The following is a 131,188-nucleotide window of genomic DNA, read 5'->3' on the forward strand; positions in this document are numbered from 1 at the left end:
TGTGATCTGGTTCCTACAAACTGTCAGGCTGGTGGCTGGATACAGGATGTCATTCTCTATTTCGTGTGTGATTCATTTAGAGCATGAGAAAATAAAAGCCAAATGTAGAGTATCTTCAAGTAAGTTTGTTTTTACTTCCTTTCTCTAAGAATCGCTCATTATTTCTCCAAATGCCATCAATTTTATGCAAGTGAAAACCCAGTTTTAGTTTCATAACACCATGGATATAAGAATAAGAGCAAAAGTTCTATACTAAAATTCTTAAACATCAATACCAAGAGTTTTGGGTTTGCAAAGAGTTTAGATAATACTCAGAAAGATCTCTTCTTCCTGATTAGCTCCCATTCTCACCTTGGCCTGTTATGTCCGTTGGTATGTGATTCAGTTAGTCAGGAAAGTGATGTCCCACACATGCCCTGAGTACAATCATAGGCATTTTCAAACAGGGGTTGTTACTCATGAGAGAGCTTCTTTATTTTTTTCTCCTACCTTTTAATAATCTTTTATTTATTATTATTATTTTATTGAGGTATAGTACAATATTATATAAGTTTCAGGTGTACATCACGATTTTTTTTTTTTTTTAATTTATTTATTCATTTATTTATTTTTGGCTGTGTTGGGTCTTCATTTCTGTGCGAGGGCTTTCTCTAGTTGTGGCAAGCGGGGGCCACTCTTCATCGCGGTGCGCGGGCCTCTCACTGTCGTGGCCTCTCTTGCTGTGGAGCACAGGCTCCAGACGCGCAGAGCTCAGTACTTGTGGCTCATGGGCCCAGCCGCTCCGTGACACGTGGGATCCTCCCAGACCAGGGCCCGAACCCGTGTCCCCTGCATTGGCAGGCAGACTCTCAACCACTGCACCACCAGGGAAGCCCTACATCATGATTTTTAAAGGTTATATTTCATATCTAGTTATTATAAGATATTGGCTATATTTCCTGTGTTGTACAATATATCCTTGTAGCTTTTTTTTTTAAAACTTTTTGTTTTTTATTGGAGTATAGTTGATTAACAATGTTGTGTTAGTTTCAGGTGTGCAGCAGAGTGATTCAGTTATACATATACATGTAGCTGTTCTTTTTCAAATTCTTTTCCCATTTAGGTTGTTACATAATATTGAGCAGAGTTCCCTGTGTTATACAGTAGGTCCTTGTTGGTTATCCATTTTAAATAGAGCAGTGTGTACGTGTCAATCCCAAACTCCCTAACTATCCCTTTCCCTCTTCCCTTCCCCCTGGTAACCATAAGTCCGTTCATGAGAGAGCTCCTTTAAACTGCCATGGACCACACAGAGGGGGCATCCAGCACATTGGCAGTGACCGTAACTTTACTGTGAGCCTATCTCTCACTATGTTTCTTGCTTGCAATAGTGTAGGATCCAAACCTTAGGATTTGCTGTCTTCTTTTCAGCCTTAGCTCACCCTTCACTTGATGTTCATTCAGTAGCAATACCCTGGCTTCCACTGGGAACACTATCTTCTGCCACTTTGGGCAAATGTGCTCCTTCCTCTCAGCCCTGGATCCTCTACCCAGGCTTGGGACTTTGCGAGTGCTCTGCCTATCGGGCTATCGTGGACCCTACAGCCATGACCTAGATCCCTGTGTATGCTACACCTCTTTTCAGGGAGCTAGGTCAAGGACATCATGAATCTCATCTGAGTGCTAGATTGAAGATTTACACCCAGGTGAATATTTGGTTCTGGGCAGCCTGAGACTCTGAGACTCCAGGATTGTAAGGATGGTATTGAGCTTTCAGAATTTTTATCATATGATTTCAGCGTTGGGATCCTTTGGTACATGCAAATCTCTACACAAGAGGAAGTTATCTGCATAGAAACATGAGCACGCTTGAGTTGGGTCATTCTTTTACTAAACGTGTTTAAATGTACATTCTAACCAAAATTTTAGAAGCAATGGCACTCCAGGACTGTAACATTGGGATTTGGGACCATGACAAGCCATTGGAAGAGATATTCTTGAGATGATGCAGCTCTGAGGTGTTACTCAGAGACATTAATTTCTTACAGGGCACTGTGAGGAACAGGACAGAGTCCATGCCCTCAAATTGCTTATAGCTACTGTGTAGAGACAGAAAAGGAAACTATACTCTGTGTAATTAAACCAGTATTTACCTTCCCATATTCTGTCTTCTACATATGTTGTGGTGAAATGAAATAAGAGAAACAGCAGTGTTGGCTTATATTTCAATGGTATTCAAGACCCTGATAAATAATTCAGGATTTAGGGGGATCAGGACATGAGAGGGGGAACTCAAAAACAAAGATAATTTACCCATGTATACTTACAAATTAAAACACTTGAATAACTAGGATTTTATGACTGACTACAGTAAATCGAATTATTCTTTACAACTATTAAGTGGCATGAAATAGGTTGACCATATTTTCTTGGAAGAGTGATCAGTTTTACCCTCCAGATCCACTTCTGACTGAAGCTCAAAGTTGCTGTAAACAATTTGGCTGTAGTAGAGAGTAGTCTTGTTACGCCACTAAAGTCTTGTTATGCCACTTTTGCCACAGAGTCTGGACCAGATGGTATATGCATAACAAGAAAAGTAACAATGACCAGCTCTGATGTGTGCATGTGTATGTGGTGTGAGCATGTGAGAGACTCCATATGTCCACAGGCCATGTGACTCTTGGGCCGGAAGTTATCATTATGTGAGACTTCCAATCTGTATCAGCATAAATAAGTTGTTCTTTCAACGCCTGGGTACCTCGCAGAAACAGTCTATATCTGGAAGGGAGGGATTCCCTGGTGGCACAGTGGTTAAGAATCTGCCTGCCAATTCAGGGGACATTGGTTCGAGCCCTGGTCTGGGAAGATCCCACATGCCGTGGAGCAACTAAGCCCGTGCACCACAACTACTGAGTCTGCGCTCTAGAGCCCACGTGCCACAACTCCTGAAGCCCGCACGCACCTAGAGCCCGTGCTCTGCAACAATAGAAGCCACCACAACGAGAAGCCCGTGCACCACAATGAAGACTAGCCCCCGCTCGCCTCAACTAGAGAAAGCCCGCACACAGCAACAAAGACCCAATGCAGCCAAAAGTAAATAAATTTATAAAAAATAAATTGGAAGGGCTTTTCGAAGCTAGCTAGCACAATCGCCTGCACAGAGAAGGACTCTTTCCTACAGTCTCCTAAATAAGATGATTATTCAGCCTTCACTTGAATGAACACTTCCAATAATGAGGAGCTCATATCCTCACAAAGAAATACACCCCAATTTCGGATGATTCTAATTTTTAGGATGTTCCCCTTTAGTTTTGGTCAAAGTCTTCCTCTCTGAAACTTCCTTAGTTATGATTTTGAATGTCTGTTGTATAGCCTGGATCCTTCTACTTCAGGACAGTGTATCATGTATATGAAGACCATTAACTCCCAATGGAGTCTTCTTCTTTTTCCAGTTGGAACATTCCAAAGTCTCCTTCAGTGAATCCTTTTGTTTGCTTTGTAGAGAAATAACCTCTCCCCTCTTCCCACTCATTGTGTATTAAACTCCTTGAACCCGTGGATCCTGGAAGTTCTGCTTCCTTGGACTTCCACAAAGTCTAATACACCCTGTCTGAGGAAAGTCTCATTCTTCTTATTAGTTCCAGTTGTACAATTTTGAGTTCTTCTCTTGATCCTCTTTGTCTTATTTTTCTTCTCAGCATTCTTATCACACAGGCATTTTTGTGCATCGAGTACTGAATCATTTTTCTTATCTTTGCTCCTTTGCAGTTATTGTCACTCTGCCTTCCTTCTTGGATTATTTCCTCCATTGTCCTTTGAAAATTTTTAACTTCTTCATAATCTGCAGAAAAAAGAGATATCTTGGGCTTCCCTGGTGGCGCAGTGGTTGAGAGTCTGCCTGCCGATGCAGGGGACACTGGTTCATGCCCCGGTCTGGGAAGATCCCACATGCCGCGGAGCGGCAGGGCCCGTGAGCCGTGGCCGCTGAGCCTGTGCGTTTGGAGCCTGTGCTCTGCAGCGGGAGAGGCCACAACCGTAAGAGGCCCGCGTACCGCAAAAAAAAAAAAAAAAAAAAAAAAAAAAAAAAAGAGATATCTTTAGTGTCTTTTCTTTCTCTTCCAGCTGTAAAACCGGATTATATTTACAGCTCATGAGTTCAGAAAGACCAAGAACAATGTAAAGTCTTATATTCACTCTCATTTTGCTTGGATGTTGTCTACCCAACTAGACTCTTATGTGTGACTCAGTATAGATGATTTGTTGAGTGTCTATCACTACTAAAGTCTCTGGGTATGCAGTTTGTTGATATGGGCTTAACAGTAGTTGCTTCTATGGGTAGTTTAAATTTTACCTCCAAACTATTTCAACCTCATGGCTCTCATTTTCCTCTCAATAGCTGTAGCATTTTTACTTTCTACCACAGAATGTAATCACGTAAACTTTGGTACTGCTCATTGTGAAGAAGGAACAGAATATGAGAGAGGGCATGTCCTTGGCAGTCCTTCCCTTTGTTTTGCAAATTAAGAGACAGAATCTCAGGGAGAATATTTGGTTCATCCAAGGTTACATCATTAGTTGAGCAACTGGTCAGATACTGTTTCTGCTAGACCACTTAGCTAGCTAACTCTTTTGACTTTAGTAGAGAAGGAGGCTTAAACTGTGATATTTCTGACCTCTATTGTGTGCATGTGTATGTGTGTGTGTGTTCATCTTTTCCCTTTTGCCACCTAGCACATTGCCTGATATACGGTAAGTTCTCAATAAAAGCTGGTTAACAAATGGTTAAAGTCTTTTTTTTCTCCTTTTGAAAGTTGGGAAGATGTTTAAGGGGGAATAGACCATATTGAATAATGAGGAATTAAGTATAACTAGGGAAGTTGTATCTTGGGAGAGAGAGACTGTGAGTTTGTTCAGAGATAGATAAAGCATAATGCTGGGTGCCATGGTGCCTATAAATCATGTGTAACTCAGTCCCTGATCTCAGTGAGTTTATGAGAGGAATATAGTTGGCACTATACAAATGGGATAAAAATAGAGACAAGACTGCATCGTATGAAAAAAAAATTAACTTCCAGTCCAAGAGAGAATATATCAAGATCAATGAGGAGCTCAGAGAAGGGAAGGTAATAGAGGGCTTACTAGTATGTTATTCTTGTTGGAAGGGTGGTGAGTATGAGGAAGGAAGGGAGGCCAGATGGAAAGCGAGAAACAGGTGTGCCCCAGAACAGTGTTATCTATTTAGTTCCAGCCACGAGTGGCAAACAGACCACAAACCCACAGTCAGCTTAAGTTCCTGAGCCGGAAGAGATTAAGAATGTACAAAAGGGAAAAAGAGTTTATTGGGCACCTACTATACATTAATTCCTGAGCACCTGCTCCATGGCAGGCAGTGTGTTAGGTGTTGGGGAGTCAGCAATGATCAAGGGAGATGCTCTCTCTGCTTTTGTGGAACATAAATTCAAGTGCCGGTTAGGCCGTGTGCTAGGAACCGTCTATTCCAGGTTCTGGTTTTCCTGTTTAATGGATTTTGCAGTAGCTTCTTTCCCTCCACCCAGCACCGGCCTTCTGCCGAGTCTCTGTCTTTCCCAGGCCTAGTTCTATCCTCTGTGAGCATGCTGGGATCCCCACGGATTGGTGACACCACCCGCCATTGGATGCGTTGCTCCATGCACATTCCTGTAGTTACTGCTGAGTGAGGTCCTGGCAAAAGGAGCTCAATCCTTCATTTAACTTCAGACCTTCCGCTTCCCTTTGAAAATGTCTGACTGACATAGTTATTGAGAAACCTCAGCCTGAAAAGATCCTAAAGCTTAGAAAAGAGGTGCCCACGTGTGTTTGCTGTCAAACACAAATCACTGGCAACTCTCCTCTTCACTTCCTTTTCTGGTGGAGGCACCACGTATTAGAGGGTTCAGGGCATGGGTTTGGTGTGGTGTAGAAAGGGCACCTCTCTGGCCCTAAGCCCCATCTGTCCTAAGTGCCATGTTCCCTAACCACCAGGGACAGCCTTGGAGCAGTGGAGTCACACAGCCTGAGAGCTGTAAGCGGCCGGGGAGCCAGGTTTGCAGAGTATGTGCGTGAGCCTTTTTTCCTGTCTCTGTGGAGGATTGCTTGTGTGCGTGTCCTTCACCATAATTTGACACATGCCAACATCAAACAACTATCTGATGGGGCCTCTGATCGGTCACGGACCATTTTATAGAACGTGGGTTGACTAGGGACTCTTTATGGTGAGGTGAACAGCTTAGTTCTTGCTTCAAGGAGTGGGCCTTGTAGGGTCTGCCAGCTTCCCCTGAGTATTTGCCCTTTGGCTTTGGGGAAGGCCCAAGGGAGAAAGTCCTTTCCATGTCGCCACAGCTCCTTCCCTTCTGACGAATGCTTGCTGTTCTGCTCAGCGGGTGCCTCCCAGGGCCCTGTGGGGGAGACCAGCCTCCTTTCTGTGGAGACCTTTGGCTGGACTCCTCTGGCTCTCCTAGAGGTGAGAGACCGCGGTTCCTGCAGCCTCAGGCCTGGCACCAGCTCATCTCTGGTGGATCCAGAACCCTGATCTCCACCCTCACTCCAGCCAGGGCCTCTGTGTCCCAGAGTGACCTTGCGGGCTCTCCCTCCCACTGGCTCTTCACAGCCCCTGCCGTCGTTGGTGATTTTCGTTCTAGACATGAGCCAATGGATTCCTGAAAGGGGTGTGTGGGCTCCCCTCACCATCTCTGCTCTGGCCTCGGTCTGGCGGCACTGTCCTCTGTGGTCTGGGCAGGGAATGATGATGAACCCGGGCTGCCCGTTGTTTTTGTTTTGTGATATTTAAAGCAACCCAAGCTCTCATTACTGTAATACAGTATGTGCCTGGGCTGGAGGGAGAAGCAGCATCCCGCCTGGACCAGGGGCGGTTCTGCGATGTTGCGGTGAAGAGCCTGGGAAAGTGCTTGGAGCCATGGCTGCTAGAGTTCAAGCACCAGGGCTGAGAGGGGCCGCAGAGCTCCCCCATTCTCACTCATCCCAGCCCCCTCATTTGAACCAGGAGGGAGCTGAGCCCGTTCGGGGAGAGAGATTGCTCAGGCAGTAGCGTGATTAGTGGCAGAGCTGGGACTAGAACTCGGGCCCTGAGGTGGGTTTGCTGAGAGTGGGTGCAGCTTCTGCTTCTGCCCTCCTCATTAGTTCAAGATCCGTTTGAGGCCCTGAACTTAATTTTGTATTTGTAATTTTATATTATATTTCTTAATAAAATGGACCCTTCCAATGGCCTAAGCTTCAAGAGCCACAGAAGCATCTGCCCCTGCCCAGACCTTTCTACTACACTGAACTGCCTGTGTGTGTGAGTGGAAGGGGCAGGTGTGAACACTGAGCTGTCCCAGTGCTATGACGCCAAACGCAGCTCTGAGGTCAGGTACCTGAGAGGCTCCAGGTCAGCCAATGAGAAACAAGGAGCACAAGTTGGAGGCAGGTGCATCGGATCCTGCAATCCCACTCCTGGGCATATATCTGGAGAAAATTCTACTTAGAAGAGATGCATGCACCCCAGTGTTCATAGCAACACTGTTTACAATATCCAAGACATGGAAGCAACCTAAATATTCATCTACAGATGCGTGGGTAACGAAGATGTGGTACATGTATACAACGGACTATTACTCAGCCATGAAAAGGAATGAAATAATGCCATTTGCAGCTACATGGATGGACCTAGAGGTTATCATCCTAAGTGAAGTCCGTCAGAGAAAGATGAATATCATATGATATCACTTATATGTGGAATCTGAACTATGATACAAATGAACTTATTTACAAAACAGAAACAGACTCACAGACATAGAAAACGAACTTACGGTTACCAAAGGGGAAAGGAGATGGGAGGGATAAATTAGGAGTATAGGATTAGCAGATATACACTACTGTATATAAAATAGATAACCAGCAAGGTCCTACTGTATAGCACAGGGAACTATATTTAATATCCTGTAATAAACCATAATGGAAAGGAATATGAAAAAGAATATATACATATATGTGTGTGTGTGTGTGTGTGTGTGTATGTGTGTGTGTGTATCTTAACCACTTTGCTGTACACCAGAAACTAACACAAATTGTAAATCAACTCTACTTTAATTTAAAAAACAGGTGGAGGCAGGTAGGGACTGCCTCCTGAAGACAGACTCACTTGCTGGCAATGTGACGGAAGTCTCGCAAGTAGAGGAGAGCTGAGCATACCTTTGTGCCCGAAGAGAATGTCCAATTAAACGGGGCTGGGTGGGGAGAACGTGGCAGCACCCAGCCCCTAAACCTCATCAACCACCCATAGGTAACCACATATTGAAAGCTATTGCATTTGCTACTCGTGTGATCTTGGGCAAATTATCAACACTCTGTGTCTCCATCTTCTCATCTGCAAAATGAGGATAATAATAATAAAATCCTCAGAGAGTTGATATGAGGGCCAAATGAGAAAATTCATACTGCCTGGTATATAATACGTGCTCCAGAAATATTTATTATTACTCTCAAAAGCACCGAATGATGAGAAATATTCTTGCCCATCAGGAGCTCACAGTTTTACTGTGGAGACAAGATTTTCACAGACATATACAAGCACAACTAGGAAGCAATGTAAGTCACTGTATGGTGTCTGCTAAGTTACAGAGTATAGATGTGATGGAGTCGAGAGAGGAGACTCCGTTATGACCTGGAAGAAGTGCCAGAGAGGAGGTAAGAGACTAGTTGAAAAAGCCGGCACACGCCATATCTCAGCTGTTAGCAGTGAGATGGATGGGCAACTGCCACTCCTGGATTCTAAGGACCCCTCTGGTCATCCATTCATCTGCCCAACGCATTCACTGATTATCTCTAGACTCTGCACTGGGAATCCAAAGAAGGCATGAAAAGGTCCCTCCCTGCAGGAGCTTACACAGTCTAGCTAGGGAGGGAGCATGCAGAGAAATATTGCAACTAACAAATGTTACATTCATATCTATTTATACCTCCAAGCCAATCATCTGAGCCCAAAGGCGGGATGGGGCAAGTCAGACAGGTGTTCAGAACAAGAGTTTGAAGGAAAGCATGGATCTACTTGGTGGAAAGGGGCAACTCAAAAGCCATGAGGTCTTATTCAAAGAGCTGGTAGGTGTGAGTCTTTCTTCAGGAGAGGTGGAGTTGACTAGAACATTCTGAGACCGAGACTGGGGAAGCTTTGAGGCCAGGATCGGGCAGGCTTTTGGTCTCCCACTTGGCCCTGGCAATGTAGGGTCTTTGAGCCGGGCTACGAATTGGAGAGGGTTAGGCCTGGCAGGTTGGAGAAAGGAGGCTCTTTACACATCAAGAGTAAGTACCAGGCACTGGTGATGCAAGGGGAAACTTCCTGAAGTCAGATGAAGTCTGCAGATGTTTCATAGCCTTAAATAAACTTATATTTTCCGCACCTCTTGGTTCAGAGGCTGCCAGTGAAAGTAACACAGAAGGGAATGTCCAGCTAGCAACGTGAAGGAAGCATGAAATAGAAATGGCTGGAGGCTGAACTTCTCTTCATCAGTGACATTATTATTTGGGCAAGGATTGCAGGAGCTGCAGGTGGGGAGTGACTTGCTTGAAGAAAAGGGTAGCATCCAGGAAAGGAATCCCAGACACTTGGTCCTAACCCAACTGCTGAATGAAGTTTTCAGGCTCTGGGATTTGGGCAGGAGCTCCTGAACTGTACTTGTCCAAGGTCTTGGGGCCCACGAGCCTTCACTCTTAGTGTCTATATGTCCCCATGCCAATAGTTGCATAATAACCCGTCTTCCACTTTGCTCTGCTACTCCTAAACTCAGAGCAAAATGAGAAGATTAAATTTATCACTACTGCTCCATGTCCTTGCCCTGCTTGTTTTTCCTAAGACTTTTGAGTCTAAAAAGACCTTCCAAGTCCCCGAGAGGGTCTACAAGGTGTCAGAGCCTGGTAGTGATGGCAAATAAGCTGGTCAGCTCTGAATTCCTCTTTCTCCTTTTCTCTCTCGTCCTTGAAGGTCTTCGTGAACCTTTGCCTCTTTCATTGGCCAGACCATTCAAACGTTGGCAATTTTTCATGATTCCTTATTTTGTATTTTTCCTTCTTGGTCTTTCCTAAAGTCTATTTGTCCAGGTCCACTTGTACATCTCCTCCTCTGTCACACCATCCCTGCAGCCATGGCCTGCCATGAACTTGCGTGCCTGCTATCTTTGTTTTTCCAAATGTTCACGTGTGCCAGCCATGTAAATCTCCTGATGCTTTTTTGTTGTATCACCTCCAGGTGACCCAACCTATCCTGGGCTCACAATAGATGCCCAATATATACATGTCACCTTGACTACTGATTGTTTTTTCTTCCTGTACACCATTCTATTCATAAAACCACTACTAATGGCTAAATCTTTCTTTTTTAACATCTTTGTTGGAGTATAATTGCTTTACAATGGTGTGTTAGTTTCTGCTTTATAACAGAGTGAATCAGCTATACATATACGTATATCCCCATATCTCTTCCCTCTTGCGTCTCCCTCCCACCCTCCTTAGCCCCCCCCTCTAGGTGGTCACAAAGCACCGAGCTGATCTCCCTGTACTATGCAGCTGCTTCCCACTAGCTATCTATTTTACATTTGCTAGTATATATAAGTCCATGCCACTCTCTCACTTCGTCCCAGCTTACCCTTCCCCCTGCCCATGTCCTCAAGTCCATTCTCTATGTCTGTCTGCATCTTTATTCCTATCCTGCCCCTAGGTTATTCATAACCATTTTTTTTTAGATCCCATATATATATGTGTTAGCATACTAAATCTTAATAAGTACTTACTATCTCCCAGGCACCAGTGCTTTAAGTCCTTTATATACATCATCTCATTTAATTTTAATTGTGACACCATTTTCTACTTTTACCCTTATTTCATACTTTCCAGATCTATAGAAAAGTGTCCTTTTTTTTTTTAAGATTCCACATATAAGCATTATCATACATATTTCTCTGTCTCTGTCTGACTTACTTAACTCGGTATGACAATCTCTAGGTCCATCCACGTTGCTGCGAACGTATGGTTACTGGCGGTGGGGGAAGGTGTGGGGAGGGATGGTTAGGGGGTTTGGGATTGACATATATACACTGCTATATTTAAAATGGACAACCAACAAGGACCTACTGTATAGCACAGGGAACTCTGCTCAATATTCCATAACAACCTAATTGGGTAAAGAATTTGAAAAAGAATAGATACATGTATTACTGAATCACTTTGTCATACACCTGAAACTAACGCAACATTGTTAATCAACTATAGTCCAATAAAAATAAAAAGTCCTAAAAGGTGAAATCCTTGTTTCCTCGTTCAGCTGATGGTTTCAGAGAAGGTGAGGGGTCTCCCTTCTCTTCGTGGTGAGAGCACTGGTGTTAACCCTCATATACAGGAGTCTCTGAATATGTTAAGGGAAAGACACCTAGCTTTCTTTGCTGAAAGGGTAGATGCTGACTGGTGTCTGGGAATGTGGATCCAAGTGTCTCCCTGGAGTTCCTCCTGCAGGGAACTGGAAGCAGTGTTCATTGGCATCACACCAGATCTCTTCTGAGGTTCAGGAGGGTTTCCTATGGCTGGATGAGATGGAATTTATTCCTTGAAGCCAGAGGTGCTTCAAGCCCATGTTGATTGGGCCTGTGCAAATTAGTAAGAAGCCTGATAGAGTCAAGTGTTCTTAAGAGGCCAGCACGGCCACGGAGCACAAGAATAGGGCAGGCCTGGTGGAAACGGCATGACTGGAACAAGTTCTTGGCCCTCACGGCTTTGGGCGGCTGGATTGGAAGGTCTTGGGGGCGTGTGTGCTTTCTCACGCGGGAACAGAACAGCACTCGATCTAGCAGTGTGATCACATCACTGTCCCCCAAGACGTGGCCACCGCCCTTCTCTCCTCAGCCCCAGGCTGGTTTCTGCTGTGCTGGCTCATAGTTAAGTGCATGAGTCTTTCGTGACCTCTGAATGACTGTCCATATAGGGTCAAGTCACTTTCTCCAGAGGCAGCATCACTCAGGATGTACCCAGCAAGGTTTAGTGCGCTTGTCAGAGGCAAGGAGTTTGTACTGTTGTTCTTGCCTGTTTTATTACCATAGAAATGACCTGCCAATCAACTGGCACCCACTGTGTAGGTGTCAGCTGATACAGATATAAGGAGACGGATGGGGGAGGCATGCTTTTTGCCCCTAACTTGCAAATTTATTGAGGAGACAAGACCTAGGCACAGTAAAAATAAAATAGAAATACAAATATACGTGAACATTTGTGAGCCGGGCATTGTTCTAAGTACTTCCTGTGTAATAACTCATTCCATCCTCACGACATTCTACAGGAGCAGGTGCCATTATTGCTCTCATTTTACAGGTGAGGAAACAGAAAAACCAAGGTTCAGGGGTGTGTGTGGCCAGGTCTACATACCTGGTGCAGGAGGAGACAGGATTCAAACCCAGCAAGTCTGGCTTTGGCCATGGTGGCTGAGAAGGGCTAGCGGAAGTGTTAGTCCTACCTCTGGGGTAGGGGCCCAGGTGCAATAGGAAGGGGGGATCCAGTGAGTAAGATGCTGCTTCGGGATTCACTGCCAAGCCCTCAAGGGAAAGGCATCTCGTACGTGTAGACAGTTAGTCTTTCAACTCACTTCTGGGTTTAAAGAGAGAGCTGTGTCTCTTGCTTACCGTTGTTTCCATCTGACCCCTTTACTGTGTGGCCTAAATTTTCATTCTAGGCTTTGAGACAATGGACAGATTGGTGATAAGTAAAAACTTGGCAGTGTTCAAAACCCAACACTTACATTTGCAAGGAGGCTGTGCCTTACTTACCCAAGGAGGTGAGTGTCAGAGAATTTGTGGACAAATTTGAAAACCATCACAGAGATTTTCCAAATAACTTCACTCTGGTTTAAAGAAATCAGTTACTGAGATAGACAGGGCCTAAAGAAGGTGTGTGAGCTCAGAGTTTAAGGAAAGAAAAACAGGAGGTTGGGCCAGGGAGAGGCGGTGGCACCAGAGAACCAGTGCTAACCTGGGTGACCAGAGGCCTGGCCCTGCCTCTCACCAGCTGTTGACCATGTGGAGGCCTGTCTGCTTTGGGGGCTGCCCTACCTTCCTCACCTTTAACCACGGAGGGCTGAGAAAGATGGGCACTCAGATACCTTCAAGCTTTCGTGGCGGTGGGCCTATACTTTTGAGGACTAACGTCTTCATTTCATAACCTCCAAAACCCTCCAACCGTAGGCCCTCCTGCTGACGTCCGTGTGCTCAGTAGTGGTGCAGGCGGCCCTCTGATCACCAGCACATGCATCAGGGCTCCTGAGGAGCCTGGGGTAGAGGGTGGGATGCAGAAAGAAAATGAGAGGGGCTGGGTGGGACAGGTGCCCAAGTGCGGGATAGTGGAAGTCAGGGGTGGGAGTGAAATATCCCCATGAAGAGCCCGGGGCTGCTAGAGCTCGGTGAGGTTAAATGAGCTGCCCGAGGTCTTAGCAGGCCCAGGGATACTGAGCTTCTAACGGGCCCTTTTGTGTTTGGAAAATGCCCTGCCTTCACTTTGTATTTACTCTCCTTCCTCCTCCCGCTAATCTCATGACGGCATTAGATTTGACATCCCTAGTGCTTATACTATAGAAAGGATAACAGGCAAATGATGCAACACCGTGGATGTTTTGTGGTCCATCCTGCCCCCGGCAGGGGGAGTGTCTTCTGTGACGGTGATTTCGGTGATTTCGTTCAGCGTCCTCTGCTCTTTCTGGATGGCGAGTGAGAGGATGAGATAGCTGTCTGGCTCTTCCCCCACCCCCAACCCTCGACTGCTTTGGCAAACTCTAGTTGCCTCCAAAGAAGGTGAAAAGAGTGAGGCAAGCAAAGTGCTCTTCTAACAAAGGCAGGAGCAGAGCTTTCTGTTGCATCCTCCTCTGAGCAGTGAAGGTCACCTTGGGTCATCCTTTGTGCTTAAACACTTACAGATTGGGCCAGTCTGGGCCTTTGGCTCAGCACTGAGCAGCTACATTTTGAGAAGCAAGAGATTGGGACTCCCAGAGGAAAGCTGGGAATGAGAAAGACATCAACAAATCCTTGGGAATCAAGATAAAACATGAGGGTGTTTGGTACAGCGATGGTGTGTGTGTGTGTGTGTGTGTGTGTGTGTGTGGCTCATCTTCTGCCAAAACCAAGCTCATTTCTGCATATTTGTTTGCTGAGTATTAAATACTCCAAAGATTGCTCTTTCGATTTGTTGAATCTGAAATGAAAAATGACTCAGCAGAGAGGAAAACAAGGCTTGAATGCCCTGAACGGCCTCTGAATGAAAATCTACGGCTGTAAATCATGTGGCTTTTCTTCTCCCCACCAGGTCCTTCAACACACACACAAGCACGAGTACCACACACAGTTGTGCACACACTGCATCTTGAATCGGCTCCAGTTTGACCCAAGTCCCCTTTATCTCATTTCCCTTCCCACTCCGGCCTTTCCAGGGCCCTACCCCTTCCTGTAGGAAGATCTGTCCGAGTTTAGGTGGAGGCACCCTGGCTGCAGGCCACGGCTGATTTTCCAGAAGGGCAGGCACTTCCTATTTGGCCCCTTTCACGGGCTCAGTGTGAAGATCCCTCAGGAAAATCGGAGACTTTTTATTCTTCGACAAAGGGGTGGGCACCTCAGATTGTCTCTAGCTTTTGGACCTGGAAAGATGGATTGTCTGGGGAAAATGACCATCTGCCAAATCAGATGTGCCCTGCTTTGTATAGAAACTGTATTCCTGAAAAGTTGAGTACAAACTGGATTTAGGTATACTGAATCATATTCTGAATTACTGGAAGGATTTGCTGTCAAAGGAACCCAGTCGTGGATCCCTTTGTGAAGTGAAGAATTATTTTGTAATGTGGAGTCTCCCTCAGTGATTTATGAGTTTGGTGAGTAGATGGAACATTATACCGAATGTTATTTTAAACGTATTGTGTGGAAACTTGTTATTCAAAGGTACCCAGCACTGAAGGCTTGTTCAAAGAATTATTCTGTAATGTGGATAAACATTTCATGATTTATGAGCTTGGCAAGTTCAGACATTTCTTAAAGTGGGATATACCTCTAGCACTGCTTCAGAGAAAGAGGTGGTTTTTACTAATAATCAGACCTGGGGGAAAAATGAGAGCTCTACTCTCTGTAAGTTACAGTCACTTCAAAGGGGCTTGGGAGAAACAAAGAACTCAAACTTTCCGTTTTGTTAAGGCAAGAAATCCGAAGGGTTTCCTGCTTTGCTTACTTTCCTTATCACCGAGGGGGAATGATGGGGCTGTTTTTCCAAATAAATGCAGTTAACTATTATAGCAACACTTATAAAAGTGTTTCTTTTTATATTTAAGTCTATATCATCTATCTACCTCTCTATCTATCACGTGTCTATTATCTCTGTCTCTGTCTCTCTCTCTGTCTCTCCCTCTCTCTCTCTCTCTATTTATCTATCTACCATCTATCAGTCCTATAGTAAAAAACAGACACTGTAGTAGGACGTGTGCTTTGGAGCACAGAAAGCTGTTTCTCCACTAGTACAGAGAGCCTCATACCCTGGGATGTCTGCGTGTCTGAGTTAGGTGAGAGACCTTAGCTTCCTGCTCACCCTTTCTCACTCAGCGGTTCAAAAGTCATTTCAGCACTCATCTCCCAGGGTTCGCAGCTCTATCCTCACTCACTCTCCTATTTGGGCACTAGAGTAGAGCTTATTACTAGGGATGTGGTCTGACTTCCCCCCCCCGCCAGCTTTATTGAGATATAATTGACATATAACGTTGTGTAAGTTTAAGGTGTACAGCGTGTTGATTTGATACACTTATTTATTGCAAAATGATGATCACCATAGCATTAACTAACACTTTCATCCTGTCCCATGATTACCATTTCCTTTCTGTAGTAAGAACATTTAAGATCTACGCTTTGGTACAAAATATAATATTATTAGCCATAATCACTATGCTGTGCATTAGATCCCCAGAACTTACTCATCTTATAACTGGAAGTTTGTACCCTTTGATCAATACCTCTCCATTCCACCCCACACCCAGCCCCTGGCAACCACCACTCTACTTTCTGATTCTCTGAGTTGGGCTTTTTTAGATTCCACATGTAAGTGATAGCATAAAGTAGGAAATGGTTTGACTTTTTAAGGCAGTTGGAAAAGAGGAGTTTGTTACTGCCTCAGCTGTGTATAACCTGGAGCTGCAGGAGACACAGGACTGACCAGGAGCGAGCCCTACCTGTGTGAACTCTTCACAGAATGGGATGGTATCAGGCAGGATGTGCTGATGACTTGCTCTTAAACCATGATGTGGCCCTGACTGTGTTTCAGAAAGAGGCCTTTGAAGCTCACCCAAGTACAGAAATAACTTGTAAGAAATTTGATTCTAGGTTCTTTTAAAAAAATTCCTGATAATTCCTGGCTGTGGCTGTCACACTCCCATCTGCCTAACCTTCCATTTACTTCCTGGTTTTTCCGATGGCTTTGACCCATAGCCTGTCTAGATCCTGGTGTGGGCAGTCCTGAGGTGGCGAGTCAACCATCTCCCATCGGATCTGGGAGGTCCTGAGTCGTGGCTCCTTTGGAATCAGTGTGGAGTGTTCATCCAGCTTGGCTAGGGCAGGGGATTTTGACTGTGAAGCGGAAGTGGGGTTTTCATTACATAGGACATATACTCTCTGAGCTACATAGTCATTGACATTCCTTGGAAACTTTTGGGCTGTGGGTGAAGTAACACTGGCCGTGGAGTCAGAGGAAACTGGAAGGGTTTTAACTCTGTCTCTAGTTTTGTGACCCAGGCAAGTTAGAATTAAACTGATTTTGATGTAGAGAGAAGCAAGACCCCTAACCTTAAATGACTCACAGTCTGGCTTGAAAGACAGACAGAACTGTAATTCAGTGTGATGAGTGGGAACCAGCAGCCAGACCAGGTAAGTCTGCCTAGGCTGTGGGTGAAGTGACTTAGGGACTCACTTTCCTGCTTTGTAAAGGCAGGTGGTAATCTCTCCTTTCAGGCTTATTGTAAGGCTTGATGATTATGCATTTGTAGGTATGTACTAAGGGGTAGGTGTTCTAAAAAATGAAAGGTATAAGTAGCAACTCTCAAACATCTTTTCTTTTGCTTCTCTATTTATCTGCAAGATATACTAATCAATAATATCTCTCAATATTGCAAGTGATTCTCAAAATATAAGACAGGTTCACCCAATACCTTGAACCTGTGGGATATGCATGGTTGGTTGGAAAGCACCCTCGAGATTCTGATAGACTGCCCCCAGGAATTTTTTTTTTGTCAGAGAAACCAATGTGAATGACATTAACAGGGAACATATTTTCTTTGTTAAAATCAAAACATCGCAAATAAGGCTAGAGTTTCCCTTTGATCACCATTTCCAATCTCCCCTGCCAAACACTATGATCTCTGAGGGAACTACTATTATCAGCATTTGCCTTCTAAGGTTCCTTGCTCTATCCTCACATACCACCCTATCCGAGCACTATAGTATGCACTAGATTAAAGCTTGTTATCAGCATGGTGTTTAACTTTCTAGATCTTTTATGTACATATAAATGTATGTGAATGTGTGTGTATATATCCATAAAAGTATATAGTGTGCTTCATATAAATCTTGAAAGCTGCTTGTTCACCTAAAAACCATGTCATGGACACCTAACCATGCAATTACATGTGGCTCTAACTCATACTTTTAAGCTATTGCATAGTATTTCATAGCAGGAATATGCCACAGTTTATAGTACTCCCTTATTGATAGAAATTTTTCCAAGTTTTGTTATTTAAAAAAAATATTGTACCCACAGTGTTCAAGAGTTCCAATTTCTCCACACTCTTGTCTACACTTATTGTCCTTCATTTTTTTTTCTTTTTTGATAATAGCCATCATGACAGATGTGAGGTGATATCTCATTGTGGTTTTGATTTGTATCTCCTGATGATTAGCAGTGTTGAGCATTTTTTCATATATCTGTTGGCCATTTGTATGTCTTCTTTGGAGAAATGTCCATTCAAGTCCTTAGCCCATTTTAAGGAATTTTATTAGGTTTTTTGTTTTTGTTTTTTTGTTTGTGTGGGTGTTTCTTTTTTGCTGTTGAGTTATATGAGTTCCTTATATATTTTGGGTATTAATCACTTATTATATTGTTTGCAAACATTTTCTCCTTTTCTGTATGTTGCCTTTTCATGCTGTTGATTGTTTGCTCTACAAAAGCTTTTTGGTTTGAGGTAGTTTCACTTGTTTATTTTTGTTTGTGCTGCCAGAACTTTTGGAGTCATATCAATGTAGTCATTTCCAAGGCCACCGTTGTGAAGCTTTTCCTCTGTGTTTTCTTCTAGAAGTTTAACGTTTCAGGTCTTACATTTAAGTCTTTAATTCACTTTGAGTTGATTTTTGTGTATGGTGTAAGATAAGGGTTCAATTTCATTCTTTTGCATGTGGGTACCTAGTTTTCTTAATACAATTTATTTAAGAGTCTCATTTTTCCCCATTATATATTTTTGACATCCTTCTTGAAGATGAGTTGGCCACAACCTCTATGGAAAACAGTATGGAGATTCCTCAAAAATTAAATATAGTACTACCACATGACCCAGCAATCCCACTTCTGGGTATTTATCCAAGATAGTTAAAATCAGGATCTTGAAGAAATATTAGCACTCCCATGTTCATCGTAGCGTTATTCACAACAGTCAATATGTGGAAATAAACTAAATGTTGACAAATGAATGGATAAAGAAAATGTGGCCTCTACATACAATGGAATATTATTTAGCCTTAAAAAAGTATACTTTGCAATATGCAACAACATGGATGAAACTTGAGGACATTATGTTAAGGGAAATAAGTCAGTCACAGAAAGACAAATAGTACATGATACCAATTATGTCAAATTCATAGAATTAAGGAGGGAAACAGTGGTTGCCAAGGGCTAAGGGGAGGAGGAAATGGAGAGTTAATCAACAGGCATAAAATTTCAGTTAAGCAAGTTGAGTAGGTTCCGGAGATCTGATCTACAACATTATACCTATAGTCAACAATAATGTGTTGCACACTTAAAAATTTGTTGAGGCATGAATGGATTAAATGCTCCAACCAAAAGACACAGGGTTGCTGAATGGATACGAAAACAGGACCCATATATATGCTGTCTACAAGAGACCCACTTCAGACCTCGGGACACATACAGACTGAAAGCGAGGGGATGGAAAAAGATATTCCATGCAAATGGAAATCAAAAAAAGCTGGAGTAGCAATACTCATATCAGATAAAATAGACTTTAAAATAAAGAATGTTACAAGAGACAAGGAAGGACACTACATAATGATCAAGGGATCGATCCAAGAAGAAGATACAACAATTATAAATATATATGCACCCAACATAGGAGCACCTCAATACATAAGGCAACTGCTAACAGCTTTAAAAGAGGAAATTGACAGTAACACAATAATAGTGTGGGACTTTAACACATCACTTACACCAAATGACAGATCATCCAGACAGAAAATTAAAACGGATACACAAGCTTTAAATGACACAATAGAGCAGACAGATTTAACTGTTATTTATAGGACATTCCACCCAAAAGTGGCAGAATATACTTTCTCCTCAAGTGCACATGGAACATTCTCCAGGATAGATCACATCTTGGGTCACAAATCAAGACTCAGTAAATTTAAGAAAATTGAAATCATATCAAGCATCTTTTCTGACCACAATGCTATGAGATTAGAAATGAATTACAGACACCAATGCAACAAAAAGAAAAAAGTACCTGGGAATAAACCTACCTATGGAAACAAAAGACCTGTATGCAGAAAACTATAAGACACTGATGAAAGAAATTAAAGATGATACAAATAGATGGAGATATATACCATGTTATTGGATTGGAAGAGTCAACATTTTGAAAATGACTATACTACCCAATGCAATCTACGGATTCAATGCATTCCCTATCAAATTACAATGGCATTTTTTACAGAACTAGAACAAAAATCTTAAAATTTGTATGGAGACACAAAAGACCCCAAATAGCCAAAGCAGTCTTGAGGGAATAAAACGGAGCTGGAGGAATCAGACTCCCTGACTTCAGACTGTACTACAAAGCTACAGTAATGACAATATGGTACTGGAATAAAAACAGAAACATAGATCAATTGAACAGGATAGAAAGCCCAGAGGTAAACCCACACACCTATGGCCACCTAATCTATGACAAAGGAGGCAAGGATATACAATGGAGAAAAGACAGTCTCTTCAGTAAGTGGTGCTGGGAAAACTGGACAGCTACATGTAAAAGAATGAAATTAGAACACTCTGTAACACCATACACAAAAATAAACTCAGAATGGATTAGAGACCTAAATGTAAGACTGGACACTATAAAACTCTTAGAGGAAACATAGGAAGAACACTCTTTGACATAAATCACAGCAAGATCTTTTTTTGATCTACCTCCTAGAGTAATGGAAATAAAAACATAAATAAACAAATGGGACCTAATGAAACTTAAAAGCTTTCGCACAGCAAAGGCAACCATAAACAAGACGAAAAGACAGCCCTCAGAATGCGAGAAAATATTTGCAAATGAATCAAAGGACAAAGGATTAATCTCCAAAATATACACACAGTTCATGCAGCTTAATATTAAAAAAACAAACAACCCAATCCAAAAATGGGCAGAAGACCTAAATAAACTTTTCTCTACAGATAGCCAAGAAGCACACGAAAAGCTGCTCAATGTCACTAATTATTAGAGAAATGCAAATCAATACTAAAATTAGGTATCACCTCATACCAGTCAGAATGGGCATCATCAGAAAACCTACAAACAATAAATGCTGGAGAGGGTGTGGAGAAAAGGGAACCCTCTTGCACTGTTGGTGGGAATGTAAATTGATACAGACACTATGGAGAACAGTATGGAGGTTCCTTAAAAGACTAAAAATAGAATTACCATATGACCCAGCAATCCCACTACTGGGCATATACCCAGAGAAAATCATAATTCAAAAAGACACATACACCCCAATATTCATTGCAACACTATTTACGATAGCCAGGTCATGGAAGCATCCTAAATGTCCATCGACAGATGAATGGATAAAGAAAATTTGGTACATATATACAATGGCATATTACTCAGCCATAAAAAGGAATGAAATTGGGTGATTTGTTGAGATGTGGATGGATCTAGAGACTGTCATACAGAGTGAAGTAAGTCAGAAAAAGAAAAACAAATATCATATATTAACGCATATCTGTGGAACCTAGAAAAATGGTACAGATGAACCAGTCTGCAGGGCAGAAATTGATACACAGATGTAGAGAACAAACATAAGGACACTAAAGGGGGAAAGTGGTGGAGGGGTGAGGGGAGTGGTGTGATGAATTGTGTGATTGGGATTGACATGTATACACTATGTGTATAAAATTGATGACTAATAAGAACCTGCTGTATAAAAAAATTAATAAAATTCAATTAAAAGAATAAAAAATTTGTTGAGGGAAGGTCATATTAATTGTTATTACCGTAATAAAATAAAATTTTTAAAAATATTGCAAAGTACTTCTTTGTGCCTACCTCATTGTGCACATATGTAAGTATTTCCCTATGGTAAATAATAAGTGGAATGTATGGATCAGAGTCTATATATATGTTTTAATTTAAATTATCTTTTAATTTGTATACCCAGTGGCAGAGTATGAGAGTATCTATTTCTCCACACTACTGCCAAATTTCATAGTTTCACACAAAATTTTTGCCAATCTGATGGATAAAATTGGTATTCAACTACTGCTTTAATGTTTGTCTTTCTGATTCTAGTGAGGTTGAGTGCTTTTAGATTTTTACCGACATTATATATTTTCCTCTGTTAAATGCTTTTAATTGACTTGGCCCATTTTTCTAGTGTTTTTTTAAAAAATGATTTATAGAGGTTATTTATTTATACCAGAGAAATACATACACATTGTTTTGTTCTAAAATTTCAAATATTTATCTTAGCCTGTTGCTTCTCTATTAAGTTTATGATGTCATTTACTTCAAAGATGTTTTGAATTTTGATGAAAATATTTATCATTCTTTTCATTTGTGGATTTTGCTTTCTATGTCTCATTTATGCAGGTTTTCCTTTAGCTCACAGCAGATTCTCAAGATTTTCCAGAAATAATTTTATAGTTCTATTTTTACATTTCAGGCTCTTTATTTTTGTGTCAGATACCTTTATTTGTTTTTGAAAATGCTATTGAATCATCTGAAACTTTTCACTGATTCTAAATGCCCCTTTTCTCATATAGAAAGTTCCCACTTATATATGAGTCTTTTCTTGTGTATATGAGTATTGTCTATTCTCTTCATTGTTCTATTTATCTATTTCTTTGTCAATCCTGTATTTAGAGAGGCCTTTCCTGACCACCTTACCTGAAATAGCCCTCATCCATTCTCCATCACATTACAGCATTTTATTGTCTTCATGGCAGGTATATCTCTTTAGGTTTCTTATTTATTTACTTGTTTGCTTGTGTATTATAAGCTCCATGATGACAGGGGTCTTCTCTGCCTTTTTTAGCACCTAGAACAGTATCTAATAGGCTTTCAGAAAATAGTTGCTGAATGAATGAATGAAGGCCAATGACTTTTTATTTTTAAGGTTTGAATAAATTTTTTGTCAAAGGAATTTGCACTGTTAACCAAAGAAGTGGGTAGAGAAGGACCTTTTATCTTCTTGAAATTCTTCCATGTATGTTTATGGATTCTATTCACATGTCACATTGCTTAAATATTGAACCTTTGGAAAAATTCATTCAAAGAGGCAGAAAAGGGTGATGTCTGTTTATTACAAGCTTTGGGGATACTTCCTTTTAGGGTATGGAATTTGGAATAGCCAGATAGAATCACTGAATATGTGGCTCAAGACAATAAGTAATTCATTCTGCAACTATTTATCCAGCACTCTGGTAAGTGCTGGGAATGCAATGGTGAGTAAAATAAACATGGAGCTTATGGGGGTGCAGACACTAATAAGACAACCACAACAATGGATATACAATTATAAACTATGATCATTTCTATGTAGAAGAATTATAAGATTCTTTCAGTGCCTGTACAATCAAGGGGGTAAGGGAACATTTCACGGAGGAAGTAACCATTGAATGGAGATTTGAACCAGATGAAGAGAGGAATGAAACTTTTTAACAAAGGCCCTAAGGTGGTAGGAAATGAAAGAAAAAAATGTAAGAAGTCTGAAAGTAGCTAAATAGAAAGGTTGAGCAGGAGTGTAGCTCTGGTGACGTAGCAGAGGCCAGATCAAAGGAGAGTGTAGTTTTTTAAGGAACCTCCATACTGTTCTCCATAGTGGCTGTACCATATGACCCAGCAATCCCACTACTGGGCATATACCCTGAGAAAACCATAATTCAAAAAGACACATGCACCCCAATGTTCATTGCAGCACTATTTACAATAGCCAGGACATGGAAGCAACCTAAGTGTCCATCAACAGATGAGTGGATAAAGAAGATGTGGCACATATACACAATGGAATATTACTCAGCCATAAAAAGAAACGAAATTGAGTTATTTGTAGTGAGGTGGATGGACCTAAAGTCTGTCATACAGAGTGAAGTAAGTCAGAAAGAGAAAAACAAATACCGTATGCTAACACATATATATGGAATCTAAGAAAAAAAAAAAGGTTCTGATGGACCTAGGGGCAGGATGGGAATAAAGACACAGACCTACTAGAGAATGGTCTTGAGGATATGGGGAGGGGGAAGGGTAAACTGGGACGAAGTGAGAGAGTGGCATGGACATATATACACTACCAAACGTAAAATAGATAGCTAGTGGGAAGCAGCCGCATAGCACAGGGAGATCAGCTCAGTGCTTTGTGACCACCTAGAGGGGTGGGATAAGGAGGGTGGGAGGGAGACGCAAGAGGGAAGAGATATGGGGATATACGTATATGTATAGCTGATTCACTTTGTTATAAAGCAGAAACTAACACACCATTGTAAAGCAATTATACTCCAATAAAGATGTTAAAAAAATAAAAGGAGAGTGTAGTATAATGACAAACAAAGACAAAAACAAAATAAACAACAACAAAAGGACCTAAGTGGATTTTAGAGTAATACAAACCCTGGGTTCATGTATGAGTTTTTGTGCCTATCAGCTGTGTAACCAGATCAGTTTTAACCTCTTCCTCCTCAATTACCTTACTGATGAAAACAAACCTCATTGGGTTACTGTGAATATTACATGAGATAGCCCTTGGCACGTGTTAGATATCCATGGTACAGTTATAGTACTCCTAGGTTTGTTAATGGTTCTTTTGTGTTTGTTAGCTGCTGGACACCCTAATTTTAAAAAAACAAACAGAAATAATCACTGGTATTGGAGATTCACAGCCTGCAACCAAGTAAGAGTTTCCAAAAGGAAATTCAGTCAACACTTTTTGAGCAACTTGTGAATCCTTAGTTCAGTTAAAAACTGTTTTTGAGCACCTCCTTTGTACGAGATATAATGTATTCTTTTGGAGATACAAGAATGAGTCATTTTGAAGCTAATGATTAAATGGGTAATTTTATAACAATGTTATGGAGGATCTAATAGAAGCAAATTCAGTGTGTGAAGGGAATGAGGTGTAGGAGACAGTTCTTAAAGAAGGAACCACTGGGGAAGGTCATGGAGGGGAGAAAGTAATGGCCAAGAACCCACAAAGAAGGTGTCATGAAAGAGAATTGTAGCACTCTTCTTCAAAAGGCTGCTAAGAGAGGGTGGTTACCCAAGGCAGGGCTCGCAAGGCTGAATGGCTGCTCACAAGGAGCTCAGATCTTTGTAGAAGGACATCCTGGATCATGGTCACGGGTTAGTGCTAGACTACAGCCAAGATCAATGTCTCCAAGGTCTGCCTGTGTGTTTCTTTTCTGGGCATGTTTGTTTGTGGCCTTATTTATAGAAACGCAGTGTTCCTGCTGCTGGCAGTGTGTAGGCACTGAGACATATTTTATCTCTCCAAATCAATGCCATGAAACTATGGTCATCACCCTTTTGTGGTCTGTGGATCACTTGCCCCTGCCCCCTACCGTGATGCCACTTTAGTCTTTTTGTATTTGATTAGTTTCTGGCTCTATCCTCTTCAGGCAGAACTATCTGAATACCTATTTTTTTTTCTTACCATTTTGGGTGGGTCAGAGTTCTACTACCTAGAAAACATCATAGAAAGCTCCTGTTTCCTCAAAAAAGTGTCTTAGCTATGTCATCCTATTATTTACTCTATTCCCATTATTGCCCATTAAAATCTTATTCATCCTTCAAGAATCTGATCAGATGCTGATTTCATCATGAAACCTTCTCTGATCACTCAAGCTTAAAGGGATTTTGTCTCCCTTTATAATTTTGTTTTACATATTTTTCCTAACAGTGGATCCAGTGTTTGTTGACTATTAGTGTTACCTGGAAGAGAGTTTCTTTTTTAAATAAACTTTATTCTTGAACAGTTTTATATTTACAGAATCATTGCAAAGATGGTACATAGATTTCCTATTTACCCACTACCCAAGTTCCCCTATTATTAACATCTTACATTAGTGTAGTACATATGTCATAGTTAGTGAACCAATACTGATACATCATTATTAACTAAAGTCTCTACTTTATTCAGATTTCCTCAGTTTTCCCCAAATGTCCTTTTTCTGTTCCAGGATTCCATCCAGGATGTCACATTACCTTTAGTCGTCCTGTCTTCTTTGGCTCCCTTAGCTGTGTCGGTTTCCCAGACTTTCTAGTCTTGGGTGACCATGGCAGTTTTGAGGATTATGTGTCAGGAATTTTGTAGAATTTCCCTCAATTGGGATTTGTCTGATGTGTTTCTCATGATTAGGCTGGAGTAATGGGGTTTTGGGGAAAAGACCACAGAGGCTAAGTGCCATTCACATCACATCATATCAAGGATACATACTATCAGCGTGACTTAACAAAGTTGATGCTAACCTTGATCACCTGGCTTGAGATGGTGTTTGTCATGTTTCTCTACTGAAAAATTACCTTCTCCATTTCCATACTGTGCTCTGAAGAAAGCCACTGTGTGCAGCTCACACTTAAGGAGTCGGGGGTGGGGAAGTGAGAGGGGTGGTTACTCTCTACTTTAAGAGTAGAGAGTATCTATATAATTATTTAGAATTTTTTTGCATGAGAAATTTGTCTATTCTCCTCCATTTGTTTATTCAATCATTTATTTATATCAACATGGACTTGTAAATATTTATTTTATATCTTGAGTTATAATCCAATACTACTTGACTCATTTTGTTGCTTAAGTTGTTCCAGCTTTGGCCACTGGGAACTCCTTCTGTTGGCTCCGTGTTCCTTTGCCATATCCCCATTATTATTATTATTTTTTTTTTCTCGCGGTACGCGGGCCTCTCACTGTTGTGGCTTCTCCGGTTGCGGAGCACAGGCTCCGGACGCGCAGGCCCAGCGGCCATGGCTCACGGGCCCAGCCGCTCCACGGCTTGTGGGATCTTCCCGGACCGGGGCACGAACCCGTGTCCCCTGCATCGGCAGGCGGACTCTCAACCACTGCGCCACCAGGGAAGCCCTCCCCATCATTTTTGTGTATGTTTTCTCAATTTGGGGCACTAAAAGATTCTCCAGGCTCATCTGGCACTAAAATATTCTCCAAGATCATCATATTTCCTGCCCCATTCCTGGAATTAGCAGTTTCTCCAAGGAACCCTGGTTCCTTTTATTGGAGAATGGTATTAGAAGTCAAGATCTGGGTACTAGGTTTGCTCGTTGCTATTGGGGTGTCATTGTTTCTAGACCCTCTTAGCTTATATAGCGAGGAGATAGATATATGTGTGTGTGTACTAACCTGTGTGTACACATATCTATAAATATTTCCATATGTGACCATCTATATCTCTATTAAGCTAAATGTGAATTCATGCTGATGTCTCAACTCTAATCCACTAATAACATGGATTATTCTCGGGGAGCTTAAAAATATAGAATTTCAGGTACCATTCTAGAGCTAATAAATTAGGATAAATATTGACCTTACGTCTTTTGAAAGGCAAACACATTAACGTCATTGAATGTTTTTTTTGATTTAATACTGGAATCAATATTAAAATTATGAAAAAACATTGTAAATGTAAGTTTTACTTTATCACCATTCACAATTTGGGTAAGTATTTATCTTACTAAAACGTTGTTACCCACCTATAGTTTGGCTAATTTTAATTCCATGAGTATATGATCTAATAGAGTTTGAAAATTCTTATATTACATAACTATTGAATGTCCCAGAGTTTGAAAATTCTTACGGTATATGACTATTGAATGTCCCATTCAAGTATTAAAATCCATGATTTAAAGTTCTGAATATAGAAATAAACACTGTAAGAACACAAAGATGCAAGTTGTGTTCATTCATGTTGAAAGTATCTGCCTCACTCATTTCCTCTCCTTCTCTTTCTTGTTTTCTTGCATTTTTGGTGGGCTGCAGGCTCCAGTTCCAACACCATCTTCTGAGATGATCCTGATTCCCAGAATGCCCTCGGTGCTGCTCCTGTTGCTGCCTATCTTGAGTTCTGCAAAAGCTCAGGTTAACCCAGGTAACACAGCCATTGCTCAGCCCCACGCTGGAAGACAGCTGAACACGCAAGCCCATCAATGTTCATCTTGGGAAAGGCACTGCTAAGGGGCCCAAAAGGTCATTCTTCCCTCCCTGTTTTTCCCTCCATGGTGAAACCTGGCCATAGCAGGAACAGAAATTACTATACTCTCTCTATGACATATTGTGAAAGGGCTTCTTATATGGAGTAGGGTAGAATAAAAGGAAAATTTTTAAAAATGGGAGGTGGAAGAAACAGACATTTGCTTCTGCATCTTCTGGGACACCGAAGGAGAGAATTTTTAGATGCCTTGGAGAAATTCTGCAGGTTGGTTTTCTAGTTATGTTTGGCTGTCCAAGGCCTGTATTTTACTTGGATGTCATGTTATGTTTTGGGGACCCTGGTCTTGTAGGATCTCAGGCAGTTTCTCGTTCCTACAGGGTGTGGCCATGCTCAAAAATAGGTATGTTAGTCCCCTTCCCCCAATTTTTTAAATTACATGTATATTTTAACTTTAAATTGAAGTATACAGTTGTATCACTTGTCTATTACCATCGTAATGCCACTTAACAACTTATGCAAAACTGGTGATTTAGTCTGGTCTTTGTTGGACTATTCTTCTGGTCTCTTTTGGATTCATGCACATATCTGGGAGTAAGCTGGTTATTGGCTCATTGAGGATGGCCTTGGCTCTGACAACTGGGGCAACTTTGCTGTGCTCTCTTCCAGCAGATTAGTATAGATATGTTTTAATAGAAATTGCACAGCAGTGAGAGCAGAAAGGGAAACATGCAGCATGTTACAAGCCAGTGCTTGAGTCATGTTCTCTGAGATATCATTGTCCAAAGTAAGTCACGTGGCCAAGCCCAGAGTCAGAGTGGGAGAGCACAAAAAATTACACAGGGAAGGTCTGAATACCTTCAGGGAAGGGAGGGGTGAAGGGTTGAGGTCATTTTTTTCATCTTGCCACAAATATAAATATAGGAAAGTAGATATAGCATAAGTGCTCCATTTGATGAATTTTACAAACTGAGCACATCGATCTAAGCGGTATCCAGCTTAAGAAGCAGAGCTGTACCAGCACTTCAGAAGCTCTCCTCACACTCTCTTTCAGTCACTTTTCCCCACCCTCACCCCAAAGGTAGTCATCATTTTGTTTTCTAACAACATAAATTCATTCTTCCTGGTTTTGTACTTTGTTTAAGTGGAGTCATCTTTTGTGTCTGGCTTCTTTCATTCAATATTTTGTTCATGACATTCATCCATATCACTGCATGCAGTTGGTGACTGTCTCCATTGTTGTATATTATTATTTTATTTGAATATTTTATTTATTCAGTCTACTGTGGATGGGAATTTGGATCATTTCCAGTTTGAGCTCATTATGAATAAAGCTTCTGTAACCCTTCTTGTAAAGGTCTTTTGATAGAGGTATATAGTCAAGTCAAAAGACTTGAGTATATACCTAGAAGTGGCTTATATGTTTCATATAATCTGTTTTTCTATGTGTGGCCAAAGAGTTTTCCAAAGTGATTTTACCAATATACCACCCCATGGCAGTGTATGAGCGATCCAGTGGCTTCATTCTATATTTGGATTCCTGAGGGCATTTTCATTTCCTCTTCTTCATATAGCATGAGTGTACATTTGTGAAATGCTCACCTTATTACTTTCTTTTAATAAGCTTAGCTGGTGTATCCCAGATCTGAACTTTGACACCATTCTTTCATTTTTCTGCTTTGTATTCCTCTCACCTAGTTGAAGTCTGGTTGCCTCCTACTACATTTACCAAGCCCAGTGTCATTCTCCCTGCTTTGGTCTCCAAGGAAGAGTTGCTGTGAATGCACAGGATGGTAGGATGTTTTGGTGCTTGGCACGCTCATAGAGACTGGTATGACATGAGGCTATTTAAATGACTAAACCAAAAGAGCTAGCCATCTGTGTTTGACAACATCGCTGTAGCCCTGGAACAGAAAACAGGCTGTTTGAAGACAGCAAGCAGTTATCTTTAAAACGTTTTCCCCCATTCCTGGCATCAACTATTTCTGCTGGCTCTCTCTGCCAAGGAAAAAGAAATAAAGGTCTTGACTTGCAAAGATCTTTACAGGAACATGGAATATTTGAGGTATGCTGAGGGGATAATACTTCCCTCTACCACTTCTTGTATTTTACCAAGTTAAGCGGGAGACAAGCAGTGGGAAGCAGTGAGTCTAGTCACAAAGCTTTGGGCTCATGGAGGCTTAGGGCTCGCACACACTGATGAACTCAGAGTAGGTACATAATAAATGCATGTTGATTTAAGGATGACTTTTCAGAAGTCCTTATTGGTGTCACCGAAGGACTGAAAGTAATAGAGTAAATTATTGGCCAGTTAAATTTTCCCCACAGGCTGGCCATTTGGTATAAATAGATGAAATGTTGGAGTTAAGTCAGGAGAACTGGGTAGTAAACAAATCTTATATACAATCTATTGTTAAATATTGAAATATGTTTTAATGGATTATTAAGTATAAATATTGTTTGGCAAATAGTAACTGAGCTAAGCATTAAATTCAATTAATATATAAAGTCTAAAACAAACACTGATTTAAGCTCATTTTGAAGATTTCACCATGGCCATTGGTCAGTGAGCCTTCTGTCTTAGTATGACTTATTCATAATAAGGATATTGAATATTTAAAAGTATCAATCTAGACAAAGAAGCAGAAGCCAACAGAGGGTGAATAATGTTGCTATTTAGAGAAATTCTCTACAATTGAGATCACAAGTGTCCTACAGTTGCCACCTCCATGGAGGCTGCCGAGTAGTGCTAGCGTGATACAGGTCAAGGCATGAGGGCAGTTGGGCTGGTGGCTCACTGCTCTGAAGCACTGGAGTTTTGACAGTGGCAGCAAAGCAGGTAGTGGGTCAGGTGATGTCAGTAGCATTTCCACACAGTATATCCTTGTAGCTTGTTTTACACCTAATAGTTTGCACCTTTTGATCCCCTACTCTCCCCTCTGGTATTGCCCCTCCCCCCTTCTCTCTCCCCTCTGGTAACCACTAGTTTGTTCTCTATATCTGTGAGTCTGCTTCTTTCTTGTTATATTCACTAGTTTGTTGTATTTTTTAGATTCCACATATAAATGATATCATACAGTATTTGTCTTTGTCTGACTTATTTCGCTTAGCATAATGCCCTCCAGTTCCATTCATGTTGATGAAATGGCAAATTTTCATTATTATTTATGGTTGAGTAGTATTCCATTGTATATATACACCACATCTTCTTGATCCGTTCATTTATTGCCTCCCTTGGCTTGGTCTTAAATTATTTGCATAACACTGCTAAGTCATTATATTTTTCTTTGTACTTTCGTAATCCTTTCACCAGTAGTAAAATGAAGTTGGATTAGATAATGTATGAGATCCTTTGTCACAAACCTACTATGATTTAGTGGTATGGGAACTTTACTGCCCATATTGGAAGATATTGCTAGGCTTTGGGCTTGGAAACAGGGTCCCTGAACTTGCATGGCTATTCTTTGTAAGAAAGACCATTTGTCCCCAGCTCCCTGCCACTTCCCAGGCTCAAGGATCTAAAGTATGCACTTCAGAAGAATCTTGCCTTTAAGGCTAAGCACATAAGAGATAGCTGATGAATATTTTTACAATTTAAATCCTAAAATGCTCCCTAGTGAGAGGTTGAGTCCAGAAACCTCGCCCCAGCCTAGCCTGCAGGAGCTTCATAGTGCTACTAGAAGCCACCTTCTCTAGGGCATCTTTTTCTCTACAGGTGGGTCCAAGAGGAAGCCTTTTAGACAGAAGAAATAGCACAAGCAATGGCTGGGAGAGAGAGAGAGTACACATGCAGGGTGATGAGCAAAGGACCCAATAGAGCAGTTTTCCATCCTCCGGAAGGGTCCGTGGGTCAAGAACCCTCTTTCTTAACTTGGGCTGGGGCTACTGGACTTAATAGGAGAGCCAAGGCTACCTCCATGGGAAATGGACACCTCTAGACTCCACAATGAAGGACAAGAATACTCCTGGCTATTGAAGTTGTTTGATCAGTCACCAGGGTCAGGCTCCTTCAGAATGTATAAAACCGGTGTTTCAGTGGACATTAAGGGTCCAGAACCTTGTGGAGTTCCAGGTAGGAGGAAGTAATAGAAGTAACCTTGTTATTCTGAAAACCTAGTCCTGAAAACCTGAAGTCCTGAGGACTCACTCAGCCAACTAGATCACTGCTGTATGTGAAGAGCACAGGGGCAATTGTCCCCACTCTCCTGACTTGGCTTGTGACAACTACTTGTGGTTGGAAAAGGGAGAAACACCTCTTCTCCCCAACAGGCAACCCAGGCATTTAGGATCCATGGTACAGAGCCAGGGCAGGGCAGTGCTGGGACTTCCCACTTCCATCCTGGATTTTCCCCTCATAGGAAGCAGGCAACTTGCTAGCAGTTCAGAGCTCTGAGGTGGGGCAGTCCTCCTTTGGTATCTAGAATATTCCCACTTTGAAAGGAGGAACAAAGACATTAAGGGTTTGAGATTCAGAGAGGAGTTCTCCTCCTGGCTCCAAATTGGTTTTTGGTTCATCCCTGTGGTTTTATTCTTTCCAGCATCAGTCCTGCATTCAGTGAGTTCTTAGGGTCTAGGGACCTAGAATCCTAGGCTATTTATGCTACAATGAACCTTAGAGATATTTAAGTCCTTCCTTCTCATTTTACAGATAAAGGAACTGGGTGTCAAAGGGGGTGAGTGATTTGTCCATGACTGCACACACAGCTAATGGCAAAGCAGGGACCCCCAGCTCCTGTCTCCCAGCCCCAGGTTTCTTCCACCAGACTACCCACTCCTCTGGGAGCCATTTGAGGAAATGATCTTTCTCTAATAATCACGTATAACTGGGCAGCCTTATGGTTTCCTTTCTGTGACTTCTGATGTACATTTATGGGGGTGAGAGGTAATTTGGGTTTGAGGGACAGCCTGAAGCCAAGGAATAGGGTAAGACAACAGGATCCTATAGAGGTCACACTTGGAAACTCGCTCTTGTTAGCACACTCAGCAAGCGAGGCTAGAGCTAGCAGCCCTTCAGGACCAACTCACCCTTGCAAAGAAACCAAAGTACTGGAGATGCTATGGTGCTTTCTGCACAGAGTTGTCCCCTTCTCCCCACTCCCTCGTCTCCCACCAAGGCTGATACCTGCTACATTACCAACACACGTTTCCATACTGAAAAATCATTTCTGTTTCCCAGGGTCCTCATTATTCATTTTCTCCAGAGATGTGCTGAGAGGGTTTATGGGGCCTCAACTGTTAATCAGAATGTGGTGCTAGTTCCAGGTTTCTGAAACCAGGCCTGAGGTGCTAAGGCTGTGTGTTTGTACGTATGTGTACATGTGTACTTCATATGGCTTGAGCAGGGCCCTGGGAAGGCACCTCCTGGGTTGAATTTCTCGTAAGTGAGCAATGCTAGCTGCTGCCCAGATTGGCTCTTTCTTGCTTGTATGTTTGTTTGTCGAGTCTAGCCTCAGGGTGGCCTTTGGTATCCTTCCTGCCAGTAAAAGGATCTCTCTCTGGGGATAACAGGAACTCATTTGCCTCTTAAGCACTCTTAGTTGTGCCAAATGGGGGAAAAGAGAATGCAAATTTTGAAGAATACCAACTAATATTTAATGAGCACTTAATATATTCCTGGTACCATTCTAAGTGGTGTCAACAAATATAATCTTCACAGTCATCTTATGAAGTAGGTGGTATTGTTATTCCAGTTTCCCTGAGGGGAAATTGAGGCCCAGGAACATTAGGTAACTCAAGATTATAGACCTAGCCAAGTGGCAGAGCTGGGATGTGATCCTCCTCCGGGGAGCACATTCTTGACCTCTGTGCTCTACTGCCTCCTGGAGTGTTAGACTCATTTTATGTTTGTGCTACCCAATCACATCAAGTCTCCAATGTCAGGCTGGCTGAGATGGTGAAGGTACGAGAGTGACCCAGAGATAAAGGAATTTGCCAGTCTCAGTGAAAAAAGGAAGGGAGAGCACTGAGCTCAAGTAGCAAAAACAAGAGGGTGGAGGTGGTTGTCACCGAGGGGTCATAGGGCAAAGATGAGGTCAAGGTGTTGCCAAAAACAGGAACCACGTGATTTTGGGATCCTCGGTATGTGACAAGTGCTTTCTGATCAAAGGCTTTGCCTTCACCCAGTGATAACAAAATGCTGTGCCAATGTCTTCCCTCCCAGGATGCACGTTCCTTTTGCTGTAAAATTTCAACAAATCTGGGATCGGGACATTCTAAAATCTAAAGAAGCAATAAGCTTCTCTGGGCCCTCTTTCTAGATTGTCCCCTGAATTGGTGTTTCTTCTTGACCCTGAGGTCGTATTACAGACAGCGTGGAGAGTATGTGCTGACAGCAGAGCGTGATGACGACAAAGACGGTGAAGAGACCACGGCAACTGAGGGGTCTAGATTCTAGTTCCAGCTCTGTCACTATCTAGCTTAGTGACTTTAGCTAACTCTCTGCACCTCACTTTGCTCCCTTATAAAATGGGAAGAATAAACTCTGCTTTCTGCCCTTCACAGGGTTACTATAGGGAGACCAAATGAGATAATGAAGTCAATGGGCTTTGGAAAGTTATATGCAAATATCAAGGGTTGTGATTTGTTACTTTTGGAAGAGAAGGAAATTAAAATAACCCAAACACTATAAAACAATAGTTTCTATCAAGCAGATGATGGAGGAGGAAAGAGAAAAAGCGTTCATTAGTGACTATTATCGTCTCTTGTGGTCTCCAAGAGAGACTCAAGTTACCTTTGGAGAATAGGGGTTTCTAACAACCCTGAACTCCGGCCATCCTAATTCCAAGGGATTCAGGGCCATGTGCCCAGGCTGAGCATATCCATGACGGTGTATTTTTTCTGGGGAGAATAGTGTGATTGTTGACTTAGCTCTTGGTCTTAGCCAACAGGACTCTGAAGAGCATGGATGTGGTAAGATAGCCCTCCCAGAATTTTTCAGTGGTTTGGACACATACACAGTAAAGTAAAGCAAAAGTTAAGACATTCAAAACAATGAGGGTTTTGGAGTGGGGGGGTGGTGCTTAAGTGGGAGGTGATGAGTTGTTAAAAAGTATGCAACTTCTTTTTTTCCTGCTTCACAGATGTTTATGACTTTGGCTATTGTCTTATTTGGTGTGGTCGATCTCTTGTGTCCTCATGACAGACACCTATCACAGTGCTTGGCCTATAGAGGCAATCAATAAATATTTGAGGAATAAAAAGAAGGCAGGAAAGAAGGGAAGTTAAGAAGCTCCCAGGCTTCTCTGTTTTTTTCTACAAAAATGGATCTAAATTATGCCATGTGAGACTTGATCTCACAAAGATGTTCAGAAGCTGAGAAGAGGCCATACGAGATCATCCCTTTAAGTGACGGGAGCGCAAAGTAGAAGGATGATAGACTGAAGTTCCCTGAGCTGCAGCTACTAATGGGCGGTAAAGAGGTCCAGCCTCTGATGTCCGAGGGCTGAGAGCCCTTCCCCTTGCAGAGGTAGAATGCAGCCTCTGCTTCTTCCTAAAAGCTTAAGGTCTCCCTCCTTTGGCCCGTGGGCAGAGCATTTTAGTGGATATAAATAAAGAAAAATGTGCTTAAGTTTACCCAAATATGTGTAAAGCTTTTACTCTTGACTTTTCAAGGGAGGGATTCAGATTTAATCTTTTGGGTGCTGTAAGCCAATATACAAGGTCTAACAATGAAGAGTATCTTCTATGTATAAGCATTGCTAACTTAAGAAATGGTTCATCCTGGCATAAGAGGAGCCCTGCCTATGGAGACAGGCTAAAACCACCTTGAAAAAGCTATAATATTAGTTTGTTTGTTTTCAGTAGGTTAGACCAATACTTAGGACTTTGTCATAGCTTTTCTTATTGAGGAACTTGCTCAATAGTGATGGATGGCTATCCTACTAGTACTACTACTATAGTACTAGTACTGCTACGACTACGAATTATAACAGCAACGACGACATGGCATATCTATGGCTACTGGTTGTGTTTCTTGATTAAGTAAAATTAATCCTTAATTTCTTTTATGAGGATGAATCTAAATTCCTCTCTTGAAGTGCCAAGAGTAAGAAATTCACAAATACTGGGGTAAATTCAAACATATTTTTCTTTCTTTATAACCACTAAGATGTCCTGAAATTGACTTGGCCCACTTCTCTGTGAGGCTGGGGTGGTCTTCTCTTTAGAAACGTGTTTGGATCTTTGATTTTCTTAAGAAGAGGTGAACCCAAAGTCCAGATTGGCCAACAGTGAAAGCAGTTGGATCTACCTTTACTTGGTGGGGTAGAATTTCTTCACTCTGGGCAATTGGTAAGGGTATAAGCTTGGATTCTTGGTTATTCAGTGCTTTTTAAAAACCCCTGTGTTTTCTCTGTGGCCTCTCTTCCTGGTGGGTCCTGAACTCTAATCTTCGTTTTGTCAGGCTCAAAAACTCAGTTCAGCCTTTCAGAGGGTTTCTCCTTAGGTTTCTCCACTGCGTCTCTACACAGCCCCATCATTTGGCAAATGTGCTGAGCAAGAAAAAAGCCGCCTGCTGGGAGGATCCCAGGTCTACTTCAAAAGCTCTTAGGTTTTATCCTCTAGTGACCCTCTGACCAGTGCAAAGCCCAGAGTCAGCCTCTTGCCCTTGCCTCCAGTTGACAAAGGGCTACACATGACTACAGAAGTTATGTCACCTGTCCGATTCTCCCTTCTCTGAAGCTTCAGTTTCTCTGTTCTCACTACCTCAGCATCAATCAGATGCCTTCAAGTAGATGATTTGTGAATTTTATTCAGTTCTTCCAGTTATCCTCAGGTGGAGGGTTACTGTAAGCTACTCCATGCCACCTGGAAACAAATAAAAAGTTAACTTTTATCTCGTTGCCATTGTGATTCATATTAACTGATTATGCTTTGCTTTTCGAATTGGCTAGTAGGAAGCTTAGAGACAAATTTGAGGCCCATCACTGGCAAAAGGTATAGAACCAAATGTAATATTTTGGATATAAACCTTAGCTCCATCTTATCTTGTTGTCCCTGTTCTCTTTCCCCTTACCCACATTTCTCCACTTATTTCTCTGTTTATTTATTTACTTAGTATCTTATACAGCTTTGGAAGCCAATTCCACTCTTTTTTTTGAATGAATCAGAGTAAAAATAGTTAAGAAAATAACACCTAACCTTTATTAAATGTTACTGTTCTAAGCATTACTCTGCTCTAAACATTACTATCTAAGTACTTGACATATATAACTCATATTTCCTTACAACATTCTTATGAACAAGTACTATTATTACTGTTAAACTGAGAGGCTTAAAGCTTAATTAATCTTCCTAAGGCCACAAAACCTTTGAATTGCTTAAGAAAACGTGAATATAATATCCCCTCTCCTTCTCCTATATCATTTACTGAGCCCTATTGTCTTCCAGGAAGTGTGCTAAGTTCTTTGCATACATTATATTAAATCTCCACAACAACCCCGCTTGGCAGGATTATTAAGAGACTAGGAAGTTGAGGTTCAGAGAGGCTTAGTAACTTGTCTTGGGGGTCCCACAATTTGGAAATGGCAGAGTCAAGTTTTAAGCATAGACCTATTTTGATTCCAAACTATGCCGCGGGTTTCTTCTCAACTCCTGACTCATGGCTACCCAGCTGTGTCTTCAGCCTACCTCCCTGTTGAGGGAATGAACACACTATTTTACTACGAGTCTTTCCCCGACTTTGTTAACCAGGAAGAAGAACATATCTTGTCTGGCCCTCATCTCAGTACCCAGAAATCCAGTATAGCTTGGGGACCCCTCTTCTGGAGCTTTGCAATAACTGTTTCTGGAAAATATTTTGGGCTTTTAGGAGAACTGCAATTCTAAAGAACTGTTCCTAAGGGGAATTTAGACTTGGGCAAGAGAGGTCTTGGCAAAATAGCTTCATTGTACCTAGAGGAACCCAAATAATTTTCCTTGGCACCTAGCAAGATCCCTTTATGTAGATATTTACCTGCACAGCGAACCAGTCTGAAGTAGCCTGCTAGGTAGAGCTTATGGAGAGAAAGGGCCCAAATAACAGCTTCTTTAACTAGACCACCTTGTCCTCTCTGGAGCTAAAAAAACTAGGTCATGGTAGCCTGAGCTTGAAGAAAGAGGAACCAGGGATCAGGGGATCTGAATTTCAGTCCTGATTACCCTAGTCAGCTGTGCATCCTTGAGTAACTCAATTCACCTTTCTGGGCCTCAGAGATTCTGATATTTAACATGGAGACGTTAAAGGGATTGGTTTCCTAAAGTCCTGGCTCTAAAGTTTTATGATTGCAAATGTTCCTTTAGGCCAGAGACTGTCTTGGGTCCCCTGGTTGACCCTAGTAACTGCACCCCGTCCCCGTCAGTCTTACCTTGCCTGTGCCCAGAGAGGCCCAGCTGTCAGCTCTTCGTGCCTCAGGCCTTCTGTGTGTCGTGTGTGTGTTTTCTTGGAAGCTGCATATAGGACACTCATTGATGGGGGCCTGTGGTCTGGAGCTAACAGTGAGATGGTAAACATCATGGAACAAGCAGCCCTTTCAGGCTCTCAACTTTGGTAGCACAGTGTGAAAATAGTTCTTGGAAGCTGGGGCCTGGTGGCCGCTGCTTCTCCTCAGCCTGCCTGCCAGGTTCTACCAGAGCTCAGGATGGACCGAGCTCCCGCCTGGGCATGTAGCAGCCAGTACTGGTAGTTTTCCACTCTGAGAAACTGGAAAAGTGAGTTGGCTTCTCTGTCCAGGAGACTGGTGGATAGTGGAAGCGTCAGGAAACCACCAAGACAGCTCAGCAGGCAAAATCAGGTGATACTTCTTTGCTGCAGGGTCTCTTGCTTCCCTTGCTATTTTCTGCCTTTTCCTGCTGCTTTACATTTCATAATGTGGAGCTCAGAGGCAGATGGATGGGCTCTGATAAACGATGAGGTAGGCTTGGGGGAAAGTAAGGGGACCTGACAATTAGGACTTGGCAATTCTGAGTCTTTGCTATTGGCTGGGATCCCTTCCACAGAAGGAGTTTACCAAAAATAGGCATATTCAATAGGAAAACCACACTGGTACTGCTAAGAAGTGCCACGTTGGTTGCCCTGGGCCAAGGTTCATCCTGGTTCCAAAGACCCACTAGGATGAGAAAGGCCATCCAAGATCATCTTGTCTATTTTCCTGTGTCCTTTCTCGTAGGCCCCTGGCAAGACTGATTCATCAAGACACTTTGCCTAATGGCTGCTTTGCTGGCTCTTGTCTCTGAATTCCCTTTCCTCGTCCTTATATTCCTTGGTCTCAACTTCTAGACCTCCAGCCCCACTCCATTGTCTGAAGAGGGTTTGTAACACTTGTGGCCCAGAGCCTTATTCTAGCTTGAGCTGGGGATCCTCCACTGACTAATATTCAGGTCAGAACTTCTCTTCCTTTCATGCAGGTGCCCACAAAGCCCTTGAAAGAGCATCCCTGCCGCTCTCTGTCCTCTGGAGATGGTTGTGAGCTGGGAACAAGATGGCGCTCACTCTGACAAACCTTGACCCTTTTTGGGGAAATGCAACTGAGCAGGGTATTTTTTCAGCAAACGTGGGCTGAGTATCTTTTGTGGCCAGGCACTTTGGGAGGTTCTGGGGCAGAGAAATGAATCAGTTGCAGCACTTGCTCTGAAGAATTCAACTTGTGGTTAAGTTCACAGTCTCCATTCATCCATCCTTGCATTCATCCTTCTGTCCCATCTCTCTACTTCTTTGTCTACTTATTTACTTGTCAAGTGTGTGTTGAGCATCTAATGGTGCTCTGTGTTGGCAGATGGTGAGGGGGAAAAGAAAGAATCTGATGTGATTACTATTCTCCAAATTGCTTACGGTTTCAATAAGCAGGTAAACAAGCACAAGTAAAACGGGAACTCTCTGGTGAAGGTTGTTACCTAAAAGAACCCCCCATTTTCCCCACCATCACTTTTATCCTCATACCATGTTTTAGTGTTTTCCATAGTTTTGTCACACTACCTGAAATAGTAATAGCTAATAAGAGCTATAGTCAAATAGACAATTTGATTGCCTATTTTTTTAAAAAGTTATTTATTTAATTAATTTATTTTTGGCTGTATTGGGTCTCCGTTGCTGCGCACGGGCTTTCTCTAGTTGCGGCGAGCGGGAGCTACCCTTCCTTGCAGTGTGCGGGCTTCTCATTGCCGTGGCTTCTTTTGTTGTGGACACGGGCTCTAGGCGTGTGGGCTTCAGTAGTTGTGGCATGCAGGCTCAGTAGTTGTGGCACACGAGCTCAGTAGTTGTGGCTCTCGGGCACTAGAGCACAGGCTCAGTAGTTGTGGCACACAAGCTTAAAGGTGCTCCGTGGCATGTGGGATCTTCCCTGAACAGAGCTCGAACCCGTGTCCCCTGCATTGGCAGGCAGATTCTTAACGACTGTTCCACCAGGGAAGCCCTGATGGCCTATTTGATTGTTGAAAATCTATTGCCTTTTGTCTGTCTCCCCTACCAGAAAGTAAGGTCCATGAGATAAATCATTTTCTCTACCTTGTTCACTACTGTACCTTCAGAATAGTACCTTACACATAGCAGAACCTTATTGATTAAATAAATACACAAATAGTCATTAAATAAATATACTTGTTAAATAAATCCATGAACAAATCCATTAATAAATCCATGATAGGTTGCAATAAAATATGTAATGGCCCAGGCTTACAAGGAATTCTCAGATGTCTGCTGCCTGGTTAAATGTCATTAGTAGGGGCAATCCTTCTCTAACTTCCCAGGCCTTTGTTTTTAAGTTCTGTAATAATAAACAACATAAAACTCTTCTTTTACCACTTTTTCAACAGATATTTATTGAGGACTCAGTTAACGCCAGACACCCTACTAGAAACTAGAGAGACAACAGAGAGAAAGATAGACAGGATCCTGCCCTCAAAACATGTACTGTTTGGTGGGGAGACTGAAATTAAACAATTATTTGTTCTACACATGTGAAAGGTGCTATGAAGGAAAAGCAGTGTGTTATAAGCATTTAACAGAGATTTCTAATTTAGCTGGGAGCTCAGAGGAATTCCCTAAGGGAGGCGTGGTCTGAGAGCTGGAGGATAGCAGGAGTTAGTAGGTAAAGGAGGGGAAAGGAAGAACATTTCAGGCAAAGGGTACATCATGTTTAGAGAGACCTTGAGGCTGGAAGGTACTTTGTGTCGTTGTGAAGTTGAAATAAGACCAGTGTGCTGGGATATAGAGAGCAAAGATCTGGGATGTCCCGAGATGAGGCCACATTATCCTGAGAAGAATGAGAAGCTGTTAGAAGGTTTATGCTGGGATAAGGCTTTAGGAAGCTCACCTGTGCTACTCTATGGAGAAGGGACAAGAGGGGAACCAGGAAGAAGAGCTAGAAGGCATTATAGTTGTCCACAAGTGAGATGGTGAAGGTTGGGCCCTGCATAGGAGGTGTGGGGAAGGAGAGAAATAGCTGGACTTAAGAAATTTGCAGGTGATACATTTGTGGGTTTTACTGATGGGCCCGGTGATTCTCAGAGGCCAAGTTTACATCTCACCCCTTGATTGCCTCTTAGCAGAGGTAACGTGTCATCTATCATCCCGAATTCCTCCTCTCCAATAACTCTATATCCATCTCCAGGCAGAGGTTCAGAGACCCTGCTGTTGACTCAGGGAGAGCCCTTCTAGTTTTCATCAATGTTGTTGCCACTCTGCTGTCTACACACAATGGGCTTAAACCCTTCTGTGTGATGCTTCGGTGTGATGGAAGGGCTGGAGGGGATGAGGACGAGGGGAGCTCTGACACATTTGCATTTTTTTATGTGGAGAGCCGAACCCTCATCTTCTCCCCCAGTTCCTCTAATTATCAAACTTGATCGTGCATCAGTCACCTGGAGGGCTGGCGACACCATACTTTCCTGGGCCCCATCCCCAGAGTGTCTGATCCAGTAGGACTGGGATGGGGACTGAGAATTTGCATTTCTGCCAAGTTCCTGGGTGATGGTGATGCTGCTGGTCCTGGGAGCATACTTTGAGGACCATGGCTCTAACACAACGACAGATAAGGAGAACAGAGCCTTCGGGAGGGAGTTGATACTCCTTTACACCCAGGAGAGTATCCTATGTGGGATCTCGGTCTCTCTCTCTCCCTCTTTCTCTGTTAAATAGGGTAAGTTCTTGTAAGACTTTAGTTAGAACACAAAATAGAAAGGATCCCTGAGCCAGGGAAATATAATGGAACTGAAATGTTCCATGAAGCAGCTATAGCAGCAGCATCTCTGTTGAAACTTCTTAGTTGCTGTTCCCAGGATAAGCAGCGCCTTGGTGGGGAAGTTCTTTGCAACAATGTCATGATTCACCCCATGCGACCCTCCTTCCCCATTTCTAGTTTACTTTAGATGTTCCAGGAAGCAGTTCTCATTACATTCATGGCTCAGTGACTAGAGATACATGATAGCCAGGAATGAAAGCCCAGTGGGACTGTGAATGAGGATTTCTCTGGTTGTCTGGCAGAGTCCCAGAGGATCATCCTGGGTCCAGGCTGGGAGGGATCTGGGAGCAGTGTGGCTGCACAGCAGAATCACCCGGGAGACTTTAGAAATATGTAGGTTCCTGGGCTCAGCTTCAGATATGCCAAAAACAAATCTCTAAGAGGAGGCTCATAAATCTGTATTCTAGAACCTTCCCAAGAGATCCTAAAGTAATTGGTACATGGACTGGCTTTTGAGAACCACTGCCTTAGAGAACGTCTACTCTGACTCCCTTGTTCTCCTCAGGAAGAAACTGAGATCTAAAGAGGGTGTGTGGAGTTTGCTCAGATCCCGCATGGTTTAAATCAGGGGTCCCCAACCCCCAGGCCTCGGACCGGCACCGGTCCGTGGCCTGTTAGGAACCGGGCCGCACAGCAGGGGGTGAGCAGTGGGTGAGCAAAACTTCATCTGCCGCTCCCCATCTCTCCCCATTGCTAGCATTACTGCCCGAACCATTGGTCGCATTACCGCCTGAACCATTCCCCCATCCCCCCCACGCCCCACCCCCTCCCTGCCCCCCATCCATGGAAAAATTGTCTTCCATCAAACCGGTCCCTGGTGCCAAAAATGTTGGGGACTGCTGGTTTAAGTGGTAGAGCCAGGAATGAATTTGAAATCACTTGATTTTCAGAGGTTGTATAGTTTAGTGAGGTCACAGCCTCTAGAGTTAGATTCTAATCTGAGTTAGTAAGGTCTTGGGCAGTTATTTAAACTCTTACCAGTAAAATGGGTAATAAGTGGGAAACTTGAAATAATGAGTGACAAAATGCTTATCTCGTTGCCTGTACTTGATAAATGCTTCTAAATGGATGCTATTCTTACCATATTTCATCGAATTTGAGAAACTTCTGACTCTAAGATGTATCATTACTTTCTGTGCCTCTAAGGAAAAAAACAAAACAAAACAAAAGTATCTATGACTCACTATTTGCTTGCAAGATGCACTCAGATTTGTAGAGATGTTAACATGTGGGGAAAAAAAAGGGAAATGTGGTATTCCAATTCTTTCCTCCACCCTACGAAGGTTATTATGTTATTAAATTAAATACTTCAACAATAAACGCAGATTTCTGAAGAAGAAGCACACAGTGTGCTAGAAGAACAGCAAAGAGGCCAGCATGGCTGACGGGAAGGGTAGGGTGGAAATGAGGTCCAGGACACTCAGGGCACAGATGATGTTTGAATTTTATTATGAGTGAGATGGGAAGTTAATGGAGTGCTTTGAGCAGAAGAGTTACATGATCTGATTTACATTTTAGTAAATACATGGGACAAAAGCAGGCCGGTAGGAGGTTCTTGTTCTCTTCTTGGTGATAGGGGACAGTGAATTGGCCTAGATTGGTAGCACAATATTTGTAAAAGGTAGGTGGGATACAGGAATATTTTTAGAGTAGCTAATGGGATTTACTATTACCTGATGGACTGGATATGAAGTATGAAAGGAGTCAAGGATGGGCCTCAAGATCTTTGGCTCAAGTCATTGGAAGAATGGAGTTGGCTGAAATGGAAAAAGCTAGGGAATGAGTTTTGTAGGGAGACTATATTTTACTCAACTTTCTTCTTACTCCTGATCTATATCTATCTCAAAGGTTTACCTTCTGTTTTTGATAATTTTTTTTCTTTTCCGGTACGCGGGCCTCTCACTGTCGTGGCCTCTCCTGTTGCGGAGCACAGGCTCCAGACGCACAGCCTCAGCGGCCATGGCTCACGGGCCCAGCCGCTCCGTGGCATGTGGGATCCTCCCGGACTGGGGCACGAACCCGCGTCCCCTGCATCGGCAGGCCGACTCTTAACCAGTGCGCCACCAGGGAAGCCCTCGATAAATGTTTTTTAAGCACCTATTCTCTCCCCTGATGTGCAATGAGAAATAAAAGAAATACAAACAAACAAGATACAGTCCTTTTATTTTTCCCTCCAAAAGTTTGGCATCTGTAGGGGAGATAGGACTCACAGAAATAATTATATTACATAGCAGTCTGTACCTACTGCTATAACAGAGATGTTGAAAATGTCAGAAATCAGAGGAAGGAGAAATTTATTGGAGGTGTTACTATCCTCCCTCAGAAATGCTTGCTTTAGTTGAGTATGAGTTCATTAGCCTGCAAAGGGAGGGTGCTAGATAATAACTTAGGTTAGTCTTTCCACTGCAGGTGCACTGACCTTGCTGTACCTCCAGCAGCCAAGACGCTCTTTCCTTGCGTTTCCTGTGCCCTTTACATGAAGCATGTTCCCCTCTGGAGTCACCTGGCTTGCTGTCTTCCTTCACTGAGCTCTCTGCTCAGTCAGCTTATCTCAGAGGTCTTCCTGATCTCTTTAGTTAAAAGAGAACCTATTCCCTTTCTATACTTTATTTTCTTCACAGCATTTACCATCTCCTCCCCTACTAAATTTTTATTTGCCTTTTGTCTTCTCTCCCACCCTAGAATGTAAACTCTGTGACGAAAGGCACTTTGCTTTGTTTGCTGTTGTAACCCCATAAAGATCCCCCCCCCAATCATTGGGTGAATGAATTAATAACAATAGGATATTTTAAAAACAATGGATTTAGTAAGCAACAAGCAAACAAGTAGATTATCATGCTGTGGGTGATGTTGAGATTGGACTGGATTCGGGAACGACCTTTGGTTTCGGAAGGGACGGAGGGTGCCAGAGAGCAGCTCGCTTACTGATCAGCTGAGCTGCCATCAGCATCCTGTCATCTTGGGAGAGACAGCTTTCCTCAGGTCATTCTTTTGGCTAAACCAGAGCGGGGCAGTCTGGTGCACTGGGACAAACTTTGTGTTAGGACTCAGAGATGTGATCTAAGTCAAACCCCTATCGTTTAATAGCCATGGGACTTCAGCTGGTTTCCTCATATACAATTTGAAAATAATAATACATGCCCTCCCTACCACATCGGGTTACTGGGTGGGTAGAAAACAGGTAGGCGGGCTTCCCTGATGGAGCAGTGGTTAGGAATCCGCCTGCAATGCAGGGGACACGGGTTCGAGCCCTGGTCCGGGAAGATCCCACATGCCGCAGAGCAGCTAAGCCCTCGTGCCACGACTACTGCAGCCCGCGCACCTAGAGCCCGTGCTCTGCAACAAGAGAAGCCTCCGCAACAAGAAAAGCCACCACAACAAGAAGCCCGCGCACCGCAATGCAGAGTAGCCCCTGCTCACCGCAACTAGAGAAAGCTCGCGCATAGCAACGAAGACCCAATGCAGCCAAAAATAAATATATTTTTTAAAAAGTCATTATAAATATTGGCTATATTCCCTGTGCTGTAAAATTTAGAAAAAGAGGTAGGCAGTTGGACAGCACTTTTCAAATTGTGCAGAATTGTATTTTAGGGGTGAAGATGGCAATTGGGGGCACTATGACATGGCTGATAGCCAAAAGAGCCAGGAATGTCTGCCGTGGTGAGCCAGGCCCCCTCCCCAGGACGTCCCTGAGGGAAATATACACACAGGGGACAGTGGGAAAGGGAAAGCAAAGTTCTACTTTATTAGTAGCTGGGCTTGTGTCCTAAATGCCAATGCAGGTGCTCTGGTAAACTGGACTGGGGCATGTAGCATGTGGGTTAAAGGCCTCCAGAAGCCTCTCCTTGCCCATTAAGTCACTGATGCTAATGACTAAAACACTTAGCACATGCAACAACATGTAGGAAAAACTTTGAGGAGGGGACCAGAGCAGACCTTTAGTCAGGGCGTGGCCTTTGCTGCCTGATGGGATGAAGCAGAAGAGAGGACAGTGCCCTGTGTGTGACTTTGAAACGTACATTGACCTCACTCGTTGGTAATTTTGGCCTCATTGGGATCCTGTATTAGTATTTCCTCATCCTTACTCCTCCCTTCAATTTCATGTTCCAGAGTCTTCAGATTTTGAGAATCTGATGCTTCATTCCGGAACCTCCCAGATTAAAGCATAATGATTATCTGCAGAACCAATCACCTCTGATGGAGAAATTATACATTTGGCAAGAATAGGCAAAATGATACTTTCAAATCTGACTTGGAAAATGCAGTGGACAGTAACATAGAAGAGTTTCAGTTGGGTATATGGCCATGTTTCTTGTCAAAGATGCCTGTATATGGTTTTTTTTTGCGCTACGTGGGCCTCTCACTGCTGTGGCCTCTCCTGTTGCAGAGCACAGGCTCCAGACGTGCAGGCTCAGCGGCCATGGCTCACGGGCCCAGCCGCTCCGCGGCATGTGGGATCTTCCCGGACCGGGGCACGAACCCATGTCCCCTGCATCGGCAGGCGGACTCTCAACCACCGCGCCACCAGGGAAGCCCCCTGTATGTGGTTTTGCTTAATCATACTGTTTCTTGAAGTGTCAGCTGGCCCTTGACTCAAAGTCATCCTTCCCTTTCCTAGGGTTGGACAAGAATCCAGGAACTTTTCTGGGTGTGATATGGACAGAAGGGCTTCTTGCCTTCAGCTTGTCATGATTATAGTGGATATCCTTATTCTCCAAGCCCTCCATGTTCTTCAGGGACAGCAGTTTGGCTGTTTCTGTGCCAAGCTTGGGCACGATGCTCACATGAAACCATTTTCCCTTTGATGTTTTGCTACCTCTCCAGGGAACTTCTAGGAAAGGAGCTTGGTTCCTGTTAGCCCTGTAAGTTGCCTACCTGTCTCCTTCTAGCCTAGGGAAACCTCACCCATCTTCCTGCCACCTCTACTTCATCCTACGGTCGCTTAATGAGGGCAGGCTTTCCAGGAAGCCATTAGTCTTCAAGCAGTTTCTTATTTCTGCCCAGTAAACATAAATCTCCCATGGGGCAAAGGAACAGGAAGTCTTTGGCTATCAGCTTTGGAAAGGGGCGTGAAAATATACAAATAAAAATCTCAATATATTATCCTACCCCAGAGGTTACTTTTTGAAAAACAGCTTCACTGACATATAATTGATATACAATAAACTACACACATTAAAAATGCACAATTTGGGCTTCCCTGGTGGCGCAGTGGTTGAGAGTCCGCCTGCCGATGCAGGGGACGCGGGTTCGTGCCCCGGTCTGGGAAGATCCTACATGCCGCGGAGCGGCTGGGCCCGTGAGCCATGGCCGCTGAGCCTGCGCATCCGGAGCCTGTGCTCCGCAACTGGAGAGGCCACAACAGTGAGAGGGCCGCGTGCCGCAAAAAAAAAAACAAACAAAAAAAACAAAAAAAGCAGCACAATTTGATCTGTTTTGACATGTGTATAAACCTGTGAAATCATCACCATAATCAAGATTATGACCATATCCATCACTGTCAAAAGTTTCTTTGTGTCCTCTTGTAATTCCTTCTGTCCACTCCTTCCTTCCCTAGGTAACCACTGGTCTGCTTTCTGTCACTGTAGATTGACTTGTTTTCATTTTCTAGAATTGTATAATCTACAATATAAATGGACGCATACGGTATATACTCTTTTTGCCTGGTTCATGCTCTTCTTTCCCTCAGCACAATTATTTTGAAATTTATCTGTGTTGTAGCATGTATCAATAGAGCATTCTTTTTTATTACTGAGTAGCAGAGATGGGACTAGGGTGAGGCAAGGGAGGTGCCTAGGGTGCAAAGTGCAAGCTGGTGCTCACCCTCGGGATCCTGCAAAGGCAGCACTGGGACTTCCATGACCCTGGGAGTGGGCACCTCCTTGTATTTTGCACCCTAAACACCTCACTTGCTTTGTTCTAATCCCAGTCCTGCTGAGTAGTATTTCACTGCGTGGATATATCGCAATTTGTTTATCCATTTACCTGTTGATGACATAGGATTGTTTCCCAATTTGCGTTGTCTGTTACAAATAAAGCTGTTAACGACACTCCTAAGTCTTTGTATGGACTTACATTTTTATTTCTTTTGGACAAATGCCTAGGAGTGAGTGGCTGCAGGACAGAATCAGTGTATAGATATATGGGTCTACTTCTGGACTTTCTCCTGTTTCTTTGGTATGTTTGTTTATCTTATACCAACATCCCACTGTCTTGATTTCTGTAGTTTTATAATGTTTTAAAATCTGATGTTAGTTCTTCCTCTTTGATCTTCTTTTTCAAGGTTGTTTTGACTATTCTGGGATCTTTGCTCTTCCATATGATTTTTAGAATCAATTTGTTCATTTATACAAAAATGCCTGCTGAGGCTTTGATTGGGTAGAATGGACATCTTAATAGTATTGATTCTTTTGACCCATGAACATTGTAGTATATTATCTCCACTTATTTAGATCTTTAACTTCTTTTTGCAGTGTTGGGTGGTTTTTAGTGCACAGGTCTTTCACATCTTTTGTCTTGTTTATCCTTAAGTATTTTGTAATTTTTGATGCTACTGTAACTTATAATTGTTCACTGCTAGTTTATAGACACAGCTGATTGTTGTATATTGATCTTATGTCCTGAAACCTTATTAAACTCGTCTTTTAGTTCTAGTAGTAGCTTTTTTGTAGATTTCATCTGATTTCTTACATAACTGATACTGTTATCTGCAATTAAAGGCAGTTTTATGTCTTCCTTTCCGATATGGGTGCCTTTTACTATTTTTTTCCCTTGCCTTATTGCTTTATCTGGAAATTCCAGTATAATTTTTAAAATTGAGTTATAATTGATATATAACAGTATACTAGTTTCAAGTATACAACATATTGATCCTATATTTGTATATATTGAGAAATGGTCACCAGAATAAGTCTAAGTTAACATCTATCACCATACATAGTTACAAAAATAATTTTTTCTTGTGATGAGAACTTTTAAAATCTACTCTCGTTGTAACTTTCAAATATGCGATACAGATTATTAAGTCCCATGCTGTACATTGCATCCCTCTGACTTATTTATTTTGTAACTGGAAGTTTGTCCCTTTTGATCCCCTATACCCATTTGGCTCAACCAATCTGTTCTCTGTATATATGAGCTTTTTTTTTTTTTTGGTTGTTTGTTTTTTAGATTCCACATATAAGTGAAATCATATGATATTTGTCTTTCTCTGTCTGACTTATTTCACTTAGCATAATGCCCTCAAGATCCACCCATGTTGTCACAAATGGCAAGATTTCATTCTTTTTTATGGTTAAATAAACCATATATATGGTATGTATGTGTATATATATCACATCTTCTTTATCCATTCATCCATCAATGGACACTTAGGATGTTCCATAACTTAGCTATTGTAAATAATGCTGCAGTAAACATGGGGGTGCATATATCATTTTGAGTAGTGTTTTCATTTTCTTCAGATAAATACCCAGAAGTGGAATTGCTGGATTACATGGTAATTCTATTTTTAATTTTTTGAGGAACCTCCATATCATTTTCCATGGTCACTGCACCAACTTACATTTCCACCAACAGTGCACAAGCATTCCCTTTTCTACACATCCTTCCCAATACTTGTAATTTCTGATCTTTTTGATAATAGCCATTCTAACAGATGTGTGCTATCTTGCTGTGGTTTTGATATGCATTTCCTTGATGATTAGTGATGTTAAGCTCTTTTCATGTACCTGTTGGCCTGCTATATGTCTTCTTTGGAAAGAAATTAGTTGAGGAATAATTGAAATCTCTAGCTATAATTGTGGATTTGTCCATTATTTGGGGTTTTTTTTTGCTTCATTTATTGTGAAACTCTGTTATTACATGCATAAGTATTTAAGACTGTCATGTATTCTTGATGAACTAGCCCCTGTATCACTGTGAAATACCATCTTTATTCCTTGTCTTGAAATTTTTTGTATCTGGTATTAATATAACCACTTCACCTTTCATTTGATTAAGTTTTCGTGGTATATTTTTTCCATATTTTCTTGTGACTTATCTGTGTTTTTATATTTAAAGTGTGTTTCTCATAGACCATATGTAGTTTAAACTTGCTTTTTTAAAAAAATCCAGTCTGACAATCTCTACTTTCTAATTAGGTTATGTAGACCGTTTATATTTAATGGGAGTATTTATATGATTAACTTAAAATCTATATTCTTGCTATTTGTTTTCTATTTGTCCTGTGCTCTTTGTTTCCTTTTCTTCTGCCTTCTTTTCAATTAATTGAATTTTTATGATTCTGTTTTATCTTTTCTTGACTTATTAGCTATAAGTCTTTTAAAAAATATTATTTTTGTGCTTGCTTTAGCGTTTGCAGTATGCATCTTTAACTAAAGTCTATCTTCAAATGATATTATACCACTTCACATAGAGTTTAAGAACCTTTCAACAAGATAACTTCCATTTTTCCCTTTAAGCCTTTATGCTATCGTTGTCATGCATTTTACTTTTGTGTTGTAAACACCACAATATGTTGTTATTTTTGTTTTAATAGCCAATTACCACTTAAAGAGATATAAATAACATTAAAAATCATCTTATATATTTACCATGTAATTGCCATTTTGGGAAATTTGCTGTCATCTTTAGCTTTGGTCCTCGGTGCATAATGTGTCCTTTTCCTCTAGATGCTTTTAAAATTTTCTCTTTATTATCTGCTCTAAGCAATTGGATTATGATATACTGTAGTGTAGTTTTCTTCATGTTTCTTGTGCTTCAAGTTGTTAGGTTTCTTGGGTTTATAATTTTCATCAAATTAAAACAATTTTCCACCATTTTTTATTCAAATAATTTTCTTTCTCCCTCCTCTTTTTCCAGGTATCCATTTACATGTATATCTAGATGTTTGAAATTGTTTCACATCTTACTAATGTTCTGCTTTTTGTTTATTGATTTATTGACTGATTCTCTTTTCTTTCATTGTTTCATTTTGGATAGTTTCTATAGTTGTCTTTATGTTCCTATTTTTTTCCTCCAACATGTAATCTGCTTTTAATCCCATACAGTGCATTTCATCTCACAAATTCAAGTTTTATCTCTAGAAATTTGACTTACCTCTTTTCTCTATCCTCTATAGCTCCCCTTATATTTCTGAACATATGCAACACAGTTATAATTATTTTGGTGTTCTTCTTTTCTAATTTAACTTCTATATTAATTCTGAATCAGTTTCAACAGATATATTTATTTTTCTTATTATAGGTTCTATCTCTCTGCTTCTCTTAAAGTCTGGTATTATTATTATTTTTTTTGGCATGGGACATATCTGTACTAAAAAATTATTCATTGTTATTTAAATTTAGCCAGGGATCCTGTATTTTATCGGCAATCCTATGTCCTGAGAGCTCTAGTCCCCTTGACCTCTACAGACTCTTACCTTTGTCTTCTGAGCTCAGGGAATTCTCCAGCCTCTGCCGGAGTTTTCACTCACTGTGCTACAGCCTGGACGTTCTCTCACGGAAGTAAGCTTTTGCAGTTGTATGGTTCATCTTCTTTGTTTCCTGTCTCTCAGGGATTGCTGCCCTTTGTTGTCTGATATTCATTATGTTGAAATCCAATTTTTCATATACTATTCCCGTTTTCTGGTTGTTTCACCCAGGGGAATAAATCTGGTCTTTATTACTCTATCTTGGATGGAGGAGGAAGTCCAATTCCAGAGGTTATTATTTTTAGCCAGAGTCTAAAACATGGTACCAATGGGAGCCAAAGCTGAGTGTTCAGTACCTTTATAGGAGAGTTTGTTTTTAGCTCTGCTCCATAGTTTCATGAAATCAGCTATCTAAGAAAAGAAAATGCTATGGATCATAAAACGTACCTAGTGATTATGAGGACGGCTCACCACTGTTGGGAAACTGATTAGAAATGCATGTCTGCTAATAAGGAAATAGGGATGGGCCATAGAGTTATCACCAAATAAAAGAATAAATCAGCACATAACAGTATTGTCAGAGTTTGGACCAAAAGATAAAGTTAGCTGAGGTTCAAATGCTTGGAAAATTGAACACTAATAAGTTTGGAGGCAGGGCCAGGAAGAAAAGGCTGAGAGAGTCATAGTGGTCAAACCGGGGTCATAGAGGGTCCTAGTCCCTCTTTCCTGTCTAATAATCAATTGCATTCTAGCTGGGGGTCTCTGAAAATAAAATAAAAGGATTTCCTCTCTTTTCTCTTTGGTTTCTCTTGGTTCAGCCATATGCCGCTATCCTCTGGGGATGTCAGGAGGCCACATTCCAGATGAAGACATCACAGCTTCCAGCCAGTGGTCAGAGTCCACAGCTGCCAAATATGGAAGGTGAGAATGGATGCCTCAAGAAAACCTGAGTTCTGGGTTGGACAGAATTACTGACTCAAGGTCTAAGGAAGAAGCATGGTACTTGGTGGGAGCTGGTGGGAATGGGGGAAGGACATCAAAGTGGACCTGCTCTGCATGTTTTCAGGTAGAGAATTTGGGGCCCGGCAGCACGTGCTGGTCTAGCAACCTCACCCTAACCACAGGGTCCCTAGAGCCACACCACCCACAGCAGATCGGCTTATTGATATGCAGTGCACTTGCTTTATCTCACGTTCTCACCATGAGCTACTGCAGGAAGTGGACTACAGTGGTACATATGAAAAAGTGCATATTAGGTAGGTCACTGAGAGTTAGGAGACACGGCCCTCTTCTCAGTGGGTGTTTGTGAAACATCAATCACAGTGCAAGGCATCAAGGCCTTAAATAGACATTGAGGCATCCAACAAATTCTTCCCTCCTCTCAAGGATACCTCACATAGAAGGGCCACCCTCATCCATAAACAAAGTATGTTGGGTTTCTTGTGGTCTAATATCAGGGGTCCTTTAAAGCAATAAACTATTGCTTGTCAAAAATTATTGTCAAAAACTATTCAACTTGTTAAGAAGTAACCTTCTTCCTGGAATCTAGTTCTTTTGGTGTAAAGCATTGATTTCTGTTAAAATGGAATCATCCATAGGAAAAGCAACCCTGTAAACCTTCTCCATGATTTCTGTCTTAGGGTATGAAAGATTAGAGTGATGTTTGGTGGGGTTGGAAGGGAGCAACAATGAGCAGGTGCCGTCTGTGAGAGAAGGCACATTCCAGGGAAGAGGGAAAGGGGTAAGAGGGTCCCAAAATAAGCCTTATAATGATTTCACAGTTTTGTTTGTGGGTAGCTCAGGCTGGAGGTAGTAAAATGAAACCAGATTATTTACTATTCCCTGACATACTCTTTTTTTTTTTTAACATCTTTATAGGGGTATAATTGCTTTACAATGGTGTGTTAGTTTCTGCTTTATAACAAAATGAATCAGTTATACATATACATATGTTCCCATATGTCTTTCCTCTTGAGTCTCCCTCCCTCCCACTCTCCCTATCCCACCCCTCCAGGCTGTCACAAAGCACCGAGCTAATATCCCTGTGCCATGCGGCTGCTTCCCACTAGCTATCTACCTTACTACGTTTGTTAGTGTGTATATCCTGACATACTCTTACCCCTCACTTTCACCATAGGTTTCCATGGCTTTTTGCTGAGCTGCCATGCTCACCCTGCTGGTTAAAATTCCACTACATTACACAACCCACACTGCAGGTCTTATGATTCCTCCCTCCCCACTCTTATAACTTGATATCCAGGCAAGGAGTGGTTAGCCTTGTTATGCTGAGACTGAAAATGGGGGGTGGGGGTGAGGGTGGTAAAATAACTCAGTGGGGAATAGAGGGTAGGAAGGGTTTCACTGCATGGGACCTCCCTTGAGATTACTAAATCAGGATGGGAAATAAAGGCTCCATGTCATCTGAAGGCCTCTAGCTCCCTGGTGGTGACTGTCTTTCTGGGTTTCATGGTGCCCCAGGAAGAGGGAACTGACCACAAGTGGGTACTGTGGTGACAGTCAGACTTGGTAGGGAGAGCCCAAAAGTCCATCTGGACTGGACTCCCAGCCTGCTGTCTCTCTTCAGCACTGGGCAGCTGCTTGCTGGGGACTGATAAATAACTCTGTGGTTTCGTGGTTCCTTCCTCTATCCCCAACACTCGTCAACCAAGGCTGGACTCAGAAGAAGGGGACGGAGCCTGGTGTCCTGAGATTCCAGTGGAACCTGATGACCTGAAGGAGTTTCTGCAGATTGACTTGCACACCCTGCACTTTATCACTCTGGTGGGGACCCAGGGGCGCCATGCAGGGGGCCATGGCATTGAGTTTGCCCCCATGTACAAGATCAATTACAGTCGGGATGGCACTCGCTGGATCTCTTGGCGGAACCGGCATGGGAAACAGGTGAGAAGAAGACACATTCAGACCCTGGGATGTCTGGGACCATATTTTGACTTAGGCTAGAAGAGGAAGTACACAGGTTGTCTATGTAGGTATGTGTGTCTGCAGACCTGGGATGCCCTTGTAAATGTGTGACCCAAGATGAAGGAGTGGGGGGTGGGGGGCACACATAGGGATATCAAGGCTGCTGAGTGGATACATTCTGCTCCTTGAATTAAAAGGAGAGGTTCCATCAAAGAGATAATGACTTGGGGAATGAAGAAGAGTCAGCAAACTTCATAGCATCTTCTCACTCTTTCTTTTATCTCTCCTCAGGTGCTGGATGGAAATAGTAACCCCTATGACATTTTCCTAAAGGACTTGGAGCCACCCATTGTGGCCAGATTTGTCCGCTTTATCCCAGTCACTGATCACTCCATGAATGTGTGCATGAGGGTGGAGCTTTATGGCTGTGTCTGGCTAGGTAGGTCTCTAGAGAGAGCGTGTAGACCTTATTAAAAACCCCAGCCCCTGGGAAATAAAGGCAATCAAATCAGAAAGAGGAATTACTTTCACCAAGAATTTCACCGGAATTACTAATCACCAAGAAGTGATCCCTTCTTGGTTAGAGTAAAGAAAGGGATATTATTCATCCACCCAGGGCTTGGTGCCCCACACCTGGCATACTGCATTCTAAGTCACTTTGCTGACTGCTGCTGAGGCGTACTCCCTGTGTGCCCAGATTGAGTCCTAGGTGGACACATTGCTCAAGATTGCAGTCTTGAAGCCTCAGGTAGTTCCCTGGGATAGTTGTTCTGAGCAGCAGGTGCATCTCCTTCCCAAAGGCACTGACACGTCTGTGTTTCCTTTGGCAGATGGCTTGGTGTCTTATAATGCTCCAGCTGGACAGCAGTTTGTACTACCAGGAGGCTCCATCATTTATCTGAACGATTCTGTCTATGATGGGGCCGTTGGGTACAGGTAAATTCTGTATTGTTCTGGGAACAATAATCAATGACTCAATCAGTCAACTAGCCAATGTTTATTTAGCCCTTATACTAGGCATTGTGAGATAAATTTAGATGAAGTAAAATATGTAGTCTTTATTTGGAAGGAACTAAGAGCCTAGTTTGGGAAGACAAAGTAATCAGAAGGAAAACAACAAATTATACAAAGTAAGGGCTAAACTTTGTGGTATGGTTCTAAGTACGGTAGCCATAATTTTTGACCCTCAAAACAAGATGTGTGGTCTGACAAAAATAATAGCCTACTTATGGAGACAAAGGGACAGAAGATTTGAAGTTACAAGTATAATAAACTGGACAGATAAAGAAGTACAGAAAGAATGAACCCCAGAAATGTAAATGCTTTAGAAATTGTGAAAAGAAGGAGACTATTAAGGCTTACAATAGACAAGAAAAGATTCTAGGATGAGATTATAATTGGAGCAGAGGAGGTAGGTAGAGGGGAGCAGAAGAAGGGAATCAGGGATGAGGACCAGAATGGCCTGACTATAGCAAAAGCTAGAACTGGGAACAGCAGAAGGACCAATGGATACATGAGATGAACCAAGGGAGGGCCATGGTGACATATATTCAGATACAGAATGAATTTAGGGTTGGATAAGAGATGTTCCCACCTATCCCAATTCACTCCAAGTCTTGCCATTCTTCTTCTACCCCACTTCAACACTTTTCTCTCTTAGGTTAATCTTTGTCTGCAAAGATTGAGCCTGGCAGAGAAGTTAGACCATAGTGAAGTCCACACCAGATGGTGGAGGTTGCTGGTGGTTGAGAGAGAGATTATTGAGTCTCAGGAAGAGGAGTGTGGAATTACAGCACTTCCATTGTCTTGGGTGTGAAGAATAAACTACTGCCCTCCAGCTTCCATGCCTTGTGTGAAGCTTCCATGCCCCATTCATCCAGTCTTCTATTACTAATCACTTCCTTTCCATCTACTTAGTCACTGTTCTTCCCCTTTTACATAATCTGTCTTGGCGTCATTTCACTTAGCCACACCCAACTGCCATCAACTCAAGGCACAGAGGAAATCAGAGATCAATTGAATTCAGTTTAGTTTAGTAAGTCTTTGCTAATCAACTGTTACTATGTGCAAGGAATTAGGTTGGGATTCAAATATAATAAAGTCATTAGTCCTACCTTTAAGAAGCTCACAGTTAGGAATGGGGACTAAACCAGGATATAAATTACTATGATACAAGCATAAGAGTAAGAGATACACAATGAGTGCTTTGGGTTTCAAAGAAACAAGAAAGCTATAGAAGGAAAACAGAGCATTGGGAGTGAAAACACCTGGATTCATGTCATAAAATTATTTCTGTTTGCTATGAGGCTGAAGTGATAAAAAAAGTATATAAGGAAAGCATTTTGTAGAGATAACGTGCTATATACATGTAAGTTATTATCTGATTGGAGGACCAGTTAAAACATAATAGAATAGAGGAAATCTGAAATGACCCCAAAGGATGGGTAGAACTTTCACAGGTAAAGAATCTTGAAATGGCATTTTAGGCAGAGGGAATACCATGATGACAAAAGAATCATGGTTGTAAAGTTTAGGGGAATGTCTGGGAAAGATCAGCAGTTTAGTTAACCATGGGCCATATTTATGTAGCAAGGCAGTAGATTAGAAGCATAGCAAGACAGATTTTGTCATATTTTGGAGGAACTTGAATGTCAGGGCCAGGAAGAAGAGGGGAGGGGGAGGAGGAGGAGTTGTTCTTCTTTACCAACATCATCAACACAATGTGTCACTGAAGGTTTTTAAAGCTGGGGAAGAGCATGATGGGAGCTGTGCTTCAGACAGATTAATCAAGCTGCATTCAAAGATTAGATTTGAATAGGAAGGGAGGAGATGAGGGGGACATTTTCTAATTCCAAATTCTGTCAGATGAAAAGAATTAATGACCCAGGCCATAATGCTGACTGTGGGAATGGGAATGAGAAAGATACTCATTTAGGGAATATTTGTAGTCTGATTGGATACAGGGGGCAAGACAGTAACGTGAGAAAAAGAGTTAGATGAAACAATAGTCTAAAACAATGGAGACAACACTTATTCATTCAACAAACATATTTTGAATGCTCATCATGTGCCAGGGACTCTTAGTGGATATGGAAGAGAAGTATAATTGACAGAATTGGGAAACCTAGGTGAAAGACTTAGTTTAGAAAGGGATGATGATGGATTCAGTTTGGAATATAAGTTCAAGGGACTGACAGGACATTCAAATAGAGAAATAAGGCAGGTAACTGGAAATATGGCTCTGGATGAACGCCAGAGGAAAGATAACAAAATAATCACAGAGATTTAGACACAGTCAGCTTCCACCTAATAATTGAGGTCATGAGCTATCTAGCTGGGGGGTAGCTAAGTGATGAGATACAGAGTTACCTAATTCAAGCTCTCAGGAAATAAATAGTCATAGTAGCAAAAGTTACTTATTTAAATTAAAAAAAATTCTAAAAGTAATATATACTGTTGTAGAAATTCTAACAATTCTAAAGTATATGAAGTAAACAGGGAAAGTTTCTTTCCTTATTGATTAAATTTTGATGGAAGAGAAATTGAATAAGCATTCCTTCTAATTTGTACTGCTTTTCTGAAGACTTTCATGGGGATTTATTTTTCTGGGGATAATGGGAAATATATTCATTGCAAGTAAACTTATGTTCTCCTAGCCTTCTGATCTGTAGAGAGAAGAAAAAGATGGCAAAACCTTGGAAGGGAGATCCAGGCTCTGGTCACTGTGGATAAGGCCAGTCAAATTTTATAATTTGCCAAACAGTTTTCAATGAACAAATATATTTAAAAATGTACCTGTAAGGCTGGCATAATCACTCTTAATCCTTTTTTTTTTTTTTTTTGGTAATTCACAACTTTTACATAACATTGGTCTGCCTATAACCTCATGGGTCACATGGATTATTGCTTGAGTGTGAATATCCCAATCTCTTCATTTGGGAGACTCTTGACATATCTTCCAGAGCTGGAGGAGAGAGAAGTTCCACACGATGGGTTCTTGTTCTGTCCCTCCATGAACAGAAGGAAGGAGGTCTCTTTATGTTCTTCACATCGTCAAATTAACATCAATACACATCCATCCTACCCAGCAGTCAGGCTTCTGGCAAACTCAGCCATTCAAACAGAGCCTTACACTCAGAAGTGAAAAGGCTGCCAAGCTAGAAAATAAAACGAAATCCAGTGCCTGAGACTCTCATGTCCATGCATTTTACTCCATGAGTCTAGTATTCTGCAAATGTAATTAAAGTTAAATATAAATCAGTATTTAAATTTGTTAGAAGTTACTTTTTCCCCCTTTTGTTCGATATCGAATCAAGTTGTTGGAGATGTGGGGTAGAAGAAGGCATGACTGGCTTCCCTGGATTTGATTCACTGAACAATGACAACATGCAGTCAAAGTAGAGTCAGAAAAGTTTCCAGCCAGCTCTGGGACCATTTATTTAGTGATGAGCAAGTGTCACCATCTGCTGTAGTATTTGTTCTATGCATTCATTCATTTACTCATTAATGGATGAATTAGTCCAATGCATTTGATAATATTGAATCATTATATAAAGACTTGTTAAGTATATAAGAACAGGTAAGGATACAATAGATCATAGAAAGCTTTTCATATAAAATGATTAAAAAAAGGTGTTTAAAAGCTTTGCTATTATAGAGTTAAGCATCAGATATTTTGTAAAATTCATTTATATGAAATTCTTAGTTCTCCACTGATGCAGGATAAATGAGTCAGTACTACAAAATATATTGGATTTTTCATAATTCTTCAACCTCCGAGATAATCAGCTCTTACAAAACCTGGGGTGAAGAAACTGGGTAAAAGCTCTTCCATGAATATGTAATTAACTCCAGGTTCCTCTCTCCCTTTTCCTTCTCCTCTTTTGGCTTGAGCAGCATGACTGAAGGGCTGGGCCAGTTGACCGATGGGGTGTCTGGCCTGGATGATTTCACCCAGACCCATGAGTACCATGTGTGGCCAGGCTATGACTACGTGGGCTGGAGAAATGAGAGTGCCACCAATGGTTACATCGAGATCATGTTTGAGTTTGACCGCATCAGGAATTTTACTACCATGAAGGTCAGTGGAGTTAGGCGTAGAAGCCAAAATCATGGTGCAGGGAAAAAGCATGCTGGAAAGAACCCTAGGGTGGTGCCAGCAGAATGGCATTCAAGCACATATTCTGCTGCTAACTAGCTGCATGCATTTCTTGAGTCACTTCATCTGTCTGGGCTTGTTTCTTCATTTGTAAATAAGGATGTTAGATTAGGTCACTGTTTCACAATGTATTTGGCTGTTGTTGTCTCAACACCAGAGTGGACATATCCATTATGCAAAGTGGGCACAGTGTCTGGGACCCACGATACTTGTAAGGCCCATGGAAATGGGCCTTTAACTTCTTTTACTGTCAGAATAAAAGAAATGAGCCTTAACGTTGAAAGTTTTTACCTTTTTAACAAAACAGTTGTAAAATATAATTTTAACATATTTTTTGTGGAGGGAGTGGCCCACAAAGGCAGTAGTGATGAGGGCCCTTGGAAGTCATTCCATGGCCCCACCCAGCACTCTGCAGGGAGGGGACACACTCTTTTCAGTAAGGGTGTCTCATTGCAGCTCTGATTCTCAATGGAAGAAGAAGGAGCTTTGTATTTTGAACCACTTCCCATCCCTGAGTGTTTCCTCCATGCCCACAGCACTAAGAAATCACGACAGAAGATCCCATACTGTTCTGTTCCCAGAGTTCTTTGTTTCCTATCTATTATCATTTATCTGTCTATGTGTCTGGTTCTCTTACTAGACCTCAAGCTCCTTCTCAGACTCTGCTTTCTGGTCTTTGTACCCAAGCGTCTGACACTTAATATATACAGGCTCAATAAATGTTTGCAGGTGAACAAATGATATACTTTATTGCCTACTCTAGCCATTTATGGTTATAAATATCTCTGCAACCTGGGGTAGAAGGAGGAGGAGATATGATGAACATCAGTAAGACACTGAGAATATAATAGTATTCTCCTAGCTATAAACAGAAACTTGAAGAAGGACTGGGGCCAGGCAGGAGGAATCACTGTGACTCCTGGCTGGGCCACCATCCGGATTCTAGACCTCAGGCCCAGGGTTTCAGTTTGTCTTCTCTGTGGGACCTCCGTGACTCTTTGCCCAGTCAGAGGAGTTGGTTATCCAATGAGTGAGATTCAAGGGTGAAATGAGGTGGTTTTTCTAAGGCCTCAAATGTAAATTATTAGGTTTTTGGGTTTGTTTTTTCTGAAACACCATCACCCAGAAGTCTGTATTAAAATGCAAGTATTTTACCTCAGGGAGAGTAAAACAATAAAAAAAATTAATGTCTTAAATGCAATAGCAGAAGTTATTTTATCAGTTAACTATTACAGAGTAGTTAAGAGTGAGTAGGTAAATTTCATTGAGTACTTGGATGGAAGCTAAAAGACCTGGGAGAAGCCCAGACTGGGTGTGCTCTGGGGAGAGGTAAGTGCAGACCATGAGAAGAACTGGAGGGGGGGACTTAAGGCCTGATTTCCATTTTCTCTGGGGTAGGGCCTTTCAGGAGAGCCTACCCTGGATGTAAGGGTTGAGGACCTCTCCGTTGGTATGGTGAGTTTCCTGATACTTAGCTCAAATGATAGTTTTTCCTTTTTTCTTACTCAATCCCAAGTATGTTTCAGAGAGAAAGGAATGGAAGAAAAGTCCATGCATAAAGTGACCAGATTAGACGTTAAACCTGAATTCTAGGTTCTGGGGGTAAACAGATGAATAAGAAATGGTCCCTACCTTGGGGCAGTTTGCAGTTCAGTGGGGGAAGACACTATTTATTTGCAAAAGAAGGTATGTAGAATGACATGGGGACACTGAAGAAGGGAAACTGTATCATTCCCAATAAATAAAAATGTGTTATTCTTGGCACAAACCTGGAGTCAAAAAGAAAATCCATGTCTACTATATCACTCTCACATGTTAAGATGATAATATCTCCTAGTTGGATTAATAGCTATTAGTTAAATGATGAGAACAGAAGGATCAACACATACCCAATCTGCCAGTGTGTTGCTCCAAATGGCTCTTGGGAAGTTGTAAAATGTGCGTGAAATCGTGTGTTAACACATTATTCTTTACAGGTTTATGGGGGGGTGGGGAAAATATGCCCAGTAACAAACCTATGTATGCTTCAAGGAAAAATTTATCTGTATTGCTGAATAATGTGTATACCCAATATGTACCTATGAACATGTGTATCAATTCATTATAGATCATTGGGAGAATTTCTAGTCACAAAAATAATAAAATGTAGTTTAAAGTCCCCATAAAGTTATAATATTTGCTCAATTGCCTTTGATCTCCCTGAGTCCCCAGGAGCTCCTGTTTAACTAGTTTATCACAGATCAAAATTATTCAAAAGCATATGTCTGCATTTAGAAGGTGCCAGAAACCTCTCAGGAGCTGACTCAGAGCTAGTCTTCTCAGGACTAGCAGGCCAAGCATGTGTCTACCATATTTTAATTTTTCTGAGACAAATGAAAAGTAAAAGACGACTTTCAGGTCACTGTAGTCTTCTAGAGAGTAGTTTTTTACTTCTTAGACAAAGTACTGCGTATTTCCCTCCCTGATCTGATTATAGTTAAAATACAGCATTTAAAAGAAAATCAACAACCCAATCCAAAAATGGGCAGAAGACCTAAATAGACATTTCTCCAAAGAAGATATACAGACTGCCAACAAACACATGAAAGAATGCTCAACATCATTAATCATTAGAGAAATGCAAATCAAAACTACAATGAGATATCATCTCACACCAGTCAGAATGGCCATCATCAAAAAATCTAGAAACAATAAATGCTGGAGAGGGTGTGGAGAAAAGGGAACACTCTTGCACTGCTGGTGGGAATGTGAATTGGTACAGCCACTATGGAGAACAGTATGGAGGTTCCTTAAAAAACTACAAATAGAACTACCATATGACCCAGCAATCCCACTACTGGGCATATACCCTGAGAAAACCAAAATTCAAAGAGTCATGTACCAAAATGTTCATTGCAGCTCTATTTACAATAGCCTGGAGATGGAAACAACCTAAGTGTCCATCATCGGATGAATGGATAAAGAAGATGTGGCACATATATACAATGGAATATTACTCAGCCATAAAAAGAAATGAAATTGAGCTATTTGTGATGAGGTGGATAGACCTAGAGTCTGTCATACAGAGTGAAGTAAGTCAGAAAGAGAAAGACAAATACCGTAAACTAACACATATATATGAAATTTCAGAAAAAAAAAAACTGTCATGAAGAACCTAGGGGTAAGACAGGAATAAAGACACAGACCTACTAGAGAATGGACTTGAGGATATGGGGAGGGGGAAGGGTAAGCTGTGACAAAGCGCGAGAGAGGCATGGACATATATACACTACCAAACGTAAGGTAGATAGCTAGTGGGAAGCAACCGTATAGCACAGGGAGATCAGCTCGGTGCTTTGTGACCGACTGGAGGGGTGGGATAGGGAGGGTGGCAGGGAGGGAGATGCAAGAGGGAAGAGATATGGGAACATATGTATATGTATAAGTGGATCACTTTGTTATAAAGCAGAAACTAACACACCATTGTAAAGCAATTATACTCTAATAAAAACAAAACAAAACAAATAAAAAAGAAAAGAAAATCAAATCCACAAAGCATTTAGAAAATGAAAAATTACATATATCAAAACAAATGGGATACATATAAAACCACACTGAATAAAATTCATGGTACTGAATACATTCTTTATTATTTTTTTAAATCTTTATTGGAGTATAATTGCTTCACAATACTGTGTTAGTTTCTGTTGTACAACAAAGTGAATATGCATACATATATCCCCATATGCCCTCCCCTTTAGCCTCACTCCCACCCTCCCTATCCCACCTCTCTAGGTCATTGCAAAGCACTGAGCTGATCTCCCTGTGCTATGCTGCTGTTCCCACTAGCTGTCTATTTTCCATTCTGTAGTGTATATATGTCGATGCTACTCTCACTTTGCCCCAGCTTCCCCCTTCCCCCCTACCCCATGTCCTCAAGTCCATTCTCTATGTCTACATCTTTATTCCTGCCCTGCCACTAGGTCCATTAGTCTAACATCAAAGATAAATGCATAAACCAATTAATTAAAGTCAGAAAACTATAGAAATGATCATAAATCCAAGACCTTATTTTTGGAAAAATAGAAAAAATTTTACTATACAAATCAAGAAAAAATAAATTGAAAGAGATTCTGAAACATATTTTTATATATAAATGCATTTTTAAATATATTCTATTTATTACATAAATATGTTAAGTCCACAGGAGAATGAAATCCTATGCTATTTACTTGCATTCTAGAAGGATTCCCAAAACATCTGTAGGAAAGATTATTACCTACCCCACAGGCTACTTATCCAACACTTTGCAGATTTCAAAACATCTGAAAAATGTATTGAAGCTGTAGTTGGTATTTCTTTGATTTTGTTCTTAGCCTTGTTCCATTTACTTGTGTTCAATAAACTAGAACTGTTAATTCATCCCAAGGAAGGTACAACAAAAAAGCTACCTTCCTAAAGGCCTTCTTTTCTCATCTCAGAAAATATCTGTGAGGAAGATTTGAGGCTCTCATCAGAATGGCTTTACCTAAGCTGAATTTAATTAAGAGAGATAATTAAGTTTTGTGTCTCTGGCTGACAAATGCTAATACCCGGCAGTGGAAGTGAGATTTCTAAAGAGAAAGATGAAATTATATTGGATTGTGTATTATTTCAGGTTTCTCATCGAAACCTGTTGAAAGAAGTGGACTGGCTTTGGAATGTACATAGGAGAAAGTAGTTCAGAATAGCTCCATCCTGGGCAGATAGCAACCGTGGTTGAGAGGACTGGAGTGGTTGGGTTACAAAACTCTTTTGTAAAAAGAGCAGAGAGAGTTCAGGGCAAGGAAGGAACTGAGAGGATGCTGGTCCAGCCCTCATTTAACAGATAAGGACGCTACTCCCAGCAGCATGCAGTGAGGTAGCCAGGGGAGCACAACTGCAAAGAGGTGACTGGGGTAGCAGCCCAGGTTTTATAAGGTATCACTGCCACGGTGAGATTCCTAGAAGGGAAAAACGCAAGACTGCAGAGCACCAATTATTCACCAAGGGTGGTGCTCAGAGAAATTTGGCAGGTCTAAGATCTTACTGGGTTAGGTTGCACTGTGTCCCTAGTGCCACCCAACAGGATCACCCTGTCACTCACATGCCTCTTTCTCTGCCAGGTCCACTGCAACAACATGTTTGCTAAAGGTGTGAAGATTTTTAAGGAGGTACAGTGCTACTTTCGCTCTGAAGCCAATGAATGGGAACCTAACGCTGTCTCCTTCCCCCTTGTCCTGGATGACGTCAACCCCAGTGCTCGGTTCGTCACGGTGCCCCTCCACCACCGCATGGCCAGTGCCATCAAGTGCCAATACCATTTTGCTGACACCTGGATGATGTTCAGTGAGATCACCTTCCAATCAGGTTGGGAGCTCGGGGGCCCCTTAGGGAACTGGGAGCAGGGTGGTGAAGGAGGAGGGCGGTGTCCAGAGCTTCTCACTGGCGGGTGTCTGAAAGGAGGACGGTTGTACAGGTGGCTTCTCATGGGTAGATAGAGGGACTGTTTTCTGAGACTAGTGTAGTTGTGGAAGGGTAGGGATGAGGATGTAGAAGTGGACAGAATGTTTACTTGGCTCTCACATACATTTGTCTAAAAGAGATGTAAGATAAAGGATTAAAGAAAATGAGTACAATGTGTTAAAACCTTTATGTAAATCAAGCCAGTTAAGGGGAAGGGCACCTAAACATTATTAAAATATTTAAATGAAGATGTCTAAATAAAAGTAAAGAGAACAATGAACCCCCATCCATCACCTAGCTTTACTAACCATTGATGTTTTTTTGTCATGCTTGTTTCCTTTATTCCTCCTTTTTTGGTATAGTATTTTGAAGCAAATCTGAGACATTATCTGATTTCACTACTAAAATTTTAGAATACACCTGAGAAAATAACATTACCTTCATAATAATGCCATTATTACATCCAACAAATTTATTAGTAACTAATTCCTTGATATAATATAATAGCCAGTCCACATTCAAGTATCCCTGATTGTCTAATAGTGTCTTACTACAGTTGGCTTGATTGAATTAGGATCCAACTAATTAGCCCCTCTTGGTGTATTTCCTTTATTATATTACTAGGTGGTATCTCTTTTAACCTAAAACAGTTTTTTAAAAAAATTCCATTCTGGTTTTGCTGATTACTTTCTGTGGTGTAATTTTACTGGAGCTTCTCTCCTCTGTCATCCTGTAGACTGGTGGTTATATCTACAGGTGAACTTGATTCAAATTCAATATTCATTTTTGCCAAGGATTTTTCATGGATAGTGCTGTGTACTCTATGCTGAACCTCATCATGGGGATGTTATGTTAGAATCTCTTACTTTTAGTGATGCTAAGATTGATCTCTGGGCTCAGGTGGTTATCCTTTCATTGAAAAGTTCCCAATGAACTTTCTCCTTAGGTTTTATCCTCCATTGATGACCAGTGCTTAAATTATTTCATTAGGAGTTGCTAAATGGTGATTTTCTAATTCTTTTATTCCTTCTGCATTTATTATCTGAGTTTCTTCTGAATAGGAGAACTATTCCCCATATGCTTGTTAACCCTGAAATACAGTTCATGTTGGAAGGGCAGCATACATAATTAATTTTTTCATCAATTTACAGAGTAATGAGTCAATGCTCTAGCAACCTTCAGTGGTATCTAATAGATTTTATTTTGGTTTTCATCCTCACTAACATTAAAGAGGACACATTTTTAGAGGTGTGTTTAAAAAAAGGATTTTTTAAAAATTTACTTATTTGGTTACGCTGGGTCTTAGTTGCAGCAGGCGGGCTCCTTAGTTGCAGCTTGCAGGCTTCTTAGTGGTGGCTCGCCAGCTCCTTGGTTGCAGTACATGTGTTCCTTAGTTGCAGCATGCGAACTGTTAGTTGCAGCATGCATGCAGGATCTAGTTCCCTGACTAGGGATCGAACCCAGGCCCCCTGCATTGGGAGTGTGGAGTCTTATCCACTGTGCCCCAGGGAAGTTCCCTCTCTGAGGATTTAAATCTTACGACAGGATTCTTTACCTGCCTTAGAGAAGCATCCATCTCTTAATCAAAATAGAAGTCACTAAGTATCATATATGTACAGTTGACCCGTGAACAACATGGGTTTGAACTGCATGGGTCTATCTATATACGGATTTTTTTCCATAGTAAATATTACACTACTACACAATCCACAGTTGGTTGAATCCATGGATGCAGAACCTCGGATATGGAAGAACCATGTATATGGAGGGCTGATTTTAAGTGATATGCAGATTTTCCACTGCACAGAGTACTCAGTGCCCCTAACCTGCACGCTGTTCAAGGGTCAATGGTACATCTCAAAGAGGAATATAATTACTTAATTCAATACAGTTTCTTCCTGAGAATCTCTTCTTTTTTATTCTATTGACCAGAGTCCTTTTAGACACTGTCTTGAATCTCACTCTTAAGGGTCTGACTTTACAGCACTTATCTGATTGTTCCTTGTGTATCTCCTTCACTGTTACTTCCTCTTTATACCATATACTACTTACAATGAATGTGTGTGCATTCATGCATAAAACATTATTGAGCATCTACTATATACCATGCGCTGTCTTATTTATTAGGTTACAATGACAAACAAGACAATGTCCTTGACCTAAAGGTGCCCAATGTCTCATAGAAGATGGATGAGTAAACTTAAAATATGAAACACTGTGGTATGTACTAAATGATATAGGCACTGGGTACTACGGAGCCAAAGAAGAAGTAAATCCAAATCAGACTTAGGCAGGAGTACATTATTTGGGGTAGGGTGGGCTACTGTAACAAATACTCCAATAACTTATTGTTGCTGACTAATTATTATTTATTATTACTGATAGTCTTTGCATATTCTAATTCTTGACCCCCTTGATTAGACAAGTCAGAGGGAAAAATTAGTTACCAACATCAATCTGTCAAATACACTTTTGGGAGCTAGTCCTAGAAGCTTCAACAACACTGTAAAGGATATTCTAATTTATTTCTAAGGAAGAAGGCTTAATTTGTAAATTAAAGAGCTAGGACTATGAGGCATAGTGAAAACTCTTTTGTAAAACACCGTAATTTCCTTGAAGGGAAAGCGCATCTGAACCCTATGTCTGTCCTATGTCTACTTACCCATTGTATTCTCTCTACGTTTTGTTGAATTTGGATCTCACTTCCTATGCATGATTCATGATAATGTGTGGTCACAGCCCTCTGATAACTCTAACATTTTTGTACCATGACACTTAGTAGGTAATAATTGAAACAAAATTTTTACAAGAGTTACCCTTACTATTTAGATGAATGGCAATATTTTTTACTTAATATATTATATGATTTAATTTCTAAGAAAGGCTTGTAGCAACCCAGTAAATCGATTTCACAAAGTGCTAGCTTACAACCTGCCTTCAGAAAAACCACTACCGAACTGTCTTCTTCCCAGCTCTGACTCACCCTTGTTTTGTGACAGATGCCGCTATGTACAACAACTCTGGAGCCCTTCCCACATCGCCTGTGGCACCCACAACCTATGGTATGTATGCTTCTTGGTTATAAAAATTAGGTTGAAGGGACCTCCTGGAGGATGAAGAAGGGTGGAGATTTGCAAAGGCTTGACTGTGTAGCAGGCTTGATACCAGGTGGCTTTCAATGAAGAGTAGCTCTGGAAAGATAGGACAGACCACCTCCAAAGTTAAGGGCCCAACCTCACTCTCTTCCCTGCTGGTCCATGTGATTCTTCTGCTGAGGCAGAGTCTGGAGCTGTTCCAACTGCTTCTGAGAAGTTTGGGAAGCTTGGAGCCAAAACAGGGAAAGGGATATTTCTAGGTGAGACCCATTGTAGGGATCTCAATGAATGAATGGAACAAAAAGCTAGTCTCTCCAATTGGAGAGAAATATGGAAAAGTGTATGCATTGCTTCAAACAGTCACTGGCTGTATAAGTCAGCAATCTGAGAAACACGTGATCAAGTGTCTCCAAAGAGGACTCTCAGCTGCCTTGGCATGTCTCAATGCAGAGTGAAACTGATTCTTCACCTGTTTTTCATGAGGTGTGATTAGGGGCCATGGTATAAAGGGAGCAAAATTTTGGGAGGAATGGAAAACCTCTCCATTATCCAGTCTAATACATGAGGAAGAGGAAGCTACCGTCCCATGGAGGAGGGCTGTAGGATATAAGAGCACAGGAATACAAGAGTAGCAAGACCAAGTGTTAAGTGGCATCTTGTGGAATTATCCTGAAGGAATAGGTTCTGCCTTCTTATCTCTAGTCCAAGCCCTTATGCTCTTCCTTGCTCCTTGAGATGATAATATTCTTCATCCTTCTTTTCCTGGTTACAGATCCAATGCTTAAAGTTGATGACAGCAACACTCGAATCCTGATTGGCTGCTTAGTGGCCATCATCTTCATCCTCCTGGCTATCATTGTCATCATCCTTTGGAGGCAGTTCTGGCAGAAAATGCTGGAGAAGGTGAGGAAGTGCAGGACGATCACGGGGTAGGAAGCTGCTCCATCCTTTCCTGTGCTGCTTCATTAATATCCAAGCCAAGTTTCTCACAGTTCTATTCCTACTTCTTTTTGTACTTGCAAGTTATGGTTGGGGAGAACCTGCCAGTCCAGTGGTTAGGACTCTGTGCTTCCACTGCAGGGGGCACATGCTTCCCCCCTTGTTGGGGAACTAAGATCCTGCATGCCACGTGGTACGGCCCCCAAAAAAGAAAGTAATGGTTATGCATCCTTCTGAGTGCCTCCTCAGATTCTTTTAGTCTAGGCCAAATGATCTATATACTTTCTATTACATTTGTCTAACACTTTACAGTCTGCAAAGACTTTTTCCTTGATGTTACTTGAACCTCACTGAATAATTGTGAGTTGGGCAGAGTAGTTATATTTAACTGTTTTGCTGATGAGAAGATGTGATGTGCTCAAGGTCATACAGTTAATCTCCTGCTTTCTATGCTTGTTCTAATTGTCAGTCTTGAAATTTGTTGACTTCTTTTCTTCTAAAATATATACCTTTCACCACGGATGGAATATCTACGACTTTTCTTGGTGTCTTAGACCAGATAGCAATTCTGGGCACTGCTGCTAAATGTGGGATACTCTTGGGGTTGGCTGATGATAAAGTGTTTCTACCGTTAGTCATGGACATTGTCCCTGGTCAGTGAGCTCAAATGGATGTGGACTGTGAGAGATCATAGATACTCTGGGCTGTGAGGCTTTGAGGTGCCCATCGAGGGCAGGGAACAGGAGGGAGGGAATAGGCTGATTGTGTTTATAGCCTAAATATTTGGGGATGGGATCTCAGAGGAGACCAGTGCCTATGTAGAGTGCCTACCAGACAAAGGGAAAGGGCACTGTGAGAATGGACTGGAACCTTCTGAACTCTTTGTGGGTAGGACAAGAGGAAGGGGCTGAAATCAGAAAAGTGAGGGGAATGACCCAGACAAGTAGCATGCAATTCCTTCTGATGTGTTACACATTCAAGTTCTGAGATGATTGAGGTTTATTTTAAGGACTTTAGGCAGGAATATTGCACAGAAGAGAGGGTCTCTTTGCTTCCCACAGAGACTTCTAACATTAGTCTAAAAATTAAATTAAAGGTTTCAATCCATAACTGAAGGCTGAAAGGCAGAATCCACAGAGAGCTCACCCACTGGCATGATGAGGCAATATCAAAACCTTTTGTCTTTTAGAATGCTAGAACACACGTGGTATCTAAATTCCAGGATGCGGGGTAGCAGAGAGTGGTGGTGGTAGCAGCTGATGGTCTGACGGTTCATTGGACAGCTTGAAGCTGTGTTCTTACTGAACAGTCCGTTATGACTGCATTTTAGTTGAGGGGGGAGAGTCTGTGTTCTCTTCTCTGTGAGCTATTTTTCTCTTTATTTGAGCCAGAATATACCACTCTTTGAGTCTTTCTTCTGAGTCCCACTGGCATATATTCATGGGCTGGGAGAAGAATTTTGGATTGGAGACTCTCCAGGTAAAAGGGAGAACAAAAATTTTGCCCTTGAATATTTAAGTTGGTCCTTCAAGAAATTCTTTCTGTCCCTGTACATCCTGAGTAAGATAACTCAAGATGCTCTGGAATGACATAGGATTTCTTCTGGGGGAAAGAACTTTTTTGTAGAAGACCCTTAAGCATACCTATGTATTCCAAATACATTGCTCAAAATAGCCTTATGCTGTAGCATTATCTGCAGGATACTTACAGTGGTGTCCTCAGAATTCTCTCTTTGAGAGAGTCAGCCGATATCTATTGAGTACCTACTATGTGCTGGGCTCCATGCTCAGTATTGAGGATATTACTGCAACAAGGGAACTCAGTCTAGGGTATGGAGCAGACATCTAAGTTTCTCCACTGAGCACCCAAAGTGTGTTTGTTGGAGTAGAACGTTTCATGTGTTTAAATCCAAATAGTCACCTATACTTAGATTATGAGATTTTCCTTTTGAAGGAGCAGGCAGGTCATATTAAATAGAATGACGGAACAATTAGCTATTTTATTCTTCTTATTCCTGTGTTAGGTATAATTCATGTTAGTATCCCTAGCACCTAGGGCTTTCCTTTCTTATTTTGTAGCCATCTTATTTTTGGTTAGTGAAAATGCAGGGTCAAGGGGGTATTACCCTAACCTACAATGCCAGAGTGGTCAGGTGAACTACAGATTCATCATGTTACAGCACATTTGTTACGTTAATAAGCATTTTAATTTATGCCTACACAAAATCAACCAGTTGAGTGGTGTCAGGAAAACCCATTATTTAACAGAACATTGAAAACTCTAAGATTGAGAAACTCTTTGATTGGCTACTGATAGGTTCTAATGGTGTCACGTGAATAATGCTTGTAAGTGTTTCAATGGAAGTTAATTAATGTTGGCAGTGCAGAACTTTGGAAGTCAAATTCTGCCTTGAAGAAATGAAAGATGATTCTGAGTTTCTACAACACAGGCATTTGTGGAGCCAGACTGAAGCCCTGTCACTTGCATTGCTTCTGGAGTTTGAGTATTAGAGAGTTATTTCATCTGAGTGGAAGAGCTGGGTTTAAGAAGAGGAGGGAGTGATGATCCCTTTTGTGTCAACATGCCTTTCTCCCCTGTCCTTCTCTTTCAGGCTTCCCGGAGGATGCTGGATGATGAAATGACAGTCAGCCTTTCCCTGCCAAGCGAGTCCAGCATGTTCAACAATAACCGCTCCTCATCGCCAAGCGAGCAGGAGTCCAACTCCACTTACGATCGCATCTTTCCTCTTCGCCCTGACTACCAGGAGCCGTCCAGGCTGATACGGAAACTCCCAGAATTTGCTCCAGGGGAGGAAGAATCAGGTGAGGATGAAACAGTGAGCAGAAAATTGAGGGACAAGATTTATGAAGGTGTGACACTATTGCTCCTACTCAACCAAGTCTAATTTTAGCCGAGAGAAGTCCACCTTCTCCTGGGAAGTCCACACTGTCTTTCTGGATTTGGTCTACTGCTGCTCCTAATTGAATCTGGACGTCTCTCCTTTGCTACTGCACGTAGCAGATGTTTGGAGGGACCCACTATCAGAAGAAGAAAAATAAATAAAATGCGTTATTAAGGCATTAACACCAGAAGAACCTAAACAGTCCAACTAGTCCAACCTTCTCATTTTTCATAGTAGGAAAGTGAGAAGGCCCAGATAAGGTACTCACCCAACATCAAACACCAATAGGTGTAAATTCAGGACTAGAATTTCACTTGGAGAAAAAACAACAAAGCTAAAGAGATCCTAGAATTCCCAGGTTTTAGTCACGTAGATAATTGAGTTATTTAACTTTTGTTCATTTCTCTTTGGTGAAGATTTACTTGACTAATACAAGATTTTATTATGAGAGCAAATATTTCTTGTCTTTTCTCAATAAAGCGTTGCTTCGGTAAAATGGTGCCAATTGATTCACATTCCAGTGTCTTTTAAAAAGAGCTGCAGAGTGACATCAGAGGGGATGCTGGGGTCATCGCTGAGGCTCAGAGCAGCTTTTCTGTCCATAATGTCAGCATCCAAGGAGTGACCCCAGTCAGTGGAAGAGGACTGATGGTGTTCAGGGGAGAGCTGATTGGAGAAGTAGCAGGACTAACCATGAGAGCAGAGGCTTTTCAAGGGAGGCCTTCCAAAGGAAGAAAGGAAACTAATGTGTATTTACCACTCAGTGGATAGCAAACTTTGAAGGAGTGTATTGAACTATGGGAATTTTACAGAGACAGCAAGAATAAGGATGTAATTTATTTCCTAGGCCGAACCAAAGTGATCTACCTACTTTCTGAAGTCTAAAACATCCCCCCTCATATTTTAATATTTTTTAAGTTAGGATGTGTCTTAAGCTAGATGATATAAATTTAATCACAGTTTTTAATCCCTGAAATAGGTTATTAAAATTAGTGATTATATCTTAAAATTAAGGAAATATGCCATTAAATCCTAAAACTTTAATACTCCTGCCCCAACTAGTATAGCGAGCCTTCCTGGAGCTTCACTACAATTCCACAAGGTTAACCAAGGAGGTTATTAATGATCACGTAGTTATGAGGAGAGGATAAGAGATAAAATGGTGCCTACATTCTGGAGGCCACAAGAAATCATCTCCAGAGGAACCATTCTCCAAGTAAGAATGTCATGGCGTAGGTTAGGCTATCTTGGGGGCATGTTTTCGCTCTCCTCTCATATTTCCTTTCTTGAAGATATCTCCAAAGAGGCCCCTTGGAACGAGACTCGTTGTCCTTGTCTTTGCAGGCTGCAGTGGCATTGTGAAGCCAGTCCAGCCCAGTGGGCCTGAGGGTGTGCCCCACTATGCAGAAGCTGACATTGTGAACCTCCAGGGAGTGACTGGAGGCAACACCTACTCCGTGCCTGCCATTACCATGGACCTGCTCTCGGGGAAAGATGTGGCTGTGGAAGAGTTCCCCAGGAAACTCTTAACTTTCAAGGAGAAGCTGGGAGAAGGCCAGTTTGGGGAGGTGAGCTGATTCTTTGAGTGGGGCCTCCAGTCCTTGGTCGTTCAAAGGAAGTGGTTGAATAAAAATGGTCAGTAGAGCAAACTGTCCCATCCAAAGTGGATTCACATCAAATGTCTCCTCCACTTGTCTCTCCTTGCATTGTTCTCTAGAAGACTAGTATTGGTCAGCCTCATCTTTGTCAAACAGCTGTGGCAATCCTGGGAATTCTGATTTCTATATAAGAGTTTTTAAAGCAGGAAAGTCACTAGACTTAGATATTCTGAAAAACATTCAATATTTTCAAAAATTTTTACAACAGGTTACAAAGGGTGGGGACCCATAAGATGTGATCATCTTTTATAAACTGTCCAAGAACATCCTGCTATTGGATAGCCACTTTGTTTTTTCCCTTTTAATTGGACTTACATGTAAAATGGTCAGAAAACAACCTCGCCCCTGCCTTTGGTCCCAGAACCAGCCACTAGGGAATGAATCACTAACCAAGATAAGAAGGAACACACTTCTCAATGGCCCTCAGAGTGATGCATGTAATATTTGACTTTTCACTCTTACATCAGTCACATGAGCCTTCTGAGAATTCAAAGCAATGGTTTAAGTGGCAACAGAAGCTCTTCAACACCACCGTCTAAATTCCAAATGTAATTTGGTTTCATAAGAATATGTTATTGGTTTCCAGCACGCGTGGCATGCTTTAACCTTGGTTAGGTTTGGTGGTGGTGGAGGTAGAAGGGTCCACGGCATCTGTTTGTGGTGTTATATACACTCATTCTGTCTCCTGGGTTGAAAACACAGGCTTGTTATACAGTTAGTAATGCCTAGAGGTTCCTGATAATGCTAATCCCATTCTAAGGGCTTACCTTAGAGAAGAAATTGCCTTATGTTTTGCACGATCCCGTAACTAAACTTCCTCGAATCAAAGTTCAAGTATTTATACCGAATGACATTTTATAGTGGGCTACGCTTTAATAAAATACCATGTTATAGATTCATCCACGTATTTAATGTTCCAATCAATGTATTTCTTTTATAAAGCAGTAACGTATCACATTAGCTGGGTACCTTACCATTTTCTTAAATCAGTTATTTGAGTCAAAGATGTGTTGCACGTATCTTCTTACTGGTCTTTTTGATTATTTTGCCTGAGTTGTAAGAGTTAGTTTATCTCCAGGAAATGCCCAGCAAGAGTACTGAGACATCTTCAGGAGAAATGATGATGCTGAGACTAGATGACTTTTGTCTAGGTTCATCTCTGTGAAGTGGAGGGAATGGAAAAATTCAAAGACAAAGATTTTGCCCTAGATGTCAGTGCCAGCCAGCCTGTCCTGGTGGCCGTGAAAATGCTCCGAGCAGATGCCAACAAGAATGCCAGGTCTGTGGTCTGCATTTTAAATTTTCCTTTATGTGTTTCATCTTCAGGATCAGGAACCCTCCTGGAAACTTCTGAGCAGTTTGTTTCTTTTGAGATGGGAAGGTCTGTGAGCTACCTCACATTTCCATTGTTGTGCTTTATTTTTCTGATGGCTCAGTAGTCTTCAGCTTCATTCTCATCTCTCTCAAAAACAAATGTACATTTTCTGTTGGATATGCTACACATTTACTTCCTAACCCCCTTTGCACAGCACTGTACACCCCAACATACACTAAAGACTGAATACGTACCTCTTCAATCATTATACACAGACACACGCCTGAGTGTCATTACCTCCCCTTGCAGACTTTTCACAATCACACACATCTTTCTTGCTAAGTTTCTCCCATTCTCCTTTTTCCCCCCACATCTCTATTTACTTTCTCATCCTCTTTTTTCTCTTTTATGCTCCTTTTCTTCTATGTCCAGCAACCCCCCAAATGAGAAGCTACCTCTACTTGGAAAAGTATCCATGGACCTCAAAGCAAAAGGATCCACAGTCCTTTAGCAGTTTTCCAAACTGGCTAATAATCTCTTGGATCCTTTACTACATAAATTGCAGTTTCCAGCCACACTCCGTTGTCTGACAGCCTTTCCATTACAGTAATGGTGAGTTAATCCTCACCCAGAGAGGCATGCTGGTTGAAAGCTGGTTGTATGTGTCTCAGAGAAATCTGCACATCTGGGTAACATATGTATTTCCCCATTTGTGTTGGCTTGATGTGTCTCACTGATATTCAAATTTAGAGAAAGTTTATGATCCCGATTCCTTAAATTATCATAAATTCCAAAAATGGTGTTAGGGTTTTATTAAAAGTCTTGCAGTTGAAAGGATATGGCATGAAGAAGAAAGAAAGGCAAGGGAACAGAACTGTGGAGGTTTTGGAATTTTAACTGCAAGAATTTCAATTTAAGGATACTAGTATGAGTGAAAAGGGACATCCTCTGGGTCCCATAGAGAGATAGAACATTCCTGACATTAATCTTAGCACGTGATTGGAGAAGGTGGCAATATGAAAGAAAAAAACTATGGGATGTGACAAAGGCTTTGCCCATTGTTTTTTTTGGTGACGTTTGGTGTCCCACCTGTGCCCACTCCAATTTAGCAGTGATGGATGGCTTAGGCTCTGAGCTCTCCCAAGCCATGGACCCCCCGCTGGGTTTGAGATTGAAGGGGTAATGAAAGAGGAGAGGTGTTGTATCAGGACCACACTGATTTCAAGGATTTTATATTGACATAGTATGACTTCCAGTCCGGGATTCCTAGGAAACTCACAGGAGACTTATAACAGGTCTGCTTCAATAGTTTTGAGAATGTGGGCTAGTGGTCTCACTAACCCAAATATTGCTACTTGGAAGGTTATCGCCCACTTTGTGACTCAAGGGTGGTTGTCACCATCTATTCAAACAGTTATTAGTTTCGGCCAAGTGAGTACTTCTTTTGAAATGACGCTGCATTACCACCGTGAACTTTAAACAGCTGTTTTGAACAGGCTACTAAATATGTGTTGTGACTGACTGCTGGTGCACCCTGCATTAAAAGAAACCAGTATGAGAAAATAAAAAAATTATCAGATTAAACCAGAGGGTGGTTATTCACTTTATAAAAAGTGCCTTCACTTTACTTATAGAGTGACTCCACGGCTTTTTGTTTGTTTTTCTCTTTTGGGGGGTGCTGCATTGGATCTTTGTTGCTGCACGTGGGCTTTCTCTAGTTGCGGTGAGCAGGGGCTACTCTTCGCTGCAGTGAGCGTGCTTCTTGTTGTGGTGGCTTCTCTTGTTGTGGAGCAGGGGCCCTAGAGCGCAGGCTTCAGTAGTTGTGTCACACAGGCTCAGTAGTTGTGGCTTGCAGGCTCTAGAACGCAGGCTCAGTAGTTGTGGCGCACAGGCTTAGTTGCTCCGCGGCATGCGGGATCTTCCCGGACCAGGGCTCGAACCCGTGTCCTCTGCGTTCGCAGGCAGATTCTTAACCACTGCGCCACCAGGGAAGTCCCTCCATGGCTTTAAAAAAGGTAAAGACCCCAGTGCACTTAAGATATGACTTTCAGTTGAAGGTTTTATTTTTAAGACTAGTTTTTAGCAACATATATTTGATTTAGCAAATATTAATCACTTTCTATGGGGCAGGCCTTCTGTTGGATACTAGGGATGCACATGTGAATGTCATGGTCCATGTTCCCCCGACCAAATTATAGTTGAATAAGGGCACATCGCATTCCAGGATGAGTAGAATGAGACAGTTTCCAGGGACCAATTTCTCTGTTCTCTCAAAGGTTATCCAAAGGGAAACAAGACTCAGTATAATGGTTAGGACTAGACTTTGCTGTGTCTTCTTTGCCCTCTTGATTCTAACTCTGGCAACCTCTGGGTTTATCTATGTCTCTGTCCTCCAAAGGAATGATTTTCTTAAGGAGATAAAGATCATGTCCCGGCTCAAGGACCCAAACATCATCCGTCTCTTAGCTGTGTGTATCACTGACGATCCTCTCTGCATGATCACCGAGTACATGGAGAATGGAGATCTCAATCAGTTTCTTTCCCGCCACGAGCCCCCCAGTTCTTCCTTCAGCAACGTACCCACTGTCAGGTAAATACGCCGGGTCTTCTGTCTCTTCCCTGTGTTCATGAGACTAAGCTGGGATCTGAAGTGGGGAGCAGTGAGCCTTAAAGTTCATCATTGTTCTGGAATGGTTGGGGAGGTTAGTATGCAGGGAATAATAAAGCAGCTGCCCTTTAGGGGAAAGCAAAGAGATTCATAAAGAATAGAGAAGGGATGTTGAGGTTGGAACCCTAGTTTGTTGGTACCAACTATAGGGTGTGTACCTTTCACAGCTTCCTCTTTCCAGAGGCTACTTTCTCTCTTCCTTTATATTTCCTCAGTTATGCCAACCTGAAGTTTATGGCTACCCAGATTGCATCTGGCATGAAGTACCTTTCCTCGCTTAATTTTGTTCACCGAGATCTGGCCACACGAAACTGCTTAGTGGGTAAGAACTATACCATCAAGATAGCTGACTTTGGAATGAGCAGAAACCTGTACAGCGGTGACTACTACCGAATCCAGGGCCGGGCAGTACTCCCGATCCGCTGGATGTCTTGGGAGAGCATCTTGCTGGTGAGTTTCCTGTGTTTCTGAGCTCTGCCCTAGCAGCTGGCATGTAGGCAGATGCAGACAGTGTGTAGGGGTGCACCTGAGACAGCAGGAGGCAGACAATAAATAGACTTTGATATTTTCTCTGACTTGAGATGATTTACTTTGTGTACTAATTATTATTTTTAACACTTGCCTGTTTCTGCTGATAAAATATAACATAGAAAATATATACCGTAGAAAGTTTGGAGGAAAAGGTTAAAAGGTTAAAATATAACCGTAGAAAGTTTGGAGGAAAAGGTTAAAAGGTTAAAATATAACCGTAGAAAGTTTGGAGGAAAAGGTTAAAAATATACCCATAATGAGAAGAGATTTAGTACCATTTTTTTCATCTCTACCCTTTCCACCTACTGACTGATCTTAATTAATTTAGAGTATTAAAATCTTGTCATTTGAAGAACTGTTATCCACACAAAATATTTTTCTTCTGTATTAATTTCATAACCATGTTTCTAATTAATTATTTAGATGGATCTCTATATTTGTATTTTAATGATTTTCACAATTTACTTTTTAAGGTCCTCATTCTTTGCTTTATAATTTTTATCCGGCTCTTGGTATTCTGGACCACAAGTGAATACGTTTTTTTCAAATGCCTCTTAGAAATATATCTTCTGACCATGCACATTTGGGACAATTTACTGTTGATTTTATACCACGTAGCTGATTTATAGAATTATTAGACTAAACTTTTACTTCCTACAATGCTGTGTATGTGTAATTTTGTCTTTTGTCATTTAATATTGTGGAGAAAAGCCTGATAGCAATCTAGTTTTGTTAATTTATTATTAATCTGTTTGTTTCTTGTTCATATCTTATAGGGTTCATAATTAATGTTGAAATAAGAAATGTATAGTTATCCCCTTCCTTTCACCAAGATAACCACTATTAATATTAATATTTTAGTGTATTTCCTTTGAGGATTTTTTCTATCATGTATTTCTCTGAATATATGTATTATATATATAATTATTTTACATATTGGGATGATACTATACACATACAATTCTCTCTCACTGGCAGTAAATATTCTTCAAAAACATGATTTTAATTGCTGTATAATATTCTATTGTGTGGATATATCCTATAATTTAATAATGTCACTATAATTTGATATTTAAGTACTTTCCAATTTCCTTCGATTATAAATGATGCTGTGATATATACCATTTTATGTTAAGTCCTTATAAAGATCTTTATCGTCTATATAGATGAATCACATATTTTACTCATTTCTAATGCGATTATTAAGCTTTGCTCCCTTTAAAGGTATTGTGTGGTGGTGTAAAAGATTATTAGACCAAGATTCAGAGGGTTTTGGTCCAAATCTCGGTTTTTCCATTATTAATGGTCTCGTTAACCAGGGAATTTTAATAAACCTCTTGTCTCACTTTTCTGATCTGAAAAGTAAGGATAAATAATATCATCTATGTCAGCACTGTATTTATTGAATAGAACATATGCAAGTATTTAATACCTGCTGATTGCATCTGAATCTCATTGCTGTCACTCGTTAGTCTGTCCTTCAAGACTGTGACGATTATTGAACGAGGACTACTTGGGGCACTTACACTAGATTTCCGTATCTCTCACATAGAAACAATTGCTTCCCATTCTAATTTTGCCTTTCCCCTGGGCATTTCTCCAAGGCTACCCTAGATCCTAGTTTGACCTTCTAACATGCACTGGGAGAGTCAGATAGCTTACGGCGGCATCCTTTTCAGCCCTTGGATCTCATCTCCAAGAGAAGTATACCTCAGCAGAGATCCTGAGGGTGAGAAAAGGGCCTGTAGCTTGGCATCGAGACAACTTCCTATTGTTGTTTCCAGATGGCCCATGAGTATCTTGGCAGTCCCAGTATTCCTTGCCCTGGGTTGTAAAAGTGGCAAAACTCCAGATTATGAAAACCTAATCAGCTCTTCTTATGCACAGATTATTCTTTTTCTTATTTAAACAGGGCAAATTCACCACAGCAAGTGATGTGTGGGCCTTCGGGGTGACTCTGTGGGAGACCTTCACCTTTTGCCAGGAACAGCCCTATTCCCAGCTGTCAGATGAACAGGTCATCGAGAATACTGGAGAGTTCTTCCGAGACCAAGGGAGGCAGGTGAGAACTGTTGGGGGTGGAGAGATGTGGCCTTGGGTGCTCTTGAAGGAGAGAGAAAGAAAAGTTCTGACTTAACAGGATAGGTCTGAGCTGGAAAATGGGCTACCTGGATCATAGTTGTTTGTCACTAATTATCCAGCTAATGTAAAAGACCAAGAACTTTTGTCACTAATTATCCAGGTGATGTGAAAGACCAAGGTCCTCCCTAGGCATCCATACACTCTGCCACTCTGCTTTATCCATGTGTCAACCCGTTGGTCATTGGAGAACATGAGGGGTCCCCTCAGGCTGCTCCCCAACTCAGAGATACCAGAACATAAAATCCTGTCTCTCATATTTGATCTATTTCCTGGTCTAGGCTGTATGGTTTGTCTTCCTGGTTGAGAAACATAGGAACAAAAACGTAAGCTTAAAAGTGAATAAAGGATTTATTAGCATTCGTTAAAAATTTGGTTTGGACTGTCTAGAAATGTTTCTTGACTTACATGTCCAGAGACCTTCAGGTACATCCTGGCCTTGCTGTTCTTGGAAGGCACCTCTGGGCCCAGCTGCTGGGCATCTCAGGACTCAGGAAAAGCTGGGCTTCTTAGCTTACAAGGGCCCCAATTCCTAGTTAAGATACTACAAGCTTCCTTTGGATGACTCAGTGTTTAAAGTTCCTGTGAGACGTGGGATTGAAAGCTCGCTGGTGGTGGGAGCACCGAAACCCCAGAGTGGCCTGGCTACAGCACACACTTGGAGTGTGGCATCTCAGGCAGGAAGATGATAACAGTTGAGGAGAGGGAGAAGGCTCTTGCTGAGATTAAAAGTAGATCCTCTGTGGCTTGAATGGCTCAAAGCAAGCAAAAGATAAGGGAATGACTAGAGATTATACAATATGCAGCTTAAAAATAGGAAGGAGGGTCCTAGAATTTTATCTTGATACTCTGTAGATATTTTGGTAGCAGAATATCTAAATTATCTATCTCGGTTATGAGGTAATTGCCTTCTTACCTTGGCAAAGGGCAGCTTTACTCCCGTGTGCATGAGATAAGAGAGTAGAACGAAGAAAAATGTTTTTTCTCCTGGACTAGTAGCACATCGTGGGCACCTGGTTGACCGACTAGATTCTTGTGGCCAATTAAAGGCGGGGCATTCAATTAGAAAGTGTAATTTTATTATCATAATGATTCTAACTTGAGTACATCCTAGAATTGTAGGCAAAGGGAGGAATATTTTAAACCTTTCAGTTTCCCTCATCTTATTATTCAGTGACTGAAATCCCACATGGAAAAAAAAATGTACACGAGGCAAAATTGAACTATCAAACATTCAGGCAAGAAAGGCATGCTTCCCCTCCCCCCACCTCATGTCCACTGTCTGCTTTGCATTTGAATAGTAAAGTCAAACATTTGACTGAAGCCAAGGCCAAAGCCAAATATTACCATTATATGCTAGTAAGCTTCTCATCTATAAGTTTAAATTTTTGATAAAAGTTTATTTAATTTAACATATGGACCTACTAGACGTAATTTATTAAATTTGTATTTTATTACAATTTACAAAATTTAATTACTTTAAATTTTATTAAAATTTCAGTATTCAAATTTTAAAAGTTTGACATTAGAATTAAGGATGGTAATTTCTCAACACTATCAGCTGCTAGATGGATTTTATGGTCTCTAGACTAAACGTGTGTGATCTAATTTGTTTTCACATGGCACAATGTCACCAACTTGTTGAACATAGCAGATATAATGCAGAAGAAAACTTTTCAGTAGCACAAATTCTAGAAAGAATCTTATACTTAGGGCTCACAGCTTAAGCAAATCTTAAATCTTTTGTATTCAATTGGAAGTCTATAACAATAATTTCAATAATTTTAAAATGTATTTGACATTTTTGTTTTCAGTTTATTTTTACAAACTGTAAAGAATTCTCAGATAGCACTTTTCTTAAAAGCTCATGGTCTAAATGGAATTAAATAATTAAAAATTGGGACTTCCCTGGTGGTGCAATGGTTAAGAATCCGCCTGCCAGTGCAGGGGACACAAGTTCATGCCCTGGCCTGGGAAGATCCCACATGCCGCGGAGCAACTAAGCCCATGCGCCACAACTACTGAGCCTGTGCTCTAGAGCCCGCGAGCTACAACTACTGAAGTCCGCATGCCTAGAGCCCATGCTCCGCAACAAGAGAAGCCACCACAATGAGAAGCCCACGCACCACAACGAAGAGTAGACGCCGCTCGCCACTAGAGAAAAGCCCATGCACAGCAACGAAGACCCAATGCAGCCAAAAATAAATAAATGAATGAATGGATAAATAACTAAAGTTTAAATTTAAAAAAATCAATGCTCAAAACCATCATAAGATATCATCTCACAACTTTAGAATGGCTGTTATCAAAAAGACACGAAACAACAAGTGCTAGTGAGGATGTGGAGAAAAGGGAACCCTCGTGCCCTGTTGGTGGGAATGTAAATTGGTGCAGCCTCTGTGGAAAACAGTGTGGAGGTTCCTCAAAAAATTAAAGGTAGAGCTTCATTATGATGCTATGAAGCATGACATAAGCTGGTGTTGGTGTGGGAGAAGGCAAGATGGAAATAGTTAATGATTTACCAGCTGCAAATGTTGGACCCATGTTTCAAAGAGCTTGAGAAATTTAGGTTTGCTTTAGGAATATGTCAATATACCAAGGTGTTAGAAAACATAGGTAAGGAAATGACAGTAACAGATTACAGGCAAACAGAAGATGACCTGGAGTCAGCAGAGTGGCATCTTGCTGGTGGAAGCGGTCAGTAACTGGTTCTTTGGGAGTAGAGCCAAATACAACTCTAGGCTGGAATTCAGGGCAGGGCTGTAGAGGGGGTAAATGTACAAATATTGGTGAATAATGTAAGGAAGAAATCCAATCTTCTCTCCCTGGGCCAGTACAGGAGAGAGGGAGCACAGAGAAGGTTATGGTTAGGAGCTACATGGATATATCCCACATCTCAGTGACTAGGGTTTTATTCCAATAAAGGAGCTGAGGCAACTAATATACTTTCTGCCCTTTTGCCACGATTGGCTCAATCAGAATAAATCTCATTGTGGCTAGGCTATAAATAGAGGTTTGGTGTTCTAATCACTTGCTTTCCAGTCTAAGATGTCTTCTTCCTTCAGTTTCATCTTTTCCATGATGGTAGGGACCACAGGATGGCCCATCAGGAAATTCTGCTCAAGAGAACTGGAAAAGACAAAAGGAATGGAAAAGGGACTGATGGGATTTAGAATTCTCATGAATAGGAAGAACAGACACCCCACTCGTTTCACTTTCCAAGTCCAAGAAAATGGGGAGTGGGCAACTCATACTATGATGCAACTGCTCTTCCTTTCTCTGCGCTCTTCTTAATAGTCTCATTTTTTGTTCATTTTTCTTTCCAAAGACTTACCTCCCCCAGCCTGCCATTTGCCCTGACTCTGTGTATAAGCTGATGCTCAGCTGCTGGAGAAGAGACACCAAGCACCGTCCCTCCTTCCAGGAAATCCACCTTCTGCTTCTTCAGCAAGGGGACGAGTGATGCTGTCAATGCCTGGCAACAGGTCCTCCTCACAAGACCTACCACTCACCCACGCCTAAGCCACTCCATTTGGACATTGAATGGACCTGAGAGACAGAGGCTTGTTTGCCTTTATCTCTTTCTGTCCCTCGTCTCCCTCCACTCCACTCCCCCACTCTCTACCCCGACACATATATACTTTTTTTACATTAAAGAACTAAAAAAGAAAAAAAAAAAAGCCTAGGGCAGAATAGGGCAGATAAAATCTAGTAAAGAATCTTACTTGATATACTAAAAAAGTTGGATAACAAAGGCTAGATAATTGAGATAATTTATAAAGGTTAAATATGCTTGTGTTTATGAATGTGTAGATTCTACAATATGTTTTCCATGTCATCTTTTTTAAAAAAATGGTTTCAGAAAGAAAACACTTGAAGAATAGTAATGTCTTAGGAAACATGAGATTAGACTTAGGGAAAGTACTTGGTAAGTGTGGAGAATCTGATGAAATGGTATTCAGTAACTAGTCACCAATGGTTTAATTTCCTAATTCGGCCTGTAGACACGTCCTGAACTCTGCATTTTCCTCTCCCGGCAAAGTAGATGTTAACATGCTTGAAAAAACCCACCTTCTTTGAATGGGTGTTTTGTTTGTTCATGGGCAGGGATCAGGGTTGAGATCTATATGCATAGGAAATACAGAGGATGTACATAGGAAAGAATATCTACTGCAAGGCTATATGAACAGGAATCGTCATTTGCAAAACAAAAACAAAAACAAAAAAAAGCCTCATGCATGGAAATATTCTTGAATAGAGAATGGACACAGGAAAAGAGACCTGTGGAGGACAGGTAACAGATGTGATATTCATTTCTGTAGAGGGTCCTCCTCTTGTCTTGTTCAGACATTTTCAGGTATGTGTTTTAGTAAGAGCCTGATTTTGAGTCTGTACAAACTGTTGTTTTTTGATATCTTGATCCTAGGCCTTTTGGTTCATCTTCTCCAAATCTTCCAACTCTTTTAATGGATGAATACCAAATGGAACCCAAGGGCTGGTGATTGAATTTCTCAGGCATAAATCTGAAGGCCATGCACAATAGGGAATAGATATGTTCTGAGCACTCCCAAAGGGTTGGCTGAGGACCAATGAGGGGAAGTTACAGGGAGATTGATTTCCACTCCTTCTTAGGGAAAACATAACCAGAGGTAGAACATGCAAGGATGAATGGGCTGCCTCCAGAGATGGGGAGTCCTTTGTCACTGTCCTTTTGTCAATAGGGTTTCAAACATAAGTGGTTGTGGGAGATGATGTTTAATGTCCTTTTAACCCTAGGAGTCCCTTGAGAGGAGCAGGTTGGGCGTGGAGGAGTCATTCGCTACTGTTGCTGGGTGTTCACACTCTTGCCTTGGAGATGGTATGACCAGCAGAAAAAGAAAGTTTGAGGCTCTGGCTTCAGAATCCATGGATACTGATAACACTGTCAAATAAGAGTCCCCTCGGAACAGATTCTGAGCTTTCACACTCCACAGATCCTCAGATTCAGTAGGAAACAGGGAAAGAGAACCCTCAATTCCCTCTGAGAAGAAACAAGAAAAGATCACAATATAAGCTTCCCAAACTTAGAAGAAATAGACCTGACCCCTTGGGTCTGCTTCTGTTGCCTTCACCCAGCCCACCTTCTACACAGTCTCTCAGGAACTTGAGTGTTTCCCCCTGTCCAGCCTTCAGCGTTGCTCCAGACCACAGCAGAAGCATAAATCCCCAATCCCCAAGGTTCATTTTGTGGGTCATCTTCCTTCCCCTAGAAAATACCCTTTCCCCATGGTTGTCTTGTGAGTCTGGTCTTCAGTGTCTCCCAGGACTAACTTTGGAGAGAACATCAGTTTGGGAGCTGTGACCCTATTTCTGCCTCAAGCCAAGTGTATCATCTTGGACAAGTCACTTTGCTTCTCTGGACTTTTGTTTCTTTATTGGAACAAGTTAGATGAGATGGTCTTGAAGTCTCTTCCAGTTCTGATACGTTCAGTGCTCATTGGATAACTGGATCTACAATTGATGCAGACTCAGTTATCTGATCATCTCCTTCTCTGAAGATTGTGGTCAGCAAAAGAGATCATGTAGGGAAGCCACTATAATTGTAGTAATAGTAACACCTGTCATTTGTTCAGTGCTTTAAAGTTTACCATGTAGTGTACCACATACATTATCTCATTTGATATATGCAGGGCCAGACATGTTCTTTTATACTTGGGGCCTGCCACACTCTCTACATTCCCAAGATCAGTGTTAACTTCATGTATTATTCAGAGTTCTCCAGAGGAACAGAACTAACAGACTATATATGTATATGGAATGGGGGGATTGGCTTACACAATTATGGAGGCTGAGAAGTCCCACAATCTGACACCTGCAATCTGGAGATCCAGGAAAGCTGCTGGTGCTGTAGTTCTGAGAACCAGAAGGCCAATGGTATAAGTCCCAGTTGAGGGCAGGAGAAGACTGATGTGTCAGCTCAAGCAGTCAGGCAGAGAGGGCAAACTCCCCCTTACTTTTTTCTTCTATTCGGGGCTTCATTGGATTGGATGATGCCCACCCACATTGGAGAGGGCAATCTGCCTTACTCAGTTCACCAATTCAAATGCTAATCTCATCCAGAAACACCCTCACAGAAACACCCAGAAATAATGTTTAATCTGAGTGCTACATGTCCCAGTCAAGTTGACACGTTAATCATTCCATTTCAGTAGAATCATAGGGACTTGAAATCAGGGCCTGAAGCTTATTCTCCTTTATCCACGTACTTCTGGCAGGAGTACATCCAGACCAGGCCATGACTTCCTATGTGGCAAGAGGAAAGACATAATTTCCCCTTCCTTCACCTTATATCTCTCCACTTACTTCTTTTTACAACTCTGCGTCAATACACTGCATTTCATGATCCCATAAAAAAATCATATTTAAAATGAACTTAGTATGTCTGGATTTTTCTGGCCTTGAGTCATAGAGGTAATCTATTTCAAGCAGCTGGCAAATATGTATTGTCAGGTACAGTTATCTTTTTCTGAGATGAGGAAGGCACCATTTTCTGGCGCTAAGGCTTTGGTACTACAGATACAGTTTTAACTTCTCCCTTAGTCAGACCCATCGAGTTTAGCAGCACAAATCTGAGAGACCCAACAGGGCGCAATGGCAAAGGCTTAGTATGTAGACTTTAAAGGTAGCTGGAATCCAAATTGGAAGAATGAAGCTAGGAATTACGTAGAAAAGGAGATAGGAAAAGGGATGAGAAACTGTGGGGCCTTGTTACCTTTCTAGGAAGTTATCCTCTTCATGATATATGTGAAATATTTTACGTGCAGATTGTGGTTTTGGGGTAGTCAGATTTAAATGTATACTTTTGCTGGTGAATGTGCTGATAGCTAAGTCCAAATCTTGATGTGCTGTCCAGACACATACGTGCTAAGAAAAGATCTGGAGTAGAAAGAGGCCCCCGAGGGGGAAAAGTGGTTTTAATGCTATGGAAAGATCACTTGCAAGTTTATAAGACTATATGACAAAGGGCATTGTATGGAAATGGAGCAAAGGATGAATAAATGAACGTGCATGTGACTGGACGGGGCACGTGGGAGTTAGAAAGAAGACTACATAGTAAAGGATAATGGAGAGTGCGTGAGAAGGATGGGGGAGGTCAGGGCAAGCAAGATAGACACAGGGGGTGCTGTTGAGAATCCATTCGGAAGCATGAAAGCAGATCTCTCTGAAGAGAGAGCCGAGAGAGGACAGAAAGTAAGTGTGTTGAAGATAAAAGATAGATGTATATGGAGAGAGAAGCAATTCTGGATGATAGAGATTATAAAAGTATTTATTTAAAAAATGAAAAGTCAGGTGCAGAGTATGACATGGAAGGGAGCTTTTCAGAGATTTAAGAAAAGGGAAGCCCAGCATGAACATAAAAACACATAAGCAACCACCAGGGAATGACCTTTTCATCTCACAGGAAGTGGGAGAGGGAGGCAGTTTGAACACGTGTGTTCTAGACCACCTCAGGTATTGGGGTTTAATGGTGGTGAGAAGAAATCAACTCTTTGTCTGAACAGGACATGGCTTTCCCAGTGCTGCTTTGGAAATGAAGACCAAGAGATGGGGAATTTATGTTAGCTCATGAGGCTTTGTGTTCCCTTCTTTGCTTCTGTTAATGAAATCCATTTTAAATAATGCTCATCACTGTTGTGCCTAGAAAGGCCACAGGGAAACATTGGAACAACAGGTTTAAGTTAAACTAGACTAAATCTTGTTTGATATCCGCACAAAGAGGTACATGCCATGTTGGAACCATGTGTTTTGCTAGTCTCATCCAGACTTCCTACAAGAAAGCCATGATGTGGGGCTAAGCCATATGTTTTGAGTAAAGGAGAGCTGAAGAAGGGGAAAGAGAGGAAGATGTTCCAAGGAAATAGTCTAAAACAGAATAGCATCTGTTTTGCCCAAATATACCCCAAAAATGAAGAAAATTACAGTTAAGGCTTAAATTACTCCCAGTATAGAGGTAGTAAGGCTTTGATCCTAAATTGAGTTTATAGACCTGGAATTTGCCTTCTTAGTCTTTTCAGTAAGACCTCTGACCTCTGGCAGTGCATATGTTTCTGGAAGACACAGATCCAGATCTATGCTGGAATTTCCTTCTGAATTAAAATTTAACATTTTTATAGAAACAGATGAATGTCTTTTCCACTTGGTAAATGTCTTGGAATGCTAAATTGAGATGGAAAGAGACTGGAATGGTTAATGTTTATTGGATTTCTGGCATTTTGAGTTCTCTGCTACAATTAGCTACATTGCTTGGCTCAGACCGTGGTGGGTAATATGTTTAGTTGCTGTATCCTTTTTTTTTTTTTTTTTTCAATTTGTTATTTTGAAATGCTTTAAGACTCACAAGAAAATAGTACAGAGTGGCCTTTCCCTAACACCAGGCTTTCCAATTGATAACATTTTACGTAACCATAGTCCAGTTTCAAAACCATAAAATTGACATTGGTATAATACTATTAACTAAACTACAGACCTTACTCAGATTTCACTAGTTCTTCACATGTACACATTTCATTTCTGGATAGTTTTAACCCTTGCTGATTTGTAACCTGGTCTTCTTGGTTGCATCAGGAAAGACATTGTCTAGATACAATTCTATAAAATCCTAAAGAGAATATAACAAATTGATCTGTTCCTTTATCAACAAGCAATATCCTACCTAGATTGTTTCCACATTTTCTGACTAGTTTGGCTGTTCAGCATCTGAAACAATCCAAGAACAGCTTAGAAAAATCAGGCAACACAAAGGACAGCAAGACCCACAGCTCACTAGCTAGGATAGAAGGAAATTAATTATAGGTGGTTTCTGCAGTTCCTGCAAGTAGGATTTGTATGATGGCAAGGAAAGGACTTTCAAATAAATCAGAATTTTGGTCAAGAGCTAAGGTGGCACTTCATTAATGGCACCAGGGAGAGCTTTTGGAAGGAATAGAGTACAATGGTAGAGACGCCTAGTGAGTATCAAAACACTATTCTCAGAATAGTAGAGAAGTTTCATTTGCCTGAAAGTCTATTCTTAAATGGAATAGCAACCACATTGGACCAAATTAAATGCAAATACAGCTGCAACATGTAGGTTGCAGCTGTAGCCCAGAGGTTTGGAGGGGATAGGGGAGTTGAAACTCTGGTTTTGTGGATTACAGCTTTGAGTTTTATGATGGCATTTTTAAGCTGCCCTGTTTAAGGGTCACAAGATTATACGTGAGTTCACCTCTGTATACCCCATGTCCTGTAAAGTTCCTAGCACATAGTGAGCACACCACAAATATTTGACAAATGTTGTTTTTTGAATGAATAAAAGGTAGAAGCAGAAACTTGTCATCTGGCATAACTGGGGTGAATTTAGGGAAAATTGCTTTGCTGTAATGTAGAGGGTTTATTTTCAAAGGCGGAAAGAGGAAAAAGTGCCCAGACTTGTACCTGTAAGTTACATCCTCCATTTCTAGGTTTACTGATGGTGAAATTGATCTATGGAAATGTCTTATTCTTTGAGGTATTTAGACAGAAATGCAAGGTACTTCTCTACATGGCACCCCATCAAGAGCAGGGAGCGACCCTGGCCCCAAACCCAGCTCTTTTGGAACAAGATTTTTAGTTTCTCTTGCAAACACCTTGTCAACAACTTCACGGGCCTCCAGATGGGAGTCCCAAGCTAGCCCATGCTTACCCACATTCACAATTGCATGCAAAGCAATTTGCAAAGAGACTCAAGGGAAAGCCCAAAGGGATAGGTAATCACTTGCAGTGAAAAACTGTTTTCTTGAAAAGAGGCTTGGAAATAATTGAAAGTTGAGTGGATTCCTACAAACGCACCAAGAGTTTGTAATCTAGCCTATTCATTTTATGTCCTTTACTATTCATGATATCCTATTCTTCTACCCCGTTGTCTGGTAATTTTTTCTGAGGATTGACTTTCTGAAGCAATGTGGTATACTCTTCCTATGAGGAGGAAACATCTGGGCTTTATTCTGCAGGCTTTGGAGGATGATGTGTCTTGTCAAGGGGTAAATAGCAAACTGATTTAATTTTTGCTTAAAACTTTCTTAGTCATTCCAAAATAGAATGCATAAAAATTCTCTGTATTAGAAAAAGAAATGAGATATACCAATTGTATATTGTCTTTTCTTTATTTATTCTCTGTAAGTCTGTCAGATGATAAATTGTAAATAACAATGATTAAAGAAATATGCTACTGACGGATCCTTTTTTCTGTGAAAATAGCACTGTTTCTGGGTTTTATTACCCTTAACTCCTTACTCCCTTACATCCTTTTTGGAGAAATGATGGGGGGTGGGGACACAGTTGAGGGGTGTATGTGGTGTGGATGCCTGTTTGTTGAGGGTTATCCAACAGAGGGTTATTTACATAGGCCTTGCATATATTAGTTGATTGTTTATTGGAAGAAAATCACCTTGGTCCCTGGCATATCCAAACATACTAGAGATTGGGATTTTATGTTTTCACATTGGTCCAGTTCTAGGGAATCTAGTCCAGAATTAGGGATCCTTTATTATTGTTGTTACAAAGTTGTCTTGTTTGATACACCGAAATCCCTTCTAAATCCAAATATCGTCTGTCTCAAGACTGCTCATGCATACAAAAAGCAACAAAAAACTATGAACAACCAGAATACAGACTCAGTCTTCATAATAGAGTAGGATGGAACCACCCAAAACAATATACATTCTTACCTGGTCCCTGAAGAATACATTTATACTTTTAATAATCTGAGTAATATGAACTTATTTTTTTTTTCGGTGACAGCCATAGTAGGTAAGGGAATGGATATAAATTCCCAGAGAATAACCAGAGGACTCATGAATGTACACTCTGACCACCAGAGTGTCTGGTTTGATTCCAGGACTAAAGGCCAGGTGTTCAAGTATCTGTGTAGTGAGAGTGGGGTATTGGGGGTGAAGGAGAAAAAAAAATAAACAGGAACAGCAGAGATGCTCAAAGAGGTACAATTCTATTCTCAACACCTATTGCCTAAGTTTAAAGGTAGACATGAGTGATACATTTGCGTCCATATGTGATAAGCCATAGATACATATTATGCATATATCTGAAAATATAATTCGTTACTGAGGACGGAGATTATGTCTGCTCTTTTACATTTTAACTAACAACTTGAAGGGCACTGCATTTTTCAAGTGCTAAGAACTAGAAAACTGATATATCTCCATTGATAATTTTATACTCATTTGTATTTGAAAAAGTAATGTATACACTTATAACATCCTCTGGTCCTTGAGTCCTCCAGAACAATAGCTTCTTATGTATAAGTGACAGATGACCTTTTACTATCTAATGAAATGGGTAAAATCCCACTCTCAAAGTAGTTTTGCACCAGGCTGGTTGTATAGTGATTTGAAGAAAAAAAGAGATGAAAGATATCTACAAGAAAAGTCACATGACCCCACTGGCAGCTGTTCTTTTGCCCCTGTTCGCAAACCAGAAGGAAGTTAGTGCTGGAGAGAATTATAAGGGCCCAGAACAGAGCTCTGTTACGGAGGCTAAAGATAACTTTACTCATCTTTATCTACCTAAGAGCTATTTCAGGCACGATAAAAGAAATCAGAGATCAGTTTCAGGGTTTAGGGTAAAGGCAGATTTATTATATGAAGTAGCGAATAGACAGTCAAAGGTAAAGTGGCTACATTTACTCTTCCAATCATGGGGCCAAGGATTGGGATAAATGGGATCACTGTGTACCATGTTTCCCTCTGGTATTTCCAGGAAAATAGTCCATGAACAATACAAACTCAAGGTGACTAGTTTGAGATGATAAAAAAAATTACATTTACTTGTAAATAAAAATGCATTATGACTCTTACTGAGCAGTATCCTACATGTGATAAAATATTTTTAGAATACAAAATTAAATATCTGTCATCAACAGAGTTCTATTCTCCTTGTCTCTCTGGCACCTCTAGCAGTTCAGCCTGTCTTTCAAAGGTTGCAGAACCTTGAAAGTAAGCAACTTTATTTGAAAGAAGGAAGAGGAGACCAAGGTCTCCTCACTTGGCTGGGACAGACACCATGATGGAAGGAGAGACTGCTGGTCTTGCTCTGAAGTCTTCAGGCCTTCACTTAAGTCACAGTCAGTCCTACACTGGTTGTCCCCCTAAGACTGTGAAGAGGCTGCATCTTCACCTTATTTGTAGGAATGAGTTTTTCATAGGATAGCCACACAACCCTTGTGTCCCCTCTCTTATTCGTTTTACAAGTCATCTCTGAGCTCTAAGACACTCTAAAAGGAGACTTTGGGTCTAGATTCTAAAGGTTGGAGTGTACTGTCAGGCCTTATAAGATGGCCTCTCTCTTGCTCTCTGTACAGCCCTGCCCTACCTGGCCCTGCCTCACCCTTACCTTATGCACATGACTGCCTCCTTCTCCTAAGCGCAAAGTTTAATTAGTAACTACCCCTATGATCAGCCCAACCCCCAGCTAACTATTGTTCTAGCCCGAGGACCAGGATGACTCCAGTATGTTTGATCATCAACAAGAAAATCTGGCCCTTGCAATGGTTGCTAAATCAAAGAACAAGACCTTCCAGCAGTCCCCCTGGCGACCAAGGAGCTCTTTTGATGTCAAATCCCCTATTACTGATAACCTTCTCCTCTACTGTGTAGCGAAGATTGCTGCCTTGTCCTGCCTGCTGTTGGCCATACACTGTGGGGTGTCGCTCCAGGATCATTCCCTCTGACTTGTAAGGTTCCCTGTGCAATAAATCATTGATGTCTCTGTAGCTGACTTCTGGTTCTTTCTTTGGTCTAGCGACTGGGCAGTTGCAAGGATTGCAAGACTGCAGGGTGCAGCCCAACATGGGGTTAATTTTACCCCAGGACTCTGAGAAAATATTATTAAATTGTGGCCTCTTAGAATAGTTGAAAGTGGGATTAAGGATAGGAGCTGAGGGCTTCCCTGGCGGCGCAGTGGTTGAGAGTCCGCCTGCCGGTGCAGGGGGCACGGGTTCGTGCCCCGGTCCGGGAAGATCCCACGTGCCGCGGAGCGGCTGCCCCCGGGAGCCATGGCCGCTGAGCCTGCGCGTCCGGAGCCTGTGCTCCGCAACGGGAGAGGCCACAACAGTGAGAGGCCCGCGTACCGCAAAAAAAAAAGAAAGCATAGGAGCTGAGTTTCACCCAAATAATAAAGAAGAATTGATAATTTAGGAATCAAATCTTTAATAATCACATTTATTCTTTCAGTCTAATTTTATTGGTATAAGATTTATCTCACACTAAACTGATACCAAATTAATCAAAACCTCTAGGATATTCAAAAGCCAATATAAATGATCTCAGTCATATCTTTCAGAGATCATTGCTGTTTATAAATAACTAAAACTTTGAAAGAGGCTGTGAAATAAAGTGTGTTCCACAGAGTTTGATACATGATGCGCAGCATTCCTTAGTGTGGACCGGGACTGGTGATGGTCACATTGTTACCAGTCCACAATAATCCAGAAAGCTAAAGTAAGTTTTTATAGCAGTTTGGCAGAGTATCATCTGTTGAAGCTAATAAAAAAAATTGGGGCTTGTATGCCTTTTGCATTTTATTTCATTTTTCTAGTAATTTATTTTTATTGTATATTACAAAAGTACCCATCTGGGATGGCTTTGAAAAACAAAGCGGGTCTTTTACCACAAAGAGTTTGAAACACAATGAAATAGGAGGTTAGAGTACACGACCCATTGCGTCCTACGGAGTTCTGAGATTCTCTGGTTCCATACCATATTCCAAGTTTTGAAAATTGGTACTTCATGCATGATTCTACGTAAAGTTCTTAATAAAACAAATGTTCATTTTCGCGAAGATGAGTTTTTTAGAGGAGGAGGAGTCCTGGGGCAGCTGGGCTGTTAAGTGGCTCAGTGCCTGGATGGAAAACTAAGTAGATGATAGTCCCCAAACTTCAGTTCCTAGGTTCAAACCTTTCCTCTAAAATAAGGAGCTCTGGTGCAAATATCCTGAGGTCTTCCTGCAGTGAAGCGCCAATCGGAGGCGCCAGGGTATCGACCCTGTGTATACCACGAAGCCCGGACCCTATCGCTCTGCTGGGAGAACAACCCAAGCAAGACAAACGCCTTTCGCCACCGGCGCGCGCAGGGTCTGGGGCGGGACACCTGCTCCGCCGAGGGGCGGGGCGAGCAGGGTCTGGGGCGGGGAGAGCCCGGATTGGCTTGGGCCTTGGGCGACATGCGGCTCCGCCCCTCGGCCTATCTCACTCCATCCCCGCCCCCGCGCCGCGAGCGGAAGGCGGGCTGCGATGGAGGAGGGGCCCAGCGCGAAGTAGATGACGCAAAGGGAGGCGGGGCCCCGCCGGGCCCTGATTGAAGGGCTGGGGGCGCGGCCGGGGCGGGGATACGGGTCAAAGTATAATACTTGTGAGAAGCCTTGCGCGGTACCTGCTTCAGGGTGCGTGGTGATAGGGTGCGCGACCATGCGGAAAGTGGTTTTGGTCACCGGGGCGAGCAGGTGAGGGCTCCATCGCGATACTGGCGGCGGCGGCGGCGGGGTGGAGTGGGGGGGTCCGAGGGAGCAGGAAGTACCGGGCCGGGAGGACCTGCCACAGACCGACCCTGGCAGCTCCCGTCGCTGACCCTGCCTCGGTGGGGACTATGGCCGAGACCCTGGCCCACTCTTCCCTGGGTCCCCCACTGCGCGAGGTACCGGACTTGTCGGCCCAGTGAGGGGCTCAGTAACTGGTGCTTTGAATTAAACATGACAGCGGAAAGAAAACTAGAGCGCCACTAAGAGATGAGTCTCTCAGTGACGATACTGTCTGTATCCAGGGAAAGGGCGCTTCCCACGCAGACCTCGCCTCCTTCCCGTCTTTGACTTTCTCATCACTGGTAATTTAATCGTGACCAGGTTGCCATATTTTGTACTCCAGCTGTTTTTTCTGTGCTAGGCTTCTGGCCCTAGGTAAATTTCAGCGTCCACGAGCGTTAGAACACTGAGGGGAAAAATCTCATTCCATGTAACACCGTGCTAGACACCTAGTATATATACCCTTCAGAAACTCAGAGAAAAGCAACTTTTTCCTGTTAAGGCATGGAAGGAGTGCAAATAACCATACTGCCAATGAGTAATTACTCCAGGGTTGGGCATTTGGATTCAGCCTCTTCTAGTGCCTGTTTTACTTCTCATTTGCTATTAAGTGAACAGTGTGTGGAGGATGAAAGTAACCAAACCATTTTTCTAATTGCTGCATTTAGAGTTTTGGGGGGATTAAGACTGAGGATATGTTAAATGTCATTTAAAATTAGTTCACTTTCAGTTATCTGGCCATGTCCATGTTGACTAAGCCAAACCTGGCAGGTGTCTGTAATGGGCAGATTTTAGCGTGCCCTCACCTGAGTAACTTTAACAACTGGTTCAGTGCTTCCTATGTGGAAGTTGCTTAAATAAGTCAGACTTGATTTTGTGTGTTTGTTTCTTTTACAAATATTGTGATACGTGCAGTTGTATATTTGTAGTAAAGGCCTATTCTCAGGTGGGGATGAATAAACATAACTATATTTGATGCTCAGGTTACTGATGGTACTAGGCTTTTTGCCTGGAATCAGCTTAAGTCTTGGAAGAAAACCCATTTACCCCGGTTTTCATTGTTATCAGCCAACTTGGTCTGAATGCTGTCCCCATTATGTGGTTTCACAATGCTCTTTCTGAAGGAGGTCATTTATCTTTGACACTTGTACTCATCCCTGCTTCTCTCTCCTGGTACCCATCTTATATGTCCCATTCCTATCTTCTACTTAATCATGTAGAGTTCTTTCTCTTCCTGTTGTTTATTCAATCGTAGCAGTTGAGAGGGACTTATATCTCCTGCCATGTTACTTATACCTTTTCCTTGAAAGATTCATCCATTCCTTATCAGGAATTTCTGGTGCTCCTGCTACTGGCCATGATACCAACAGATAGTAGAGCCCTTGCCCTCGAGGAACTTAGACAGTGGAGTAAAACATACACACCGGAAAACACTAATAAGATGTTCTTTTCCACATTTGCTGGTGATGTACTGAATCACTTTCATGAGTGTCATAATCAGTGTAAAATGAAAACCACTGGCAGGATAAACCCTGTCTTAAAAGAAATGCTAAAGGAGAACTCTGATTTGTAGTCGAGTTATTTGGGTCATCGAGCTTTTGCAGAATGAAAGAGACACAAACGGGACAGCGTCCTGAGCCAGTGACTATTAGAGTTGGAGGGTTCCCCCTTCTTTACATAATTTTTTTTTCTTTTACTTTTTTTATTACAACATTATTATTATTTTTTATTGCTTTACAATGGTGTGTTAGTTTCTGCTTTACAACAAAATGAATCAGTTATACGTATACATATGTTCCCATATCTCTTCCCTCTTGCGTCTCCCTCCCTCCCACCCTCCCTATCCCACCCCTCCAGGTGGTCACAAAGCACCGAGCTGATCTCCCTGTGCTATGCGGCTGCTTCCCACTAGCTATCTACCGGACGTTTGGTAGTGTATAGATGTCCCAAAATGTTCATTGCAGCTCTATTTACAATAGCCCGGAGATGGAAACAACCTAAGTGTCCATCATCAGATGAATGGATAAAGAAGATGTGGCACATATATACATAATTTTTGAATTCTTTCTGTCTACCTGGGCTCCTGGTTGGGGCTCAAGCTGACAAAATCAGTCTTCTGAGCCAGGGAGAAATGCTTCTATTTGGCACCATCTCATTGAATGCATATTCTGTATCTGAATTGTCCTTTCAGTGGCGTTGGCCTAGCCCTCTGCAGGCGGTTGCTGGAGGAAGACCATGAGCTTCACCTGTGCTTGGCGTGCAGGAACATGAGCAAAGCGGAAGCCGTCCGCACTGGTCTGCTGGCCTCCCACCCCACCGCCGAGGTCTCCACCGTGCAGGTGGATGTCAGCAGCCTGCCGTCCGTGTTCCAGGCCTCCAAGGAGCTCAAGCAAAGGTATGCCTCTTGTGGATGGCTTTTCTCTCATGTGATTGTACAACACAACAGCTAATAGAATAAGAAAGGATAGGAAAACCTAAAAAAGAAATAGGTGCAGTATAAAAAGAAGTTACGCTGAGGAAATCTGTACAGAGTGACCCGTTGTTGCCTTGCCTCAGTAGCAAAATTTCATTCTCAGTCAAAATCATGACCATTCCATGAAGATTAATTTATCAGTGTATTTTGACATGTGGTCAGTTGTGAAGCTTTATGTTAGTGTAACTCCTTTGATGTTTGAATGCATTTTTTGCATCTTTCCTTCACATAAGAACTTCATTAAGTGGTAGGGCAGGTACTGACAAGTGAAGAAACTTCCCCAGGCCACTAAAAATGTGTTCATACCTGGACAGTAATTGGCATGTAATAAACATTTGATAAATATTTAGTATATGAAGGGATAGAGTCCTTGGATGTATAAATTCCCAGAAAGTGTGTACAACAAATTGCATATGGGTGCACAATGCATTTTTCTGGAGAGAGAGGGCATGCTTTTTATTAAATTCTAAGAGGAATTTATGATCAAAAAGTCAAGAACCCTGCACTAGTCCATGCTGAGTCCTAGCAATATCTGGAATAATTAAATTTAATCAGTCATTTAATTTAATCAATAAATTATTAATTATATTTTTGTAATTGAGGCCCTTACAAAGCAAGAGCTGCTTTATTTCCTTGGACAATAAAATGAACTTCAGTATACATAAGGAAGACCTTCTTGGTTAAAGCATTGGCTGAAGAATAATAGTTTGCTTTTGTTTTGTTTTTGTTTTGCGGTACGGGGGCCTCTCACTATTGTGGCCTCTCCCGTTGCGGAGCACAGGCTCCGGACGCGCAGGCTCAGTGGCCACGGCTCACGGGCCCAGCCGCTACGCGGCATGTGGGATCTTCCCGGACTGGGACACGAACCCGTGTCTCCTGCATCGGCAGGCGGACTCTCAACCACTGCGCCACCAGGGAAGCCCAATAGTTTGCATTTTATATATGTTTATTGATAGCAATTTGCATTACCCTGTTCCACATGTACAAGTTACAAAGTGAAACTGGTTTTCTTCGGCACAGTTTTCCCTGCAGCCTTAGCCCTTTGTAAATGAGGGTTTGCTCTCCTCTACTGCTGAGCTCCTAGAATTTTCTGTCACACTATCTTTCTAAAAACTGAGCTTTTCTAGGTTTCACATCTACTTTTCCATAACTTGTCTCCAAGTCTGTGAAACTATACAGTCAGTGTCCTTGCTGATTTAAAAACCTTCAAGTCGGGAGAGCAGTTATGAGTTTCAAGTCGTGTTTGCAGGCTTTCTGTCCCCAAACCTTCTCAGCCAGTTGGTTCTCTCATCCTGTTTTGTATAGATTTAGTTATTTCCTTGTTTAGCAGAATAGAACCTTCATCCTCAGTTAGTCGTAGCCCATTTCAGTACAGTTTTGAGATTTCATGTTGCGACATTCATAGTACTGACTATTCTCAACTGCCTTCAAAGGCTCAGGATAGGTTATCACAGTTTTAGTAATTTAGTGTTTAGTAAGATATTTAGTAATTCGACCCAAACGTAAGGGGGGGAGGCTGTGGGGAAGAAGGTAGCACTAAGATGATGAGTTGTCCCAGCTGCCTGTCAGCATTTAAGTGCAGCGTTGATGTATTTATTTAATCCTCAAAACAGCTCTCTTTGAGGTGGGTGGTATTATCCGAATTTAGGAAATGATGGTTGTAGTGATACTGACAAATTTGGGAATATATGACAGTGTCCAGATAGATCTCTTGCTTATACGAAGGATGTCTTGCACTTCATGGCCCAAATGGATATCTTCGACTGTGGACCTAAATTTAGAGGCGAAGAGAGCTTGAGAAGGGCCCTTTCCAGTTGGCTGAAGCAGCACCATTCCTGATGCTGGTCTTTCCACCTGTGATACTCTGTTCTATTAGATTTGTGCCGCTGAAAACTGATAAGGAATAGTGGTTCCGTTTTATCCAGAATAGAGCACTTGTGTCAATCATTTAAGCTTTCAAGGGTACTATGCCGTTTAACTGCAGCCAGACCTGAATTTGGAAATGTGCCATTTCCACTCTTTGCTAAACATTTCCTCTCCGTTCCCAGCGAGATTCGTTAGTATACTTAGATGAAAGTTTGCAAGTTAGATAATGGAACAACTAGCAATAGCTGGACCCATACTGTCTTTGTGGCTCTCATGTGGATAACCTGATGGTATCAGTATGAGCAATTTAAACAGTCAGTTTATAAGTAGAGCCATGCAGCTGTTGATTACTTATAGGATGATCAGGAAATGTGTGTGGTGTGTATTGGTAACCATGTATGATCCTGAGGTACCAGCTTTAGTAGCTGTGGCCCGTGTTGTCCTGGGTTATACGGAGGACATGGAGACAGTGTGGTGCACAGAATTCTAGGCGACATTTTGAATATTCATGGTGTCTGTAAGTGTAATGAGCACGGGCTCTACTTACCTTGAATCTAGTTCAAAAAGAATACACTTAGATCAAGGTTTATGTTGGTGAAAAAGGCTTCGCGAGTCAGCATTTCACACGTGTCCTGGAGGGAGCCTATCGGAAGCACCTTACCCCCATTCAGCTTCTCTAATCTCACTGTATTCTTGTGAGCTTTCATCATTTTATGACACAGGGCACCTGGCCATGAACAAGGAGAGGGTTCCACATGGATCTAATGCTCTAGTGGATATCTTGGCGTTCAGATTCCAGCACTGATGGATCAGATTATATAGATTTCACTTGTCAATGAGGGAAGATGTGAATTAAAAAAACTTTCTAAGAGCAGAAGGAGAGTGGGTTTAATAGAAAGCTGCTTCAGTGCCTTGTTGGGAGGACTAAGCTAGAAGGAGCATTGATCAGAGAAGATTGGACTTCAAAGCCCGTTATAGCTCTCCAAATTCTGTTTGAAGCCACCATCAAAAAAAAGAATACTCAAATATTTACCATGGCTAAAGAAAAACTGTTGAGAAAGTAATACTGATGCTTTAGCTTGCTATGGCCATCTTTTTGGTTCAGAAAGTACTTTCTGTCCTTCATAGGCCTTCTTTATTCTAGTTGCTCAAAGAGATAACTAACGATCTTTTCTTGGTTTTACTTGCAGGTTTCAGAGATTTGACTATGTATATCTAAATGCTGGGATCATGCCTAATCCACAGCTAAATATCAAAGCACTTTTCTGTGGCCTCTTTTCAAGGTAATTTCCGTCTTCTAGGTGAATTGATTAGAGGGAAGGTGTTTATTACTTTGCCTAGTTTTGCCCTCAGTAGGATAACTTGAGATGAGGGGGTGTTGAGAAGAATGAAGACAGAAAGGGCGTGTTGCAGCCATGTCATGAAAGAAGGTTTCCTCTTTGTGAGGAATGTTGCAAGTCATGATTCTTACTGTGTTCTTGGTCCCCAGGACATTCTGAGTGGTTGGACGTTTTGGCAGGTCAATTTTGGTCTGCCTGACTGTGTCTGTTAGCAAGAACATTTCAGAACTAGGCAGAATTGTCAGTGAGACTCTAATACCCAGGAAGGCAACTTGACAAGCATTTCTCAGCTGTATGCCAGGTGCCCTGACCAGTATGCTGGGGAAATGTACAGACCTAAATACCTTCCTGGGAGATTCTCTATATGCATTATTAGAGTGGCTTCCAAAAATGTTTAATTAACCACAACGCACAGTAAGAAATAAATCTTATTTTGTGACCCAGGGTACTTATTCATAAACAGATATTACTCTCACTGCATGCTATTTCCTATACTGCTACTTTTGTTTTACTTCTCTGCCATTAAACACAGCCCTACACACAAAATTCCACGCTGGTCTTGACCTATGACGTAGATCTCACAGCAAATCAATTAGTATATTCGATGCTTCAAGAATTTCTGATAATAAAACAGCCTGTTTAACTTTGTTCAGCAGTTAAAAGTCAGTGTTCAGGGGATGACTTTTTCTTCTTGGCGTAGCTATTATTTCCCGAGGGCAGCTGACTTGTAACCTGGTTTGGAAAGAGGTGACGAGAGTTTTTGCAGCAGGTTTTTGAGAGACTCAGGTTCCTATTGGTAGTATGAGCTATAACTATGTAAGTCCTTCTGTGAATTGGGGCAAGAAAGCATTTTTGCATTTGATTTAGTACTCATGATAACCCACTCTGAGAAATAGGTATTTTTGTTCCTGTTATTACAGAATCAAGGAAAATGTAGTTTTAGGGTGGGGGAAGGCAGGAGGGGGTGTCTGTTTAGTATCTTCAGTTAAAAAAGCTTTAAAAAGTCATGCAATTGTCTTCTACTGTTTCAGAAAAGCGATTCATATATTCTCTACAGCTGAAGGAGTGCTGACCCAGAGTGAAAAGATTACTGCCGATGGCCTCCAGGAGGTGTTTGCAACCAATGTCTTTGGCCACTTTATTCTGGTAAAAAGGCTTTGGGCTTAATAAGCCAACACTTAGTACTGTGATCCTAAACACTTGCACAGATAGATCACAGTGCTGTTTTGTTAAGCTCATTAGTTTATGGCTAGCATTAAATCTTCACGTGTTTAAATAGGGTGATCACTCTACTCTTTGAAGACATTGCTTAAAGCAGCCTACTGGTATATTTTTTCTTTTGACATCAGCTTTAGAAAGTAAGGTATAAACACACAAGCACCTTCAGAAACAATGTACAGAACTGAGTAAGTGCACCAGTACCGTTCTAAATGGTCTTTGAAACTGGGCTTTGCATCAGATAGGATGGGGTGACAGGGAAGCCATTATTAAACACTACTTCATGGTTAATCTTTTACTGTCTTGATTTGTGATTTTTTTTAAGCATCCAGTCTGGTGTGTCACAATTTCAGGCAACTATAAAGTTAAGCAAGGGATGTGCAACTTGTCTAGATTGTTCTGTGCTTCGGCCTCAGGTTTAATCTCATAGGACAGCTTTAATATCTAGATTCAGTAAAAGCCAGAGCTGTTGCCAGTTGCTTTTAATTCCTTGGTGCTAGAAGAACTCCTTCTAATGCTGGGTTTGCTTGCATAGAACTTGTATCTCTGACACTTTTATATTCATGATCACTTTTTTCACCTTAAACCTAATTTCCCTCAAAATTGGACCTCCTTGAGGACTAGCCTGTATATACATAATTTAAGATATACATAAACATTGGAATATTGTGAAACCACTAAAAGAAATCAGGTAAATATTTTGCACTTACATGGGATAGCCTCTAGTATTTCATTATTGAGAAGAAATAGCAGGTTGTAATTTGTATAGTGTGATCTCATTTGTATAAACAAACAAAAATATGTATCTTTACACATTGTATATACATGTATATACTATTTCTAGAGTGATACAGATGAAATTGAGAACAGTGGATACCTTTGAACTGGGGTGCCAGAGCATCAGGGATGAGTGGGAGATTCATGTTTCATTCTAGATCCTTTAGAATGAAACATGAATCTTAAAAAAAAATGTGGTATTACCTTTTCAATGACAAAAATTAGAATATAGTTCAGGATGGGATTGAATTCTTATATGGTCATGTTTTATAACTCTACAGGGATTCATTATCTAATATTTCCTTTATCTTTTCATAATCCTCTCCTCTTTGCTCTCTTTTCAAATTATTAAATTAATTGGCAATGATAGAGGGTAAGTTAATTGTTGCTGTTAATAGTCTGTTAATTTTTTGATGAATCTATTGTTTAAAAAATTAAGTTGTTAAGGATATCTAGTATTGGGGTAATCCAGGTTGGGGGAATGTCAGAGGAGAGTTGTGGCCAAAGGCACAGTTATTACAGGTGTCCTTGTGACATGACTTATCCTTGTGTAGCCTTATATAGGTAGGCCTATCAGCAGGGATTTGGGGATTGACTTATCAAGTAAAATGATAGGAAGGTTTATGATGCCTTCCACCCTCTCCAAATTAGTTTTAGGAATCTTACAACTTTTTATGGATCACAAACTTGGATTCTATGTCCAGATGTAAATGCATTATATAAATGGATCCATCCCCAGTTTGATTATAAATGACCAAACTTTTAGGGCTGTTAAAAGAGTAGAGAGAATTTCTGTAAAGTTCCAGGCACAGTGCAGTATTACAGTTGTGGAACCAGGTAACTGATTTAATCTCATGTTCATGAGTTCTCTTGATTGTGTTTGATGTAAACGCTCATTGCACATCTGGAAGCTTTCCTAGATTTTTCTTTAATAAAACTTTAGTTTTAGGATAATCTTAGATTTATAGAATTATTGCAAAGAGAGTTCCTGCATACACTATGCCCGGTTTCCTCTATTATTGACATCTTACATTAGTATGGTAGATTTGTCACAATTAGTGAACCAATATTGATACCTTACTATTAATGAAAGTCCATACCTTATTCAGAACTCTTTAATTTTGTGTGATGTCCCTTTTCAGTTCTAGCACCCCTTCTAGGATACCACATTACATTTAATAGTCAAATCTCCTTAGACTCTTCTTGGTTGTGATAGTTTCTCACACTTTCCTTGTTTTTGAAGACCTTGACAGTTTTGGGATTACTGCTCAGGTATTTGTACATGGTCCCTTGATTGGGATTTGTCTGTTTTCCTCATGGTTAGATTTGAGAAAATGTGTTTTTAGGAAGAAGACCACAGAGATGGAGTGCCATTCTCATCACATCCAATCAATATGTTTTATCAGTATTGATGTTCTTTTTTTTTTTTTAAAACATCTTTATTGGAGTATAATTGCTTTACAATGGTGTGTTAGTTTCTACTTTATAACAAAGTGAATCAGTTATACATATGTTCCCATATCTCCTCCCTCTTGCATCTCCCTCCCTCTCACCCTCCCTATATCACACCCCTCTAGGTGGTCACAAAGCACCAGAGCTGATCTCCCTGTGCTATGCGGCTGCTTCCCACTAGCTATCTATTTTACATTTGGTAGTGTATATGTGTCAGTGCCACTCTCTCACTTCATCCCAGCTTACCCTTCCCCCTCCCCATATCCTCAAGTCCATTCTCTATGTCTGCGTCTTTATTCCTGTCCTGCTCTTAGGTTCATCAGAGCCTTTTTTTTTTTTTTAGATTCCATATATATGTGTTAGTATATGGTATTCGTTTTTCTCTTTCTGACTTACTTCACTCTGTATGACAGACTCTAGGTATATTGATGTTCTTTTTGATCCCCTGACTTGAATCAGTGTTTGTCAGGTTTTTCCACTATTAAGTTACTTGTTTCTTTCTCCCTTTACATACTGTATTCTTTGGAAGAGTTACTATGTGTAGCCCACACTTAAGGGGTTGTGCTTGACCCCCTTAAGAGTAGAGTAGCTATATGAATTATTTGGAATTTTTCTGCAAGGGAGATTTGTCTATTCTCCTCCACTTAAATCTTTATCCAATCACTTATTTATTGGCCTATTATTCCTCAGTAAAACTGAAAAAAATCATTTGTTATATCCATGCAGATTCATGGATATATATTTTTCTCCTTTGTATTATAAATATTACTTTATTTTCTTGCTCAAATTATTTTAGTTTGGGCCATTGGGCACTCTTTCAGTTGGAACCTCTATATCTTTTTTAAAAATTTATTTATTTATTAAAAATTTTATTGAAGTACAGTTGATTTAGAATGTTGTGTTAGTTTCAGGTGTACAGCAAAGTGATTCAGTTTTACGTACATGTATGTGTGTGTATATATATATACACACACACACATATCTTTTTTTTCAGATTCTTTTCCCATATAGATTATTACAAAATATTGAGTATAGTTCCCTGTGCTATACTTGTTGGGTATCTATTTTTTATATGGTAGTGTGTAGATGTTATTCCCAAATTCCTAATCTATCCCTCCCCCCCGACCTTTCCTCTTTGGTAACCATAAGTTTGTTTTCTGTGTCTGTGAGTCTGTTTCATAAATAAGTTCATTTGTATCATTTTTTTAGATTTCACATATAAGTGATGTCATATAATATTTGTCTTTCTCTGACTTACTTCACTTAGTATGATAGATAGGTCCATCCATGTTGCTGCAAATGGTATTATTCCGTTCTTTTTTATGGCTGAGTAATATTCCATTGTGGCATATATATATATGTACACCACATCTTCTTTATCCATTTATCTGTCAATGGACATGTAGATTGCTTCCATGTCTTGGGTATTATAAATAGTACTTCAATGAACATTGGGGTGCATGTATCTTTTTGCAGTATGGTTTTCTCCAGATGCCCAAGAGTGGGATTGCAGGATCATATGGTAGCTCTATTTTTAGTAGAGCTCCTCCATACTGTTCTCCATAGTGGCTGTACCAGTTTACATTCCCATCAGGAGTGTAGGAGGGTTCCCTTTTCTCCACACCCTCCCCAGCATTTATTATTTGTAGTCTGGTATAAGGTGACACCTCATTGTAGTTCTGATTTGCATTTCTCTAATAATTAGCGATGTTGAGCATCTTTTCATGTGCCTCTTGGCCATCTGTATGTCTTCTTTGGAGAAATGTCTATTTAGATCTCCTGCCCATTTTTTGACTGGGTTGTTTGTTTTTTTTGATATTGAACTGTATGAGCTGTTTGTATATTTTGGAAATTAATCCCTTTTTGGTTGCATCATTTGCAAATATTTTCTCCCATTCTGTAGGTTGTATTTTTGTTTTGTTTATGGTTTCCATTGCTGTGCAAAAGCTTTTAAGTTTAATTAGGCCCCATTTGTTTATTTTTGTTTTCATTTTCATTACTCTAGGAGGTGGATCCAAAAAGATATTGCTGCAATTTATGTCAAAGAGTGTTCTGCCTATGTTTTCCTCTAGGAGTTTTACACTATCTGGTCTTACATTTAGGTCTTTAATCCACTTGGAGTTTATTTTTGTGTATGGTGTTAGAGAATGTTCTAATTTCATTCTTTTCCATGTAGCTGTCCAGTTTTCCCCTCACCACTTATTGAAGAGACTGTCTTTTCTCCATTGTATATTCTTGCCTCCTTTGTCTTAGATTAATTGACCATAGCGGCGTGGGTTTATTTCTAGGCTTTCTGTCCTGTGGAACCTCTATATCTTCGACGTGCCCTCATCATTATGGCTTTTCTGGTTTTGTTTTGAGCACATCCTTTCTGGCATCACATGATGTTTAAGACTCATCTTATGTATTTCCTATCCCGGTCTTAGAATCAGCCATTTTCCTAAGGAGATCTGTTTCCTTTTATTGGAGAATGGTATTAGAAACCAAGGTCTGGGTGCTTATTGCTGTTGAGATAGCATTTGCTTCTAGGCTCTCTCAGCTAACAGAGCAAGGATGTATCTGTGTGCATACTAACCCATTTATGTATAAATATCTGTAAATATTTTGTATGTAACCATCTGAATCTTTATTAAGCTAATCATGAGTTCACACTGATGTCTCTGACTCTAATCCCTTACCACATAGATCAGTCTAGTCTCTTCTCTTGTGTACCTGTGTCCCACTCTACCAATGACATACCTGTTCAATTCTAGTGTACATTTATATTGGTTTCAAAATTGTTATCTTGTACTCCCCCAGTATATTTTGATACATTTTTTGTTTCTTTTATGCCTCATTCAGATTCGGGAACTGGAATCTCTCCTGTGTCATAGTGACAGTCCATCTCAGCTCATCTGGACATCATCTCGTAATGCAGTGAAATCTAATTTCAACCTTGAGGACATCCAGCACAGCAAAGGCCAGGAGCCCTACAGCTCTTCCAAATATGCTATTGACCTTCTGAGTGTGGCTTTGAACAGGAACTTCAACCAGCGGGTGAGGCCTGTCTCAGTGATATGGAAATGGCAGGGCAGTGATTTCTGAACTACCACTGATTTCCTAGTAAGATGGCTGGCTTTCTAGGAACTATTGTAGTTTAGAAGATGAAATATTGTTTCTTGAGCAGGATTGCTATGAGGACAAGATAAGACATGATGAAGACTGATAGTTGGTGTATAGGAAAGTTTTAGGGCCGAGATAATTAGCTCCTGACCTTTTAGATATATGGGGGTTCACTCACCATTCCATAGTTCTTCAAGAGCTATATCTTATATAACAGAATGATACGACTAACAATGTCAGTAGTTACTGTTAAGCATTTGCTATGTTTTAGGTGCCGTCCTTTTTATCTATGTATGTCTTTTAATACCTTTCCCATCATAGTAAGGTAGGGCTGAGTATTCCCATTTTCATATGAGGACACGAAAGATTGGAGCCCTTAAGTCATTTACCCAGAAGTCACGCAGCTAGTAAAGGGTAGAGCTCAGAGTTGAGCCCACGGCTAACTTCATAGCTTGGATTTTTCCCACTAAGCCATGCTGCCACCCAGTGTTTATTATATCTGATGTTATAGGACAGTTGGTACTTAGAAAGCCTTCTGGAGACTGGTGACCTTTGGTGAGGCTGCAGAGCTCTGTCTCTGTGAGGACCCGGGTTTTGAGAGCAGCTGTTGTCAGTCATGCTGGCTCCTTGTGTCCTCTGTGGTCTGGAACTTAGTGCTTCTTTGTGTGTCTCTCTTGCCCAGGTCTAAAATCTTAACTGGAAATCTCTGGTCTTTCCCATGGGCATTTTCCTTTGTTTGCTTTGACTGTGTTTTTTGAGTGTGGGACTGGGGAGAAATTTAATTCCACTAATATTTACAAAAGACTGACCATTTTTAGGGTACTGGCTCAGGCTCAGAATCGAGGAGGAAGGAAAAATAAAAAGACAGTGCAGAAACTATCTGCCCTTAAGGGACGTTCTTTGATCACACTTTAGGTACAGCAATCTAAGCCTTACGTAATGGTCTAGACCTGGTTGATTCTGCAGTGGAGACCTTCATCAGGTGGAATTCTCACTTCTGAGAACTGGCTCTTGGAATCAAGCCTCTTAGTGAAGAGGGTGGTATAAAAGTAGAAGCTATGAGCATATTCTCTAGAAATGCATTTGAATCCTTGCTTTGTCACCAGCTTTGTAAACCTGGACAAATTATTTAATCTCCTTGTACTTCAGTTTCCTTATCTGAGAAACAGGGATAATAATAGTGCCTGCCTCAGATTTGTTGGGAGGCTTGAATGATGGGATTGGTATGAAGCAGTCACAGCCATGCTTTGTGCTCAGAATGTGTGTGTGTGTGTGTGTGTGTGTGTGTGTGTGTGTGTGCTTGCGTGCGTGTGTGCATGTGTCTGCACACATGTGGGTGCGAATGCGTGGGGGGTGGGAGGGTGTGTGCTTGTGTGCATGCATACGTGTGTGAGTGTGCCTATCCACATGCACACGTGTGGGTTTTTTTGGTGTGTGCATGTGTATATGAACGTGATTGTATATGTGGTGTGTGTGCTTGGGTGTGGGTGTCTGTGGTCACGTGGTCTGCACCTGTGTGTGTATGTGCTTATGTGTGTTTGTGTGTTGACTGTTCTTATTATTTGAGCTCAGTGTGTTGGTCCAGTTGTGAGCCTCCTCCTAAGATTTCTTGAGATGTTTAAAAACTTGTCACAACTGCTTGTCCTCTGGAAACTCCCTTTTAGGGGTAAGGTCAGAGTGGATTAGCTTCTCTTTTCATAATAAGCTCTAGGATTTTGCTTGTCTCAACTGTCAAATAAGTTTTGGGATTTCATCTTTTACAGAAAAGGGAGATTTAGCTAATGCTGCCACCTCCTAAAATCTGTGTGATTGTTTTGCAGCCTGTGATTTTTTCTCCTTGGCTTTTATGAATAGAGAAGTAGCTAATAAAGAACTACCTCCCTTTGAAGGCTTGTATGACTGGAAATGTTGTTAGGTCTGTACAAGCTACCTGAAAGGCTAACCATCCATGAATGGCCCCTCACACAGGCCTTGTGGAAGTACTCAGGGTCGTCACACACATTCCCTAGGATTAAACATGTGGGGTGACTGTAGTCTTGGATAAGACGGCCTCCTTGCTTGTTTCTTTTGTTGCTTAATGTCAGAAAGTTGTATGTGTTGGAAGCCCTGAATTTTAGTTCACAGATGTCTTCATTTAGGGCTGAAAAGGCCCTAACTGTTCCTGGCTAGTTCCCAGAATAAGAAATTTTCCTTAGCTATCTTTGGGGCAAAATATTCTTGGGAAGAATTTTTGGTCTCTAAGACTCCTGACTTTTTTCAGAGGACTGTTGGTAAATCAGGGGGACTCTCGGGGGCTGGATTATCCGTGTCAGGTACCTCCAGGCCCTTGCAGCACTGAATAAAGGAAGAAGACCTTCCAGCTTTTGATGCTCAGGGTACTTTCTGTCCACTGAACTGACTGTGCTACACTGGCATTTTCTATTTTTGTTTAAAAGAAAAATAATAAGATTAAAAGTAATAAAAATATGAATTAAAATGGTCAACATCAAAATAAGGTAAAATGCAGTGAAAATTAAACCAAATAAACTAGTAAAACAAATCCCAGTGCTCCAAGGATTACTAAAGACCACCCAGGGCCTCTTCTATTACTAATACGTGTCGTATGTTAACTGGGGCTCTCTTTATAGAACAGATCTTTCTAAAATGATGAGTCCTGGGCTAAGAACCTGATTTAGAGATCTTCAGTTGGAGGATGTCTTTGAGGAACCACACACAGCCCTCATTCCTCTCTGATGCCAGGAGCTCCCAACTCAAGCTGGAGATATGGACCTTCTATACCTGCAGGGAAACAGACACAGTTGAGGTTTAGTTGTCTGTATTTACTAGATCAGAAACTTCTTGCAGGCAAAGACTTTACTGTGTATGTCTTTTTTTATCTTAACTGCTTATTATTTTTTTTTAACATCTTTATTGGAGTATAATTGCTTTACAGTGGTGTGTTAGTTTCTGCTTTATAACAAAGTGAATCAGTTATACATATACACATGTTCCCATATCTCTTCCCTCTTGCGTCTCCCTCCCTCCCACCCTCCCTATCCCACCCCTCCAGGCGGTCACAAAGCACCGAGCTGATCTCCCTGTGCTATGCGGCTATTTCCCACTAGCTATCTACCTTACGTTTGGTAGTGTATATATGTCCATGCCACTCTCTCGCTTTGTCACAGCTTATTTTGATTGGTCAACTGACCTTCAATTAAGCTAATAACATGGAAAACTCAGGTAACCAGGTCCTACTTTTCTCGGCCAGCTTCAAGCTTGGTTATTCTTTGTTCTCTAAGTTTCTTGAGAATAGAGACTTTATCTTACTATTTCTTGCACCCTGAGTGCCTCTCATAGTGAGTTCTCAGTACATGATTCTTAAACTGAAATGGTCTACCCAGCTTCAAGGACAACTTAGAGCATAAATCCTTGATGCCCTGGCTTGCTGGCTCATTTGTGTATCTCCTTTATTAACTAGCACATAGGTGACTCAAAGTATATTGAATTAAAATTAATTGCTACCCCTCTTTGTGTTCCCAGGGTCTGTATTCCAGTGTAGCGTGCCCAGGTACGGTGTTGACCAATTTGACATATGGAATTATGCCTCCCTTTGTGTGGATGTTGATCATGCCAATCATATGGCTGGTAAGTGATGAACACTTCTTGTCTTAGTTTACTTAAGCTGTTCGAGTTGGAACCAAAAAGTTGTGTTTAAGGGTTGGGAAATAAGAAATTGAATCTAAAGGTGGCAGAATTCCATTTCATTCAAGGGTTTTGACATTACTTAGCATGTAATCTCTGCTTCATACTACCTGATATTCCGACTGTACCACCATCTGAGTGTCCACTTTTCTATAAGGGAATGTTTCTTTGGTCATGCACCATAGATCCCAAGAGTTCTATGATTATATAATTTTGGGAAACCTGTGTTCACATATTATTGAGACGTATATTATGTCTCAGTAATATGTTATATACGTCTCAGAGACATATTAATACGTCTTTTGTTACCCAAGCGTCATTGACTAGAGACGTTTCAATATTCATAACAAATTGCTGGCTACGGGCATTAGTTTCTGCAAAAATCCCCTGGTCAATAACGAGTTAAACGATATCAAACTGGATTTCTCTGAGCTTTTAATCTAGTCAGATGCATTAAAAGTTCCCCAAAAGTGTATGATTGTGCATTGTATGATCATAGAATCGTGTTTTTGCTTGTTTGTTTTGTATTTTGAGCATCTTGCAGGACCAGTGTCCTCCAGCACACATTAGAAAATGTTGCTTTTAGGAAATGTCCCTCCCTTGTAGAGCTCAGGAAAAAAATATCCCTCCATTATAGCAGGCGGAGAAAAACGATGAGAAGGAAATATGCCTTCATGTTAACAGTGGTTGATTGGAGTAATGGAGATTAAGTGATATTTCTTATTTAGATTTCTTTATCTTTTGAAACTTAAAAAATGCTCTGTAATAAGAAATGCAGGTTGTCTTTTATTTATATTTAAATGAATAATGCTTTTGTGACTCTAAACCACCACGAAATGACTATGGTTTTCTTTTTCTTAGTTCCGCTTTTTCGCCAATGCTTTCACGTTGACACCATACAATGGAACAGAAGCATTGGTATGTTACTAGAGTTTTAATATATTGTATTCACTTCACAGATGTAGACTGTAAGTTCACTGGTTTAAAAACAATCTTAACAGAAAAGATAAGAGAACAAGCTCTGAATAATCAAGGTCCTGTTTAGGACTAAGTTCTGAACATTAGGAGTGAACTTTGAAAGTTTAGTATGTTTCATGGCACTGGATACCATGGTTGTGGGGACAGCACTTCTGTAGAAGCAAAATACATGAGCAGCCGGAGGAGAGCACAGCGTGGAATACTGCAGCGGCAGGCAAAGCAAGACGGTGGCTGGGCAGTCAGTGTGAGATTTCCTGTGGAGAAGGTGTGTTTCACGGGTCAAGAGTAGAGGCAAAGACGTCCAGCTCCATTTCCTTATGGGAAGGTTCTCTTTGTTAATATTCGAGAATCGAGTTGTTACTTTATTAGAAAACAAGTTCGTTTCCTTAAATCGCACATGTGTGGATTGCATGTGTTTCCTCATCAATGGCAGACATTAGTAATGGATCATAATACTCTGTTCTGTTTACATAAATGATGTCTCGGAGTGTTTTTCAACTCAAGGCCCAAAGACATCCACTACTAATGGATCAGAATCATCATACAAGATGAAATTTATTTGTCCTCTGTGCTTTACACCATCTGGTTGAAATTCTATTGTATAAAAGTCAGTTCTGTGTGTGTGTGTGTGTCTCCCTCACTCCATTTAGCTCCCTCAGGGTCTTTGCTAGGCATCTTGAAAACCCGAGAGCCTAGCACTGTAGTGCTCATACTTAACAGATTCTTAAATCGTAGCTGAATTGAAATTAAGGCAAACGTTAAGGGAATTGACTTGGCACTCTTCTTTTGGTAAACATTGCAGAAGCAAATGCATTGATTGTAGAGACACACAGTAGAAGCAAGTACTTTTAAACTCATTTTAATGATTTCTTAATGTATATGTCAAACTATTTAAGATAATGAATAGTCCTTTAGGGCACTCATTCTGCACATTTATGTCACTGAAAATCAAGTCTAGAGGTCAAGTATATATTGAGTGTCGGTGGTGTGGAAATAGAAGTCAAAATCTAGTTAGAAGTCAAAATAGTTAGAAGTTCCTAAGGAGCTTAGAGTCATGTTTAGAAAAAAAGAATGAATAGAGAAAATAGACAAGAAAGTAAGACGTTCTGTCATCTGGTGGCAAGTACTGGAGGAATAATCAGAAAGGAGGATCACAGTGGGGCTGGACTAGTCGGAGGAGGCTTTGCTTGCTGAGTGGGGCTTAATCCGGGCTCTGAAGGATAGGTTGGATTTGGATGAGATGAGCAGCATGACCCGAGTGTCACAGTTTTAAAAGTTTGTTGTGACCCTGCTGTAATTTCCTTCAGTGTGGATGGGTAGGACGTAATTACCACTTAGTGATGGTTATATATGCTGGTGGATGCAAATGAGGGTTTGAGCACACCACATGTGTAGCAAGAATCTCTTCAATCTTTGGATAAGTTTTATCTCCTTAAATGGTTTGAACCTGAGTGGCCTAAAGCACAGTGGTTAAGAATGTGCTATATATAATTCTATTACTATAGAATTATAGTAATTCTGTTCAAATTCCATTTCTCCAGTTTCTGGCTGTGAACCCTTGGGCACATGTTTTTCACTCATCTAAGCCTTTTACTATTAACTATAAAATAGGAATTATAGGAGTCAATGAGAGAAGGCTTATTGTAAAGGATTCTGTGTATTTCAGCATTTGAGATTTTAAAGAAGACCATCTTAATGAAAAAAGTATAGTTCTGGCATGTGAACTGACAGATCAATGGAACAGAATAGAAAGTTGAGAATAGGCCCATAGCATACTGGGATTTGGTATATGATAATGATGGCCTTCCAAAACAATGGGGAAAAGATGGTTTATTCAGAAAATAATAGAATAGGATCTTTTCTTCTTACCTTACTGTCAAATAAAATTCTAGGTAAGTTAAAAGATCCATAAAAATTAAAATATATAGTTACTAGAAAAAAATACGGGGGGTGGGGCACTAAGATCCTACAGGCTGCTTGGTGCTGCCAAAAAAGAAAAACAAAAACGGGGAAGTTATAAAATAATTTAAGAGTGTGGAGGCTTAGCTACACCCAGTAACCATAAAAGAAAAGACTGAAAATTTTGATTTAATAAAAGTAAAAAAATTTTACATGACTAAAATTCTCACTACACATATACTCGAAAGAGTAACCACAAAGTGGAAGAACACCTGCTACTCATACCATAGATAAAGGGTTACATTTTCTTAATATCTAAGGAGCTTCAACAAATCAAGAAAAACAACCTATTGGAACAATAGGCAAAGGACATGAACAGAGAGTTTTGAAACTGTTTTAATCATATGAAAAGATGCCTAATCTTACTCCTACTAAGAGAAATGCGAATTAAAACTATAATGGAAAACTGTTTTTCAACTCTGATTAGCAAAGATTAGAAAGTTTGATAATGTACTATATTGACAGTGGTCTAGGGAAATAAGCACTCTTCTACATTGCTGGGGGAGAGTAGACTCCTATAGCCTCTATCAAGGACTCTTTGACAAGATCATTCAAAATAATAAACACACATACCCTTAACCCAGCAGTTCCATCTTTGATATTTATCTTATAGATGTACTCAAATTTATATGGAATGATGTATTCATCATTTATCACAGTGAGGTTTGTAATAGCAAAAACTGGAAAGAACCTCTAGGTCTAGCAGTTGAAAACTGATTATATAAAGTATGGCACATCCATGAAATGGAATACTGTGCTACTTTAAAAGAGAATAAAATTTTCATATACTGATTTGAAAGTATCTCCAAGGCCTATTCAAGTGAAAAATGCAAAGTGTGGAGTAGTGTGTATATTTTGCTTCCGTTTGCATAAGAGAAATGGATATGTATGTTTTTAAGCAAATAGATTTCCTTAGAAGAATATACAAAACAGTAGCATGAGTGTTTGCTTCCAGAGAGGAGAACTGGGTGGCTAGAAAATTGGGGAGGAAGACTTTTTACCACGTACATCTTTTGAAAGTTGTACGTGTGTGTGCTTATCTATTAATAGAATATCACATCAGTGACCCATACTTTACTGTGGCGTGAGCTGAGTATCCACTCTGAATAAGCTCCAGACCACATGCCATGAACTTTAATCTGGGGATTAAGAGAAGAGATAGCTAAAATATGGTTTTTTGCTTTAAATAAAAATTTCACAGGATGCTATTAAGCAGGCTGCCCTACTGTCTTCCTTCGAATTATAGTAGTGGTTCATGAAGGCATCACAGTGAGCTGATGCTGTTCAGGAGGACTTTTAGAATTTGTCTGGGGCTCTGTAAAGTGCTGATTGTACATCCCCTCCAGCCTCACTCACCTTGGGCAGAAGAGAAGAATCACTGACACCCTCTTCTTTTCCAGGTCTGGCTTTTCCACCAAAAGCCCGAGTCTCTCGATCCTCTGGTGAAATATCTGAGTGCCACCACTGGCTTTGGAAGCAATTACGTAACGTCCAAAAAGGTAAATGTTTCCTTTGTTTCACTGAAGAGGTTGCTGCTGGGTTCCTGACCAGCCCTACCAGCTGCCCAGCTTCTCTCTCCTGGGGCTCCCGTCTCCGCTCGCTGGTATCACATGGGCCTGTTTTCATTTCTTTCTGCTCTCTCCTGCCTCTCAGCCATGGCACACCTTCTCTCCACCTAAACTGCTCTTACCCTTCTTTCTACTGATTCATTTCTACTGTTTAAGATCACAGCTTTCACGTGACCTTTTACATCAGGTCAGATGCTTTCATGCTAGGCTTTTTTGACCTCTTATGCCAGTTCTGTGTAGTATTCATTCAGTAGCGGGCCCCCTTGTCCAAGGATAAGCTCCATGAGGAGGGGGGGATTGCACCCCCTTTCCTAGCATGTTCCCTTGCACATGGCAGGTGCTCAAGAAATGTGTCACAAGTTGGATGAAATATAAAGCATCTTTCTGAGTGAAGTTAGCTTCCCTTTGAGTGTTCAGTTCCACTTATGACAACTGTTAGCTTTAATAGACTGGTGTTTTGAAGAGGTACGGGATGGAGTTTGGGAAAAAAATGAATGCTGTGTTTTGTAGACTCTGTGTAACCTAAAATGAAATTAAACATAGTTACAGGAGGCTTCCCTGGTGGCCCAGTGGTTAAGACTCAGCACTCCCAATGCAGGGGGACCGGGGTTCGATCCCTGGTCAGGGAACTAGGTCTCGCATGCCACAACTAAAAATGATCCCGTATGCTGCACCTAAAGATCCCACACGCGGCAACGAAGATCCTTTCTGCTGCAACCAAGATGCGGCACAGCTAGATAAATAAATAATAAAAATAAACATAGTTACATATTAGAAAAATGAAAAAAGTTTTATTTCGACCCTGTAAGGATTAATTTTGTTATTGTTGTTGTTTTTTGGCTGCATTGGGTCTTCGTTGCTGCACGTGGGCTTTCTCTAGTTGCGGCGAGCGGGGTCTACTCTTCCTTGCAGTGCACGGGCTTCTCATTGCAGTGGCTTCTCTTGTTGCAGAGCACGGGCTCCAGGTGCGCGGGCCTCAGTAGCTGTGGCTCACGGGCTCTAGAGCACAGGCTCAGTAGTTGTGGCGCACGGGCTTAGTTGCTTTGAGACATGTGGGATCTTCCTGGACCAGGGCTCGAATCCGTGTCCCTCGCATCGGTAGGTGGATTGGTAAGCGGATTCTTAACCACTGCGCCACCAGTGAAGTCCTAATTTTGTTGTATTTTTGTCATGAGTAAGGTTTACTTTAGCTTCCCATTTTTCACTGCCTATCTTATTGTGAGGAGCAATCGGCATAAAATAAACTTAGATTGAAGCAAATAAGTTAGCTAAGTCAGAGTCAAAATTGTCAGTGATCTTGTCTATGTCAGTAGCTTGAGGTCTAAGGGGAACCAGGATCTCTGCTTCCCGTCGTATACGTTTACTGAAAATGAACCTATGAACCTCCAGTGTTTCCCAAAATACCTTTTGTGGGATAGTTCCTTGAGAAGATTTGCAGAAAGCAGTTTGTCAGCCAAGTAAATTTGAGAAATGCTTCATATTATATGTCCCTCTTTCAGAGACATGCACAATGCACATTAACCCAGTAAAGGCTTTGAGAAGTTGATACAGTTAAGAAATATGCGTGACGTGTTTCATCCTGCTGCTTGCAAGCTATTCTTGATTATACAACTTTTTCTTTTCTCTTTAAATTTTACATAATGCTTAACATCATCCCAAAGAACACACTTTGGGAACTCTGTTGTAAACTAATGAGCTTACTTTTAGGCCCTCAGAATTAGTTTGGACTTACTATCTATTGATCTCGAAGGAATAACTGGTTTACCGAGGGGAGAAAATGTTTAATTCTATAAACCAAAGTATTTTATTAGCATTTCATAGAAATGCATTGCAGAATGTTTTTTTTTTTAACATCTTTATTGGGGTATAATTGCTTTACAATGGTGTGTTAGTTTCTGCTTTATAACAAAGTGAATCAGTTATACATATACATATGTTCCCATATCTCTTCCCTCTTGCGTCTCCCTCGCTCCCACCCTCCCTATCCCACCCCTCCAGGTGGTCACAAAGCACCCAGCCGATATCCCTGTGCCATACGGCTGCTTCCTACTAGCTATCTACTTTACGTTTGTTAGTGTATATATGTCCATGCCTCTCTCACGCCCTGTCACAGCTCACCCTTCCCCCTCCCCATATCCTCAAGTCCGTTCTCCAGTAGGTCTGTGTCTTTATTCCTGTCTTAGGCAAGAGGGAAAGAAAGGAGGGAGGGAGAGAGGATGGAAGGAAGGAGGGAAGGAAGGAAAAAAGACAAAGAAAGAAGATACAGTAAAATAAAAGTATAATAAATTTATTGAATTAAAAAATAATTATTTAGGAAAAAAAGGCACGGATAGAACCTTAGGACAAATGGTGGAAGCAAAGCTATACAGACAAAATCTTACACAGAAGCATACACATACACCCTCACAAAAAGAGGTAAGGGGAAAAAATCATAAATCTTGCTCTCAAAGTCCACCTCCTCATTTTGGGATGATTCGTTGTCTAAAGGAGGGAAGGAAGGGAAGAAAGAAAGAAAGAAAGAAGGTAAAGTATAATAAAGTTATTAGAATTAGTTATTAAGAAAAAATTAAAAAAAAACAATGGACGGATAGAACCCTAGGACAAATGGTGGAAGCACAGCTATTCTGACAAGATCTCACACAGAAGCATACACGTACACATTCACAAAAAGAGGAAAAGGGGAAAAAATCATAGATCTTGCTCTCAAAGTCCACCTTCTTAATTTGGGATGATTCGTTGTCTATTCATGTATTCCACAGATGCAGGGTACATCAAGTTGATTGTGGAGCTTTACTCCGCTGTTTCTGAGGCTGCTGGGGGAGATTTCCCTTTCTCTTCTTCATTCTCACAGCTCCCAGGGGCTCAGCTTTGGATTTGGCCCCGCCTCTGCGTGTAGGTCACTGCAGGGCGTCTGTTTTTTGCTCAGACAGGACGGGGTTAAAGGAGCCACTGATTCGGGGGCTCTGGCGCACTCAGGCCGGTGGGAGGGAGGGGCACTGCGTGCAGGGTGGGCCTGTGGCGGCAGAGGCCGGTGTGACGTTGCACCAGCCTGAGGCCAGCCGTGTGTTCTCCCGGGGAAGTTGTCCCTGGATCCCGGGAACCTGGCAGTGGCGGGCTGCACAGGCTCCCTGGAAGAGGGGTGTGGATAGTGACCTGTGCGGCACACAGGCCCCTTGGTGGCGGCAGCAGCAGCCTTAGCGTCTCCTGCCCGTCTCTGGGGTCCGTGCTTTTAGCTGCGGCTCGCGCCCGTCTCTGGGGTCCGCGCTTTTAGTCGCGGCTCGCGCCCGTCTCTGGAGTTCCTTTAAGCAGCGCTCTTAAACTCCTCTCCTTGCGCACCAGGAAACAAAGAAGGAAGAAAAAGTCTCTTGCCTCTTCGGCAGGTGCAGACTTTTCCCCGGACTCCCTCCTGGCTAGCCTTGGTGCACTAACCCCTTCAGGCTATGTTCAAGCCGACAACCCCAGTCCTCTCCCTGCGCTGCTCCGACCGAAGCCCGAGCCTCAGCTTGCGGCTCCGCCCACCCCGGCAGTGAGCAGACAAGCCTCTCGGGCTGGTGAGTGCCGGTCGGCACCGATCCTCTGTGCGGGAATCTCCCCACTTTGCCCTCCGCACCCCTGTTGCTGTGCTCTCCTCCGTGGCTCTGAAGCTCCCCCCTCCGCCTCCCGCAGTCTCTGCCCGCGAAGGGGCTTCCTAGTGTGTGGAAACCTTTCCTCCTTCACAGCTCCCTCCCACTGGTGCAGGTGCCATCCCTATTCTTTTGTCTCTGTTTTTTCTTTTTTTCTTTTGCCCTACCCAGGTACATGGGGAGTTTCTTGCCTTTTGGGAGGTCTGAGGTCTTCTGCCAGCATTCAGTAGGTGTTCTTTAGGAGTTGCTCCACGTGTAGATGTATTTCTGGTGTATCTGTGGGGAGGAAGGTGATCTCCACGTCTTACTCTTCCGCCATTTTCCCAGCACTGCAGAATATGTTTTAACCTTTGATTAATTTTGGAAAGTCAGCTCTCTGCTCTGTTTAAAGGTTGGGTTGAACTAAAGAGAGCTATAATGTGTTTTCCAGTTACAACATGAAAAAACACTAAGATGATTGAACGAATAGAAATATTTTTTCCAAAATGTTATAAAGTTTTCTTTCATTTTTTAGCCTTTTAGCTTCATGAAGAAAGAGGCTTTTTTTTTTTTTTAAGTTTAGGCTCTATGTTGACTTAGAAAGAGATAAACACTTTATAGGGGCTGAAAGTTTGCTTTTACATACAGTGTGTAAGTTAAAATTAGATTTTCTACATAAAACAGAAGAGTGTAAAATAATAGTGGATTAAACAAGATAAAAGCTTAGGTTTCTTGCATGTAAAGTAGTTTGGAGAGGCAACCTTAGGCTGGCCTGGCAGCTCTGCAAATTGTCAGGTGCCCAGGTTCCTTCTGTCATCCCTGAGGTGTGGCCCTCATCCTTATAGCTCAGGGGAGCAGCATGGAAGAAGGGAGAAAGAAAGGGGTGCCCCATTCCTTTTAAAGAGAGTCCTGGATAGGTACCATACAACACTTCCACTTACATCTCATTGGCCAGAACATGGTCACCTGGTACCACTAACTTCAGTGTAGGCTGGAAATGTAGTCTTTCATCTGCAGGGCAGTGAGCTCAGCTAAGATCAGGGTTCTTTTACTAAAGAATGTGGATATTAGGAAGTAAGTAGCAGTTGGAATTTTAAAAAAAGTTCTTGATTTTCCTGTCTTGGCCTTTTTTATATCACAGATGTTTGGTGTCTTCTGTTACTAGGTACACAGCAGTTAGGGGAGACAGCAAAGCTTAGATCTTTCAGTCTTGCTATTTAAGGGAAGCATCAGTTGGCTTGGTGAGTGTTGGAGTTTGGATGGAGAGTTAATGTGTCCTCAGGATTCCTGACATTCCCCACATGGCTGCCACCACAGCCCATTCCAACTGGCCCTATTTTGGGTTCTCTTACCTGTGTTATTTAAATGGCTCCCTTTTATTCAAATACTATTCATTTCATTTTTCCTTCATAGTCATCCCTATCTTTGTTTCTTTTCCAGATAGACCTAGATGAAGACACTGCTGAAAAATTTTACCAAAACTTACTGGAACTGGAAAAGGATATTAGGGTCACCATTCAAAAAAGCAAAAACCAGAGCTGAAAATGGTGCTCTCTGAGCACCATTTTCATGCCTTCTCTGGATTCTGGAGCACCTGGGTTTCTGAGTTGGATGGTGTGCATTTGTGGTAAACTGTGAGTTCTGATTTTCTCTTTGTTTCAGAATTACCTCTATGACTGTGTGTGTGTTTGTGCGTGTGAGAAAAAGATTGATAAAATATAATATATTCTTAAGAATGGTGTTATATCAAAATTGTCCTAAGTGTCCATCATTGGATGAATGGATAAAGAATATGTGGCACATATATACAATGGAATATTACTCAGCCATAAAAAGAAACGAAATTGAGCTATTTGTAATGAGGTGGATGGACCTAGAGTCTGTCATTCAGAGTGAAGTAAGTCAGAAAGAGAAAGACAAATACCGTATGCTAACACATATATATGGAATTTAAGAAAAAAAAATGTCATGAAGAACCTAGGGGTAAGATGGGAATAAAGACACAGATCTACTAGAGAATGGACTTGAGGGTATGGGGAGGGGGAAGGGTAAGCTGTGACAAAGCAAGAGAGTGGCAAAGCAAGAGAGTGGCATGGACATACATACACTACCAAACGTAAAATAGGTAGTGGGAAGCAGCCGCATAGCACAGGGAGATCAGCTCAGTGCTTTGTGACCACCTAGACGGGTGGGAGGGAGACACAAGAGGGAAGAGATATGGGAACATGTGTATATGTATAACTGATTCACTTTTTTATAAAGCAGAAACTAACACACCACTGTAAAGCAATTATACTCCAATAAAGATGTAAAAAAAAAAATTGTGCTAGTCACAATTTGTTTATTCTGTGAACTGCAGCCAAAGCTACACTTCATGGGATGAGGTGTAGACTTGAATAATCGTGACACAGACACACACTGGTTCTCCTTTTCACCTGCCCCAGCAGGAGGAAATACTGCCCATTCTCTGAGTGACCATCTTAGCCTTGTTCCTTTCAAGTAGTTTTCCTAGGTCTTGTACCTTATTTCTTCTTCCACATGCTGCTTTTACCAATCCTAATACAGATGCCCATGTAATTAATCATAGTAACAAAGTATATGTATTTGGGCCACTTGAATTATTTTTTTCTTATTTTAAAAATGTCTTTTGAGATTGATTTAGTCCATGTTAATAGTGGGCCTGACCTTTAACACAATTTGCAAATTTGTTTATTACTTACCCACTCGTTTTCATGACATTTTAGTGGATGTAATCTTGCAGCAAAAATGATTTATTCAGATTGTTTCAATGAAATTTTCCAATTGAATAATTACTGGTGGAATGTCTCCTGGTATCAGTAGTGGTCGAAAGTGGTTAGGACTTAGTTTGCATGATATGAAGACAAAATGCTAAGATGCTTAGATGTTTCAACCAACACCTGTAATATAACAGTTACAGTTTGAATGAGTTAATGTGAAAAATTATATGTAAATATAATTTCTTTACATTTCTAAAGTATGGATTTTTGGTTATACTTTAAGTTTGTTGCTAAAGATATTTTTAATAACAATAAACATGTGAAAATGAGGGCTGAACACTGTCTTCAAGAAAGAAGGGTAAAGTTGGAGAGCTGAAAGCAGAGCTGGTTTTTGATCTTCTGTTCACTTGCTGTTAATTGCGAAGAAGGACTTTGTTATGGATCTCAAACTCTTCATCTGTGAAGGTATTATCTTTCTGCTTCCTCTGTTCATGGGTATGAAGTGAGCATTAAATGCAATAATATGTGAATGAATAAAGAGCATTTTTTGAGAATGATGACTACAAAGTTTTTATTAGAGATTAATAAGCCAGAGTGTCATAGTTGAAATATTACTGTGTAAGGCACTGAGTGACCACGTCCCACCTAACTGAGAGTTGGTTCTGTTTCCCGAATGTTTTGTTTTAAATTGAAGTACAGTTGACTTACAGTGTTTCAGATGTACAGCAAAGTAATTCAGTTATTTATATATATGTATATTTCAGATTCTATTCCATTATAGGTATTACAAGATATTGAATATAGTTCCCTGTGCCATACAGTAGTTCCTTGTTGTTTATTTTACACATAGTAGCATGTATTTGTTAATCCCAAACTCCTAATTTATCTCCCCAGCCCTGCTATCCCCTTTGGTAACCATAAGCTTGTTTTCTTTGTGAGCCTATTTATTTTATAAATAAGTTCATTTGTATCATATTTTTAGAATCCATGTATAAGTGATATCGTGTGATATTTGTCTTTCTGTCTGACTTACTTCACTTAGTATGATAATCCCTGGGTCCATCCATGTTGGTGCAAATGGCATTATTTCATTCTTTTTTATGGCTGAGTAGTATTCCATTGTATATTGTATGTGTGTGTGTGTCTGTGTATCATGTATTCTTTATCCATTCATCTGTCTATGGACATTTAGGTGGCTTCCATGTCTTGGCTATTGTGAATAGTGCTGCTATGAACATAGGGGTGCTTGTATCTTTTCCAGCCGGAGTTTTCATCTTATTCCAGATATATACCCAGAAGTGGGATTGCTGGATCATATGGTAACTGTTTTTACATTTTTAAGGAACCTCCAGACTGTTCTCCATAGTGGCTCTACGAATTTACATTCCAACCTACAGCATAGGAGGGTTCCCTTTTCTCCACACCCTCTCCAGCATTTACTATTTGTAGACCTTTTTTTTTAATTTGCTTTGGCTGTGTTGGGTCTTCATTGCCGTGTGCACAGGCTTTCTCTAGTTGCAGCGAGCGGGAGCTACTCTTTGTTGCGGTGCATGGGCTGCTCACTGCAGTGGCTCCTCTTGTTGCAGAGCACGGGCTCCAGTAGTTGTGGCATGCAGGCTCAGTAGTTGTGGCGCATGGGCTTAGTTTCTCCACGGCATGTGGGATCTTCCTGGACTAGGGATCAAACCCATGTCCCCTGTGTTAGCAGGTGGACTCTTAACCACTGTGCCACCAGGGAAGTCCCTATTTGTAGACTTTTTGATGATGACCATTCTGACCAGTGTGAGGTGATACCTATTGTAGTTTTGATGTGCATTTCTCTAATAATTAGCAATGTTGAGTATCTTTTCATGTGCTTTTTGGCCATCTGTATGTCTTCTGTGGATAAATGTCTATTTAGGTCTTCTGTTCATTTTTTTTTGATTGGGGTATTTGGTTTTGTTTCAACATTGAGTGGTATAAGCTATTTGTATATTTTAGAAATTAACCCCTTGTCAGTCACATCATTTGTAAATATTTTCTCCCATTCTGTAGGTTGTCTTTTCATTTTATTGATGGTTCCCTTTGCTTTTAAGCTTTTAAGTTTAATTAGGTCCCATTTGTTTATTTTTGCTTTTATTTATTTCTTTTACTTTACGAGATGGATACAAAAAAGTATTGCTGCAATTTATGTGTTCTGCCTGTATTTTCCTCTAGGAGTTTTATAGTATCCACTCTTAGGCATTTAATCCATTTTGAGTTTTTTTTTTTTTTTTTAGGTTATTACAGAATGTTGTAATTTCATTATTTTACATGTAGCTGTCCAGTTTTCCCAGCACCACTTATTGAAGAGACTGTCTTTTCTCCATTGTATATCCTTGCCTCCTTTGTCATAGATTAATTGACCATAGCTGCATAGGTTTATTTCTGGGCTTTCTATCCTCTTCCTTGATCTATGTGTCTGTTTTTGTGTCAGTACCATATTGTTTTGATAACTATAGCTTTGTAGTATAGTCCATAGTCAATGAGCCTGATTCCTCCAGCTCCGTTTTTCTTTCTCAAGATTCCTTTGGTATTTCAGGGTTTTATGTTTCTACACAAATTTAAATTTTTTTTTGTTTTAGTTCTGTAAAAAATACCATTGGTAGTTTGCTAGGGATTGTACTGAATCTGTAGACTGCCTTGAGAAGTATGGTCATTTTTACAATATTGATTCTTCCAATCCAAGAACACATTATATCTTTCCGTTTGTGTCATTCTCAATTTCATCAGCATATTATAGTTTTTGGAGTACAGGACTTTTGCTTCCTTAGGTAGGTTTATTCCTAGGTATTTTATTCTTTTTCATGCAATAGTAAATGGGATTGTTTCATTAATTACTCTTTCTGATATTTCATTGTTAGTGTATAGAAATGCAACAGATTTCTGTGTATTAATTCTGTATCCTGTAATTTTACCGAATTCATTGATGAACTCTGGTAGTTTTCTGGTAGCATCTTTAGGATTTTCTATATATAGTATCATGTCATCTGCAAACAGAGACAGTTTTACTTCTTCCTTTCCAATTTGGATTCCTTTTATTCCTTTTTCTTCTCTGATATGGCTAGGACTTCCAAAACTTTTGAATAAAAGTGGCAAGAGTGGGCATCGTTGTCTTATTCCTGATCTTAAAGGGAATGTGTTTAGCTCTTCACAGTTGAGTATGTTAGCTGTGGGTTTGTCATATATGTCCTTTATTATGTTAAGGTATATTCCGTCTATGCCCACTTCCTGGAGAGTTTTTATCATAAAAGGATGGTGAATTTTATCAAAAGCTTTTTCTGTGTCTATTGAGATTAACAAATTGAAGGATAAAAACCACATGATAATGTGGTATATCAGGTTGATTGACTTGCAGATATTGAAAAATCCTTGCATCCTGGGGATAAATCCCAGCTGATCATGGTGTATGATCCTTTTAATGTATTGTTGGATTCAGTTTGCTTATATTTTGTTGAGGATTTTTGCATCTATATTCATCACTGATACTGGCCTGTAATTTTCTTTGTGGCATCTTTGTCTGGTTTTGGTATCAGGGTGATGGTGGCCTCAGAGAATGAGTTTGAAAGTGTTTCTTCCTCTGCAGTTTTTTTAGAATAGTTTCAGAAGGACAGGTGGTACCTCTTCTCTAAATGATTGGTAGAATTCACCTATGAAGGTATCTGGTCCTGGACTTTTGTTTGTTAGTTTAATTACTGATTCAATTTCATTACTGGTAATTGGTCTGTTCATATTTTCTATTTCTTCCTAGTTCAGTCTTGGGAGATTGTACATTTCTAAGAATTTTTCCATTTCTTCTAGGTTATCCATTTTATTGGCATATAATTGCTTGAAGTAGTCTCTTATGGCCATTTGTAACTTCTTTTTCATTTCTGATTTTGTTGATTTTGGCCCTCTTTTTTTTTCCTGTTGAGTCTGGATAAAGGTTTATCAATTTTGTTTCTTTTCAAAGAGACAGCTTTTAATGCCACTGATCTTTACTATTGTTTTTCAGTCTCTATTTATTTCTGCTCTGATCTTTATGATTTCTTTCCTTGTACTAACTATGGGTTTTGTTTGTTCTTCTTTCTCTAGTTCCTTTAGGTGTAAGGTTAGATTGTTTGAGAGGTAAGTTCATATCGCTATAAACTTCCCTCTTAGAACTGCTTTTGCTGCATCCCATAGGTTTTGGATTGTAGTATTTTCATTTATCTCTAAGTATTTTTTGATTTCCTCTTTGATTTCTTAAGTGATCTATTGGTTGTTTAGTAGCATATTGTTTAGTCTCCATGTGTTTTAGTTTTATTTTTTAAGTTTTATTTTTGTAGTTGATTTCTAGTATCATAGTGTTTTGGTCAGAAGAGATGCTTGATATGATTTCAATTTTCTTAAATTCACTGAGGCTTGCTTTATGTCCTAGCTTGTGATCTATCCTGGAGAATGCTCCATGTGCATTTGAAAAGAATGTGTATTCTGCTGCTTTCTGGCAGAATGCTCTGTAAATATCAGTTAACTTCTTTGGCCTAATGTGTCATTTAAGGCCTGCATTTCCTTATTGATTTTCTGGCTGGATGATCTGTCCATTGATGTAAGTGGGTTTTAAAGGCCCCTATTATTGTCTTACTGTCAATTTCTCCTTTTATATCTGTTAATATTTGCCTTGTATGTTAAGTTGCACTGCCACTGAACAGAAAAAAAGAATGAAAAGAAATGAGGACAGTTTAAGAGACTTCTGGGACAACATCAAGTGTACTAATATTCACATTAGAGAGTCCCAGAATGACCTATATGTAAATATTTATGTTGGGTCCATATATATTTATAATTGTTATGTCTTCTTGGATTGATCCTTTGATCATAATGTAGTGTTCTTCCATGTCTCTTGTAACAGTTTTCATGTTAAAGTCTATTTTGTCTGATATAAGTATTGCTCTTCCAGCTTTCTTTTCATTTCCATTTGTGTGGAATACCTTTTTCTATCCCCTCACTTTCCATCTGTATGTGTCTCTAGATCTGAAGTGAGTCTCTTGTAGGCAGCATATTTACAGATCTTTTTTTTGTATCCATTCAGCCAGTCTGTGTCTTTTGGTTGGAACATTTAGTCCATTTATATTTAAGGTAATTATCAATATGTATGTTTTTATTGCCATTTTGTTAATTGTTTTGGATTTGTTTCTGTAGATCTTTTTTCCCTTTTCTTGTGTTCTCTTTTATGATTTGTTGACCAACTTTAGTGTTATGTTTGGATTCCTTTTTCTTTGTTTTCTATGTATATTTTTGGTATGTAGTTACGATGAGATTTTTTATATAGCAGTCTCTATATATGTGATTGTTTTTGGTGGTCTGTTCATTTCAAAGATGTTTTACATACCCTTCATTTGTATTCTCCTGCCCTCACTATTACTGTTTTTGATATATTTTACATCTAATTGTTTCATGTATCCCATAACTGCTTGTTGATACAGATGATTTTACTACTTTTGTCTTTGAACCTCACTACTAGTTTTGTGTGTGGATGATTTCATACCTTGACTGTATGTTTGCCTTTACTGGTGAGCTTTGTCCTTCCCTAATTTTCTTGTTTTTATATGTGACATTGTCTTTTCCACCTAGAGAAGTTCCTTTAGCATTTTTTGTAAAGTGGTTTTGTGGTACTGAATTCTTCTAGCTTTTGCTTGTCTGTAAACCTTTTAATTTCTCCATGAAATCTGAATGAGAGCCTTGCTGGGTAAGTATTCTTGATTGTAGGTTTTTCCCTTTCATCACCTTATGTATATCATGCCACTCCCTTCTGGCCTATAGATTTTGTGCTGGCCTTATGGGAGTTGCCCTGTAATTTGTTGTTCTCCCTTTTGGCTTTTAGTATCCTCTCTTTATCTTTAATCTTTGTTATTTTGATTACAATGTGTCTTTGTGTGTTCCTCTATGGGACTCTGCACTTTTGGGCTTGGGTGACTGTTTCATTTCCCAGGATAGGGAGGTGTTCAGCTGTTATGTCTTCAAATATTTTCTTGGGCCCTTTCTCTCTCTTTTCTCCTGGGAATCTCTAATGTAAATATTAGTGTACTTGATGTTGTCCTAGAGGTCTCTTAAAGTGTCCTCATTTCTTTTCATTTTTTTTGTTTCTTTTCAGTGGCAGTGATGTCCACTTCTCTGTCTTCCAGGTCACATATTCTTTCTTCTGAATCATTTAGTCTACTATTGATTCCTTCTAGTTTATTTTTCATTTGTTACTGTATTCTTCATCTCTGTTTGGTTGTTCTTTATATTTTCTAACTCTTCGTTTAAAACTTCTAACTTCTCGCTCCGTGCATCTATTCTCCTCCCAAGTTCTTTGATCATCTTTATGATCATTACTGTGAACTCTTTCTCAGGTAGATTGCCCATCTCCACCTAGTTCTTCTGGAGTTCTATCTTCATTCCTTCCTCATTTTGTCTAAGTTGCTGGTTGTATTTTTATGTATGTGGTAAGTTATGTTTCTCGACCTTGGAGATGTGGTCTTCCATAGGAGGCATCCTGTGAGTCCCAGCAGTGCACTCCCCTCTTGTCACCCAAGCTCTATGCGCTGGGGGTTCCCCCTAAGAGGTCTGCATAGGTCCTTGTGTTGTGGCGGCTGACTTTGTGGGCAGCCTGGTAGGCTTGGTTGGCCCCTAGTCTTGTTGGTTGCCAGGACCTGCCTTGTGCAGGTGCTGCTGGATGTTGTTTTGTGGGGCCTGGTCATGATGTGACTGGCTGTGGAATCTTAGGGGGCTGTGGAGCTAGTACTGGCTCACTGGTGGGCAAGGCAGGGTCCCGAAGACTCTGGTGCTGTTGCCAATCCACTGGCAGGTGAAACCACATCCTGGGGATAGTGCCAGACCACTAGCAGGCGGAGTTGGTTTCTGGAGTCTGGCTGCAGGTCCCAGGGACCCCAGAGCTTTTTTCAGATCGTTGCAGGGAGAGGGTGTTCCTGATGCAGCAGGATGTCTGGAAGTTTGCTTTGGCTTGCTAGTGGGCAGGTCCAGCTGGTCCCAGGGTAGGGTAGGGCCTGTGTTGTGGTATCATAGTTTTGTTTCTGGTGTCTGCCCCCTGGTGGTTGAGGCTGGTCTAGAGGCTTGTGCAGGCTTCCTGGCAGGACAGGCCTGTACCTGTCCACTGGTGGGTAAAGCTGGGTCTTGGGCCTCTGATGGGCTGGGCTATGTCTAGGGGCATTTCCAGAGGTTGCTGTGGACTCTTTAGTCTTAACGCACCCTGTCTGCTGATGGCTGGGACTGGGTCCCTGTCCAGTTAGTTGTTTTTCTCTGAGGCGTCCCAGCACTGGAACCTATAGGCTTTTGGGCGGGGTCAGGTCTTGGCACTAATGATCCAAGATGTCAGCATCCAGGAGTGTTAATGTGGCTGAATGTTCCTCAGTATGGCTGCCACCAGTGTCTGTGTCCCCAGGATGAGCCACAGCTGCCCCCTGCCTCTCCAGGATGCTCCACGACCAGAAGGCAGGTCTGACCCAGGCTCCTATCAAATTACTGCTTTTGCCCTGGGTCCCAGTGCATGCTGGATTTTGTGTGTGCCCTTTAAGAGTAATGTATCTATTTTCCCCAGTCCTGTGGAGCTCCTGCAATTAAACTGCGCTGGCCTTCAAAGCCAAATGCTCTGGGGGCTCATCTTTCTGGTGCCAGAACCCTGGCCTGGGGAGCTTAATGTGAGGCTCAGAACTATTTCTTCTGTGGGAGAACCTCTGCAATATAATTCTACAGTTTGTGAGTCATCCATCCAGGCATTATGTGATTTGATTATATCGTGAGCTTGTGCTTCTTACCTGTCTCATTGTGGTTCCTTCTTTATGTCTTTAGTTATAGAATATCTTTTCTGGTAGGTGCCTGTCTTTTTCATTGATGGTTATTCTGCATATAGTTGTGATTTTCATGTGCTTGTGAGAGGAAGTGAGCTCAGGGTCTTTCTGTATTCTCCATCATGGCCACTCTCCCCACTCTGTTTTCCGAATATTGAGTCATCCATCACCTAGGAGCAGCATCAGGTCAAGTGTGAGCATGTGGGGGGAAGAGTGTGGGCTCTGGGACTGGGCAGACATTGAATCAAATTTTAGCCATTAACTAGCATGAGTTCTGGCAAGTTGCTTCAATTTATACTTCAACTTAATTATAAATACTGATGCTTCCCTTGCAGAATTGTGATATTATAGCCTAATGTACTCAGTTAATATAACATTTCATTCTGTCCCACATGAAGTACACAAAAGGAGATTTTAAACATGAACTAAATCCTGATTTCAAGTCATTTATGATGTGTCAGTAGGTTGGTGCTCTATATATTTTCTGAGTCATTACATCCAATTTCCCTAAAATAGAGAACAAAACATAGACCCTTTAGACATTAACATATCTGATGTACTTTTTACATTTTTAATCATAACATTACTATACAGAAATAAAATATACAATTTCCAAACCAACGGAGGTATAAAAAAATACAAGCCATCCAAAAAAATAAAATGGAAAGGAGAAGCAGATGATAGAAAAAAACATAAATAAAAATTCCCCAATTCGATTTTTAAAATATATTCTAATATTCTCAAAAATCTGAAAATAGAACTACCATATGACCCAGCATTTCTACTCCTGGGTAAATATCTAAAAAACCCAAACACTAATTCAAAAAGATACTATACTTCCAATGTTCATAGCAGCATTATTTACAATTGCCAAAATATTGCAGCAACCTAAATGTCCATCAACAGATTAATGGATAAGGAAGATGTGGCTAAGGAAGATATATACAATGGAATACTACTCAGTCATAAAAAATAATGAGATTTTGCCATTTGTAACAAGATGGATGGACTTAGAGGGTATTATATTATGTGAAATAAGTCATACAGAGAAAAATATAAATACAATATGATATCACTTATATGTGGAATCTAAAAAAAAAACAGCTAGTGATTATAACAAAACAGACTCGTGGATATAGGGAACTGCTAGTTTTAGCAGTTACCAGTGAGGAGAAGGAAGGGGGAGGAGGGTCAAGATAGAGGTAGAGGATTAAGAGATACAAACTACTATGTATAAAATAAACTACAAGGATATATTGTACAACAGAGAATACAGCCAATATTTTATAATAATAAATGAAACATAACCTTTAAAAATTATGGCTCACTACATTGTATACCAGAAACTTATATAATACTGTACAACAATAGCCTCAACTTTTTAAAAAAGCTACAAGAGGAAGATGGCGGAAGAGTAAGACGTGGAGATCACCTTCCTCCCCACAGATACACCAGAAATACATCTACACGTGGAGCAACTCCTACAGAACACCTACTGAATGCTGGCAGAAGACCTCAGACCTCCCAAAAGGCAAGAAACTCCCCACTTACCTGGGTAGGGCAAAACAAAAAAAGAAAACAACAGAGACAAAAGAATAGGGACAGGACCTGCACCAGTGGGAGGGAGCTGTGGAGGAGAAAAGGTTTCCACACACTAGGAAGCCCCTTCGCGGGCGGAGACTGCGGGAGGCAGAGGGGGGAGCTTCGGAGCCATGGAGGAGTGCACAGCAACGGGTGCGGAGGGCAAAGCGGGGAGATTCCCACACAGAGGATCGGTGCTGACTGGCACTCACGAGCCCAAGAGGCTTGTCTGCTCACCCGCCAGGGCGGGCGGGGCTGCGAGCTGAGGCTCGGGTTTCGGTCAGAGCACAGGGAGAGGACTATGGGGACAGGCGGGAGACGCTAAGGCTGCTGCTGCTGCCACCA

At 41.1% G+C, this 131,188-nt stretch overlaps 2 protein-coding genes across 2 annotated transcripts; both read left to right on the forward strand.

Annotated features, from left to right (window-relative positions):
• Window positions 1-52,129: 52,129 nt before the first annotated feature.
• DDR2 (discoidin domain receptor tyrosine kinase 2) lies at window positions 52,130-90,329 on the forward strand. The gene is made up of 15 exons (XM_024751644.1): window positions 52,130-52,227; window positions 53,976-54,207; window positions 54,520-54,667; window positions 55,059-55,164; window positions 59,125-59,308; window positions 64,510-64,753; window positions 67,849-67,911; window positions 68,717-68,847; window positions 71,495-71,705; window positions 73,130-73,353; window positions 74,595-74,722; window positions 77,157-77,348; window positions 77,642-77,876; window positions 79,870-80,019; window positions 83,425-90,329. The coding sequence occupies exons 1-15, from the start codon at window positions 52,148-52,150 to the stop codon at window positions 83,557-83,559; spliced, it is 2,463 nt and encodes an 820-aa protein (XP_024607412.1). The 5' UTR covers window positions 52,130-52,147; the 3' UTR covers window positions 83,560-90,329.
• A 4,140-nt stretch (window positions 90,330-94,469) lies between these two features.
• Window positions 94,470-120,453, forward strand: HSD17B7 (hydroxysteroid 17-beta dehydrogenase 7). The gene is made up of 9 exons (XM_024751637.1): window positions 94,470-94,607; window positions 96,874-97,077; window positions 100,212-100,304; window positions 101,393-101,507; window positions 106,650-106,844; window positions 110,430-110,534; window positions 111,453-111,509; window positions 114,929-115,027; window positions 120,139-120,453. Exons 1-9 carry the CDS (start codon window positions 94,573-94,575, stop codon window positions 120,238-120,240), a joined length of 1,005 nt encoding a protein of 334 aa, XP_024607405.1. The 5' UTR covers window positions 94,470-94,572; the 3' UTR covers window positions 120,241-120,453.
• The last annotated feature ends 10,735 nt before the right edge of the window (window positions 120,454-131,188 follow it).

This window comes from Neophocaena asiaeorientalis, unplaced genomic scaffold (genome assembly GCF_003031525.2).
Source record: "Neophocaena asiaeorientalis asiaeorientalis breed wild unplaced genomic scaffold, Neophocaena_asiaeorientalis_V1.1 scaffold156, whole genome shotgun sequence".
NCBI classification, from domain to species: Eukaryota; Metazoa; Chordata; class Mammalia; order Artiodactyla; family Phocoenidae; genus Neophocaena; species Neophocaena asiaeorientalis.

Excerpts from the sequence above, each read along its gene's own strand:
- DDR2 (XM_024751644.1), top strand. The coding sequence starts at position 52,148 with ATGTCAGGAGGCCACATTCCAGATGAAGACATCACAGCTTCCAGCCAG. Across the intron at positions 67,912-68,716 it reads TGTGGCACCCACAACCTATG|ATCCAATGCTTAAAGTTGAT; the intron begins GTATGTATGCTT and ends TCCTGGTTACAG. Across the intron at positions 77,877-79,869 it reads CTTGGGAGAGCATCTTGCTG|GGCAAATTCACCACAGCAAG; the intron begins GTGAGTTTCCTG and ends TTATTTAAACAG.
- HSD17B7 (XM_024751637.1), top strand. The coding sequence starts at position 94,573 with ATGCGGAAAGTGGTTTTGGTCACCGGGGCGAGCAG. Across the intron at positions 97,078-100,211 it reads TCCAAGGAGCTCAAGCAAAG|GTTTCAGAGATTTGACTATG; the intron begins GTATGCCTCTTG and ends TTTTACTTGCAG. Across the intron at positions 101,508-106,649 it reads TCTTTGGCCACTTTATTCTG|ATTCGGGAACTGGAATCTCT; the intron begins GTAAAAAGGCTT and ends TGCCTCATTCAG.